The 144,179-nt window shown below is 42.9% G+C and overlaps 2 protein-coding genes, 1 long non-coding RNA gene and 1 pseudogene across 5 annotated transcripts; 3 read left to right on the forward strand and 1 right to left on the reverse strand.

The window, feature by feature from the left end:
- Positions 1-2,185: 2,185 nt before the first annotated feature.
- nrp1a (neuropilin 1a) lies at positions 2,186-84,957 on the reverse strand. 3 transcript variants are annotated; one of them, XM_085286308.1, is made up of 18 exons: positions 84,416-84,957; positions 82,744-83,203; positions 81,302-81,476; positions 43,302-43,483; positions 33,675-33,902; positions 30,615-30,770; positions 27,924-28,090; positions 18,134-18,289; positions 15,976-16,120; positions 11,945-12,276; positions 10,523-10,667; positions 6,971-7,060; positions 6,194-6,244; positions 4,174-4,317; positions 3,804-4,081; positions 3,625-3,721; positions 3,450-3,500; positions 2,186-3,350 (listed from the first exon to the last, which is right to left on the reverse strand). In XM_085286308.1, exons 2-18 carry the CDS (start codon positions 82,808-82,810, stop codon positions 3,067-3,069), a joined length of 2,748 nt encoding a protein of 915 aa, XP_085142434.1. In that variant the 5' UTR covers positions 82,811-83,203; positions 84,416-84,957; the 3' UTR covers positions 2,186-3,066. The 3 variants fall into 3 exon arrangements, with proteins under 3 accessions (XP_085142434.1, XP_085142433.1, XP_085142435.1); XM_085286307.1 differs by having other exon boundaries at positions 6,950-7,060; XM_085286309.1 differs by lacking the exons at positions 43,302-43,483; positions 81,302-81,476; positions 82,744-83,203; positions 84,416-84,957 and adding an exon at positions 42,909-43,125 and having other exon boundaries at positions 6,950-7,060.
- On the forward strand, positions 59,353-61,592 carry LOC146566716 (histone-lysine N-methyltransferase Set8-like; annotated as a pseudogene).
- On the forward strand, positions 63,639-65,635 carry LOC146566717 (uncharacterized). Its single transcript, XR_014893824.1, has 3 exons — positions 63,639-64,090; positions 64,904-65,009; positions 65,586-65,635. It is a non-coding gene; the product is annotated as an uncharacterized LOC146566717 (long non-coding RNA).
- LOC146566718 (uncharacterized) lies at positions 65,753-72,694 on the forward strand. Its single transcript, XM_085286311.1, has 5 exons — positions 65,753-67,765; positions 67,851-68,087; positions 68,159-68,206; positions 70,353-70,451; positions 71,744-72,694. Exons 1-5 carry the CDS (start codon positions 66,247-66,249, stop codon positions 71,977-71,979), a joined length of 2,139 nt encoding a protein of 712 aa, XP_085142437.1. The 5' UTR covers positions 65,753-66,246; the 3' UTR covers positions 71,980-72,694.
- Positions 84,958-144,179: the final 59,222 nt, after the last annotated feature.

A 144,179-nucleotide genomic window follows, 5' to 3' on the forward strand; every position in this document is an offset into this window, starting at 1 on the left:
ATCCTCCTTCGTGTGGAGACGCTTTTTTTTTTTTATTGTATCTTTGGAAAGCGGTGGCAATGAGACAGAGACCAGACAAAAAAGTTCTCTTTTAACATCACTGCGTTGCCTTGATAGTGCTTTCACATCACTCTCAAGCAAAAACAACAACAACAAAAAAGATGCTGTTTCAAAGAGCTGCTTGCTTATGAAGCTGCTGGTTTAACCCTTCACAGCAGGGCCGTGGTTTGGATGTCCGACTGGAGCAGAAAAAGAAAGAAAAAAAACATTTCAAAGCCTGAATTACAACTCACAAATTCCCTTTCCAATTTTTTAAGGCCTTTGCTGTTTATTCCTTTCCCCTCCCGCCCTTAACAACAGTAAATTACAGAAGCAGTACTGAAAATAAAAATCTTAATTCCTTGTTATTGTAAAAAAAAAAAAAAGAAAGAAAGAAAGAAAATCTGCACAAAAGTCTGAATGACAGTACAAAATGAAGGGTTAATATGCCATGTAAATGTACGGGGGAGGGACATTACTGCTGGGAGGAAAAAAAATCTCTTCTGCCTTTTCAATAATGAAAACATCTCATTATTTTTACATTTCAGAATTATGTCACATAATCTGAAACTATATATATATATGCATGTATATATAAAAAGAACAGAAAAAGAAAACAGTTTTTGATTTTCTTCAGTTTCTTTTCTTTTTTTTGCAAATGAATGCTAGAAACACATAAACCTCTTAAATATATTTGTCAGTGCAACATTATTTCTTTTGAGTCCACGCTACAGTATCCTTTCTCCTTAGCTGCTGCAGCTACAGTGCTCTACAGCTGAAAGCACAGGTGGGGGAGGGGCAGGGGGCGGTGTAAAAGCTGAGGGGAGAGAGGGTCGCCCGGTCCTGAAAAATAAAATGAACAAGCTGAGAACGTGTGTTCACCACGGCACAACATACAAAGCACATCCATGTAAAAAGACTCCACGCCTCCCAGGATTGATTTTTTTTTTGGATTGTTTTGACTGTGGCACAAAACCCCCCCACTGAGTTCAGGGGCCCCAGCAGCCTCGTGGAGGGGGGGGGGGGCACCACCACCCTGGGATTGAAGAGTTCACACCTGGGCGACGTTTCACTTCTTTTAAGCTTAAAAAGAGATAGAAAAAACAAACACGTTGCTGTTCTCTGTGAGTGTCCTGCCATAGGCTACCCCCTTTTTTTGATTTTTTCATGGGGAAGGGTGTGGAGAGGAGGGACTGTGGTCTCACGGTATTTTGTGTTGGCGAGGAACCCCTCCTCCCCCTCCAGCCCTCCAACCGTATGTATAAGGGGGCAACCATCCTTTGGTAAAGCATCCCAGACGATGCTTGATTCCCACCCCCAACCCCACCTCACCCCCACTCCAACCCACTGTACCAGCATCCTGTCCTTTTTGACATCAGCTCTGACATCACAACATTATGGCTGCTACACGTGAAACACGTTAAAAACTCTTCACAGCCCCCCAAGAGGAGGAGGTCGGGGCGCTTGAGCTACACTACAGCATGTGGACAATACAAACTGGGCTTTTTTATTTAAAAAATTTTTTTCATCATGAGACACATGTGTCTGGCTAAATTACTGATAGCACCATTCGTCAGTTAGTGTGTTAACCCCTCTTTTTTACAGGTTTCTACCACGAGGGGCTCGCAAAACAAAGTGCATTCAAGCTGCATTGTCCAGATAGCACTGCCTGGGTGAACAATCCACAGTGACAAGACAGTAAGGGATTTAGATAAAGCAAAGCAACGAGGATTGGTGTTTGTTTGTTTTTGCCAAATATTTGATATATTTTACCACCTCCTCTGAAATTGTCACGAGTGTGTTTAAAGTTCTGGAAAACATCACAGTGACCAGTTCAGCTCACAGCAGAGATATGGCGTGGTCATGAGTGATCAGAAGAAGAAGAGTGCTGAGAGCTCATCTCTTTTTTTTGTTTTGTTTTTGTGCGTTTGCTACCTCTCGATTCATTCATCCTTGGGGCTCTTTTTGACAAGTGGATGTTTCGGTGACAGATGGCTTGAATGCACATTGAAATCGCTGGAGCGTCAGCGAGCGGGCGAATCATGCTCAGCTGAGCGACTGAAAATGAAACACTGCACCTTCCACGAAACAGTCCAGGAGATTGTATTTACACACACGCACACGCAAAAACCCATGACAAAAGGGATACTGTAGCTTTTTTTTTCCTTTTCCTTTTTACTTTCTTTAAAAAAAGGACAATAAAATATATTAAAACTTATTTACAGTGTGTGTGTTTTTGTTTTGGACAGAAAACAAACAAACAAATACAACAACAAAAAAAACCTGTGATAAACTCTTGTCCTGTTTTGCAGGTATTTCTAAGGTCATGTGCCCCTGTTTCCTGTCATTATAGCTTAAGCCAAGTACAGTAAAAAACACCGATATCAACAGAGGATTCCAACAAAAACGTATTAAAGGCACTGTCAGAACCATACATTGCCATGAATGGGACCCTTACTTTAGAGTGATAGGGGTCAAAGGGGGGGAAAGGGTACATGTCTCACGGCACACTCTGTTTGCCACGCCATGGGGCGAATCTACAGTTTTTACCGGATATGGTTCACTTAGGATGTCAATACGTCTCTTTCTAAAAGGTGAAAACAGCCGTTACCAACTGATGGTAATAATAAAAAGACGTTTCTTTTTTTTTTTCCAGAAAACGATAAATACTTTAAACATCATTAATAAATTGGTCTCAACACCAGCATCCGATTGTAAAAATGAATGAAAATCAAAATAGAAAATTAAAATATCATCTGTACATATTTTTTTTCCTGTATTTTATTTGTACACAGTGTCCCTCCCCCTTTACTGGTAGGCTCTGTTTTTTTTTTTAACTGCAGCTCCTGAGAAAAGCATGGATCAGTCCAGACCTCCTGTTGGTTCCTGAACCTGTCCCTCGTCCAGAGATTCGAGGGCATCGGCAGCCCGTCTGCTTGCAGACAGGCGGGATTATATGCCTGCAGACAGTCTCGTGCGAGAGCCCGGCCCATCGCACACAGTCACATGAATGCACTCTGTCCTGAATCACGCCTCCGAGTACGAGCTCTGTACGTTGAGTTTGTCTTTCTTTAGCTTGACGCCGTCCACGAGCTCAAAGTTGTAGTTCTCCAGAGCTGACAAGTTCCTGTCCGACATGCCTCCGTGTGAGCAGGCGCAGTACAAGACCACGCCGCAGATGGCCCCCAGGAAGACCCCGAGGGCAGACATGGCGATGATGGTGATCAGGATGGGGTCAAGCGTCTTTAGCATGCTGCCTTCAGGGATCTGGTTGTTATCCACAAAGTCTGGATATTCTGTGTTTTCCGGAACTAGAGAGGAAGCAAGGAGCAGAAGAGAAAAAGAAAAGTGAGAAAATAAACTATAAAAGGTTAGAATGCACAACAAACCTGATGTGTGAAAGGACTTACTGATTTCATTAATATCCTCCGGCAATATTGGCTCAGTGGGCACGTCGGGATCTTTAAAGAGAAATTCATATTAAAAGCAGAGCTAAATGACAAAATGCAGTCAGAGCTGTGTGCCAAAGTGCTGTTTTAGTTCAAAAACTGAAGGAAGTCACTGAAACTATGCACAAAGCTTCACCTTTACAGTCTAGCAGTGTGATCCCATCGAGAACCTTAATGTCATCCACAGCAATATCTCCCCAGCTCTTTCTCTCCACTAGACTTTCGATCACCACCTTGGCAAAAAAAATAAGTGAGCCTCTAGAGTGACAGCACACACACAAAAAGCACAGGTAAATTAAAAGGTGGGTCAGTTACCTGATAAGGCTTGTTGGTGCGTGGCACGAGGACACGACCTTCCCTCCAGCGGTTGCCTTGGTGGCCGCTGACTGTCCACAGTAGGACATCTGCAGGTCCCTTCTCCGTTTGCTTGCGCTGCTTGATGTGTAGTGTGCCGATGTGTGGCCCAAACATGTGGTACCAGAATGACACACAGAGGTCCGAGTCCGGGGAGCTGACCACGGGGCTGACGAGTCGAGCCACCTCTGTCTCTTGGGGGCTGGTTGCTAAGGTGTAGATGAAATTCCCCGGTTCACCTGTAATGTAAAGCCCTTGTATCAGCAACACAGAGGTAAAATGCCACATGTACTGTGTCAGATGTTGTGAGTCTATCATCTGAGGTACTTACCTGTGTGGTCCATGTTGGGTCCGATGTTGAGGGTAGGTGTGCCGCTGGACTGGATCTGCCACCTAGATCCCGTGTCCTCCGATGTCCAGCTGCAGAAGGACGGATCATTGGCTCGGCCAAAGTCGCAGGCAAACCAGAGAAAAGCTGTGTGAAGAAAGATCAAGATCATGTGTCACAGGAGAAAAAAAACCTTAATCATTCTGCTTATTACAAAAGGAGAAGCTGCCTGTAGCCCTGGGCTCTATCCGAACAATGACCGCAGGGCCTGTCATGGTATAACTACAGGCTACACTTTGGAGCTTCCTTCTCTTATTCTGCTCTGGAACAGACCACTAGAGGGCAGCAGATAACTGTGGGACATAAGCCTACAGTCCTACAGGTGGGGGTGATACAAGCAGCTAACTCATGAAGGAGAAGCAGGAGTCGGACAAAAGGTAAATTACAGTTCTGACATGAGAAAGAGTGTGAACCAATGGCACAGACCTCATGCAGTCCTTGTGTCTTGGCTGTATTTAATGATCTCTTCTAATGAATGCAACAGGGTATGTAAAGAATGCATTAAACGGGAACACTGAGAAGAGTCAAAACCCCCAATGGCAGGGACAGGAAGACAGATGCCTGGACACCGTGCCCAGTTGGGAAAGGAAACATTCATAGCAACCCGCTGCGAACTGACGATTTTAATGAGAGCAGGGACATGGGATTCGAAGACAGCTATGGTAACAGCGCCGGGGCCCCACTCCAACAATGCCATCCCCTGTGGACACACGCCGTGTCGAAGAAGCCTTCATCGAGGCCAGAAAATGTGTGGGAGCTCGGGCTTTAGTGTTTTCCAAATTAGATAAAGAAAGACTTCAAGGAACACTGGGGAAACGAGATGTTTGGGAGGCCAGCCATAGCTTTATTCTCCAACATGAAATGCCTTTAGAGATACCACTCTCTGAATGACAGAATCTATGAGCTAATATTCCCTTAAAAAATGGGAAGGATTTAACTAACTTCTGCAGGCAATTTACCCATTAAACTTACCCATTAAACACAAAGGATGGAATTCCCATCACATATCAACCACATTTCAGGGTCCAAGCCACCATTTTCCCCATAGAAACTTCATTCCCAATTAAAACGACTTTGGCTTTTTTTTCCATTATGAGGAGCCTGTGACTCACTTGGCCATTATGTATGTATATATATTTATTTCTCCATGAATGTGAGTGGAAACTATATCCCCTGAGATGCATGGTGCATGACACACACACACATTCACATGGACACACACACACAGCTTATTAACATGCATGGTTTGAGAGTCTTGAGATGAAAAGTCAAATAGATAGGCGTTTACCTGTACTTCATTAGACTCATACAGACATACACACACAAAAATGTGCATAAATGCATACACACATTTGCATCTTAGAGCTACTCTAATAATATCGCTCGTGCCCCAAATCGAAGACAGACCGCAGAGCCAGCTGACTGAGAGAAAGGGGGTTGGGTGGAGCCTACGGCCCATTAGCCAAGGTCAGGCTGGGGCACTGCTTCTTGACTGCTGCCTCATCAGCCCGCTGTAGGAGACACTGGCTATGTGTGTCTGTCCATGCATGTGGGCCCCAAAGTGCACCTAACTTCCTCCAGTCATTTGCATCTGGCTTTTACAGGTCTGTGCGCACTCTGTGTGTGTGTCGGTGTCAGCCTGGTGATTAGTGATTATGCTGAGAAGGCAGCAGCAGAGCACCAGTGCTAATCATCGGCTAGCCTTGCATCATGTAGCCTCCCTTTACCCTGTCAGTGGGAGCCTCTCAGGGCCATATCATCAGCTTTAATAACAGACACACATCAGAGGAGAGAGGCTGGCAATCATTATCTCAGGTGTGTCTCTTGATGAATTCATGAAATTAATTCAGAACAAACCATGAGCAGTTAAACATTTGCCCCGCTGTATGTTTCATCGCTCTGATGTGCAAACTTTGAAAGCACTGACCTTAAAAAATATGTATATATGGTATCTTTTGCTCACCTGGGATGGTATCCATTTCAGCAGTAGTGCTCTCTGGCATCATGTTACCACCTGTCACAATACAGAATGTTAGCACAGTTAGCCTAGGTTTGCAATGAGCTAAGTTTCATTTTAAATAAGTACCCATGCTAACTAAACTTGGCGTATCAACGCATGCCTTGTCTCTGGCTTCTTTCTTATGAATGCCTTTTTTCTGGTATTCCTAGCAGGAAGAACTTATACAATACACATGACTGAGACGGTGCCATGCTCATCATTGGAGACTGCTGGTTAATGGGGGGTGCAGGCTGAGATAGTTGACTGGTTAGAAGGAAAAGTAAGCTAGGAGTGAGTAGAGGGGGGGGGGGAGCCAGAGCAAAAAGCAAGTGAGAGATGAAATGATAGAGAACAGATGTGGGTGAATTGATTTCAGGTGCAAATGCAACAATGCTTTCTGGTGAGCGCTCAGAGCTTAAGGTAAGAAGTGGTAGACTGAAGAGGAGGAGGTGGTAGCAACGGGGGCGCAGCAAATTAGAGTTGTGTGGCTGCCAGGACACACGAGGGTGCATGCATGCTTGCCAGTGTGCAGGGTACAGTACATGGAAGACTGGGTTTGGTATCAAAATCTGACTGCGGCAGCGATGCTACAGAAGCTGTGATGGCGCAGAATCGAGGGAGACGATCGAGCGCCAGCCACAGCAAAAGCAAGGGGAAATTAGGGAAGGGAGGGTTTAGGGGAAGGGGCTGGTCGCAGTCTCATGAAGGCGATGTTAGCACCTGTCACGTCGTAGTCATCACCTGTGCCACTGTGGCAGCTCGCCTGGTCGTCATCACACTCGTCAGACGGGGTGGTGCTCGGGATTGCGGTGGTTGGCGGGAGTGTAGGAGCTGGAGAGGGAGAGAGAGGAAACAATACAGGTTAGATTACAGGTTAAACATGGAAAGTGCACTGATTTTAGCTTAAGGGATTTTTCGACTACTTAAAAAAAAAAAGGTTACAGTGTTTTCCTTTGTTTTTAAGGCCAGTATCTATTGAATAGCATCGCATTTCTTTTTGTTAATTGTCTGAAATCCTTCTTTTCAAGCCTACGATTTTAAGCATATAGTTTAAACAAAAACAGAAAAGGAAAGAAAAGAAGAAGAAACAGTGAAATATATTTCTGTAAGCTCGATTGCTGTGCTCACAGTTCCATGCTGAGCGTTAGTGTAGAACTGAGCTATTAGTATCCATCCTTTCATCAAGCTGTGGAGGTGTGGGTGTATAAATAGAGCTGAAGCGAATACATGGTGCGTAAGGCTTTGAAACTAGAAGGTGGAGTAACAGGACTTGGGACTGGATATAAGCAGGGCCATTCCAGTCTATCATTATGGCCCTGACATGAGAAAGAGTGTGAACCAATGGCACAGACCTCATGCAGTCCTTGTGTCTTGGCTGTATTTAATGATCTCTTCTAATGAATGCAACAGGGTATGTAAAGAATGCATTAAACGGGAACACTGAGAAGAGTCAAAACCCCCAATGGCAGGGACAGGAAGACAGATGCCTGGACACCGTGCCCAGTTGGGAAAGGAAACATTCATAGCAACCCGCTGCGAACTGATGATTTTAATGAGAGCAGGGACATGGGATTCGAAGACAGCTATGGTAACAGCGCCGGGGCCCCACTCCAACAATGCCATCCCCTGTGGACACACGCCGTGTCGAAGAAGCCTTCATCGAGGCCAGAAAATGTGTGGGAGCTCGGGCTTTGAAACTAGAAGGTGGAGTAACAGGACTTGGGACTGGATATAAGCAGGGCCATTCCAGTCTATCATTATGGCCCTGCTTCACTTGGATGTGGGAAAGGCCCAAAATCCGCTCCATGGTCCAGTGCCACACAGCGGTGTGCCTTTTGGAGATTTCAGACCCAATATTTCTCAGGACTCCTTGAGGGTATCTGCACACTGAGGAACTTCCCCAACAACTACATGTCTTCTAAGGTCTTTTTTATATGCTTTCCCACTTCTGTAGGGCCGCTAATGGTGTGATAGCAAGCTAGCAGCTGACAAAGAAACATCTGCAAACAAAACAAGACTGAGCGTGTGTTTGTTGTGTTGTAAGTGTCAGGATTACAACAGAGTTGTAAAAGCAGGGTATAACTGTGTGGCGCAGACAAAATAGCCATTTGTCAGGACAAGTTTTTACACACACAGAGCTTTGGGGATTTTTTACTTTCTTCTCATCAGTCACTGCTTCACTGTGTGGAGAAGCTCAAGGTGAGAGGAAATGTGGGAGGACAGTTTTGCTTTGACGAGCGAACATTGTGTTGCATTTTCCCCCCGTCACACATAGTCTTAAAAAAGCTTGGACTTCACCGTTGTTCTGTTTTTACATGCTTTGTTTCAACTTTACAGCTCTTCCCTACACAGCTGACATGACATATATTGTTGGATGATTTTAAATTTATATCAGCCAGTATCTGCAACGAAGTATGCTTACATCTAAACTAACCCACATTCATTCATGTCACTGACATCACTTCCTGTGCTTGGAGAGTCCAAACCCTGAAGTAGGAGCACTGGAAACGATTTGCTCATTGCGCATCAGTTTGAAACTGCCAGCTTGTCTCTTGCTGGTATTTCAGGCTCAGGTTGCCTTGGTGACTCTCTGTAAATCAACAGTATTCTTCACTGTCTTTGGTAGTTTCACTTGCTTGAAAGTTTATTGTGGGTCCCGACTACAGCCTCTGGTCTCTGGTCACTATGTCACCACAAATTCCTTCCAGTTTGTATGCAGCTTTGAAACGCTATCAAAGGGTTCCAAGAACTTTTGATAGTCCTTCTTCCTGCACTGTATGGCCGCACAAAAAAGTGTATTTCCTCCAATAGTTATAGGAGCTACAAAACACTTCCTGTAGTCCAAACCTTTCATAAGTGTTTGCACTGTCTGAGGATTAAACTGGCTTCCTCAGTGCAGGCCGAGGAGAAGGAATGAGGAGAGAGGCGACAAAAGGGAGGCGAAGACAGACAGGGGCAAGCATCTTGAAAAATGTGTACAATATCTGTAGTTGTGCGTGAGAGCGATTGAGTGTGTTTGTGCATGTGTGTGAGCCAATGCTCTTGCTCGCTCTCTCTGCTAGATGAAATATGAGGCAGATCAGCTCCTGTCAGATTCAGGGTGGGGAAGGTCAGGGATGGGGTCAGCGCTGCGTCAGGGGAGCCTCTCATAGAAATGAGGATTTCGGCCTCCTGCTACGACTTGCTACACACATACACACACAAACACATTTGTACACACTAGGAGATGCACCTGCCTGTGCACTCACCCGACTGTGTACAGTTTACTGTAACCACATGTTTGGCAAGGTGATTGCGGTTGGTCTGTGTGCATAAATCTGTGCGAGTTTGTGTGTATTTGGCATTAACAGCGAAAACAAGCATTATCATCTGACTAAAGCTCCCGGTGGGAGTCCATGAGGCTTACAAGAGAATGGGCCTCCCTGAAATCCAATATGCAAATCCACTTAGGGCTAGGATGCTCCGTGTGCTTATATTGCTGAGCGTTTTTTGTGCTACATCAGCTTTGAGAGAGGCAGATAAAGAGCTGGAAAAAAATAATGGTAATTTTAAAGATAGCAAAGTGGGCGCAGTCCTTTGAAAGAAGAAAGACGTGCCGAGGTTGGGAAGAGTGCGATGAGGGCCAGGATGCAATAATCCTAGTGGGCCAGGTGGGCTTTCATTTGATCCCCTGTAGAAGTGGCTAGCTATTGGGGGCAGCTTTGATGTTACAGGGAGACAAGACAACTATCCCTTGTAAGGATAAAGAGCAGGAGCTGGACAGCTGTGGGCTCGACATAGGGAGCGCTCATGCACGTCTTTAAATAAACAGGACTGTGGCAAAGACATGACGCGCTAGCTCCTCACAGCCATGCCATTAGCTAGGATGATAGACTGCTCACCTGCGTGTGAGTCAACACACGTCAGATGTGAGCATGTAGTCTGAGAGGTCTAGGTGTGCCCACTAAGGTTATCATCACGGGGAGAAAATGAAACACAATCGAAGACAGTCTTGGCGTCAACTACGGGAGTGAAAATGTCATTTTCGTGACTAAAAACATCACTATAGCTGAAAATGTCAACTGCTTGAAGAAAGGTTTCACTCTGGGGGAGTAACTTTGCCACCACTGGTAAACACATAATTGTTGCTGGTGGAGAAATGAGCACCACGGGTGGAAATGTCACCAGCGTCAATAGAAATACTACTCTATTTCTTTTATAGTTTTGTGCATCAAAACAGAAAGGAGCATTTTAGACAGAGGACACACAATGCAATCGATTTTATTGAAAGTCCTACATGTTTTTGAGCTTTACCTTCAATCTCGCAGCCCAGCAGCTCCAGCCGCAGGCCCATCCCAGCAGGAGTGGCCCTCTCTGGGTAAATCCTGACAAAACGGGTCAGCAGAGGCTCCACGGTCCTCAGTTCAGGAGTGTCATAATTGCTGTTGCCTTCAAATATCTGGCAGGGAAAAGGGCAAGAGTGATAAAGATTAGTATTGACTGCTACAGCCCCCCAAATGCAGGTACCCTACAGCAAAATTACTCCTACGTTCTGAAAATGGATACAGAGGGTTGGTTGTTTTGGGTAGGTGGACAGATGAAAAGTAAAATAAATAAATAAGCTGACCAGATGTGTAATCTTGCTGATATCCAAAGCACAGACTAGGTGAGTGACACAGGAGTCCAGTGGCAAAGACAGCATGACTCACACCTCTGACAAGGGTAACTTTCTGCTCCTTTAACTCTTTCTCCGGTCCTCCATGTGGGAAGGTATAAACGAAGGAAAAGAGGAGGCAGTGTGGGAGAAGCAAGCCAAGAAAGAGAGAGAGGAATGACGGAAGCGGATTAATGGGTTTGATCACGTGAAGACGCCTGGTGAGCCTTAGATGCTGGGAAACTCTTAGGCAAGAGGAGAAAGGACACTAACTAGGACAGCCGGGATATGGATCCTCCTCACTCCCTTCATAAATCAACCATCAGCCCATCTGGATCAGATTTATGCCCTGTCAGGGACACTTGTAATTGGGGACGAGCTGTTGCAGCTCTTCTCGGAGGTGTGTGTGCCTGCATCCGCGAGTATGCACACACTTACATACTTTGTGTGTAAGTGTGTGCATGCATCGAGCAAAGTGTTGGCAAGTATGCCTTCAGCGCAAGGCAGTGCCACTGGGAGATAAATCTCTGGTCACTTCTCGACTGTTGCCCGTTCTTTCCTCTCTCATCCCTCTGACTCCCTTTCACCCCTCCTTCCTCTCTGGAGAGGTTTCACTATCCATTGAAAGGGTTGAACGGTGTGTGTGTGTCATGCAGAATACAAAGCAGGAGGAGAGAACAGGGGGAAGGACTCTGAGAGACTCAAGATGCTTATCCTAATGTGATTCAAAGCACTCCTAAAATTGACTCACAATGACTGTTCAATGACTCACAACTGCCCGGCGCGTAGTCGGGTGAAAATTGACTAAATGCGTCATAATCACAATCGATGCTCTGACGTGTCTAAGAGACATTTTTAGAAGTTGGTATTCAAATCATTTTCCACAGTGCTGAAGGTAAAACCTCTGTTAAATCAAAACGTCAATTCCAATCCTTGCTCTTGAAAAAAAAAATCCTGGGTGCATGAATTGAAAAATGATACAAGAGAGCTTTGATTAAGACTAATCTTCTGATTTGATAGCAGAACTGAACACATACCCAAGTATTGTTGGGCACTGTGCAAGGTAAGAGAGAAAAACCCACCTTCGGCCTGTTTCCACTGGTGTCGAGCACCATCCTCCAGTCCGAGCCATTGTTGCTGTAGCCCAGGCGGAACTTCTTCATGAACACCTTGTTTTCTCGGTGCTTCCCTCCCTGGATGATCAAGCCCCTCACTAGCTTCTCCTCGCCGAGATCCACCTGCAGCCACTCGTTAGTGAAGGGCTGTGGCTGGGGCAGCAGGGTCCATCCTGTCCTACTTGTTAGCAAGCGAGCATTCTCTGGTACCCAGCTCCGGTCTGTATGGGAGGACGCGGTGATCTGGTTGTCATTAATCAAGCCTGATACCATGCCCAGCATGCCTGAACACGGGTACTCTGAAAGGCAAATGGGAAAGCAAAAGGTGCTTAGCTTTTTGACACAAACAAAAGAAAACCTAGAGAGCGGATAGATGGAAAAATAAAACATGCGATCTGCATCCAAAGGCTTGAGGTTCAGCATCAGGCTTGCCACGGCTCTGCTTCAGTGAATTTGAGTTCATACAGGGGCATCGTCATGGATAGTCAAAGTCAAAGTGAGGACAACTATTCCCCAAACTCGTTGTGATGTTACTGTGATCTCTGCCTCTATTCTCTTTCTCTGTGTCTCTCTGCCTGCAGATCTCATGCATACTAATTCTTCTGCCTGAAGCGGTTGTCTCCAGGCAGCCAATTAAAACCCTCCTCTCTGTTGGTGTTTCCATCTCCTGCATTCTGGGAGCAGTTTTTCTTTTCATCTCTCTGCCCCTCCCTCTATAGACTCATATACACACAAAAACACATTCTCTTTGTGTTTTATCTGCTGCTGCTGCTGCACTCATCTACCTTCTGCTCCGCAGCTGTTAACATCTGTGGGGCTGCATCTTTGAACACCTTGTTGTTTCCTGTCCAAAGTTCCAAACTTTTTTCTCCTCTTTCATTGTATTATTTTTTTTATTCTACCTCTGTGATCATCTCTAGCTTAACTTTTTGTATATTTTATGATCTTTGATTCCATCTCCAGTTTGTTTAAAAGAGAGAAAGCTGGGTTTTTTTTTCATTTTCTTTTCTCAAGCCTTGTTTCCAGTGACATCCCCTTGTATAATGAAGTCGAAGGGCACCAATTCGTCGCTACTGCTTGTAGAACCATCTGAATGCTTTAACCTTAAACTTTTTTTTGTCCATTTTCATGTTTTTGCCTTGATATTACACGAAAGGTGGCCAGATATAATTCCAATGAAAACTTATTGACTGTACATGGATGTAGAAATTTCTGGTTAGAACAGTCAAAACCCAGCAACAACAGTCAAAACCCAGCAAACTCTAACACTACATGTGAAAATAAAAACAAATTTGTCTCAGATAATAAGTTTTTAAAGCTCTGTCACACTGGTGGGCTGCTCTGAATTTAGGATTACTGTAATTTTTAGCTGTATGAACTGACCTAAGGAGAAAGTTATGCTTTATCTGTAGATAGACATAATTATGTTCATATTCTTTTATCAAATGTTTTGTGAAATCTGTGAAGTAATTTTGTACCATGCGAGTGATTGATAAGGACACAATAGTTCTGAACCCAAGACGGGATTGTCTTTTTGAGATGTTGTAAAAGTCATGCACAGCAACTTACTTATGCTGTAAACACTGTAAAGGAGAGTGATTACACTCTCTTCCAGCTTTGCATTTACATTCTCTACTAGAGTAACTTTGCATGATTCATAATTAAAAATAATCCCAATGTTTGCTGGGCCTCAGTCCACATTATGTCTGAAACAAGCCATTTTAGCTCTCCTCTCTCTTAAAGTGAGAGGTCACCTTTACTTAAAGCTATATGTCCTTTAATTGGCTGCCCCACCCAAACAGAAGGTTGAACTGCAGCGCGATAGAGAGACTGCAGTAAATATTATATACTTCAGAAATTCTTCTTTGCATAGCTAGAAAGAATCCACAGGAGTCCACAAAACTTTTCCACGAGCTGCCACTCGAAGTCTGACACTTGTATTAGCAGCTTTTATTGGGCTTAAATCTTCCTGTGTGTCTCGTCCTATCTTTCCTCCAGCACTTAATCCCAAGACACTGAGTCAGAGACCTGTGCTAAGCAATAATATATTTACTATCTGGCTCCCACGGAGGGATAAATCCCAGCATTATTACATCTTCTGTGTCTGTATGAGACAGAGCGTGCACTGTACCGCAGCAGGAATCAATAGCGTAGCTGCATCTGGGAAAAGTCAGCGAAAACTTGGAGAAAACAAGGCCCCGTTCAGACTTGTCTTTCTCTCTCTTTTTCTCTGTCTCCAGTTATCTAAACCGGCTCCTGTGAGAACCCGTGGGACAAATCTCTGCTCCCGCATTCTCGAAAAGGTCCAAATTGGAGCTCATGTAACAAATGCTGGCTGTGCGAATGCTCCTCGACTGTTTTATTTTTCTCCCACTTTCTTTCATCTTTGGCCAGAATCTGTTTGAGAGCGATCAGTGAGCTGGGCCCTGGCAGAGCAAAGGCATACTGAACCCCCTTTGAAGTGGGAGGATACAGAGAAAGGTACACATGTGTGATAGTGCGTGTGAGAGACACTGATCTGAGCTTAGACGCTCTGCCCGAGTGCCTGGGTCATCTGGAGCTGTTAATTGACTTCAGCTGCGATGCCATGCACGCAGCGGCACACCCAGGGGAGCAAGCACAAGGTGATACGCGGCTATGTGGGCCATGCACAGGGTTTGGGTGGAGCATCGGTGGTTTATCAGTGATATTTATACACCGCGGCATATTTACTAACAACAGGGTGGCGGATCTTGTTCATTAATGAGTAGCTGTTTAGATCGGCACGCGACCATGATGATTTAAGGGAGAACATCTTGCCGCATTCTGGGATTTTACTCCTCCTCTCCTGTGATGCCTAAGTTATGGCTTTAAAGAAAAACTGGAAGGGGAAAACTTGGAAAAAATGCAGATTTGAAAAGTCCTTTATTGGTGAGAAAAGCGGCGATGAACTTTAAGAGCACTTTAAAAGCACTAGTTACTCAAGATCTTGTATCAAGGATTTGTAACTAAGTGTAGAACGGAGTGAGTCACTGAGTTTATGCAGCCCTCAAGAGCCTCAGAGCTTCTCGTTCTCTGCTAGCATGCAGTGAAGCTGGCAGTGTCTTCAGAGCACCCAGGGGTGCTGACGTCATTCCCGAGGCCCTGTGGTGACTTCGATCCTGTGATGTGTTTATGCTCTGCGCAGCGGTCTGGTCGTGCGCCCCAAAACGCACGCCCCATCTGTAACCCTGCTGTACCCACAGTGCTCTGCATATGTACCAGAGAGCTACAAAGCTCCATTAAAAGTTTTTTTTTAAAAACAACACTCGACCGGCTCACATTTAGCTGGCTGCAAATAATTCCACCCCTAATTTTAATCCTGGGCGCTCACAACATTGGAAAAAATACAAGAGGCTTACTTTCATATATTTTGTCCCTGTCCACTTCATTTGTAAGTGCAGGGGAACAAAACACACATCCAAGTGCTAATTAGAATTCAATACACATGTTCATAATCCCGCAGAGAGTCAGGCAGATGTGCTAAAAACCATACGAAAGGGAGCCGCACACACATGCACATACCACACATTAAAATAACATCAACAAAAAAAAAAAGGCAAAGATGAGACAAACAAAATCAAAGCTTTAAAAGCAAAGCCAGACTAAAGAGGAGGCTGAGGAAAGATCTGCAGGAGGGATGGGCCCAAACAGAGCCCACCCGGCTTCAGCTCACTCTGCCTGCAAGCTGTTGGCTTCATATATATTGGATGAGGTACATCTAAACATGGGGAGACATAAATAGGCAATCCTCCTTCATGCACCACTTCTCTATTATGCAACAGCTTGCTTTAGCCTTAAAGGAAGCAGATAAGGAGGGAGGTGTTTGCACCAGTGAGGCCTGGATGGGAAATATCAACTAGGTTGCCGCAAGAGAGCAGAAATTCTGACTAGAGTCTGTGGTGTAAGCTGATTAGGCGTATGAAAATGGAATATGGAGTCACTGTATGAATGTGTATGTGATCTCAGCAGCAACCAACCTGATATCTTACAGCCGTACACCTCGAAGCGCAGTGCGATGCCTGTTTCCCAGGTAACGGGACGTATCCGAACGAAGCGCGTCAGCGTGGGCTTGGGAAGCTTCGTCTTGGCAACGTCAGTTGGGTTGGTGTTGCCTTGGAAAACCTGTGAAAGATGCAGGAGGGAAGTAAGTTATCAATAGAATATGCTGAGCTGCTGAGATGCAGAATTTCTACGAGACGGAGACGGAATTCACTGGAGCTCAGAGATCGGCCTTCATCTGCATTAAGTTTACACAAGATGTAGCATTGGAAGGCAAGCTTTATGGCCACTTTTTTAATGAGATGGTTTAAATGTTTCCTCTTTCTCCATATGTAGCAGCCCCCACAGGCTGGGTAATGTGACTATGAAACCTGAGATGAGATATACCAGATTGGCTCAAGATGCTCTTTCACTGTCCTCTGTTTCCTGATCAGTTGGAGGTTTTACTGCAGTGTCTTGTTGAAAGGTCACAGACGTCACTGTCCCCCCCTTAGGTCTGTTGACAGTTTACTAGCATCATATGAGTAGGCTGGCCACCCAGCCAAACAACTTCCCGCAGTCCGTCACAGTTCATTCCGGGTAATTGAATCACAGCAGTGACCACATGACCTCCTGACCTCCGTGACTTAGCGGCAATGAGGCAAAGAGGAACCCAGCTGAAGTAAGCAGGATGGAAAAGAGATAGAAAGGCAGTAAGTTTGGTAGTTTGGCTAATCAACTCTAAAGTAAAAAACTAAGAGTAGTTCATGCAGCTGTGTCCAACTGCTTGCCATGCACTCCTTGAGTACAGGGACATCACTAAGGGGAACCTGTAAGAAAACCTTCCACTCTCTCAAAAGTCATGCTGAGTCTCCACTCGCTAACTGTAAAGTGGCTTTTTCCGGAGCTGCGCTAAGATGCCAAACTGCAGTCTCAGCATGTACCAAATGGTGCCCCTCTGCACAAAAGCACTTTAGAGCCTGGAAAACGCAGGCTGAGTTTACCACGGTACCTTTAAGCTGCCACTTTATAGAAGTGACAGTGAACTTTGGAGAGGGCTTGGGGGACATGTACACAGCAGCACAAACAATCGTGCTTGGATGCTCTGTTGCCTTTGAAAACTTCTTGATATGAGTGGTAGCCTCACACTCTTGATTGGAAATTGTGGTATTTCCCTTGCCCTCTGGACACCCACAGAGAGGCTTCCAGATGGACAAAAACCTGTTTGACAGGCTGATCTGCAATCAGTGGTCATCGCCTGTCTCACTCCGGTCAAGCATACTATCCCTCTCTTCCTTCCTTTTCTTGTCCCTCTCTGCCAGCTGCTCAAACACGACAACCATCGCTCCCGCTCCTCTTTATCTCTGGTCTGTCAAGTCTTTGTTTTTCCCTGCTTCTTAAATGAAAAATTGACAGGTCCCTGACATAAAACAGAGGCAACATTCCAGCACGGTCCTCCTTGCAGGGACTTTATTGCCGTCGTTTTTGCTGTAAATGTCATGCGCTTACACGGAGAGTGGGTATATTACCCTACTGATTTAAAGTGTATAATTACATGTTGGGAGAATGTGGTTTAAGTACATACAGCCCGGTATTTCCCCTTTAGTTGAGTTCGTAAGCAACTTTGAAAAGACCGCAATTTAAATCAGCTAGATGTGCTGTTTGGACGGGATATTCCAAGTGTAGCACATGTGCATGGGTGGTTTTTCATGACACAGTCACTGGTCAAGGAGGAGTGAACGTCAGCTATTTTGATGATTTAGTTTCTTCCAAAACAGTCTTATGAAGAGCTACAGCCAAAGCATCTAGAAACACTATCAGAAAGTGAGCACAACATTAGTTCAGACAGGTCATGGAGTCAAGCTTAGTTGTAATCCCAGCCTGTAGGACACGCTATTAAAGCTTCTTTAACGAGGGCATAGTTGCAGCAGTTGTGGAAGCTGACCATAAACCTCCTTCACCTCGGCTCCTTCTTTCATGCTGCATCTGAACTGATCAATCTCACATTGTGATCACTGGTGCCTGAACTGCTCTGGGTTCTGTTCATTTATCTGAATAAATAAAGCTTTTTCACTGCAAAAATAGTTCATAACACAGAGGTGGTGCCGGTACACCACTCGTGGCTCAAAATAAACTTTTAATTCTTGAGGAATATACCTTCTGTTTGGAGCCTTCTTTCAAAGTGATCCAGTCCTCTCCATTAGAGCTGACATCCACTTTGTAGGACTTGACAAAGTAAACCCTCTGGGTCTCCTGGGAAATGGCGCCCTGGGTGCCGATGGCCGAGACGAACCGCAGGAACCCAAGGTCCACCTGAAAAGGGTGAAGAGAGGAGAGACAAGTTTACAGTGAGTTTGCCCATCACTTTACTTTCTCCTTTAGTGTTTCGCTGATTAGCCTGGGCAAAAAGTGCTACAATGTAAAGCTCTTTGCCTGACAACTTTTGTAAAGACGGCTTTCAGCGCACAGCCTATATTAATAATACACAAGACAAGTTGGAGAGTTAAAAATGAGTCCCCGCTATCTGATTCACCTCCGGTCATAGCCTCATCAGCAGCTACCTGGAATTTAATAAACAGCAATAAAATGATATTCGCATTAATGAAGCAGACAGGATGACAACTTAATTTCCGGCGAAGGGACGCGAGAGCTCATTGGATAGAAGTGAATAAAACAGGGTCTGCAATCACATCATCAGAACCTGTGAGCGGGAAAGAAAGATACAGACTGAATATCAAATGATGTGTCTTTAAAATATGCAGGGCTTTATAAAGTAATCATGAACTGCAGTACATTACTGCAGGGCTATTATATTTTCACAAGGAGACAGCCAGAGGTAGCAGGGTCAGAGAGGTGGAGGAGTGAATGTCTGTGTGTACGTATATTTTGCTCAGTGCATGGGTGCTGCACTCAGAGATGATGCTGGACAGAAAGTGGGGCTGGTTTCCATCAGACCTGGAAAAGGGAGCGCAGTCTGTGTCTGCCAGCCATCATGCCTGTTTAAAACCATCACTATCACTGCCAGGAAAGACAGAATCCTCGTCCTTACATATATATATATGTCCCCGCGGCTTCTGTGTCTGCGGCAGGAACGGCCTTCAAAACTTGCTTTGATCCCGTTGATTCGTTTACCAGCGGGATAAAGGTATAATTTTTCAGCCACCAGCAATAATAAATGAGCTCGCTCTGACCACTGCAGAGGCTCCTTGGACCTCACCTATCATCCCATCATCCACAGCAGAGGCAAAGAAAAAGAGTGGGTGTGGTGTCGACCTGCAAAACTTTCAAAGAATCCCAAGCCCTCGGTGTAAAAGTAGCGTGCTTAATTTTAACAAGCACTAACACCGTCTTTTGACAGGCTGAGCTGACGGTAATGAGGAGTAATGGTATTGCGTGCGGACACCGTTTAAACCCCCCCCCCCCTGAAAAACAAGAGAAATGCAAGAAGCTTGGGCGTTGGTGGAACAGATTTCCAAGATCACGGGGAAAGACGAAGCCTTTGATGTTGACGTGAGATGGGCTCGAGCCCCGACGGATGGCGACCAGACTCTCGAGCAGATTACTGCATCGACTCAGAGGAGATAGTCGGCTTGAGCATGTGCGACAACAGTCAAATCCTTTATGGGAGTGTGAGCAGACTTTAGCGTGTGCATTTTTTAGGCAATCAGAGCCAGGGTTATCTTAGCAGGGCTCCAGCTCTGCTGAGACTAAAGCCACACAGAATCTACCTACTTTGCCTGCCAACATTATATACAGTAGTGTGCTTCCCTTAATGATTCAGAGCGAAGAGCAGGGAAGGAATATCTGCATGCCACAGAATGCCGGTCAATCCCGCTCCAGAAATATAAAGACATAAACAGATGGGAGCAATAAATGAGGTTCCACTCTGCTATTCTCTCACTCTGTCCTGGCCGCCCAAAGGATGTGGATGGATGAAGACTAACAAAAAAGACAGTCAAATACGGAGACAGAATACTTTTGTTCCTGTCTACAGGCTCAAGGGGCTTTTACAGTAAGTCCCCCTGATTTCTTTTGGTCTGCAAATAGAAACAAAATCAAATCCTGTCAGCTTCAGCCAGTTCCCATTTAATAACAGAGGAACTTACTTCCTCTCTGCTGGCTAAAACGGCTGCATGTGCCAGTAGTGGATGGAGGAAGCTGGGTCTGTGCTGGCGTTTAGTGCATTAGCCAAGGCAGGTCTTTAACATCTGCATTCAAATGGCCAGTCTGACATATTTTCAGCCTGGACCAATAGCAAAGCAGTTTACTGTAAAGGCTTCACTGAAAATGCTCTAATAGGAAGACTTGGCCTTGGGGTTGTTTTCTCTGAATGGATCTCATTAAGTTTAATGGAGGAGAAGAGCCTCTGGGAACGAAATGAGTGGCGGGGCTAATTGGGAACACTCGTGGGTGCTCAGACTCAGACAATCTCAGGACATGTGCGTGCCAAAATATTTCTGATTAGCAGAGACGTTTTGTCGGTGGGTAAAAATGAGCGTTCGTGATTGTGCAATCTCGCTTCCCAGTTTTACATACTTTAATCACCTTACGCTCATTTGTTTTAAACTCCTACAAACTATCACAGTGGTGGGCATAACCAAATCGCTGTAATGCTGTAATGAAAGTAAGTCCAACAGTGGAATTGAGGTAAAAAAAAAAAAAAAAAAAAGGGAAAGAGGAGAGGTGAAGGGCGAGGAGAAGGTTAGGAGGGGAGGGACAAGTGGCTGACAGCGATGCCTCGCAAGATGTGAGGGACACGAGTGCAGAGTCTCCCGCGAAGAAGTGCACAGACTAGATCAATTTCACAGACACAGCCTGATAACAGGGCCTGGGTAATGAGCAAAGCATGATTTATTAATGGCTGCTTGTTAGAAGCAGAAGAACGGTGCTGAGGCTGCGCTAACAGACAGGGTTGCACGGGTCATGGAGAGAAGGCGGGCTGCCAGGGCGCTTGGATGCAAAGCAGAGTCCATCCTACGCCGCAGAGACCGCAGTGAAAACAAACAGGCCCAGATAATGATTACTAGTGGGACTCCTTTTAGCCCAGAGCACAGGACAGAACTTGCTGACCTATATACATAAACCGATAGCCAACATTTAGAAAGTGAGTGCACAGCGGAGCTTGGGTAAATAGATCACTCACAGATGATAAGCCGTTTGTCATCTGCAGATGAAAGGCTGAGTCATGTCTAATGGGTGATGTAATGACTGCGAGGAAGGTGTGAATTATGACTCCTAATCGCAGGCCTAAAGGGAGGCTCTGCGTTTCCAGACTCTGCTGATCAAACAGAACGAAAGCTTGTATCTGCTGCGCATTTGCCATATTGTTATTCTTTCCCCTTGCATAAGTGTTTGGATTCGAGCCCACCTATAGATAAATGACAACACACATTCTGGGACATGCCGGTGCACAGTAACTCATATCTGGTGGGACACACAACCTGAGCCATAAACATGCCAGGCGGGGTAAGAAATCACCCACAATCTTTCCATAAAGCAGTGGCAGGCTGATATGTGGGCAAGGCTTCAGTGTGTCCTTGTCTCCCACGAGTTTTTCCTGCTCCGGCACAGTCCAGAATATGTGTGACTTTCTCTCTGAGTGTGCGTGCGCCTGAGATGTTTTCTCCCTTCCTGTTATGAGGCAAACTGATGAGTCAAAAGCCCTATGCCCCACAAATGCCAGTGCGCGCAGCTCCGGTGGTTCCGCAATGTAATGGAAGCAGAAAGGCAGAAAGAGAATCAGTCGTGGGCTCGGGCTTGTAACATCAGCCAGTTAAAGCCTGGTGTGAATGCAATCAGGCCGACACACTGAAATCAACAGAAGGCGTCTGGATGGTCTGATTTGATTACATCTGATTTGGTGTGTAAGTTTGTGGGTGTGGAAAATATTCACTTGCTTCACATTTTGTCATGTTACAGCCTTAAATTCAATTTCTCACCTCAAAATTCTACACACAATGCCTCATAATCACGAAGTGAAAAAAGTATTGGGAAATTCTTACAAAAAAGATGAATTTAATCCATGTGAAGAACAAGTGAAGCGCTGTGAAGACTTTTCGGATGCACTGCATGTGTTCAGATAGACGTTGTATTTCTGTATCTGTTTGCGCAAGTGTGGCTCAGTTTGAAGTTTTCTAATTATACCTCATTGGCAGTAGGAGCTGTAGGCGTGATCATTAGGTGTATTGTCTCTGCATGACTCAGATGTGCAGCAAGGCCACATGATATGTATTTCGAGGCTAAAGCCTTGTCAGTTTTATGTAGGTGTAGAAAGAAGACGTGGTTTATAAGGCCTGGGAGGGAAGGAGGGGTGTGTGTGTGAGAGTTGGCGGGGAGGGGGGGGGGGGAGCTTTAAAGAAACGGCAAAGACTCAAAAGCTCTATCTCTCGCTGCTTGATTGGCTTATAATTGAGTTGCCAAGGAGTTGCATAGAGCAATCCGTACTCTGCGAGAAGAAGTACTTTTCTTTGAAATCCATTTCTCTGCTTGCCCAACAGGGGGGGGGGAATAGCTTCCTATCTGTGTGGGCTGCTGACTGAATAACCAAGGCCTCTAGGGAACAAGTTTATTCGTTTTCCCTCACCAAAAAACAACAACAAGAGAAATGCCCAGGGTGAGAGAGAAAGGAGAGCTCCTCTGAGTTCCAAAGTCAACGAGCAGCTGGTAGACACAGTTAGAAGCCCCGGTCAAGGAAACAACCCCTGGACATGCTTTATGGATCTCAAAGGGTAGTATAGTCAGAAGTGATGAAGCAGGCGGAGAGTCTCGAGTCACTTTCTTTTTTTTTTTTGCATACAAAATCTGATTACAATCTTCTTTGTATGGTAATGAGAGGAGGCTGACATTTCGGTGAAGCTGACATTCGCAAAGATACCTCGCCACGAAGCTAAAGAGACACGCTTCCATTCCCAGATGCAGTATTTCTAAACCAGCTTTTGGCAATCTCTTCACTAATTTCTTCCACAGTCACTTTTGGTGTAGCAGGAGCTTTGTAGGAATAGCTCAATTACCTGGAAACTGTAATTAATTTGTTCTTTCATTAAAATTGTATTACTCAAATGCTCCGGGACCTATGAGCTCCTCTCACGAACTTCCATTTATCACAGTGTTCACCTGACAGGATTACAGTTTATTTTTAGCACCACGGCACCTCTTTGGTGGCACTGAATTATGCAGGTCTTCCCATGCGCTGATCATCTGTTTTCTTGACAAAGAGGGATGTACAGGCTGGATGACAGCGATAGTTAAGTTAAAGGTTGCCTGGTTTGTCATGCGTGAGGTGGGGGTGAGCTTAAACATATGCACTGTTGCGTGATTGGAGAGGGAGGATAACAGTCTGGCTTCAAGTTTTTCCTTTGTGAATCATCATTATCACACTAACTCCAGGGTCATTCCCAGCCATGCCACACACATGACTAACGTGCTGAGTAATGATTATGAAACCCAGAAACAGTGATAGGGATGGGAAGCATGGCAGACCTGAAGGTATGTCACGTCTGGAAGTGGCTGCATGATCTGATCTCAGGATACGCAGCTGCACGTGATCGCTTGGAGATGATGACCGGCTACGGGACTTTCAGGCACTGAAAATGAAGCTGATTATGGTTGAGCTGAGGTTTTGTCTCAGAGTACTTATGCAGCACTGTTTCATTTAATTACATCATGCTATCCCTCATGTTTCGATTTCTAGTCTGACTTTTGGGCCGCTCCAGTCGAGTGTGAGTCTCTATTCTCTCATTGATTTTCCAATTGAGCGCAAGGCCTAGAAGGAGCGAGGCACAGACAGCATCCATTGTTTCCATTTGTAAGGCACGATGATGATCTCACCAGCAGCTGCATGCCAGCCTCCGCTCCTTGGCTCTCACTAGACTTCATCAACTGAGAATCTGCTGTTAATTACTAGTCCATATTCTAATTACTTATCACTTGGTATGGGAAGTAAGCCCAAACAGAGGCTGAGGTAAAGAAGCAGACAATAGCAATGAAGGAGACATTTTCACAAATCATTGATCTAGGGTTTAGAGAACATTTTTAGATGATGGAAAATAGGGTGTGTCAGATCCAAGCTGCAAGAGAGCTAAAAAAAAAAAGCCAACGCCACAGTATTTAGCTAAAACTAACGATATAGACATTATGACATCATGCAGTGGTTTCTGGACTCCTCATTTTCAAGTGTTAGCTTTTCTGCAGATGACATATTGGCCTTTCCAAACCAGAAATAGCAACATTTGGATAAGCGAGTAGATTAATAAATTATCGGCTAAAGCTAGCATCCACAGTTTGCACATCTGCCCATCAGCGCAAATTAACAAATGAGTAAGACACAAGAATTTGACTCACTAAAACTGATGCACGAACCTCTTGGATGGTCTGCACCACATAGTTGACCAGCTGTTGGTTATGGCTCCCCGTGTTAGCATAGCCGTCAGGTAAAGATAAGCCTGAATGCTTTTTGGGGTATTGGTGATTTTTGGAGCATTTTCTATAAAATTAGCAAGCTCAACTCTTAGGAACGGAAAGTATAGTATTGTAATTTAGCACTTATTAGTGGGAAATTATGTCTGTGTCATACACATATGATGTCTATGAAATCTTTTTCTTACTAGCATTAGCATATATGGTTAGTTCTGGCTGTAAAAGAAAATAAACAAACGAACTAGAAGCAGTTGCCCATAATGTTAACTTGAGGCTTCAAAGTGAGACTTTACAATCTAATCTGACATAACCATGCCTTTGTCCATTTATTATATACAGCCTGTGGGCAGACCACATGGATTTAGCGTTCATTCTTATCTGATTGGTGGAAGGAATTGCACCATTATCAAGGCTCTCTGCAAGTGTTTGATTGGTGAAGGTTTATCTGGCCTCAGATTCAAAGCACAGTTTGCTGTATGGCTTTGCCTGGGCAAATACACCCAGGAAGGGCTGTGCCCCCCCCCCCCCCGTGTTTCAAATTGCAACTTAAACCTGTGACAATATCCCCCGCAAACGGTTGACTTTACCATGAGATTAATATTGCATGTGGGAGATAAAGAGGCATATTGTGTCAACAAAACACCGATATGCTTCTGAACCTTTGATGTCTGCAACAAAGGTGAGATTAAAGCACGCATGACAAGAGTAAAGGGACTCATTATCTCCATTTATGATTAAACAATTTAGCTTATCAGAGACACATAAAAAATACATAAATACTGACAAAGTAGTCAGGGATAATGCATCCTGACAAGAAGATTGAAGATAATGGCAGGATCCGTTCCAGCTAAATTATAGATATGGAGACAAGCTCAAGCTCATGAGCATAAAAAAATAAAAAATAAAAGCCCCAGCTGTATGGGATAGCGTGTACTGTATATTGCCATTATGAGATGCTCAATAAAGAGGCTTTCAGGTATTGACAGTTGGGTTCTCTCCAAGACAGTCTAAATTATTCATGTTGTGTGTATGTGCAATCAATGGCAGCCGTCTCACAGAGATTCAGTCTTGGAGTGTCTTTTATTGAGTCCTTCAGATGCTTTACTGACTCTTGGTGGCCATCAGATCCTTCCTCTGACATCCTTGACAAAGCCATTGTACACTATGTGAGCTTCTCAGCAATTTCCCTAATCACGCTCCCCGAGGAACCATTACACCAATCCATAGACTATACCTCCCCTTCAGAGTTAAATGTGTTGTACAGATGCGGACATTTCCTCACTGGTGCTGTGTGAAAACTTGTGGTGTATCCTCATTTATTATTTTTTTAATACCTCAACCTGCTCCAGGGAACCCCACTGCTAAGCATCTGAAAAAGACACACGTCGCGCAGCAGGGTAATTCGTACAAATCTCTTTCTACCTTGATGTAGATTTGTAAGCCTAAAATTTTCAAGCATGAAAAAAGAAAGACCTGTTTTGAGGGATTATTGTTCCTTCCTTTCCTCCCTCTTCCCTCCCCTGTAAACCTCCTCAAAGGACATCTGTCCATCTCCGTGTAGACCAAAGGGGCTGATTAATGACCTGGCTAACCCAGCACTCAATGCTGTACCCACCACACCAATCTAATTACCCAGCGGAGAGCGCACAGACTCCAGCATCTCGCCCTCCTCCTTTCCATGCATCAGAATGAGGCAGTATTAAAATGGATGACAAATCTGGATTATGTTCGGCAAAGAAGAGGCAAAGCAGAGCAAAAGAAAATGCCCAGGAATCAAAGGCCGGGCTGTCATGAATAATAAAACTGTCTGCCTCAAACTGCAGTCAGGGGATGATAATGAAATAAATAATGAATTGATTACTATGCATCTGACTGCGCACTGAGATGATTTGTACGTGCCGCGAGGGGGGACTGAGCTTGTTGCAACACCACGGACAGGCTTAATGACAGAGGAATGAAGAATTCTAGTCTTTTAATACCACTTGTGATAATTGGACTTCTGCTCGGAGCGCTCGGCACAAGTACATCCTCGGAAAAAAAACCAAAACATAAATTACGTGGCAAGCGCAGACTTGGCTCTTTCACAGAGTCTGAAATTAGACAAGTCTCATTCTGTGTTTTCATCTGATTAGTATTGGGAAATCAGCATGCTCATTAGACCACATCCCTCCTTTTAAAAATGCAGATTTTACTGCCAAATCAAATCCTCAATATGATCAATACTAAAACAGGGGGAGGCTGGAGTGGCAAGAAATCATTGTGATAACTCACAACATGACATGGAAGAGAACCAGAGCGGCGCAGCCTTCAAGTCTAAGCTGTTACACTTATCGGGCTGTGAACAATGGACTTTCCTTTTAGAAAGACAAATGCTATAATGCAACAGACCATCCAACCGCTGGAGGAAGTGGTAAAGGAGCCCGTGCCTTGTTCCACTCTGACACATGCTGAGTTCCTCTGCAGGACAATATGGACCCTGCCAGACAGTCCCACTCATCCACAAACTCAAGTATGAACACACGGACACACACAAGCATGGGAGAGTGCGCGTAAACCGGCGCACGTACACACACTGATTAAATTAGTCTGAAGGAGCAACAGGGGCCCCCAGGACAATATTTTCATTGCAATAATAAAGGAAAAGCTTGCTTATGGCCCTCCCCAAGCAAATATTTGGCTTTGGGTCAGCTCTATTATTCATCCCCCGAGGAATATGCCGGAGCCAAAGTTTTCAGCAGTGAAGCAAAGACTGTAGAAAAGAGTCGAAAAAGACAAACAGTCTGGGCATTTACGAGGCCTGGAGGCTTTCGGTTAATAAATCAAACAAGCTCCGAATGCATCTCGGTAGTGCCTCAGTGGGTATGTCACTGGAGGGGGGGGTTGTGCTGTGAGTGGACTTGGAATATGTGACTTATCCCAGTCTAGGGATGGAAGAACTAAATCCTTAATCTTCCCACATAAAGTTCCCTTGGTGGGTGATGATCGTTTTGTGCAGATAAGCTGACAGTCAGAAAAAAATATGACGGAGCCTGTTTGTGTGTTTGAGAGTGTCTGTGTGTGTGTGAAGCCAGGCAGGACGCCTGGAATAAATCCCAGCATCCCCCAGAGGCGGTCTCTGTTATCACGGAGAAGGAAAAGTTATCAGATAGGACAAGAAGACAGAGGGAGGGAGAGAGAGATAGGCAGGTAGGTAGACAGTGATAGAGAGAGTGGACTCGCAATTTTTGTAAGGCGTGAACTTAACCACCCCAGAGGTCCATCAGGACAGCTGACATTCATCATCGGAACTGTTGGGTGTTATGGAGAAGCTGCACCTCCAGAGGCCGAAGAACAAACACGGAGCACACCGACTGTGCTCGAGCAGGCAGCGGTCGCGTCAAATACACAACACACCCTCAGACTGTGACGCACTTCCAGAAAGACAGACCACAGACAGCTGGAGAATTGTTCCACGCTGCCTTTTGATTGAACTTCCTGTTAAAAATTTAAATGTTATCAGTGATGTGCTGTTATCTTCCTGTTAGTAGGTTACCTGTATCCACTCTTTGTTGGAATCCTCTGCTGGTGTCCATGCATTTTCATAGTAGTTGAGTCTGGAGCGCTCTGGGGACCAGCTAGGATTGTACTGGGATGAAACCATGATCTGATCTGACGTTATCTCTCCCGATTCCATGCCTAAAGGGTCGCTACAGTCAAAGTCTGCAAAGGGAAAATGTAAACAATGTTTATTTCTGAGTCAAAATGCGACACAGCAATGTCTTTTCAGTGCCCCCCACCCCCGCTACAGAATCAGAGCTTATCTCAAGGGAGGAGGCCACCGCACGACAGCCACTCAGCACTGCCGGCCGGGAAAGAGGAGCACATCAGCAGTGCCTCGGTAAATCCTTCCCGCGTCTCTCCCTCTACTTTTTAATGGAAGAAGGATGGAAGCGTTCCGCATTAAGACGTAAAAATGTCCTCATAAAACATTCAGTGTAGGCTGGTATTACGCGTTAGAGTGACTTTCCCTCCAGTAATTTTTTTTTTCCACTGACTGGATCAGTTTCCCTTCACTTCCCTGTGGGCAGTTTATCTTTTTTTTTTTTAACCTTTCTCCCCATTTTCTCCCTTATTTGGTCTCTTGTGGGAGTTTAGGTGTGTTTAGTGTCTGTATTTGGGGACCATACATCACACTCAGTGGTCAGCCCCATGGGAGGAGGTGCTTCACTTGTTAGTGTTAACTCTGGGCAGCTGATTTGTGGTATCCGGGGCTCCGTAAACGAAAAGACTCCGCTGGGTCAGATTGGGGTCAGCCCCTCTAACCTCAGTTGGCTGGACATACTGACCCTGCTGTAGAGTGATGAAGAAAATGACCTTTTGATCCGGGCAGTTTTTCATTAAGTTCACCACAACAACACGGAGGTATGCGAAGGCACACTTACAGCCACTCATGTAAGCAGCTCTTGTTTATTTACTTCCTTTTTTTTCCCCCAATGGGGAAATTGGTCATAAAGCAAACTGGCAATCCTTCAAGCAGCATGTTAGCATAAATGTAAAAGCTTATGACCAAAAAAATACAGTCATTTGCTTATATGCAGACACACATGCACAGATTCAGAGGGCTCAGGATGGAGAGTAGTGTGGAACTGCTGTGTGGCTGCTGCCTAAAAGCTAACACAGATGGTCTCCCCATCTGCTGGCCTGCTCACATGCCTCAGTCAGTGGGTCAGCGTGCATCCTTGTGCTTTACAGTGTCGACGTGTGGCTGTATACACATGTGTTCGTGCACAAAGGTATGCCGGAGTCTCCGTGTGAGGCCGAGAAAACTGTCTCGCACCTCCCGCATTCATTGTCGCCTTTCTTTGAAGGCCGTTCTTGCCAGACTTTTGTACTGGGACCTACGTCACCTAGAATACAGACCGCGATCAACGAAAAAACACAAGGAGGCTGTCTGTTCGCTTTCAAAGGTGGTATCTGATCACGTGGATTAGCGACCAAAGCGGGGTTTGATAGCTGAGGAAAATGGCGACAGTTGATAGAGGGGATGAGTGTATGAGAAAGAACAAAAGACAAGGCCTCTTTTCAGCGCCTTATCGCCTTTCATCAGTAGCTTTCAGCTGGAGCGTACCCATCCCCTCGCCACGGAGAAGCGAGAAAATCCACCGTGTATTATGCATAAGGGGATTATGAATGATTCAAGCAGTACAAGCCTGGAAAAGCAAAGACAGGGTCTGGAGATTTTTATTTTCATCTCGGATTTGTTTGAGTTGGTGACGTATCCCAAGCAACTGACTTCTAAATGAAGGTGTGCGCTGATCACAGGTCAGATATTTCACTGGGCCTCTTAAGGGCGAATGTGAAAAGCTGCTCCGCGTAATCTGATCTTGGACGCGTGATTAAAATAGCCCGAGTGACTCGGAGTAAACTAAAGAGAAGTGACATAAACAGTCACAGCTCTTCTCGTTGCTGCGAGGTGGCCTTGTTTTCATTTGCAGCATGTGTACAACAGCAAAGTGTGCCTTCCCCTTTGGGTGAGATAAAACGCTCTTTGGAGATGATTAGTAGATTGGCTGGATTTCATCCATCTCTGCTGCTATTCAAAGACCAAATGTGTGGGTGTGGGTATGTGTGTAGGGGGTGGTCTTGCCTCTGGACAGATTTATGACTCCTACCAGGACTTTTCCTCCTTGATGAAATGTTTAGATGGAAAGTTTTGCAAAACGGGGTCAGGGGGTCAGGCGCCGTGACAGGGACACTGAATGTGAAAGCCCCAGGGATGTGTGTAAGTGTGCGTCCAGGGTTGTTACTGGTGAGGAAGCCGTCTTTTGGAGCCCGTCTGGGCTCATGGTGTATAAATGTAAGCCTTGTAAACCACAGGAGGCAGACTTGTAACCAGTAACACATTCCCCAAATGAAGAGGCAGGAGGTGTTTATTTAATAACTCTTATGAGTTCTGCTTAACAAGTGGGAACTTGTCACAACAGGACCCACTGAAAGTAGCAGACAACATCTGCTTCTTTGTGTAATATTCTCCGGCTGGTTACATTCTTGCCCTCTAATTCTTTTACAGCTAGTAACTTTTAAAGTTTTCTTTCACTAAACAAATTTACATTTCTGCCTCAGTCATCCCACTTGTGTACCAATGTTCTTTGTCTACCTGTGATTCAGCCTCCCTGACATCCCCATCTGTCTGATTTTAAGTGCTTTTTTCTGGGGGGGGGTTTTGGAGTGTATGCCAGCTCACCCTCTGGAACAGTTCTTTCGATGACGGTGAAGTTGGCAGAGAAGCCTTCCTTTGCAATGGCGCTGTCGGTGTTGATTGTCAGGGCCAGGATGCCTGTGTAAGAGATGATCCTGCCCGGGGTGTTCTGCCCGCAGTACCTTCCGACATGTGGGCCAACTGGAGAGAGAAAAAGAGGGAATAAGTGCAAACATATAATATGTTCCTCGAGTTAGACTTGGTCACACATAGCTTTTAACTAGCCCCTCACCCCCACCGTGGAGGTGTGAAACCTGGTGTGTCAATCGACCCAATAAAGAAGAGCGAGAAAAGACTGTTCGTTTGCCTGCCACAGGGGCAAAAAAAAAAAGCAAGTGCAACCTGTGGCGTGCGGGGGGGGGGGGGGGGGGGGGGGGGGGGGGGGGTCATGGTCTCTATTTGCTGGCTGTAAATACCACAAACCTCCTGTACCCACAATTGTTTTCTTAGACCTGAGGCAGACACAGCCGTGGCCCAGCGAGGCCAAACAAGTAAAGACTGGAGCGAGACAATGGGGAAGCATTAAAAGTCGGAAAGCAATAAAAGTGGGAGAGCGATGTGTTCGGCCGGGCAGACTGAGCAGAATGGGAAAACAGGATGGATGAAAGGTTGGAGGTGGAGAAATGCAGGGAGAGTGCGAACGATGGGGGTGATGAGGGAGGGAGAGAGAGAGGGTGAGCGCGGGAGCACAATGACCTTGCCCTGCATCTCTGATGTGTGGTGATCCGTGCGCACTGGTGAGTGTGCGTTCCTGTTGGGGGAGCTGGAGCTTATCTGTGATTAGTAATGCTGTGATCAGCAGCGAGTGACAGTCCTGCCTCCCCGTGGCCTCCTGTCATCCAAAACATGCCACTTCCAGCCCGGCTCCTACATGAAAGGCAAAGGCCAGACTGCTGGGGCTCGGGGGCGGGGGGGCGGGAGCAATGTGACGGCTCAAATTAATCTTCACAGACCAGGTGCCTGGTGAACAAATGTGCAACTCTACTGTATGTTTGCTTTTGAACCTGAGCTGAAAAAACATCTCCTGGATTATCTGCATGAGTCCCCAGCACTATGATATTTTCAAGAACCTTGCTGCCTTTTGTCCAGCCTTTCCCAGGGAAATGGCTCGCTGAGGTTCCACGACACACCTGTTGAGCGAGGTGCACTTTAAGAATAGGGGTAAGGAGTAGCACAGATCCTCCTCCCCCTGCTGCTTCACAAAGACCTGCGCCTGCCCAAACGTCTCCCACCTCTGCCTCCAGTCTTCCGTGCTAATGCATAATTATCGATCCTGCACGCACCACAGGAACCACCTGGCAGAAGCCGACATGCTGCTTTCCTCCCCTGGCTTATTTTTATACAGGACTGTGGATCACACGTGGCAACACTTGAGTGACGTGACGCTACATCAGTTCAAAATGGCATTTTCCAGTTCCTGCTCTCATCAAAGCTTCCTGTATGCAATGATGAACTGAGACAGATCTGAATCTTAATCATCAAGCGTTACTTTTTCTAGACCCCCAGTGTCTTCTGTAAAAATATGTATTAAAAGGTGCTAATAATGTGACATATTCTCAGCTCCCAGAGTCTTTGAGAATCGACTTAATCAACACCAGTCTTGAAAATTAGACATGCGTCACCTCTGGCAGGGAGGAGGGGTTGCACAAATGAGTTGTGGAAATATTTTGTGGAATCAAAGGTCAGCTTGGCAAAAGTTAACATCTACAGACACAGGGGCTCAAAGAAAACTGAGCTTTAAGTAAACTTACTTGAAAAGGCGCCGCGATTTGCGCTTCAACCTTATCACCTCCGACGTGAAAGCAGAGAATACTGATGTGCACTGTGCTGAACGCAACAAGATAAAATTCTTTCAATTTTCTGCCACTGATGGCTAAGAGAAGCTTTCATCTTGTCTGCACCCTGTGTTGGAATAGCCAGGAGAAAAACTGAAAACTTCAAGAGGTGATTTCACTTGCCGAGTTCAAAGCATCATCCCAGAGCAATGGAAGCCTTGCTTTGAACGTTGCTTGCTTGCTCTCGCTCCGTCGCTCACCTGCTGATTTATTTATTTATTTATTTTTAGATAGATGGATTTTAGAACGCCATTTTATGGGGGAATATTTTGATTGTGTGCCTGGATCCACGTGAACGTTGTGGCCTGTGGTAAACCAAGAGCAGCAGACGTCCCACGGAGTGCTGTTTCACTCTAATAAGCACTTCTGGTGAGAAACACAAAGAATCCTGCAAAGGAAATTCTTTTTGGAGCAATTTCCTGCAAGATCAGACTGTGTTCTCCACATGTCAGCACCCTGAAAAGCATCAATTTAAACATTACAGCCTAGATTGGACATTGAACTCCCAAATGTACAGGCACTAGGCATACGGTCTGTGACTGAAAAAGGAAGTATGGGAGGATTGTGACAGGAAGTGTTCAGCATTTGGCAAAGACAAAGCATTCTGTTAGACCACTTCCAAGTATGGTTAAGGTAGTTAGCCTTCTTGCCCAAACAATGTCCTCTTATTGTTTAAAGTTGCTCCTTTCCTTTTGGAAAAACAGTGAGCAGCGAAGCTGAAACTTATCACTCCACTCACCCGCATTCTCACGCTCCCACCACAGGTTAACAGGTTTTCAAGAATAGTTTGAGTTTCACAGTCAGTTTGAGCTTGTCTGACTTGGCCTCCAAATTCTGCAGATCTCAATCCAATCAAGCATCTGTGGGATCTGCTGGACATAAAAGTCAGATCCAATGAGGCCCCACCTCACAACTTACAGGTCTTAAAGGATCTGTTGCTAACATCTTGGTGCAGATACCACAGCACACCTTCAGGGATCTAGTGGAGCCCATGCCTCGATGGGTCAGGGCTGTTTTGGTAACAAAAGGGGGACCAACACAATATTAGGCAGGTGGCCATAATGTTATGCCTGATCTGTGTATATTAAGTGATCTAACGCTGCCCAGCAGGTAGGAGTGATGCCCTAAATTGTTAAATGATGCATTGCTGCAATGCCTCACACTTTCACATTAAATTGTATTCAATTCTCTGTTCTTCCCATTCACTCACCTCCAGGGAACCCATCCCAGATCTCCAGCCGGTCATAGCGGCAGAACACACCAGTAGGGGGTGTTGGGTCGGGCTCCAGCTCAAAGCTCTCAAACTCCAAGATGATTTCCGACATTTTCGGGGCAAAGATCATGAAAGTGCAGTCCAGGTTGTTGGGGTATTTCTCGGGGAACCCAGGTGACTTAATGATGCCGCTGTTGGAGGTGAAGTTCCTGGAGCATTCTGGACCTGCAGGAAGGATGACAGGAAAAAGTGAGATGAGAAGTGAGAAGATGAATGGGGGACAAAGGAAGACATTTGAATGACTATTGCTTAAGTGAGTTGCTTAGGTGTTAAAGTAAGTTTTAGAAGCTCAGCCTTCCAGCTGCCCTACTGAGGGGAGGACAGTTTACGGCCCATAGGTGCAAGACCACCTCAGTAGTTCTTGTTTTCACATCTGGATCTCTACATCTGGATGTTCAAAAGCTCAGAGCTTTTGAGCATCACACTCCATCACTGTATGTGTGTTAAAACTGGAGGAACATCTGGGCTGAAAGTGTAAACATTAGTGAAAGGCCTCAATCACCAGAATCGGGGGAATGATGAATAAAGAGCTTGATTTGTTCTGATGTTCTCATGTCTGCGAAACATATGAGAGGTGCTCGAGCAAAATTACAGCGTCAGTGATGGAAGGCAAAGTGAATGACTGCACATTCATCAACACGCACGCACGCACACCTAAACACACAGTTTTACACCAGGAAAAGTCAAAATATTTATGCACAGCTCCCCGGAGAGCTACCTTTCAGCTGATGAGGAGTATTAACGCATTTCCCATGGCAGACACTTCTCACAAGCACAAAATTATGATTTAAGAATGATTGACATGTGAGTCAAAAAAACAAAAACAAACTGAGACTAGCAGCTGCTTGAAAATGTTTAAATGTATGTGACAGACATTAGGATGCGTTCACTATGCAGACTCAAGCATCAGTCCCAAGTGTTAGAAAGCGCCTGTTTTATACAAACATATACACAGAGATAGAAAATCAGAAAAAAAAAAAACAGAATTACTGTTGTTCGGGGCAATTATTTTGAGCCATTAGTTGTAGAAATGTACCCAGGATAACATCATTTTCATGCCTGTCTGGCAGCTGGCGTGATGGGTGCAGGTGGGGCCAATCGAAACCAAAATTGCAGGGAGTTATCATTAGACAGAGCCACTGTGCCGCAGTCACTGCAGCTTAAATGAATGTGGCAAACTGCATTTTTTCCATCGCCACTCAAGCATCTTGCTGGGCCCCTAATTGAAGACCATCAACCCCACTTGAGCCTGTCCACCGGTGCTTTGAGTGAAGGGACGGAGAGCCACGTTGATTTTCTCCCCTCGTCCAAAGCTGAAAGCCACAGCGAGCCGGCGCTTTGACTCCAAAAAGAGTTGACATTTAGTGCGGCGGCTAAAGTGTGGCTTTCGCGAACAGTGGGCGCCATTAATTTCTCAGCTTCCCCCTTCGTATTTACCCCAGGAAAAATTCGGATTGATTTTTGTTCAGGGAGAGTGCTCCCCGGGATGAGAGGGTTGTTGGATGCTGGAGATTTGCACTTTGCCACATTTGATATTAATGTCACGCAGTTCTGGGGGTGGGGGGGTAAAACTATAGATGCAAGCCAGTTCTTTCTGTGGTGAGTGTTCTAGACAGCTGTAGCATCCAGAGTGCTATTCAGGTCAATGTGTTGAATTTCGTGTGGATATTGGCTCCGAGCTCCACTCTCCATCCATTTCATCAGCTTCTACTGTGACCCTTATCTCAGCTCAGCAGTTGACCAGAACAGATTTAAAGTTAGGAAATGGTTCACGCTGAAAACCTGTCGAAATCCAAGCAGTAGGCTGGCAGTCAAAGAGCACAGTACCACTACAAATTTTTGTTAGTAAAACTACAGCTCTTACAGTATCATTTCTACTGGTTTCTGATTATCTCGGCTAAACACTGGTACATGCTTCCCTTATCATTAGAAGACATAGCATACATTTTCACTGCTATGCAGATGACACCCAGCTCTATCTGTCCATGAAGCCAGATAACAAACACCAATTAGTTAAACTGCAGGAATGTCTTAAAGACATAAAGACCTGGATGGCCGCTAACTTTCTGCTTCTTAATTCAGATAAAACTGAGGTTATTGTACTCGGCCCTGAAAAGCTTAGAAATATGGTATCTAACCAGATTCTTACTCTGGATGGCATTACCTTGGCCTCCAGTAACGCTGTGAGGAACCTTGGAGTCATTTTTGACCAGGACATGTCCTTCAACGCACATATTAAACAAATATGTAAGACTGCGTTCTTCCATTTGTGCAACATCTCTAAAATTAGAAATATCCTGTCTCAGAGTGACGCTGAAAAACTAGTTCATGCATTTATTACTTCCAGGCTGGACTACTGTAATTCATTATTTTCAGGATGTCCAAAAAACTCACTGAAAAGCCTTCAGCTAATCCAAAATGCTGCAGCAAGAGTCCTGACAGGGACTAGAAAGAGAGAGCATATTTCTCCTGTTTTGGCTTCCTGTTAAATCCAGAATTGAATTCAAAATCCTTCTCCTCACATACAAGGTCTTAAATAATCAGGCCCCATCTTATCTTAATGACCTTGTAGTACCATATCACCCTATTAGAGCACTTCGCTCTCGCTCTGCAGGCCTACTTGTTGTTCCTAGAGTATTTAAAAGTAGAATGGGAGGGAGAGCCTTCAGTTTTCAGGCCCCTCTTCTGTGGAACCAGCTTCCAGTTTGGATTCGGGAGACAGACACTATCTCTACTTTCAAGATTAGGCTTAAAACTTTCCTCTTTGCTAAAGCATATAGTTAGGGCTGGACCAGGTGACCCTGAATCCTCCTTTAGTTATGCTGCAATAGACATAGGCTGCCGGGGGATTCCCATGATGCATTGAGTTTTTCCTTTCCAGTCACCTTTCTCACTCACAATGTATTAACAGACCTCTCTGCATTGAATCATATCTGTTATTAACCTCTGTCTCTCTTCCACAGCATGTCTTTATCCTGTCTTCCTTCTCTCACCCCAACCGGTCGCAGCAGATAGCCCCGCCCCTCCCTGAGCCTGGTTCTGCCGGAGGTTTCTTCCTGTTAAAAGGGAGTTTTTCCTTCCCACTGTTGCCAAAGTGCTTGCTCATAGGGGGTCATATGATTGTTGGGTTTTTCTCTGTATCTATGAAGCGCCTTGAGGCGACTTATGTTGTGATTTGGCGCTATATAAATAAAATTGAATTGAATAGTTACCAAGGTCCCCCACACCAGACTTCTCCTCTGAGTGCTAAAAGGCATTAACCAGAGATACTGTCCCCAAACTGAACCAACCTCACCGTCAACATTTCTGTTGCTATGTTCTTTCTGAACTGTCATAACTGAGGCGAAAGCAAGGACAAACCTTCTTATACTGTCAGCTTTTTTGTTCCTGGCTGCATGCAACTCCCTCCAAATGAAAAAAGAGGAGCGAGAGAGACAGAGCACTCTGGTTGCTCCCACCGGTGAGATAATCACCCAACAGATCTCTTTTATCTGCCGTCTCCACATGGGAGGGCTTCTGTCCCCAGCTCCTCTCACTACGCCCAGGATGTTTTGTGCTGATGCGAGCGAGAGGCAAACAGAAAAGCAGTCACGCTTTCCTGTCGCATCGCCCCTACATGCGCTGCGTGTGTCTTGACAAGGAGCTTCAGGAGACAAATATATCCAGCTGTCAACCAAAGGCTAACACCCTGCACCTCAGTTACTCCCTGTCTCTCCCTGTGCTGTTTTACTGCTGCAGTTGTGGGTGTCTCTCCTCGTAGATTTCTTAAAAACAGGAAAGGTTAAAAAACAGGTTTGCAAACATGAAAAAGTGTGACTGAGCAAGCACGCGCAAACTGCAGCTTTTAAACTTAAAGCAGAAGGACGGGACAAAGAAAGGAAGAAGCAACCTTGAGCGCACAGCATTTAGTGGCAGCCTCCAACCAGACACTCCACTGTTTACCGCTGGCAGTAATGACTTCTGTTAACTCTCATTTATATGGAGTCCTTCTCTGGATGGAGGAGTAAACAGATGTCACTGGCAACTTGCTTCCTGAATGATTTGAATTTGTTTAACAGGGCAAGTTGTAGCTGGCAAAACGATATCTAATGGGGATTTGATTTCAATCTTTGCTAGAGTGAGAGATTCATAATGAATGCTAAATAAATGTGGTCTGGACATTAAGGCAGTGGTGCGCCTTTCAACTCTTAAGTCTCCCCTGATTGCTTGTGCTCTGTGTTGCTCTGAGTGCTGAGAGAAAACCGGAGACTGTGCGTTAATCATTAGAACAACCAGGGAACGGGTGTCAAATGTGACAGCCTCTTGCTATTTTCCTGCTGTCCCCCTCTTTTTCTTTCTGCTCCTTTAACACTTCAAACTTTTTTTCTTTGCATCTAATCATCACTGCCCCCCACCAACCCACCCAAGTCAGGGTGGGTTGGCTGGAGCCATAGAAGCTGAAGGTGTTGTTCTTAGGCTGTTAAGTAAATCACCACTGTTTGTGTTCTATGTCGCTCTCCGGCTGATTATTATCCCAGTTCTGCCCCCCTGCGCCATTAATGCTCCCCACCGCCTTCACGCCCGCCCCCACCCCTTCCCATTTTGTTCTCATGCCACACTGACAGAAGGGTTAATTGCCGGTGGAGAATTAACTCCTTCCACACTAAATCAAACATTAACCTGGAGCCTGTGGAGTGTCTGTCATTGAAACAGATGGAAGAGGCAGGTTTGCATTTACCCCCACACACTCACACACACATCCTGAGGCTCTGCACAACTGACGTGGTATTTAGCATGCGCCTATGACATCACCCTGCCTTCCCCACTTACAGGGATGGATGACACTGCACTGATAGGATGGGGGTGGGCTGGGGACACAGTATCCCTCGGGCTCCCCTGAAAGAAATTTGTTGTCTCGAGTTTCCATGAGGGCCTTGCATGTGTGTGTGTGTGCGTGTGTACAATGACAGTGCGTCTCCAGATGTGACCTCTGCCATCAGGCATCAGGGTGTGTCGTCCACAAAAGCCACCCTCCCATTAGGTCCCACTCAGCACACGCACACACCTTCAAAGTGTTTTCACAGGTGTGTGCTCAGAGTAAAAGCAACCACATCTCCATGACATGATAAACAGGGCCTTTGCATGAGAACATATATATTTTAGTGTGGCATGGTAGGCCTCACTCCAGGCTTAGTCATTCTGCCGAGCAATTAGGATGAGCTGTGTGTGTGTGTGTGTGTGTGTGTGTGTGCGTGTGTGTGTGTGTGTGTGTGTGAGTGGGGTGGGGGCTACCAGTGGCACTATCTCTGCCTGCTCTCCCACTTCAATGGGAGCTCGGCCAGCCTTGGAGCAGCTCTAAGCAAACTGAGGAGCTGCTAAAAGAAAACATATGTTGCGCGTGTGCGCACACGCGTACACTTAAAGAGGACGGTTCTTTCAGATGACAGGACAAACACGGATCTTCTTCTTACAAAAGCAGCCGGATTTCATTGGTGGGTAATCCAACATCAAGTCATTTTACACTGAGGGGGGGGACGCATTACTGCTTTTCACTCTCATTGTTGCTCAATTTTTGCAAGTCGAGGCCATTGTTTTCCCAGCACATTCTTTTTAATCGACATTTTATTTTTATCTGGGCGTCAAATGCCTCTGTAGAGACGCACAAACACTAGCAGCTTGCTGAACTGCTCCCTTTGGGCCAAACACTCCTCCCTCTCCGACTTATCCCTCTTGTCTATCTCTTTCTTCACCACCATCTAGCTCTTCCCGCCTCTCGCCAGACCTCAGCCAGCAGAGCGAGGCTGCCAATTTGTGGGCTATAAAATAAATAGCCCATGCTAATTAAGATGGTTGGATGGGACTGAGGAGTGGAGAGGGGGTAGAGACTGATGCAGAAGCGGCCATAGAGAGCCTGCAAAACAACCTGTTCTCTACCAATTAGACACTTTGCAGGCATGCCGCTGATGAAAGCCAGGGGTACAGATGCCAGGATTTTTCAAGTGTTTCTGAATTTGTAACTACACAGCTTACAGCTGACGTGAGTGAACCTGCACATATAGACATACTTGTAAAAGTTGGCATATGATCCCAAAGGGGGGCTGTGCATTTGAATATGTTTGCCTTGTGAGCATATTTATCTTGCACACGACCTTTGCTTCTGTTAAACCCAGGATGAAAGGCAGCGGCAGCCCCCAAGGTTGACTTCCAGTGAGCCGGGGCCTATAATCACAGTGATAAACAGCCTGCATTCTTTGCATTTCCCTTCATTGACATGCACGAGCGTGAGTCTCCCGTTTCCCCGTCCGTTATCGGAGCATCTGTGTATCATCATTAACGTTACATGTGTTAGCCAACACAATGTTTTCCCAACTAATGCCGTGCGTGTTGATAAGCTGCGCTAATCAGCTAGCTTTGTATCTCTCTTTCTGCTCGGTCCTCTCTCTCTCACTCTCTCTCACTCCAACAAACAGAGCTGCTAATTGATCTCAGAGCCCATTCTTGGCAGGAGCCAGCACCACAGTAGTCAAAACACAGAGTGAATTCAAAGCTTAACGATGGTCTGGATCCACTAAGAAAGTGATGGCGCACCCACGGTGCTCTTCTCTGCAGGGGGGGATAGCACTGGGTGAAAAATATTCATATGAAAAAGTTCGACCCTGGCCCCGATTTGCTCTCTGTCCACGCTTAGACTCATGTTTCTTGCTAGATTCCCTGTGAGTGTTCAGCAGTTCTTCCCTATCGCCAAAGGGCCCCTAACACGCCTCATTTATAATCAGTCCTGGCTAATAGATGAGACTGGGAAATACCAAGCTAATCGTGGAAAGAATGTAGCAGATTTAACTAGCCTATCAGGGGGGAATGTGTGTGTGCGTGTGGACCGGTTTGCGTATGTCGAGGTGTGTCGCTTTGATCTCGTAAATGGACCCACACTCCACCAGCTGCCCTACTGTGATGGTGACACGCACAAACCCAGACATACAAGCACAAACACACACTCGCTCAGATTAAAAGCAAGGAGGAACCTTGCTGGGCTATTTATCATGTCTCCTGGGGTCACGGGGGGCTGTCCCATAGACTGCTGCTAGGGTTAATTAATAAAAGGAGTCTGTCGCACCTACCTGGCCACTACTCACTCTCTAGATATGCTGTTCTCCTCTGCCTTCTTCCAGTCTAAACAAAGGAAGGCAGCAACCCAACAGGAAATTCTCTTTCTTGCTATGCTTCGGTCTGATAAGACAGACATCCCCTGATAATATTTTTGATTTAACATACTGGGCTCTCACCTAAAATTACCCAGAGGTCCTATTTTTAAGTATTAAGGGAGGAACATGACTAACTGCATACTACTGTGGTGCTGAAAGTGTTTCCTCAGTTAGAGCCCTGCTAAGTGGATTGAAATAATTTTCTCCACAACTAGCACATCAGAGGTTATAATAGCTGGTTCATACCCTTGCTGTGGATTGCCATCTGACAATAAACCAACACTTGAAACAACATTTGTTAAATCAGCGCTTAGCAAATTATGCCCATGCTTATTGTCTAATAATTCACACCAGATGAAAACTGCTACAATTATGGAACATATGGGACTATGATTCATTGGTTTTGAATGAAGCATATTGCTTGCCATATTGCATTTGCATAATTTGATGCTCTAATGCCTTGACTAAATCACAAACAAACCATGAAATTAGATGGAGGGGCTCTTTCTTGCTTCATTATCAGAATTATTCCTCCAGCTTTTATAGCGTGTTGCACCGCGTTTGATAGATTTGACAAATTAGGGGACTGGGACAGCGTTCCCTCAACTTAAAGCAAGATGTCAACAATTACTTTAAGGTGTCAGCTCAGACATTTTAAATGTAATACCAATGCAAATAAGAACAAAAGAAAGATCATCACAGAGTAAGCTTGCTCGAAAAAGGAGGAAAACACAACTTTGAATTCCGGGCAACTAAGTTTCCAATGGTTTAGCGAACCACAGCTGATGCAAAAAGTGCTTCAAACTGCAGTTCCAATAATGGCCACTTGAGGTTGTCTTCAAAAAGCGAGCCTCATACATCAGTGATAAAATCTCAAAGGTAAGAGAAGAAATAGGCATGTCAACAGCCAAAAAACATTTTGGATCTCTAATGCAAAGTTTATGATTAACAAGGGTGGACGTTGTTTTTTTTTCTTACCCATCCATTTAAAATGTTTCAGGGCTTAAAGCACTGTATGATTGAGAACATCTGCAGTTCAAGTGACAGGTGTAATAATAATAATGGATTGCATTTTTATATCGTGCTTTTCGGGGCCCTCAAAGCGCTGTACAATTCCACTATTCATTCACTCTCACATTCACACACTGGCGGAGGCAAGCTACAGTTGTAGCCGCAGCTGCCCTGGGGCAGACTGACAGAAGCGAGGCTGCCATATCGTGCCATCGGCCCCTCTAGCCATCACCAGTAGTCGGTAGGTGAAGTGTCTTGCCCAAGGACACAACGACCGCGACAGTCCGAGTTGGGTCTCGAACCGGCAACCTTCCGGTTACAAGCTGAACTGCCAACTCTTTGAGCCACGATCCCGTGGTTATAACAGCAGTGGTTATAACTGCTAGCTGTCTAGTGAGGTATTACCTCAGCTAATTGAAGCCACAGAACGAGGCCCCTTGACAGTTTTTGTGCTGTTAATCGTCTTTTGGAGAATTTTGTGCGCAATTATGTGACAAGTGATATTGCTTATGGTTTCATTATTGTACTAACAAATCGTCCAAGAGGAATTTCAGTGAGTTAAATTCCCAGAAAGGTGCTAACTAAGCTAGCTAATATTTGGTAATAATAACTCACTGAAAAATGGCCCCTTCTGGCTCCAAAAAACAAGCAAACAATACAACTGGTGACATCACAGCAGCTCTGTAAATCTTTAATATACAGTCTGTGTTCAAGAAGAGCTACTAAATTTGCTTTGAGGTAAGTTTTGTCAGTTGCATTTCTGTTTGTTACTCTGCAGCATCCCCTTTTCTTTTTGTTAAAAAGAACAAAGGAGAAATGATTTCCTCCATCCTTGAATAACAGCATGCACAATTTGATATTGCTGATGTAAAATATGCAAGATAGCAATTTTTAAATGTAGAATACAAGATAAATATATTTTTAACATGAACGTGAAAAGGGCAGCACGGTGGCACGGTGGTTAGCACTGTTGCCTCACAGCAAGAAGGTCCTGAGTTCAATTCCACCATCAGGCCGGGGTCTTTCTGTGTGGAGTTTGCATGTTCTCCCCGTGTTTGCGTGGGTTCTCTCCGGGTACTCCGGCTTCCTCCCACCGTCCAAAGACATGCAGCTTGTGGGGATAGGTTAATTGGATAATCCAAATTGCCACTAGGTGTGAATGTGCAAGTCAATGTGAGTATGAATGGTTGTCTGTCCCTATGTGTTAGCCCTGCGACAGACTGGCGACCTGTCCAGGGTGTACCCCGCCTTTCGCCCTATGACAGCTGGGATAGGCTCCAGCGCCCCCCGCGACCCTGAAAAGGATAAGCGAATGGATGGATGGATGAATGTGAAAAATATTGCTATTGTGCAAAAGATAACTGTCACCTACCTGTCTTGAAGATCTCGTATCGGATAGAGAAGCCTGCTCCGTGGGTCTCGTAGTCGGACACAAATTTGATGAAAAGCTGGTTTCCAGAAGAGACGACTGGAGAAGGGGCAATCTTTCCACAGTACTTCCCCACCAACTGACCGCTCTCATCGGTGCCATCTCGTACCTCCACATAGTCATATCTGAACAGAGAGGACACAAGGGCGGGAGTGTCAGTCCCACAATGTTGTATATGAATCATATTCTTTTTTGAGTCTAGTGTTTAGGTAATAAGGTTGAAAATCAGACTATTACTGCTATTATGTGCATGTGCACACATTCTCAGAGGACCACAGAGCAACACAACATACTGTGCAGGTTATGTAGTGGAAATAACACACTGTGTGCTAATGAGGTCTCAGGTTAAAACTCGGAGAACAGGTGGGCAGAGTTTGCTTTCATTATATCGGTGTTCAATGAGCACACACACACACACAAACGCGCGCACACACTGCAGAGGTTTTTCTGCTCCCAGCAGCACCGGGGTCAGATTTATGTAACTGCTTTAACTGGTGAACTTGAGCTGAACAGTTGTCTATCTGCTGTTTAACCACAGGATAACAGCCACAGTGAGCCTGTTCTATAACAGAATAAAACGGGACTCCAACGTAATTATATTTTGGCCTTTGGCTTAGATTGGTGTATAGAACGAGCAGGTGCTAAAGCTATTAAAACACACACACTCAGAGAGACACACACATGTACACACACTTGAACATCACATTCAAATGGAATTTCAGACCCACGGCTATTGAAGGGAGCAGCCACTTAATTGAGTCAGCGCAGAGTTTAGGAGTCGAAGAGGAAAACAGCTTTGAAATAGGACACACACACACACACACACACACACACACGATGTGCAGGGATGAGTTTTCCGTGCTGTGTTTTGACTGTGAGTGACAGATTGAGTGCTCCTCCAAAAGCAGATTTCAGTTCAGGTTTCCAACATTCCTAATTGCCCAGAACACGAATATCCTGCCAAGTTTTCCGCTCTCCAGGCCACTTACTGTGGATATCCATACCCAAACCACAAGGGCCTGTGGCACAGTTCCTCCATCTTAATCAGGAACCAGACGAATAAAATATAATTCACACATAGTACATTTAAAATAAAACAAAAAAATTGATATATGTGTGTGCAAGGCGCAGCGAGTGTGTGGTCACAATCAGTCGTGCACATGCTCTGTCTGTCTCCTTAGAAGAAAATATGTGCCTTCTGGCGAGCAGGAACTCTTTTCATAGTTTTCCTTGATTCCCAAATTACTGTCAAAACACCGGGGCTCCTTAGTGATTCCAAACTCCCTTAATGCGTGGGATTTTACACAAAAAGGCGATTTACACTTTGAATGATGGCGAGGGTGGACCAAATCCCTCAGGTGAGACCTCACATGTATCAACATGTACCCTTTGACACCTTTTTCTGCTAAATGGTTTACTTCACCTGCCTCAAATTTTTAAAAATGTTTTTGTAAAACAGGAATTGAATTACCAGCGGTGGTTTGGGATTAAGTGGGAAGGGGAGTGCCCGCCGGGTTTTCATATGCAAAACATTAAGGCGAGCAAGAGGGACTGGCATGTGAGAGGCGAGGACAGAGGGTAACTAACTGTGGAGCTGGACAGAAGTGTCAGCGCTACAAATTAGGTCTCCTGAGGCAGCGCGGTGGATGGATGGCTTCACTTGTCTTTCGGCTCAGATGGGGTGATCTGGGGTGATATGGAGCTGTCAAGACACACTGAGCCTTGTTCTTCTTCTTTCCTTTAAATCAGCGGTCCCCAACCTTTTTTGCGCCACGGACCGGTTTGTGCCCGACAATATTTTCACGGACCAGGTGTCGCGGATAAATACAACAAAATAAAGCTAGTACCGGTACAGAAAAAAAAGAAGATCTATTCAAAACAAACGTGAAAAGACCCAGGAAAACCGAGTTAACGAAAAAAAAATGATAACAAAATAACGCTAAAAACTGATAAAAACCCTGAAAACCATACATTTCACACCCGAGTCTCACTCTCGCGGCCCGGCACCAAATGACTCACGGACCGATACCGGTCCGGGGCCCGGGGGTTGGGGACCGCTGCTTTAAGTCTTTAGCGTGTCAGGTTAAAGGTTTGATACCAAGAAAGCAGCTGTCTGCCTGCCAACAGCCTTGGATAGCCAGATGTTTACACTCGAAATCTTTTTTCAGAATGACCCCACACACAGGCGACGTCACTGCATTACAACTGCCATCAAAATCTGACTGAAAAGATTGGGTTCACTTCATGTATTTTTAATATGTATTGTATTTATAACACCCTGTGGCTCTATAATATTTCTGAGGATGGGTGTGGTCCAGAGAGGTTGGCACATGGCTGCCCCTCCCTTAGCGTGGTTCTGCTGAACGTTGCTTCCTGTTAAAGGGAGTTTTTCCTTCCCATTGTCACCAAGTGCTTGCTTGTAAGGGGTCAACTGATTGATGGGGTTTTCTCTGTACTGTTGTCTTTGCCTTACAAAATAAAGCACCTTGAGGTGACTGATTTGGCACTATATGAATAAAACTGAATAGATTCTAAACTGATTGAGTCACCTGAGAAAACAGAGTTTATTTTCAAAAGTCTTACTGGCATAGGCATTTTCTTCATTTGAGTTTAACTCTTGACAGAAAGCTGCAACAATAAGATTTCTTCCCACTTTGTTTCGAGTCTACACACAATCAATTTCTTCTCTCCTCTACTCTCCTGTCCTCTCCTCTTGGTTCCCAGCTCACAAAAGAGAACATCAATCTTCCCATGGCCCTGCTCTGTTCTATCAGCAGACTTATAATTCACCTCAGAGCCTCTGTCTCTGCAGCTATCCCCCCCCACCTCCCTCCCCCACAACTGCCAAAAGCTGAGCATTGCCAGATGCCTAAAAAATTGATGCAGAGATGCATCACTGCGATGAAGAACGAAAGAAGAGCAAGCTGCAGTACAGCCGATTTTCTGCAACTGATTGAGTTTCTGTGTTTGCATGCATGCATGCATGCACACGCACACACACACACACACACACACACACACACACACACACACACACACACACACACACACACACATGTGCAAGCTCAGCATTAGGCGTGTGAAAAGAAGCTAGACAACTAACTAACTAATGTTTTCATCTCATCAGCCCTCACAGACTGCCTTCTCACCCCTCCAAGCAAAGAGAGGAAAAAGCTTGTTTTGGACTTCTATTTTGATTCCGATCACACCGAGAAAAGCTGTTTACTGCATTTCCACCCTGGCACATCATCATCATCAGCTTGGATGGCCCTCGTGAAGACGGCGCAGCGGGAGCGAGACTGCAGATGGAAGAGAGAACATGCCCCGGGGGGTCCTCGCTGTGGAAGAGAACGCGAGAGGAGACCTCCTACTCCAAAATGTCTCTATTTGTTCCTAAATGACTGGTGCATCAGCCAGAACTCCAGCGGTTCTGCGCCACCGGGTCCTACATGCTCCGCTTCTCTAACAGAGAATCCATCCGGGCCCTTATCATCTGGAAGACATTACGGGAAACGCTTGGCCGAGCACTTTGACGCCTTCAGAAGTCACTCCTGTTGCCAGCTGTGTTAAATGCAGCTCTAATCTGCTACTCTAAACACCTGTGGGTGCTCACCTCTAGGGGCTAAGAATCCTGAGGGGGGGGGACAGAGGACAGTTAACAACTTTGATTTTAGATATTAAAGGCAGCACATGAACATGGCCTACTTATAAACCTCCCCATAGTTTTGGGGGGTTTGCCGCTTGTCTGCGTCCCACTGACCTGTCGAGCTAAACCCAGATTCCTCCTCCCAGGAGCCTTTGCGATGACCTTTTATGCTGCATCACTGCTGCTCTTGTTGTTATTCCCCATGACAATGCAATCTAGTTGAGCTGTGCACCTATTTATCTGTCTAGTCTGCTTTGGGCCTGGGTGGGCCTGCTAGCACACCACAACACACACAGATAATTACACACACACACACACAGTTAGCTGCCTACCACAGTGCTAATAGTGAAAACGGTTTGCCAATCCAGTGGGGAAATTAAAGGAAAAAAGAGAGGGAAAGAAGCGGTGGGTGGGTGCGGAGGTGGTGGTGGTAGGGGGGCAATGTAATTCTCAACGACCTTCGCTTCACCGACTCAAATATATTAGCCTGCCTTCTTTCTTCAGGCACAGAGAGAAAGCAATCCGCTAGTGTCAAACGAGAACATTAGCCCTCCTCACAAAGCTAAAGAGAAGGCGACAAACCACCGGCCTAACAATATAACAGTTATATTGCCTGAAGCTTTCCCATGGAAATAATCTGTCCTCCCTCTATAAATGTCTGCTTGATATGGTTCTACAAAAGCAATGCAATCTAAGGCAATGCAATAACACTATGACAGACTGTATAAGGCTCACACAATTGGTTAGATTTCTTAATCAGACCATTTATAAGCTCATGCTTGCTGCGGGAACCCCCCCTCAGAACAAGAGCTCTTTCTTTGCTATCGCCCCTTGCTTCAACTGCATAAAGAACAAATGCCTGACCTCCTTTCTCAAGCATTTCTCTGTCTGCAAGCTGACATGAAAACATGTCACCTATAACATGTAAAAACAGCTCTGGGGAACATAAGTGGAACTGGCTAAAAAGCAGACCTGGGACGGCCCTGCAGGACCCGGGGAGACTTAACAGGAAAACGGACCTTGTTGTAGGCTGTCAGAAAATTCCAGGCCCAGGGACTCAATGTATTAATGAGACTTGTCGAACAAACTGCCACTTGGGGTTTTGGTAAAACATTGTTAAGGTTTGAATAAGTGGGCGGGGGAGGGCAAAGATCAGTTGATCTCTGAGTTACTTTTTCCGAGCCTGGGGGCGGGACATGCCTCGCTCAAATAAAATGATCTGTCGTTCTCCACTTTCCATCCCTCACTGCATCCCCATTGCATGTGACATTCATTAACCTAAGCCTAGAATAACAGGTTCCATTTTTCCTTGGGCACCAGTCCAGCTTTAATGACCCTTGTGTCAGCTTGTAAGGAAGTAAGGAAGAAAAAATGAGGCCGTAAATGAAGCTTACGTCTTAATGTTCGCAGCTCAAAACATTAACCTTAATGAACTTTCTGACTTCAAGATTTCGATTGGAGGGAGATATCTAATTATTTAAACAGGAAAAAAATAAAAAACCACGGGGTTGTTTTAAGCTAATCTTAACTTCTCAAACCACAGAAAATTATTGCACGAGTTTAGGTTCTTGGAGCATGCCAGCACACCCAGTGGAATAAACCACCAGCCAATCAGGGCCGACGGCTTCAGAAGTGGTTCTCACTTGCGAGGGGCGGAGGGCATGATTGGTTAACTCGCCAACCATGCTTCTGTATAGATGGATGGAGATAAAAAAGATGGATGAAAAGTTGGATATTCCCCACCCAGATGGCCCAGCTGCAACCATCAATGGGCCTCTCTGGGTGTCACCCCCACACGGTTAGACGTATTTTTAGACGCTGTAGCTGTTTCGGATTTTGCAGCGGCCCTGGCCACACGTTCGTAAGCATATTCGCTTTCCTAAACTGCAATTATCATTAGCATTGATGGATTTAGCATGCTTCCATCCATTAGCTCTCCTAATTACACTGTCGAGAGATCTGCCATCGCCAACAATCAAATTAATGAATTTGGCTGTTTAGACTCAATTATTGCACACCCCCACCTCCCCACCCCTTCTGCAACAAGCACAATAATCCCTTATTCAGAAATATGAGCACCCAGACTGACAGGAGGGAGATTTCTGCCCCCGGGGGGGGGCTCCTTCCCCGCTTAGCACAGAGCAGGCTCACACTAATGTGAACTTAAGGGATGATGGGAGGAGACAAGAAACAAGTGGGGGAAATAAAACTGACCACAAAAGCTCCCACTGTTAGCAGGCTGTCTGAATTGCCTGTGCTCACCTCACAAGTGAGGCCCACTGCACTTTGAACCCTGGGGAAGTATGTTCAGCTGATTCGCTTTCTGCTCCTATGAGCCACTGACGTGCCTTCAAGGCCAAAACAGAGTTGTGCATATTTCCAGTAATTCTCCATGGACACACTTGGACTTTATTCCCTTACTGGAGCAATGAAGCATGACCAAACGGTCATAACTACTGACTATCTGTCAGTAGTTACCTTGTAGTTCCTTGTACTAGTGTGATACTGCTAATTTGGAGGTTTAGGCCTTTTAAGGTATTATTGAACCAAAAGTAAAACAGGTGGTTCTTTTTAAGTAATGCACTCAACAAGATTTGGTTTTAATGCATCTGAAAGTTAAGTCCTGCTCCAAGACAACTCAATGAGAAGAAAAATGTGGATGAAATGCAAAAAAAAAACAAAACCCTGATGACTTTCCCTTAAGTAAAGTATTAAAATAAGAATGAGCTGGGCTTTTTCCCACATATAACTCAACTATTTTCAAATATTCTCAATAAAAATGAAACTTTTTTTTAAATGTTACATTTTTTATCAGGATGCAATAATGCTGTGAGCGGTGCTGCCAATATTTCCTTTCATAGTACACATTTTGTTATAATGAATATTGTGGGAATGAGTAACTACAATCAATTAGAAAACTGCCCATGGCAAAATGGGAACACACATTTAGCACATCCCCCCCCCCCCCCCCCCCCCCCTACTTAGTATGCTTGGGAAATGAATCTGTTTTGCATACAGCAAATACAGCATACATGCTTCTGAGTGCAGATCGGAGCGTTCGCACGCTGAATGTATGCGTTTCCAAATGAAGCGACCAAGCCTTTGGGGTAATTTCTTGAAACATTTCTTGGAAGTAAAGTAGCTATATCTGTTACGGCCTTATTATGTAGTCAGCTTGACTTGGAGCTATTATGAAGAACTATGTCAGCGATACACCGGCTCCTGAAAAGGTTTAACATGGACAAAACACAGTTAGAAACTGTGTGATATCATTTACAAAGGAACCAAAAAAGGCCGGCAGGAAATTAGTATAACATTTTTTTTTTAAGTATGAAAAGAGAGCAACCAAAAAAAAAAATACAAAGGATGAAAAAGGTGTGTGATTTCTTAAAGATAGCAGAGAGAAAGACCGAGTGAGAGAGGGGAGAGGAGCACTCCAGTCCATTTCTGGGGCCATTACAGGAGGGAATGACTCCCATTTGTCCCACCTTGACATTTGAGAGGATCTCTGATTACACATGAGAGAGGGGCAGGCAGAGGTGAGCGAGGAGAGAGTCCTCCACAGGGGTCTGTGGCACGGCTCAGATGATACGCCGCTGTTACAACAATGAGAAGTCAAGGGTAAAAATAACAGGGCATCGGGAGAAAGGGGTGATGTGGCACAGCAGGGCCGACTTGGATACTGTCTTTTTTTAAGTGTGCTATCCCTGCCCTTCTTCTTGTCTCCTGCTCTACCCCACGGAGCACCTCGGTGACATAAGTACACGTGCACCCTGCTGGGAAGGAGGGAGCAAATGGGCCCTTTATTTGAACCTGTAATGAAGACTCGAAAATCCATAACCCTCAGCTGACAGGATATATGCTGGTTTAACATTTCATCTCTTTATATGGCTATAAGCAGGGGTCAAATATGTTGTTCAAGTGTGGGTATTCGAATCATCTCTAAACACAATTTAATTTAAGAGCACAAAGACTCGCGGTTCAATGCGCTTGAAACACGGAAACATGCCGTTTATTGCATATGAATGTTTCAATAAGCAAAACACTTCATTGTTGTAAGCATGCTTGGAAAATCCCAAGACTGTACGCCTCTGCTTGTGTTGAAAAATTTCATGCAGACACAATGAAAAATGCCCGATTCCGTCTGATCTAACAATGCTAAAAATGACTACACCCTTGCGATCATTTGTTTCTTATCTTGTGTCATTGTGCTTGTAGCTAACTAAGTACAGTTATGGACAAACACTTTGAATTAAAAACATACCTTTTGAGAGTGGTACGTGGTATGGTGGTACACCGCTACTCAGAATATGACTTTCTAATGACTGACACTGGTGTTTGCACAATGCAGGAGAGACTATAACCATGACACTGATCCGAAGGGTCAAAGAACAATATCCTGTTTATTCATGTCGCAAAAGGGTGTGTGCATTTGTGTGTGTGTGTGTGTGTGTGTGTGTGCGTTGGTAAACATGTATTAGCTGGACATTTCGTCTGAATACACACCACACTAGAAGGACATTTTGAATTAACAGGACAGAGGCGGTGTCCTGCTAATTTTGACTGAAATCTAACAACGTAGAGTGGTTTCTATTGGTCCACTAACCCTAAAAAAACAAAAAAATCAAGATGTCGGTTTAATACATATAAACTTGATTTTGTGTTAAATCTGTGTATCACCAAGAGTGCCCCTGGTGGTAGCGTGTGTAATAGCAGGACCTCATGAATATTCACACATGTGTGAATAATAATGAGGCTTGTGTGTAGTTGTCCCGCCAATTCTTACACAGTCCTTCCAATTCACATGTGGGTTAGATAACTGGTAAATGTTCCAAAATGACCACACCAAATGAACCACTGTATGTTGAACTTAATTGTAATAAAAGCCTGCTTTACCTTGTTGGAAAGAAGACATATGAAGCTTTGCTTTTATATGAAACACTAAGGTTTTGTGTAATTATTCACAGTTATACTAAGTAAATACAGTTACGTACTTACAAAGTGGTATGAAAAAGTATTTGACTGATAAGTTATTTATTTTTTGGTTTGTTCTCTCATTTATCTGTTATCAGATTAGATGAAGAGAACCTGAGTGAATACAAATATAGGTTGTTTTCTATTATCTTATTTTTCAAGGGGAAATGCTTTCCTGGCCCTGTGTAAAGAGGATATTGCAATTCTAAAACAAATGTAAAAAAGAGTGACCTTTATTGGGTACACCTCGAACTGCTCGTTAACTACTCACTAATTGGGCAATCACATAGTGGCAACTCAATGCATTTAGGTGTCATGGTCCTGGGTCTCTCGACCCAGCATTTTGAGTTTGTGGTTATTTTTTATTCACTGTTTTAGGTCCTCTTGCCTTCACGTTTATCTGTGTTCCCTGGGTCTTGTGTTCACCCTTTCCCTTCACTGTGTGTTTTGTATTTATTGCTGTCTGTGTTTTGGTTTTTTGCTGCTCCATGCTTTGTTGTTCTGCTTTCTTAGTGTACAGTTTTGATTATTATTTTCCCATGTTTCGGTTATCATGGTTTGGTGTTCTGTCTCTGTGGCTGTATCCCAATTCAGGGTCTGCAGCCTTAAAATACGCAGCCTTAGCAGTCCACAAGGGCCGCGTACTCAAAGACCGCTAAGGTCGGAAGTGAGAGGCTTGTGAAATGGGACGGTCTAGGCTCCGTCACACTGCTCAGGTTGCCTAGCAACCATGATACTCACCGCTGGAAACGTTTCTGTTGGATTGTGTGTCCACAGGTGTTTGTACTTTGCATCACAATAAAATGACGGTAAAAGGCTCCGCCCACTTCCTATCCATGTCTCACCATGCAACGACTACTGTGAATGGACTGGAGAAGTGTAGTGGCAGAGTCCTCCATCAGAAATAAGATATGTGTGTTGACTTTTTATTCTCCCTCAAAAATATTATGCCATGACGTGGCCCAGAGCAGCTCTGCTAACAGGTTATGGGCCCAGCACGCTTCCGCTGCGCAAGTTACCGGCAGGTGTTAAAAGTTTGGCACGATTGAGTGAGTAAGCGTTTTTGTGCATCATGAGCAGACGCACGGCAGAGTCGGGCAGTCGATATTCCCGTTTGCAATTTGATGGAGATGAAAGGAAATATGAGATATGGGAAACGAAGTTCCTTGGTCATCTCAGACTACAAGGTTTGAAAGATGTCATCTTAAAGGCTGAGGGTGATGAAGAAGCCGATGGTGAAGATGATGACAAAAATGCAGAAGCATATGCAGAGTTGATACAATTTCTGGATGACAAAAGTTTATCGTTAGTTATGAGAGATGCAGTTGATGACGGACGGAAGGCCCTAAAAATTTTGAGAGGTCATTATGCAGGAGTGGGCAAGCCAAGGATCATAAGTCTGTACACCGAACTCACTTCTCTCACAAATGAAAAGAATGAAAGTGTGACGGACTATATTATCCGAGCAGAAGCAATTATCACAGCGTTAAAAAATGCGGGTGAGTCACTAACTGATGGACTTCTGATCGCAATGATAATGAAAGGTCTACCAGAGACGTTTAAACCCCTGATTGTGCACGTTACACAGAGTGAAGCAAAAATCACATTTTCAGATTTTAAAGTAAAACTCAGAAGTTATGAAGAAACCGAGCGAATGCGTGTGGCTATAACTAATGACAACGTAATGAGGACAAAAGTGCAATCAGACCAGGATTCTACTTCATGGCGAGCAGATGACCGAAGATCAAAGAATAATGAGATTGTGTGTTTTAAATTTTCGACTAAAGGGACACACTGCAAGAACGTGCCGATCTAGAGTATGGTGCAGTTTTTGCCGGAGTAGTACACACAAAGATGCGACCTGTAGAAGGAAGCTAAGACGGGATGAAGCGAGAGGGGTCGTGGAGAAGGACTACGCGTTCAAGACGGGCTCCAAACCCCAGAGGGTCCCGGACGGCGGCCAAGAGATGCTGAATAACCAGCTATTGGTGGATACGGGAGCGACGTCACATATCTTCACGAAGATCGAGAGTTTTAAGACTTTTGATGACACATTTCAACCCGAGGCTCATTGTGTAGAGTTGGCTGACGGAAGGCGGAGCAGAGGAGCTGCAAAGCGGCGAGGAGATGCTGAGATAAGTATGATCGACAGTAAAGGACGCAGCCACAAGGTAACATTGAAACAAGCACTCTACATTCCATCGTTCCCACAGGACATTTTGTCAGTAAAAGCAGCTACTAGTAACGGAGCCACTGTGGTTTTCAAACACGGGGACAGTTTTCTTAAACATGTTGATGGAACAAAATTCCCTATATATGAACACGAGAGACTGTTCTTTATAAACACTGTGCAAGAGTTTGAAGAGAAATGTAATGGATGTTTTGATATGCAAACGTGGCATGAAATTCTAGGACACTGTAATTATGAGGATGTTCAAAATCTGCAAAATGTCGTTGATGGAATGGAAATTAAGGGTAAAATCAACAAAAATATGCAATGTGAAGCCTGTATACAAGGGAAGTTTATTCAAACTAGGAACCAAGAACCGGATGAAAAGGCCAGGGCAGCATTAGAGTTGGTACATACGGATTTGGCTGGTCCGATTACGCCAAACTCTAAAGAAGGGTTTAAGTTTGTTTTGTCGTTTGTTGATGATTATTCAGGTGCAACATTTGTATATAATCTGAAACACAAAAGTGATACAACTCAAGCAACTGAAAGATTTATTGCAGATGTGGCGTCATATGGGAAAATCAAGTGCATTCGTTCTGATAATGGAACTGAATTTACAAGCAGTCAGTTCAGAGATTTATTAAGTAGACACGGCATTAGGCAGGAAACTTCGGCGCCATATTCGCCTCATCAAAACCGAACAGCAGAGAGGAACTGGCGTACACTTTTTGACATGGCGAGATGCATGTTAGTTGAGAGCGAATTGCCAAAGTCTTTATGGCCATATGCAGTACAAACCGCGGGAGTGATTAGGAACCGATGTTTTAACAAACGCACAGGTCAGACAGCGTATAAGATGTTAACTGGAAAAAGACCTGATCTTTCTAGAATGAAAAAATTCGGATCATTGTGCTATGCTTATAAACAAAATAGGGGAAAGCTGGATCCAAGATGCGACAAAGGTGTTTTCTTGGGATATGACAAAAATAGTCCAGCATATTTGATCTATTTCCCAAAAACCGGGAAGGTTGAAAAGCACAGATTGATAAAAATACTAAATCCCGCGACAATGGATCAACAAACACAGAGTGATCAGATGTATGAAGATGAGGTTTATGAATCCAGAAAAGATGGTGAACCCAAACAGACGAAGGATGAGGACATTCCAGATGGTAGTGAAAGCAGTCAAACTGAGTCCGAGGTTAAAACTGAGGATAAAGTAGATGCTGGAGCTACACGTTATCCATCCAGAATCAGAAAGAGACCTGATTATTTGAGTGATTATATCACGGATGTGAAAGAGTGTGAAAATGAACAGATGCAAACTAGTGTTGATTATTGCTACAGATTGTTGTGTGAAATACCCACATCATTTAGTGAAGCTATTGTGTCAAGTGAGTCAAAAGAATGGGAAAAAGCGATGAATGAAGAAATTCAATCCCTTAAGGAGAATGACACATTTACTTTAACCACTTTACCAGAGGGTAAGAAAGCAGTGGGGGGTAAATGGGTTTATGCCGTTAAAAAGAACTCAGACGGATCAGACAGATATAAAGCTCGATTTGTGGCTAAAGGTTTTAGTCAAACAAAAGGAGTTGATTATGAGGAGACTTTTTCACCGACTGCTAATTTATCGAGTGTGAGAGTTTTGATGCAGAAAGTGGTTCAGGATGATATGTTGGTTCACCAGATGGATGTAAAAACCGCCTATCTACACGCACCAATAAATGAAGAAATATATATACAACAACCAGAAGGTTTTGAGACAGAATCAAGTGAGACTAATAAACTGGTGTATAGACTAAAGAAATCACTTTATGGGCTGAAGCAATCGGGTCGTAACTGGAACCAAACCTTACATGACTATATTTGACACAGAGTTCACTCACATGAATTTCACTCACATGTGCTGTAGAAGTGATTTGATTTGAGAGTTCAAACTCACTGCTGTAATGGCTTATGATGATTAATATAATAACTATAATATTGGCCATATCATATTTACACTGACTTTAGTCTCATGAACAACATTAGCTAATTGTTATTTACTAGCTAATCTTAAATGACTGCAGTACAAATATGAAGGCCAACAATCATGTTTTACAGTCCTGTGGTCTCAGCCTCAGATACTTATTAAATCACACAAAGCTCGTGTAGAAACAAACACACAAACAAAATATGTTCTCTTTCATTTCTGTCAAACAAAACTGTATGAAACGTTTCCAGCGATTGGTGTTATGGTTGCTAGGCAACCTGGGCAGCGCGATGGAGGCTAGACCGTCCCATTTCACAAGCCTCTTACTTCCGGCCTTAGCGGTCTTTGAGTACGCAGCCTTTGAGGATCGTTGAGGCTGCGTACTTTAAGGCTGCAGACCCTGAATTGGGATACAGCCTTTGTCTCATGTCAGTGTTTTCAGTTTTGCTTCCTTGGTCTCGTTAGCCCTGATGTCTCCCACCAGTGTTCACCTCCTGCCTCTCATTCCCCTCGTTATGCCCTGTGTATTTTAGCCCTGTATTTTCTGTGCTCCCTGTCGCGTCGTAAACGGCACTAATCCTGTGCTGTGTGTCTCCCCGTGGATTAGTTTTGTATTGTCTCTTATTTTCCAACCAGCAATAAAGCTGCCGTTTTTGAGTTTCACTCCAGTCTTCCGAGAGTCTGCATTTTGGGTCCTTTTCCTCGTTCCTGCCTGCACACAGCTGAACTATGACATTTAGGTATGTAGACATGGTCTACATACATACCTGCATGTTAGACCTAATCCCGAACCAAACTATTTAAAGCGGTATTTCCTTTAATTGTTGCTCCAGTTTTGGATATAATGAATTTATTTTTAGAAAATGGATACGTACCATAGGATTTTAAGGTTGCTGTAATTAAACCTCTATTTAAGAAACCCTCTTTTAATCAAGACAACTTAATGAACTATAGACCTATATCTAATCTTCCCTTCATATCTAAAATTCTTGAGGTAATAGTTGCCAATCAGGTGTGTTAGCACTTAAACAATAACGACCTGTTTGAAGAGTTTCAATCTGGCTTTAGAGCTCATCATAGCACTGAAACAGCTCTGGTGAAAGTTACTAATGATATTCTCATGGCCTCAGATAATGGACTGGTGACCATTCTGGTTCTACTGGACCTCAGTGCTGTTTTTGACACATTCAATCACAATATTCTCATAGAAAGGTTTGAAAATGTTGCAGGGATCAAAGGAACAGCACTAGGCTGGTTTAAATCTTACTTGTCCAACAGACTCAAGGTTTGTTTACGTAAATGATAAATCCTCTTCAACCTCTATGGTTACTTGTGGCGTACACCACAGGGTTCTGTACTTGGACTGATCCTTTTTACTATATATATGTTCCCTATTGGTAAAATCATTAGACAGCATGGGATAAATTTCCATAGCTATGCACACCTAAATCCTGATGAACCTAATCAGTTATAAAGATTACGGGCATGCTTGGAAGACATAAAAACCTGGATGTCTTCAAACTTCCTCCTTTTGAATTCCGACAAGACAGAAGTTGTCTTTGGACCAGAAGCTCAGAAAAACAAATTACTTGGTCAGTCCCTTCATCTGGATGGCATTAAATTAGCCTCCAGTAATAAAGCAAAGAACCTCTGTGTTATTTTTTGACAAAGACATGTCATTTAGATCTGACATGAAAGAGGTTTCTAGGGTCTCCTCCTTCCACCTCCGTAATATTGCTAAAATTAGAAACATCCCATCCAGGAGTGATGCTGAAAAACTAGTTGATGCCTTTGTTACTTCAAGGCTGCATTACTATAACTCTTAACTATCAGGAAGTCCACATAATGCAACTAAAAGTCTTCAGCTGATCCAAAATGCTGCAGCCAGGGTTCTGATGAATATCAAAAGAACAGATGACATCTCCTCCCGTGTTTTAAATGCACTTTAGAACAGCACGCAGCAACACTACATATGAGCGAGCGGAGGGAGGCATGGGGTCTTCACAGAGCCCCACTCTCTGCCAGCCGTCAGGGCGGGGGGGCCTGAAGGTGGAATTGGCCATCTGATCGAGGCCTGGGTTGCAGCGGCCCCCTGCCACTGCGGAGCCGGGGACGGTCTGCTTGATTTCCACCTCAGGGAGGAGGGCAACATCTGGGTCTGGGTATGAGTTCCCCCTCCGGGGCAAGAATACCTGGACCTGGGATGTAGAGAATGTTTGGGGAGTGTGATTGTGTGTACAGTGTCCATTTATGTCTGTGTCCACGTTGGGTGAGGGCCGAGTGTTTGTGGTTGTGTGTATGAGGGTGGGAAGGTATGTTTGTGTCTGCCGTACACATCACCACAAACAACACCACAAGCAGAGCACAAGTTTTAAGCCAGCGTGGTGTGATTATAGATGCCGTGCAGGTGGGTCCATCTCACATGCAGCGGCATCGCAGAACACGCCCCGCCACATACCCTCTTCCCCCGACTAAGACCGAGGAGCCACCTCCCCCCCCCTCCATGAGCAAGCGAGGGAATAGGCCTGGAGCATCAGCGCCCCAGCCCAGCCACGGGGAAGTGACTACCTGGGCGTTCGCCTGTAGATCTAGCGGTGCTGGTGACGAGGTGGTTCCAGGGACCGCCCACGCTTCCAGCGGCACCCCCATCCCGCTAGCGCACCAGCCTGTGGCTCACCTGAGCCGGTCGTTCCCTCGCGCTGTCCAACAATTACAATAATTATACGGTTGCTGTAACAGATTGTAGATACAATGCAGGTGAGTCCATCTCACCTGCAGCAGCATCCCAGACCAGCCACAATAATAAAGATTTTTCTATTTCATTATAAACTTTGTCCTAATTATGTCATGAGTTTTTACTATTTAAAAAGAAAAAGAAAGCATCACAAAAACACTTAAGGTCATGAAAATTAATTGTATTGCTGCAATACTTAAATATCTGTGGTCTAATCTATTTTTATTCACCAATCTCATTGTAGCAATAATATGCCTTTTTGGTCCAAGTTAATTATTTGAATTTTAAAACTCTTTTAGCCAAATAACTTTGAAGTTGTTACTAAAACTCATCATCCCCATTTACTACTTTTGTTTCATTCTTTAAAAATTTAGAAGCATAAATATCAGTCTTTTGGAAAAATTACATTTTATACAGTATTATTAAGTCTACATATTCCAAGTGAGTTATGTCAGAATCCACTAGAGCAATTTAACTCTATTACATCATAGCATTCTATTTGCAAGAATCCCAGTGTTAATCCACTGTTCTTGGCCAATGATATCCACTCCTCAGCACTATGGGGGCGCTAATGTACATCTACGCTGGTTGCCAACCACCATGAACATTTAAAGAGCAGAAGAAGAAGAAGAGGACACTAAAGAGTTCAGGTGCACGACATGAGGATTTAATGAGACAGCTTTTATCTTACTGCTTTCGTGGAAGATCAGGTGAGAACCATACAAATTCCCTTACACATGATGTTTATATAAATATATTCATCCAATAAAGCAAAGTAATATAGGTTATTATATTACGTTCGGATACACCAAAGCATCTAATTTTTGACAGTTTAGCTAGCCAGCATGCTAGTAGCAAAAGTTTGACATTCTGTTGCTGTTGGTTTGATTAATTTTGGTTTTAGCATCACAAAACTTGTGGTTTTAAAACTAGTGAGATCTGTTTTCAGAAAATATTTTACAAATGAAACAAAAACTGTAGGACAAATATGCTTATTGTTCAACCATACTAAATCATTATTTTAATTTATAACTTTAAGAAATATAAAAGGTTAAGGAAATGTGGATATGAAAATTAACTCATTAAGATTTGCAGTAACCTTAGACCAAATAAAATATACGAAACAGAACTTCCACAGGTAGGGCATGCAGCCTCTGACACACAGTGATACAAGATAGGAGGAACACAGATATTTGGAACCTTTAGGGGAGCTCTCCCCAACATAAATAGATTTTTCGATCTGTTTATTTCTATGTCTACATACATTTTGTAGTATAATGTGTTATTTCTAAAGTCATTAATACCTGATCTTTGCAGGGGATGGCGGCAACAAGGCCACGGAGAGCTAAAATAAATCCCATACAAGATGCTAGGTATTACTGCTCCTTAGGTGAAGACAAGGCAGGATTTGATGTGAGGTATATTGATTCATTTAAAGGTGAGTTGATTCCAAAGAATGCAGTCAGCTTCTCAAAATAGAAATTTTTATGTTTTTTGTAGTTTTTTTGTAGCATACCATGCATGAGAAAATTAATAATCACGAATATAATTATACTTGTTTTATTATTATTATTATTATTATATTTCTATTTTTTCCTTGTCTTTCCCCAAGGAATTATGAACATGTTACATGTTCCAAAATAAATAATACAATATAATCAAATAAAAAACATATTTAAAAACAAGAAGGATTTTAATTAAATGGTTTATAGTTTATTGCCCAATTTGTTTTTGATGTGTGTCTTTAGGTCGCGGTGTGTTCAGCTGTCGGTCATTTCAAAAGGGAGATTTTCTTTTTGAGTACAGAGGACAAATCATAACTAAAGAGGAACAAGAAAACCGAATGAAACTTTACCATGATGCACTCAAGGTTTTCATATTTGATTTCAAGTTCAATGGAAAACAGTTATGGTATGTAACTACTTTGATAAAGGATAAAATACATGAGGTTTACAAATTATAATATTCAAATAATATTTTGAATTGAATATTAAAATGTTATTCAGACGTTCTACAACCTAATATACTTAATGACTTTCTTTACAGAGTGTAATTGTTATTGTATACTTTTTGTTTTAGTGTTGATGCTACCAGAGAGGACGGCTCACTTGGCAGACTTGTAAATGACGATAATGTGAATCCAAACAGTAAAATGACAGTTACCAGAGTGGATGGAAGGCCCCATCTCTGTTTGTTTGCAATCAAAGATATTGGTCCAGGAGAAGAAATCACCTATAACTATGGTGATTCCAACTGGCCATGGAGAAGCAAGGTATAATGTAAATAGTACAGTATAAGTATAAATAGTATTAAATGAATAAAGGCTATACTGAAAAGTATGCATACACACACGGGTCCTGTGTAATACTCAACTGGACAGGTCCAGACATTAGGAGGACTGTATTCATCTTGGCTAGACCCAAAGACTGCCATTCATTATTCATGCTTCTTCCTTAGAAATCCAACATGGTGGCATCTCAGGCTGTGGATGAGATTGCAGCCAGTTCCTCTCCTAACGACGCAACAAAGGTAAATTGGAGTTTCAGTGTCAGATTGTTTTAGTTGTAGACTGAGGTGCTAGTTATTAGGCAGTATTGAGGTATGTGGGTCCTTGGTTATCTTGACCAAGTAAGATGCACGCATTAGGAGGACTGAGATTTGAAACAGGAAGTATAAACAACTGAGTTCTACCTACAAGTGCGCCCACACACACGGGTCCTGTGTATTACTCAACTGGACAGGTCCAGACATTAGGAGGATTGTATTCATCTTGGCTAGACCCAAAGACTGCCATTCATTATTCATGCTTCTTCCTTAGAAATCCAACATGGTGCCATCTCAGGCTGTGGATGAGAATGCAGCCAGTTCCTCTCCTAACGACACAACAAAGGTAAATTGGAGTTTCAGTGTCAGATTGTTTTAGTTGTAGACTGAGGTGCTAGTTATTAGGCAGTATTGAGGTATGTGGGTCCTTGGTTATCTTGACCAAGTAAGATGCACGCATTAGGAGGACTGAGATTTGAAACAGGAAGTATAAACAACTGAGTTCTACCTACAAGTGCGCCCACACACACGGGTCCTGTGTATTACTCAACTGGACAGGTCCAGACATTAGGAGGACCGAGTTTCGAAATGAATTCAGATCAATGAGAGTTACTCTGGCAATTGTGCATACACACACGGGTCCTGTGTATTACTCAACTGGACAGGTCCAGACATTAGGAGGACTGTATTCATCTTGGCTAGACCCAAAGACTGCCATTCATTATTCACGCTTCTTCCTTAGAAATCCAACATGGTGCCATCTCAGGCTGTGGATGAGAATGCAGCCAGTTCCTCTCCTAACGACACAACAAAGGTAAATTGGAGTTTCAGTGTCAGATTGTTTTAGTTGTAGACTGAGGTGCTAGTTATTAGGCAGTATTGAGGTATGTGGGTCCTTGGTTATCTTGACCAAGTAAGATGCACGCATTAGGAGGACTGAGATTTGAAACAGGAAGTATAAACAACTGAGTTCTACCTACAAGTGCGCCCACACACACGGGTCCTGTGTATTACTCAACTGGACAGGTCCAGACATTAGGAGGACCGAGTTTAGAAATGAATTCAGATCAATGAGAGTTACTCTGGCAATTGTGCATACACACACGGGTCCTGTGTATTACTCAACTGGACAGGTCCAGACATTAGGAGGACTGTATTCATCTTGGCTAGACCCAAAGACTGCCATTCATTATTCACGCTTCTTCCTTAGAAATCCAACATGGTGCCATCTCAGGCTGTGGATGAGAATGCAGCCAGTTCCTCTCCTAACGACGCAACAAAGGTAAATTGGAGTTTCAGTGTCAGATTGTTTTAGTTGTAGACTGAGGTGCTAGTTATTAGGCAGTATTGAGGTATGTGGGTCCTTGGTTATCTTGACCAAGTAAGATGCACGCATTAGGAGGACTGAGATTTGAAACAGGAAGTATAAACAACTGAGTTCTACCTACAAGTGCGCCCACACACACGGGTCCTGTGTATTACTCAACTGGACAGGTCCAGACATTAGGAGGACTGAGTTTAGAAATGAATTCAGATCAATGAGAGTTACTCTGGCAATTGTGCATACACACACGGGTCCTGTGTATTACTCAACTGGACAGGTCCAGACATTAGGAGGACTGTATTCATCTTGGCTAGACCCAAAGACTGCCATTCATTATTCACGCTTCTTCCTTAGAAATCCAACATGGTGCCATCTCAGGCTGTGGATGAGAATGCAGCCAGTTCCTCTCCTAACGACGCAACAAAGGTAAATTGGAGTTTCAGTGTCAGATTGTTTTAGTTGTAGACTGAGGTGCTAGTTATTAGGCAGTATTGAGGTATGTGGGTCCTTGGTTATCTTGACCAAGTAAGATGCACGCATTAGGAGGACTGAGATTTGAAACAGGAAGTATAAACAACTGAGTTCTACCTACAAGTGCGCCCACACACACGGGTCCTGTGTATTACTCAACTGGACAGGTCCAGACATTAGGAGGACCGAGTTTCGAAATGAATTCAGATCAATGAGAGTTACTCTGGCAATTGTGCATACACACACGGGTCCTGTGTATTACTCAACTGGACAGGTCCAGACATTAGGAGGACTGTATTCATCTTGGCTAGACCCAAAGACTGCCATTCATTATTCACGCTTCTTCCTTAGAAATCCAACATGGTGCCATCTCAGGCTGTGGATGAGAATGCAGCCAGTTCCTCTCCTAACGACACAACAAAGGTAAATTGGAGTTTCAGTGTCAGATTGTTTTAGTTGTAGACTGAGGTGCTAGTTATTAGGCAGTATTGAGGTATGTGGGTCCTTGGTTATCTTGACCAAGTAAGATGCACGCATTAGGAGGACTGAGATTTGAAACAGGAAGTATAAACAACTGAGTTCTACCTACAAGTGCGCCCACACACACGGGTCCTGTGTATTACTCAACTGGACAGGTCCAGACATTAGGAGGACTGAGTTTAGAAATGAATTCAGATCAATGAGAGTTACTCTGGCAATTGTGCATACACACACGGGTCCTGTGTATTACTCAACTGGACAGGTCCAGACATTAGGAGGACTGTATTCATCTTGGCTAGACCCAAAGACTGCCATTCATTATTCATGCTTCTTCCTTAGAAATCCAACATGGTGGCATCTCAGGCTGTGGATGAGAATGCAGCCAGTTCCTCTCCTAACGACGCAACAAAGGTAAATTGGAGTTTCAGTGTCAGATTGTTTTAGTTGTAGACTGAGGTGCTAGTTATTAGGCAGTATTGAGGTATGTGGGTCCTTGGTTATCTTGACCAAGTAAGATGCACGCATTAGGAGGACTGAGATTTGAAACAGGAAGTATGAAACCCCAACCCTAAATCTGGTTTGCATAAAGACGTAGTTCTCGGCTTGGTTGAAATGAACTCTGATGTAGTTAGATCGCATATTTGAATTTCAGCTGATCAAGGAGCAAGAATGAAGCTTACTATAGGAAGGAGCATGTAAATACAACCGAAACAATCGCTAAACTCTTTCCTGTTAATGCTAAGCACATTTATGTAACATTGTTGTGTAAAGGCCATCCGTTATGTCTTGATGGATTCATGACTTCATGATTTAATTATACTTTTTTACACTCCCAGTCAAAACTTTGGACACATCTTCTCATTTCAGAAAGAACAAATTGTAAGTCTAATCTTTTTTGGGTGTTGTGGGTCCACAATGAATTTTCTTTTCATTGTGGTTTTGTAATATATACCATAATATAAAACCTAGAAGAACAAATTGTTTTGAAAATTGATCTATATACAGCAGGTATTTTTCCCTTTAAATTTTGCATTGCAAAAGTTACAAAAATTGATTTAATAGTTTTAGTAACACTTGAACCTGTTTTTTTTTTCTTCCGTCCTTAACTCCTTTTTAAAGAGGAACCAAAACAACTATTTGGTTGTGATATTTTACATCACAAAAGTATGAATTTTGTTTTTGATTACACTGTTTTTTTTTTTTTTGTTTTTTTTTACCAAACAGGACTGCGATCATGATCTAGTCCCTGACGAAATGTCAAGTTTAGAAAAATGTTTTGCATGTGGAGGACCTTTTTCGCCTCTGAAATGGAGTGGTGTGAGATGTGAAGGTAATTATTTAATTATGGAAGGTTGGGTACATTAGAATATCTTAAATATGATCCATAAGGAACACTATAAAAACTAATCCATAAGTAAATATGATATATGTTCATAATGAACCTTTTACATCTGCACTTTTTACATATTTACTTACCATGTCATTATTAAAGCTGCTATACCCAATTTGCAAAAACAAGTTAGCTTAACATATTTTTTTTTCATGTTCATAACAACATTTTAACAAAGCATAGCTATAAATGTTGTTTGGAGATTAAAGAAAAAAAAAATGAAGTGGTTCTGTTGCATTTGTCTAAAACCATCAGCCAATAACATGGCTCAGTCCAGAAAAACGATAGAACAGTCTTTCCTGACTCCTTAAATTCTACATTAACATGGCTCCACCACACTATGCACTGGCCTGTTTAGCAGCAAAGCACACCAGGGGGTGTGGCCTATGGATAATATCCAATGGGAGGGGGGAGCCTTCTTGACTGTGTTTATGCTTCCATCTAGCCTGTTTTTTTAAATTGGGGAAAGCGGCTTTAACTACCTTTCTTTTATTAACTTAATTTTTCTCTGTCTAGTTTGCTACCAGTCCTGGCACAAAAGATGTTATGTTAGCCACAAGGTGAACCTCACTGAACCTCTTCCAGAGGTAAGTGTTTTTGCAGAATTCTTCTCAGTAAAATATGTAAGGTAAACAAAGTCTTACTTTGTGTTTTTGATTGTTATTAGGTCTTTAGTGAAGATGGTTCAAGTGAGGGGGCTTCATCAGAAGAGGAATATGTGCCAGATTCTATAGCTGACTCAGACAGCTCATGGGACAACAAATCAGAGCCTTTAAATATAAGTTGCAAACAAGTACAGAACTCTGAGATCTCCAGCAGTCAATCTGCTTGCAAAACGAAAAGACCTCGCCTAGAAAGTTTTTTAGAGAGAGTAGGACAAAGAATTTCAGAAGATGCCGAATCAATATCTGAAGATGGAATTGGCACAAGACAGCTCGACGTATCAGGGGTTATTGCCACAGCAGAAAAGTCTGATGCTGAAGGCATTGTTGATGACTCTAATACTACGGCTGAAGATTCCTTAAAAACATCCTCCTCACTAAGAAACAAAACATACTGCTACATTTGTGGAAAACTACAGACAAAGTTTACACGTCATTTAAAAACTCATGAGAAATCACATGCAGATGTTGCTCGAGTTTTAAGTCTTCCCAAGAAGTCCAAAGACCGTTTGAAAATGCTTTCTAAGCTGCGAAACAAAGGAAACCACAGACATAACTCGGAGGTCATCGCAAGTGGGATTGGATCATTAAAAACCAGACGCACATCAAAAAAACCCTACAAAGGAAAAGACTATATTCACTGCATTTATTGCGAGGCATTATATCTTAAAAGAGATCTTTGGAGACATGTTCGTAAATGTTCTTCAAAACCAGTGGAGGCCAATTCAGAGGGGGGACGAAAAAAGGTCTTGTCCCTGGCCTGTATGAGTGAGTCAGCTCTGTGTCAGCAAGTTTCCCCCGGTGTTTGGAAGATATTAGCTGTCATGAAAGATGATGAAATAACTTCTACTGTGCGAAGTGACTTCTCTATTCTTCAGCTTGCTCAATCATTCTTTAACAAACATGGGAAAGATCCCACCAAATTTGACTACATTCGCCAGACACTCCGAGAATGTGGAAGACTTCTGCTCACACTTCGGAAAGAATGCTCAATACACACTTTTGAGGATGCTGTAAGACCTGCAAATTTCAATGTGGTTATCAAAGCTGTTAAGAAGGTGTGTGGGTATGATGAAGAAAAGAACTGCTACTCGACTCCAAGCCTTGCTTTAAAGTTGGGACACTCACTGCAGAAAGTCTGTGATATTATACATTGCAGAGCACTGATGGCAGAAGACAGTGCACTGATAAAGTCAACCCAGAGTTTCAAAACCCTTTATGCTACAAAGTGGTCAGAACTCATCTCCCATACTGCATTAACCACACTAAACGAGCGGCACTTCAACAAGCCTTCCACACTTCCTTTCACAGAAGATGTTCAGCGTCTTCATAGACATCTGGAGAAGACTACAGAACAAGCACTGAAGGACTTGGAAGAGCATAGTTCACCAAAATCATACAGTGAACTTTGTAAAGCTACCATGGCAAATGTAATACTATTTAACAGGAGAAGAGGGGGAGAAATTTCAAAGATGACACTGAATGGCTTCCAGGAGAGAGACACTAGTACCCTGCACAAGGATGTTGCAATTGGACTGACAAAATTTGAACTTTACCTTTGTCAACACTTCAGTCGTGTAGAATTGAGGGGTAAACGAGGACGCAAGGTTGCAGTGCTACTTTCACCAGACATGGTGAATGCCATAACACGGCTGACAGAGAAAAGACAAGACTGTGGTGTTCTGGCAGAAAACATATTCCTGTTTGCCAGACCTCATTGTCTGACTCCCTACAGAGGACAGGACTGTTTGAGGATTTATGCGACTGAATGTGGGGCTGAAAACCCTGAACACCTACGTTCAACGCAGTTGCGCAAACATGTCGCAACTTTGTCTCAGATCTTAAACCTCAAGAATCACGAGTTAGACCAAGTTGCCAACTTCCTAGGTCATGATATTCGTGTTCATCGCGAATATTATAGACTTCCAGAGGCTACTACCCAGCTTGCCAAAATATCCAAACTACTGATTGCCATGGAGAAAGGGTCTCTCAAAAGCCTTCAAGGCAAAACACTTGAAGAGATTGAAATCGAAGGTAAAGTGGTGTTAAGGTTAAGAATTATACACGTTTCCTGCACTATAACCTTATAATTCATTAAGACAATCTTTTATTTTGTTAGATAACCTACAGTTGACAGATTCAAGTGAAGAAAGTGAGGTCGGAGCGGAGCGTGAGGAGGTCGGAGCGGAGCGTGAGGAGGTCGGAGCGGAGCGTGAGGAGGTCGGAGCGGAGCGTGAGGAGGTCGGAGCGGAGCGTGAGGAGGTCGGAGCGGAGCGTGAGGAGGTCGGAGCGGAGCGTGAGGAGGTCGGAGCGGAGCGTGAGGTCAATGAAGGAAATCTTGTATATCCACAGATTGGTAAGTACAATGTGATTAGTCTCAACTTTGTTCAATTTATGAAATCACATGACTAATAGACTTTATTACAGATTCTATAGATACTAGAATGATGAAGAAAGTTGTCAAGGAACCTCCAGGTATGTGTTTGTCATCATTTATTGAAGCTTTTACCTTTGTAACTACTTCCTAGACACTTTTGCTATCTTTGCTATCTTTATGTAAAAAAAAAAAAGATAATTCATTACTATCATTTTTCCAGTGATTTTTACCTTTGTCCAAATGGTAATTTAAAGAAAGTCAAGGATCTTTCTAAAGACCAGCTCAACAGAATAGAAAGGTCAGTTTTGGAGGATGGTCAGGTAGGAAATGCTAGTTTGAACAGGTGATTTTGAGCTGTGATTTAAAGTTCTAGAGAGAATCTAATGAGCAGAGGAAGTTCCAGAGGGTGCAATTAGCAGTGGCAAAGGATTGTACCCTCAGATTTATGATTTTGATGATGGGGGTAAGGAGGTTAGTGTTAGCAGTGTTGTGGGAGAGTGACAGTAAAGACAATCCCTCAGGGTGGCGGGGGCGAGGTTGTTGAAGGCTTAAAAGTTGATTAGGAGTTTGCACTCAATACTATAGTCAGTGTGCAGCCAGTAATGTTCTTTTTAGGATGTGGTGATATAGTCTCTAGAGTGAGTGCAGTAGAGTAAGGGGGCAGCAGAGTTCTTAATAGATTGCAGTTCTTGGAGGTGAGTTTGGGGAAAGCAAAGATGCTGGGATTCTTTTTGAGGGTGGAGAGAATGGATAGGATTAGGAAGAACAATATCATTGGGACTGCACATGTTGGAAAAAATGTCTACATTGTTCTACATTGGCCAGGTTGAGGTTGTGTTGGGCATGTGCAAACAAGGGACAGTGAGGAAGGTTTGTTGAAGGATGTTAGAAAGGAAGCTGCCCTGCAGGAGACAGAAGGAGATGAGATTAATCAAGAGAGATGAAAATAGTTGGTGTGTGGAGGGCTGATCTACTACTCTTTATTTACCTGGTTTGCGCTTCTGAAGTATTCCCTCTACGCTCTCATCCTCTTTCTACAGTAAATCAGTGGTGAGTGGAAAGTTGACCAGTCACCGGAGTAGTGATGGGTCGTTCGCGAACGAAATGGCTCTTAGAGCTGGTTCTTTGAAGTGAACGATGCGAGCCGGCTCCTTATTGGGAGCCGTGGATTTTTTTTTTTTACTTTCTCTTGCCCTCTCTCTCACTTTTTTCGCTGCACGTCAGCCTTGTGTTTGCGCTGAGTAGAGACGGGAGGGGCGCAAACAGAGCCTTGCGTTTGCACCCCTCCCGCCTCTGAGCAGAGGGAGGAGCTAGGGGCGGTAGTTACACTCGCAACAGCAGTAGCACACGAAAAGAGCAGCAGGGAGAGAGAGAGAAAGAGAGCCGGGAGCAACAACAAGAGACAATGTCGTCACATTAGAAAGGTGGAGTAAAGAAAATGAGTGACACCAAGAAAAGAAGCAAAATCTAGAACCATTTAAATTTTACTGACAATACATAGGCAGAGTGTAGAGTCTGCAAGAAAAGGATATCATATAGAGCCGGTGCACGGGCACCTGAAAACTGTCCACTCATCAGTGCGATGGGAAGATAAAACACAGTGAATTAAGTGTGATATAAGTGAAGCTGCCAGTGTGTCTACCCACTGAGCTGAGCACTGGGCACTTGGTATTTTTAAATTTAAAGTTTAAATTTTAAAAGTTAAATTGTAAATGGTAGGTTTTTGTATTTTATAATTTATTTTTTAAATTTTATGTGGAGTGAATAAATAAAAGCAGATTTATATAATGAACATATATACATAGAAAACACGTTTTTAAACATTAGTAATTCATTTTGTGCATAATTTTATATTGTTGTTAATAATAAATGAATGAAAGCAACAAAATAACCTGAAGAGCCGGTTCGGGAGCCGAAAGAGCCGGCTCTTTTTAGTGAGCCGAGCCGAGAGAGCCGGATCTCTAAAAAGAGCCGGAAATCCCATCACTACACCGGAGTCTTGTTTGGAGAAAAATTCAGCCTTGTATCTTTTAATATCAGCTGTAATAGCTCTAGCCATATTCCACATTCACATGTGTCACCTTAAACTAAAAGTCATAGTTGCGACTCTGGATTTATCTTAGAAACCATATTCAAGATTTCAAGGTCCATTAGTTGCTTGACCACATTCAGGAGCATTTGACATTACATTATAAGCGATTTAATACAACAAATATATGCTTACTGTTTTGTTTTGTTTTTCAGCACAAAGTAAAAATGGAGCGGGTAAGGTCATTGAACCCAACAGAATACTAAACAAGGAGATGAAGCCAAGCAGTAAGAAGAAAACAAATGAACAATCTGGTAAATGGTGACATGCATACAAAAGTCACTTAAGCACAAATGTAAACTTCATGCATTTTTGAACCCAGTTATCCACACCACCCAAGCCAGTATGGTGACTATGCTCATCTTTCTGCCAGGGACCGTACCATAATTCTACAACTTGGTTAGACAATTATATTAACCTACTTGGTAAGGTAAAACATAAATCACATTCAATGTGGAACAATACCTTGTATTAAGTAATGGGATAAATGTTTAAATTACTTTTCCTATGCCTGTTTTAATCTGTAATACATTTAAATACTTATCATTTTCAAAACAGCAATGCACCAAAACAATTAATAAACAAAGCAATGAGAACATATTATGATTTGGGTTTTTAATTTTGAGGATTCCTCAACCATTGGGCTTCTACATTATCTCCATACTCTGAACATCATCTTATTCCCATAGGCAGAATCTGGATAATATTGGAAAATTTGGGCTGGTTTGGCTAATTGTGGGCTGTAACCTGAACGTCTTGAAGAAAATTATGTTCACTGAAAAAACCTGAAGGCCCACCTCATGGTCAGGCAGGGTCCACCCTTGTTTTTAAATAAACATTTGAGTCAGACAGTTATATATGAAATGTTTGAGTATATGTTATACATTTCAAATTATTACAATATCATGCTATACATGTTTTTTGTTGTATAACGGTGTGTGGAATAAAATGCTCTCCATCCATAGTGATTTGCCATAGCTATTTATTGGAATTCTGACTTAATGTGGGCTACCTTTCAGAATTTTACATTTAAATAAATGTATTCATCCATTGTAATAAGTATTTAAACAGTCAGCATTACAGGATTTATACCAAAGAAACACTGTTACAACAAATTCACCTTAAAGGGGACATATTATGCAAAACCCACTTTTTTTTGTTGCTTTTGTATGTATATTTGGTTATGAATTGCCTCCCGACTCCTTAAGTGTAGGTTTTCAACAACTAAAAAAGGAGCTCTTTTAGGTCCCAGGTAGTGTATTTTGCACAATCCAGCATAATCACAGCCTCAGCACCTGTCCTCGTGGACAATGCAAAGGCCGTCTTTGGGCTGTGTAGACTAAACACTAACTGTTCTTAGCAGGGCTGTAAAACTAGTGCGTGCAGAACTCAATTCTTCGGCTTATTTGAAGGAAGCCGATTATCGCCATTATATTTTTGCATCCTACAACCATGTCAACTCACACAATTGAGCATAATACGTCCCCTTTAATTTAAAAATTGTTTAAAAAGTAGTTTGTTTACATTTATTTTTTTCTGCTTCTAGCTTCTCTGGAAAATGCAAGGAGGGTCAAAAAGCATCCTTGGTCTCCCACGGAGGTTGCTGCGATAATGAATTATTTTGGCGAACATATCAAAAAAGGAAAACTGGCCACTATTATCGAATGCCAGCAATGCAAAACTGCAGAAGATCCTGCTCTGGCTGGTCGTTCTATTCAAAACATCAGAGATTTTGTGAGGAATCGGGGCGTGTCGTTGAAGAAAAAAGAAAATCCTATGTAGAGGAGTCTACATAACTCCAAAGTACTTCTTGGAGGAGTTACAAAAGATATTTTGTATGTTTTGGTTTCTCATTTATTTTAGAATTTTACTATTAGAAGATTGGTAAATTCATTTTGTTGACACTGTTTTAGTGCATCTGATCTAAGAGGACATATAATTTTATATTGCCAGTTATTTTCATTTCTGTTAACAAAACAATCCTGTTTTTGTAAAATGCACTCAATTTGTTCCTTTTATTCACCTGTTGCCCTTTTAATACACACAAAATACATGTTTGTGTATGTGTATGGCCTTTGTCCTGTTAATAAAGTTAGCCCTGACAATTACTGTTCATGTCAGGGGGAGGAGCCAAGTTACCTAATTAGTGTTGTCCTCTTATTACACCATGTTGTCAGGTTCTTATATTTTGAGTTCTGGTGTGTTTTTCACAATTTTGAAGTGAGATTTGTGTTGTACAACTCAAATGGGATTTTTAAAGATGCACTTCATCTATCTAGCACAAGCGGAAAGGGGGGTCCGTTTAGTGTTGCAAAAATCTTGTTTGAAAAAATTGTCCTTCCAATTCACCTTTACCAGTATGTGTGTGTGTGTGTGTGTGTGTGTGTGTGTGTGTGGTTTGGGGTATGGGTTAGGGTGCTTGTTAGAGGACAAAGTATTACTAGATATCCTGTTCATGACTGGATGTGTAGGATGTACAGTACATGATTGGGGTCAGGCTTGCTGGAACCATGTGAAAAGAAGAGCATTCAAAAAAAGAAGGAGATAATTGTAAACAACTTTGTGCTAGTGACCCACTGAACTTCACATAGGACAAAAATCAGCTATGTGAGCTCTTCTTTGCTTCAGCTTTTATGGCCTGACAAGAAAAAAACAGAAGCAGAACCAACATCCAGCAGCATCTACAGAGGTAATCATCTATCTGCTTATAGCAGCGCTCCCTGTCGAGTAATGAGCATGCTGCTTTCAAAGAAGAGGCAGGAGGAACCTGACAAGGAGAGTTAAAAAAAGGAGGAAAGGAAGGGAGGAGGGGAGCTGAGTTTGAGGTCAGCTAGAGGTAAAGCCTTCGGGTGCTGTTCAAAACTCTCTTGCCTCTCCACAATGGACAGGAAGGGGAGAAAGAGTGCGGCGTGGGTGGGGTGAAGGTGTTGGTTGTGTTAAGAGGAAACAGCTGAGGGGAGATAGAGAAGTTCAGTTGGTGATAGAGGGAGTGGAGGACAAGCCAGAAAAGAGAAAAGCAAAGCATGCAAACAGCTGATACAGGTGCCAGCACGAATCCAGTAAAAAGGTCAGTGGCGTGAGTTCTTACACATGGCTCAGCAATGCTTAGGATGCTTGAGGGCAATAGTAATAATAACTGCACCGGGAATTATTCAATTAAATAGCCCATCCATCCCCACTGACAATCTCCCTCCTCTTCCCATTCTCTGTCCTCCCTGGAGTGGGTCAGAGAGCAGTCTGGGCAGGGTACTTCATGACCCGGTCATCTGGCTGGACATCTAGTCATTTGGCTGGGAGCAGGACAGAACTGTGAACATGTGAACATTCCCCCTCCCCCGTGGAGGACTGGGACTGTGTCCTCTTCGGTATGAGCGACCGATTAAAAAAAGAACAAACTACACCTGACCTCAGACTCGAGACAGCACAACCTGAATTTCTGAATGTTAACAGGAAGAGGAAGGAAGTGAGAAGAGGAAGAAAATAAATGAGGGAAGTGTTTCTACGGTTGGGACATATGTTTGCACAGTGAGGAGATCAGGCGATGCCAGATTCGGGGCAGTTTCCTTTTAATGTAAACCAGCCCTTGGATGGAAAAGCTAATGTTTAAATCCTCGTACTTTATTTCACTTTGACAACTGCATTGTTCCCAGATTGTGCAAAGAAGTCAGATTTTCCAACGATGCAGCACTCTGAAAGCCAACCGGGCCGTGCTGTGAGGGCCACACGCCAAGCAGTGCATCTCTTACGTGGCGATGGGCAGAGAGGCTGAATTCTTGGCATTGCAGAGCTGATTTAAGTGCTGATGACCGGCCAGCTTCTGCCAACATTTGGAGGGCAAGGTGAGTCCTCCATTTACTTGCCTGACAATTGAACGTTACCGTCGAGCTGGATTAGCTGCATTATTTCCCCCTGCTTTCTGGTAAAGCCTGCGGGTGATAGACATACGTATAAGAGAGGGGCCTCCTGGTTGGTTATCCCCTCATGAGCGAGGGTCATGCTAGCGCCAGACACCCCAGCTACTTATATTACTTATAGTGCTACCCTACTGAGATAACACCACAAATGATTGCTGCTAGGCCAGATATAAAGGCCGTTTTTACAATTACCACCAGCTAACAAAAGAAATACACTTGTGAGGAAAAAAATGTAATAGTGGTCATAATAAAAAAAAGAAAGAAAGACCACAACTACTCTTGCCAATTTAGTGAGGGGAGATCAAGCAAAGAGCAAACAAAGCGAGGGATTGTGAGTGGCTCTAACTCAATCAGGGAGCAGTGGGGTACCGCCCCATCAATCACTGTCTGCTTGCTGCCCTCGCCGAATCACGCTGAGTTGAGTGGTGAAGAACCACCAGAGAGCCAACAACCCACTGTGGCGCAAACACAGTGACCGAAAATGACCCCAGGGATCTATCTGGGGGCCCTTGGCTTCCTATTTCCTACCTACCTACCTACCTACCCTCTCACCCACTGCAAACAAACTTTACCTTAAGAGAACCCCCTCTGGAGACTTTGGCTTGATTGTCTGAATAGAGAGCCCTGTGGTCGCCGAGACCACCCCCTCCCACCTGCTGCTCCTTGTGGATCTGTACGCACCGTGGCGTTAGGACAACAAACAAGCTGAGCAGGCCACATCAATCAAAATCACGGGCCCCCTTTCAAGGTTAGACCACTGAGTGAAACGTGTCTGACAAGCCCGGCCACGCAGCATTAAAGCGTCTAGAAGTCCCTCGTCTATTCAACTAAAGGGCCTCCTCTCCTTCCTTTTCTCCTCTTTTTCTTACATTTTCTTACAGTTAATAGATGTAGAGAGCCGAGATTACCAAATGTTCTCCTGTAATCAGGAGTCGCTCTATTCGGCTCCCTTTTTTTCTTACAATCTGTTTTGGATAAAGAGGTTGAAAAAAAAGCATAAGGCTGACATATCTAAGCTGTGTGGGCCGCAGCTCCACTCCACAAGAAACTTCCATATAGGGGAAGCTTGTACTGGGTTGGAAAGAAGAAAGAAAGAGCTGAGCAGTGTGCCAGGAGCAGCTTAGGGATAGTAGACCCTGGCAAACACAAGGAGCTCACTCCCACACTGAGATGACAAACAAAACGGGCAGACATGTGAGACGCTGATGCTTTTGTGCTGTCACAGATATGTGACTGCTGACTTGAAATCTGGAGGTTTGTTCATGAGCCCGGAGCTTGTCGTCTCCCTTCCCCCCCCCCCTCTTTCCCTTCCCTCCCTCCTTCCCTCATCCCTCCTTTCTCCCCTTCTCCTCTGCCGTGAAGTGGACCTGCCTCCTGCTGTGAGGCAGAGTGGCTCACCTCCCGGTTGTGGTTAGGTTGTTGTGCATGAATCAACGTGGTGACAGAGCAGCAGGGAGGATGGCAGATGCCACGGCCAGAAAGCTTTTCAATCAGACTGCCCTTCCAAGCTGCTGCCAAGGTGAAACACTTCACCGGTGGATGAAAAAAAAGACCCTGAACCCCACGGTCACTCTCACTCGCTCGCACACGCATACATGTGCGAGCACACATGTGCCCAGACCTACTTTAATCCCGCTCATTAGCTGGGGAGTAAGCCCTCCATGTTTAAGAGAGATGAAGAAGGGGAAGAAAGAGAGTAATGAGAGTGAAGGTCAGTGGTTTTCTGATGCAACATCTCTGTCTGCTGTCTGTTCTGCTCTGCCCTCCTGTTAATTAACTGCGGCTTTCATTTGCTTTTTGCTTTAAAGGCTCACCTGCCTCATTAAGAGTTGCGTTTTTTGCACCGAGAACACTCGTCTGGGGAAGTTCTTTTTTTGAATCCTTGCTGGCAAAATAAGGCTCCGTATAATTACAGTGAAGTCCAAACAAGACACATTCAAAGTGGATTGCCTGCTCTTTGAGATGCTGCTGACAAGCTTTTTTTTTTTTTTCCTAAGGCGCAGTGTTTCAATGTAATTTCGCCTCTCATTTGATTTCCATTGTTATGAGCTGTAGGAGTCTGTTGTTGCAGAGAATATCAGGTGCACAATTTGAGCTGCCTTTGTCAAAGCCGCTAGTTAAAAGAAGCGGTGTCGCCCTACGCACTCCATTTTGCAGCGCCGATTTCACGGTGCCAATTTGACCTCCCCTACCCCCACCCCACCCCACCCCAGCATGGATGCTTCAGTGACATGCACTTAAAAAAAACACACACATAAAGAACAGAGTGACAGCAGAAATAAATGCCCTCTAACAGGCTGTAAGTATCTCTAATAATCCATGTCAATTTAGAGACCCAACTGGCAGCACTGTGGATCACAGCGCCTCCTTTCAGAGTTACCACCGCCACCACCACATCACCACCTGCCAACAGAACATTTCTGTTGCATTCCTGTTTTTTTTTTCCCGTTTTAATTATTTTCCTCTGACGGCTACTAAACAAACAGTCCACCTGTGGTCCTTTGCCTGCAGTTACCTTGCACAGCCAGTTTTGAGAAGAATAAGCAACACTTGTTGCACGTATGAGCTGTAGTGTCAGAGCAGCGTTTTGTTGTTGTTTTTTTTAACTAACTTTTTGTATTTGCTTAACTGAAGTCTTTCCCTGCACAAAAGACACTGGTGCTCAGGGGAAAATGAAAGCAACAATGCTGGAAAAACAGCAGAACAGCTTCAGGGACTGCGACACTCAAGCACCAACACAAGGGCTGGTTGTTTCAAGGTGTTGCAGCCCTCTTCCAGAGACCACGCGGGGAAAAGCAATGCATGTGTGTTTTGGATCTCATAAGATTTGATTTTTCGTGCTATGATAACTTTGTATTTTTTCCATCCATTTTCATGTGAGCATCAGAATTAAGTACGAATCTAGTAAATGTTATGTTTGTTTGTTTTTTAATGAGGAAATCATAGTACAACTTGTATAGAAAATAGAAGCATTCCTCTCATGTAGTGGCCCTCTGTGCAGGCTTGTGCCTTGGCATATGCCACATCCATTTTTTGCGCCTCGCCTGCAGCTGCAAGATAAGTTACAGAGTGATTGTGAGGTGGGTAATCAAAACAAGCAAGCAGCAGCTAAGATTAAGGGAGGAGCCCTTGTCCCCCACCACCACCAGCCGTGAAGCTCTGCTGGTCTTTATACTGTAGCTGCTGTGTGCTATTAAGGCTGGAATGGTAACAAGGGAATTAGGGAAAGTGGCCAAGAGGATCTTGTCCCTAAATCCCCTTCTGTCCTCCACTCTCACTTCCTAGAAACAGGTGGCAGTCACCTTTGTTGGACACTGTGCCCATGTTGAGTGGAGTTAGTGGGATTCCACATGACAAAGAAAGAGCCATGGTTACAGGGTCAGTTAATACCCCCACCCCCCACTTCCTCAAGTTCCTGTCACCTCTGGAGCTCTGACTTGGTCCCCATGCCACAAGGGGTAGGATGCCTATTATAAAAGGGACATAACAGCAGGCCAAGCAGGTGTGTGTGTGTGTGTGTGTGTGTGTGTGTGTGTGTGTGTGTGTGTGTGTGTGTGTGTGTGTTGTCAGGGGTGGGCTGGGCTGGGGGGGACTCAGTAGGAGACTGCAGCAAAGGGGCATAAGGACAGAAAAAGGAGAAAATTATAATTAAAAAAGGAAACTTTTCCAAGCTTACAGGCACCTGAAGATTTGAGGGGGAGCTCGATGACTTTTGAACTTTGTGTTGAGGTGGGATGTTTTCGATCTCACGCACAAAGAGCTGCTCGAGAAGGCATTCCTTGAATATCTCCTCCGCTTAGTACCATCCTGTAATATGTGTCATCTGAACCCCTCCTCATGCTACTCTGCACGTTGGAATTTCAGCAAGGTCTCAGGAAAATACCAGGGAAAGGCAAAGAAAGAGGAGGCTGTGTCTCCTTCTCGTTTTTATCCCTCTCTCTGTTCTAGCATGACTTCGACTAGCTTACAAACTGCAAGGGAGCTCTCAGTGAGCTGAAGACAGAAGAGCTTTTTTGGAGGGGGTTTGTTTTCTTGCTTTTTTTTGGTTTGGTCAGCAAATCCAATGCTATCAATGATTCATAATGTTGTCAGGAGTACATCATATCTCGAGAAAGTTGGCTCCCCTCCTCGAGGGGTGATGATGATGATGATGATGACACGAGTCTGTTAATCAAATATAAAACCTTCCCATCGCTTCTTTAGATCCATCTCCACTTATACCTCCCCACGACAGAGCTAGTGGAGCCAGATGAGCCTGACAGGCCTTATCAGATAACCGTGAATAAAGAGAGAGAATAGGTGCGCGGAGCGAAAGCATATCTGTTTACTCCAGCTTTTCACTCCGGCTAAGCTCGCTCATTCCGACGACTTTCAGATCGAATTGACTTCAAATATTTGCCTTGATGCGGGCTGCGCCTTTGCCTCAAACTTCATTAGCTGCGTGAGGCAAGTGAGGGCAGCTCCAGCTCCCCCCAACCCCCGCCCCCATGAAAAACTCCACTCTGTGAAAGTCTACAACGGTGCGTGAAAGGTAAACACGTTCTGCATTCAGAATCGCAGGGCTCACTTAGTCGCCTTATCTCCGTGATGAAGTGTTTTCCTCCTCCAGCTCGCAGGATACAGGCCCCTGCACTTCCCCAAACAAACCTGTCAAGGGGAGCGAGCACGTGCAACAACAGCAGCAGCAGCACGGCAGCCAGGCTCCACTCACAGGGAAGGCTGTTTTTCTTTTCTTTTCCAGGAGCACCACTTTGAGTGCTTCTTGTTTAGTTTGCTGATAAGACCCATGTTGGAGAACATGTGGTGCATGTGTGTTCCATTTGCCCACTAATTAGATTGCAAGGCAGTGCACTGAAGCATGCATTGTAACCCCACCGCCTCCACCTCCACCCACTCTGCAGGTCCATCAGATAAGGAAGCCATTCTGGGCTCTCATCAGTTTCCATTATGTAAAGGGTTGACTTGGTGAGTGGGGCTCCAAGAGGGGCTCTGATGGCTCAACACAAATCGCACCCAACCCAACTACTGTCTGCAGATACATGAGTCACTTATGTTCCCTCACTTATAATCAAGTTACCCATGGACATTGCCATGTCAGCTATTAGGCCAGCAATCAGCCTTCACGTTGCACAGTGCCATAGTTTTGAAATTAAGGAGGGTGGAGTGGAGTGTGTGTGTGTGTGTGTGTGTGTGTGTGTGTGTGTGTGTGTCTGTGTAGAATATGTTACGAAGTAGAAGCAAAGTCCCATGAAAACCACTCCATTAACAGCATTAAAAATGAAACGGCACACCGGGTTAAAAATAGGAAAAAAGCTGTGGGTTAGGCTGACCCCATTTTCAGGTGCAATCTCTGTGAGGCCCACATGAATCAGAGAATGACTCAAGTCATCTGTTAATTTTTTCTTTCTCCTCAGGACAAGCAGGTTATAGCCTCCTAACCACTGCAGACTGAGTCTTCTTCAAACGTAATGAGAAGCAAAAGAAAATCAGAAGCAGCAAATGTATGAGCGACCGGTTAACTGGAAACCACCAAATTTGTGGCTGCTAAATGAAAGAGCAGTGCTAATTTGCAAATGACACATCAGTGGCTCACTAAGCTCAATGTCCTCCCTCCTTTCAAAAAAAAAAAACCTTCCTTGCTCCCACAGCAACTCTATTCTCCTTGCTGCATGTGTTTAGACACAGGAAATTCATTCCTGACTAATTTGATTAACATAAGCATTGTCACTGCTGCCCCTACTCCTACTCCAGTCCCTTCCTCACTCTCAGTTTCTAACTAAGGACCTCAGACAGCTTAATGGCCTCCCTGGTGCTGAAATCGAACCCAAAAGAAGTGTCAAAGGAGCACCCACACTCCAAAGGACACCAGCATCTGCACTAAACCCCTGTCAGCAGTAAAGAAAGGCTAAAGTGGGATTTAAATCTGGGATTAAAATAAATAAATAAATAAATAAAAGAAGCCTGCAAGCGTATACACTGGGGCCAATTCAAGGAGCACAAAAGAAAGTGTAGGGTCCAGGTTTTGGGTGGAGCGCAGATACAGTAACAGGATCCAGCAAAGCCCTCTACTCTCTGGAGCCCTGCAGCGTAAACAAACAGCTGAGACAGAGACAGGGCAGAGGCACCGACACACGTGCACACACACACACACATACACACAAAACACCACATCACACACAATCAGACTGAGGCAGTCTACCCAGGCAAGGCTCACCTCAGGGCACCCACACTCACCCAGACTGTCTGTCTCTGGTTTCATCGGCTTAAACTATCTATCTGAAAACAGCTTAGCCTTTTTGCTGGATGCAACAGCTCACAGCTTACAGGTCAAATAAGGATCGGTAAGTAACCGTCGCTGAGAGCGCCACCTTAAAAGAGTGCTTTCAGTAAGTTTGGGGTGAGGTGGAGGGGCACTAGTGAAAGTAAATTTTAAAAAATCCCATGTCAGCCAGATAATTTCACTTTGTTCTGACTTTATTAAAGTGGTTGTCTAATTAAAACAAGCTGTTTTTAATGCAATCGCTTCTTTTTCTTTCTTTGTTTAGAAAGTAATTGGATTTCGAGTCACTGGTTTACTGCTCAGACACTTTTAATAGACATTCTTTTTTTCATGCAGTGCAGAAAGTAGCCGCAATTAAATGCCTCTGCTGAGGTTTTGGCCTCTTCAATCCCCTCCACTTCCCCCTTCCCCTCGCTCTGTCTTCTGCAGAAACACAGCAGTTCAAATCAGTATTAAATGCTGGTGACTTCACTCCACAAAGATGAAAATCAAGGACATTCCAAAACCAAATGGCAGGAGCGAGACATTCCTACTCCCCTATGTAGTGCCAGACCTGGATTACAATAACACAGTTTTCACTGAACCCACCTCCGACACTAGATGGCGCAGTTTCATGAGCAATAGACATGAGGGGAGAGGAGGAGTGGGATTCAGACTGGCGTTATAGACAGCACTGTAACAGTGCCTGTACATCAAATATAAATAAACATAAATCTGTAGGTGCTTCTTCCACCGCCAACAGAATGAAAGCACACATTTACTGTTTTTGGCAGAGGTCTCACTGTTTTGTTTTTTTTAATTCCCTATCTTTCGATCAAATTGGGGCCCCCGGGGACAAAATCTGCCTGAATGAACGAGCGTTTGTATTTGCACATGTGTTTTTCATAGAGAAGAAGCGCGGTGCACGTACTTGCACTCCCTGTCCTCCAGATCAAAATGCGGATTGAAGTTGATGAGGATCCGCTGGTGAGGACCAGGCGCCGAGATCACCCACACGCATCTCTGAGAAGGGGGATAAGACGTGGGGTATCCGGGCGAAGTGAGGTAGTTGGCGGTTGAGATTCTGATGTTGCCTCCACATTTATCTGGAGCGGGGAGGGGAGAGAAAATAAAAGAGAAAAGTTCTTAAAGGATACGGAAACAAACGAGAGTGATACATCACTGGCAGCTCAGAGAAACACAATAGTTTGGACTACTACAGCGAGCTTTACAAGACCATTTCTTTCATACACAACACACTGTAGACAAATCATCTTCTTCTTATAAATAACGTTTTGGTGTAAGCGTGGAGCGAAAATGTTGTTCCACAAAACCAGACCGCTGCTCTGCGAGATGTTGCAAACATGCTTATCTATCTGTAGAGTGGAAAAAATAATCATCTTTTACCAGATTGCGACTCTGCAGTGAGGGTTAGTCAACAGCAGAATAACGCAGTGATGGAAAATTATCAGTAACGAGCGAGTGAAATTCACTTAGTCGTTAATTTCATGCTGTGACATGCACACGCTTAAATTACACTGCCACACATTACGAGGGGAAAATGATAAGCCTTTGCTGACTGATCCATATAACACAAAGGACCGAACAAGAAGACGCCCTTTTATTATTTACTGTTTATTTATTTTTATTATTTGCAGTCATTCTCCTTTAATCTTGCATATAAAAGTACCCCCTCGTTAAAAAACAAAGTTCCTTTTGCTTTTATTTCTGTGTTATAAAAGCTCATGTGTGCTTTCCTAACGCATTCCCCCTCCGAAGTCTTTCACAGCGGAAAATAAAAGCTGAAGTGAAACAGAACCTCCGAGAATAGAAACCGGGAAAGTTGTGCAAGCCGAGCGTTTGGGCTGACTTTTTGAACTTCATCCTGACTTAGAAATTCTTTACCAGGAGCACAAGAACCCGGGTGCCCTAAAAAAAGTAGTTGAATTGGTTTAAAAACTGCTTAATTGTTGGAATTAAGTCTTTTAAAAAATATCTGCAAAGAAAGCAAGTATTCAGGAGTATTTTAATGGAATTTGGTAGAAAATATTTGAACGGAAACAAGGTAACAACCCTAACGCGCTGGACAACAGGAATATCAAAGAGATCCCATAAATACAAGTGAAATCATATAGCAGTAAAAACGGTTTTAACGAAGGCTACAGATAAGTGTCAGTGAAGTCACTTTACTAAGTCTGTGTGGAAATAATATCAGAGGGGTTTTCTTTAGGCGTTGGTAGAATGAGCAGGTGAGCGCCTTGTGAGTTTGCCCGGAGATCAGCGAGGGCTAATCTTTAGAAAAAACACCGGGATTAGTAGCTTTGCAGTGTACATAAAATCTGTATTTATAGAGAGATCAGATGTCACACCTACCGTTTTTGAAAGCCTTGGCCACCGAGAGGATTCCCATAAACAGGATAAAGACTAATCCACAATGCATCCTTGTTTTATCACCAGGAAAAAAAAATAAAATTACGTGTATATAGATATAAAAAACAAAAACAAAAATCCTCTGAAAATAAACTCCTCCAGAAGATGTTTTTTTCCTCAAGGGAAAGTATTCTTCTCTCCACTCTGTCCAACAAATAAAGCTGAAGTGTCTCTTAACGAAGTTAGGAGTGATCTGAGTGCGGGCTCAGGTCGCTGGCATCCTGTCATTCAGCTCCGGTTTCCTCTCGCCTGCGCCGTCTGCTCTCCACTCTCCAGTGCCGACCTTGCCATATCCTCTCCAAAAGAAGCCAGAGCGCAAGGCGGACGAAGAATCAGCCACTCCAGCCCTGTCTTTTGCGTCCTTGGCCCTTCAGAAGGTGCCCGGGCAGGATGTAATCCTTGTCTGTGGAGTGCACAAAAAACAAAACAGCACAAACGTGAGAGGTGAGCAGACTATGAAAGCGTGTCGCCTCCGTGCGCACTGGACATTCCCCAAAAGTGTCTAAAAGCGCCTTATCTGACACAATTAAGACTCCGAAGGCACGGGTACACCCCTTTCCCCCAAATTGTGACCCGCTTTGCTTCAATAGGCTTAGAGTAGAGAATGGGAGAGGTTGGTGATTGGCTTGATTACAAATAGCCAACCTATGTCTGAGAGGCGTCGCGTCTTTATAAGTAAGGAGAGCGGCACACTGAGTGTCAGAGCACCAGCGGTCCGTTAAGTGACACTACTCTCTCTCTCTTGCTCTCTCTCTCCCTTTTACTCACTCACGCTCTCTTCCGCTCTCTGTGACAACAAGCAGTCTGACATTAATGCAAAACGTAGCGACACAACACTACCCCCCCCCGCAACTATCTGAGATCTCGCCATAAACAACAGCAGCAGCAGCAGAATGCTACTCCTGGAGGACAAGCTACCACTCAAGCCTGGATTTTAGGCTGTATTGTAGAGGGCATTTCCCCGGGATGTGGTCATTAGCTTGTGTGTGGGACCGATGCCTTTATGTGATAAACCAACGGATAAACCTGATCTTTTCATCCCAAGTTCCCCTTTGTGGGTGCAAGTCCTAAAAAACACAGAAAACAGAGCTCAGATGTAAGCCAATTTACATCGAAGTGCTTATCGTGGGCCTATTTTTTCTCTCTACAAAGTGTTTCCATCTTTCTTTTATTTTGATTTTATTATTATTATTTTATTTGCATGCCTTTTATCCACCAGGAGCTATGTAACGCTACTGTTCTTAATAACCACCCCACATCAGTGACACCATTTAGCTGGCACCCTGAAAATTTAAAAAGAAATCAATTAAAGCATAAATTACGGTGTAGCCTCGAGTCGGTTACTCAAGGCTGCCCTTACTGGGTCACACTGCACAAAAAGGAACGAACCTCAGCAAACACAGCATGCTCTACTCTAAATTCCTGCATTAAAAGAAAGCAAGCCAGTGTATGAATAACAATAAAATCGACGGTAAGATAATAAGATGGTCATATCAGCCAAATGTGTAAAAACTGTATTACATTAAGTGGACTCAAAGCAGAAGATTCCTTTCAGTCTCTCACACAAGTTAAATACATTTACAAAAAAAAGAAAAGAAAAAAAAGCTGCATTCACCTGCTTCTTCAGGACTCGCAAACCTGCAGGCATCCAACCCTCCCCTCTCCACTTTCAACACGAGTGGAGCGGAGTGTAGGATCCGATAGGCTTCCCCCAAATCCTATTAAAATGACACCAAATCTTCTCCCGAGCTTCCAAAAGAAGCAAGCCAACGTATCCTCCCCCCACGAAAAAAGAAAAAAAAAACTCCTCCCTGGGCTACACGCCGTGGAAGAATCGCACCGCAGTCCAATCCAAACCGCGCAAAGGCGCACAGCCGACACCCGGAGACACTCTCCCCTCTCCGCGTACAGACGGTCCCTTCGCCGCGGATGTCTCTGGGTCTCCCGGGCTGTTTAGCTCTCATTCACGCGCGGTCCAAACTGCAATACGACCAGCGTGTAGAGGAACAGTGTTGAAAATTCTTCAGTGAGAGAGGTGGGATAAAAAAAAATCTACAGAATAAAAATAAAAGTCCTTATTGGTTTAATTCAACTTGTTTCCCGTCCGTCTCTCTCCGTGCGCCACCGCTCTCGGCTCCTCCACTGATGCAAATGCAGAGGGTTTGAGTCCCTTGCTAGCCACACACACACGCCCCTTTACGAGAGAGGAGCGCGCGGGCGTGCGCGTGTCGGTGTGTGAGTCTCTGCAACGCTTATGCAGATTTCATTCAACTGCCTTTCTCTACCTGCCCGTGGGCTTCCTTGGCCCCTTCGGGATGTCACATTACAAGTGAAATACTGAACCGACAACGTCTCTGCGCACGTGAGCCATCATGAAAAAAGGGGTTTTATTATTATTATTATTATTATTATTATTATTATTATTATATATTTATTTATTCATTCATTTATTCGTTCCTGAAAATGTTAACCAGCTTGATGATGAACTTATAATCCACATAGCAATGTCGCTTTAACACAATATAGACACTGTGTGGTCCTGTACAGTTTCTGGAAGCTTATAGAGGCTCGACGAAGTTGTGCTGCTGTGATCAAAGAAGCTGTGAGCTGGTCGTGAAAGACATTAGGGATGTAAGAAGCAACACTGACAAGGGAGATCAAGTTGACTAATCATGGACAATACAGTCCCTTCATTTCTTCATCCCTTTATTTTTATTATTCACTTATAATTCATGAGAAGCGAGACTTTTCCAGATCAACAGATTGTTTAGCGGAGAGCGGAGTGACAGCAAAGGTTTTCCTCATGAATGAGGTTGTGAAGTCATTGAAAGGAACTCCTCTAATGACATTTCATCACTTAGTTTTGTCAAAACATCAGTGGTCTATTCAATTGTGCAACTTTCCAGAAAGAGGAACTCAAAGCAAAGTTTCATTGTTTCACACAGATTAAACTTCCTGCATTCTGCTTCTTTTGCCCCCGAAGCCTTGCAAACGGGCTTTCACTGGAGCTCTCTCTGCTGTTTTTTGCTCAATTAACTGCAATAAGCGGAGGTTTCCGTGCGCAGGTCCGTGGCTGGCAGTTTTCTGCCCTGTAGGGGGCAACAAAGCAGGCGAGCAGCTCAGAGAGAGCAACCCATTGCTCCTCAGGCTCACCTCACTGTGCGCCTTTGAGATTGCACAGCTGTGTTTATAACCAGAGCGCACTGATTCAAGGATTTTGCAGACTTAATCATTCCATTCACTATAAATTCAGCTTACCATGCGTCAGCATTAAAGTTGCTCTCTCTTTTTTCTTCCTAGCATTAGTGGCAGCACAAGAATCTTAATATGGTGTATATTATATTCTGCTTGTTCTATGAGAAACACAAGCAGCACTTTGTTGCTTCAGAAACCTGATGTGCAGCTATACAAACTGTATTAAGATGTTTCCTGTTTGAAAAGTTTCTGTGGAACAATTCAGCACAATAAGCTCGCAAACCTTGTCCGTTATTATTTCTTATTCCTAGAGAGAGACACAGCAGGAGGAACTGTGGCTTTATTCCCACCCCGGCCTCAGTAATTCTCTGTCTTCCTGATAACACAAATGCTAAAACGGTGCCGGGCATCTGTATCAAAGGCAGCACTAACTAGCCTTTCGTGTCTCCAGGATAACACAAGGAACAATGGCTTAGAGTCATTTCACAAGGGTGCCTGTGAGTGCCATATCTAAAATGAGCTGGGGGATTGTAAAGGAACAATAAAAGAGCAATTTAAAGGATTTGCTTCTTCATATATATCCTCACTAATCTTTAGTACAACCTCGATGAATAATTAGCTCGGGTACAAAAGCAGACATCTTATGGCTCCTGTGAGTAGTGGACTTGATTTCATTAGCCTGCCCTTTATTCACCAAAGTGAGTGAGTCCAAGTGAAATGTACAGACTCAAAGCGTCTGGCACAACGTCAGAGCGAGCACTCTACCTCAGTGTCTGATTGAAAAGTCACCTGTTAAGATTAGCTTGAGAATTTGGACATGGTTTCATACTTTTTGTGATATTTCAGGTGGGGGTGGGAGGGGTTATAGACATAAAGGAATGATTCAATAATTAAATGAATAAATAAAATGAATAAGTAGTGTGTCCATGTCAAGAACAAGCTCTGAGTGAATATTTTTGATGAGTGATTAATACATAGTAGTTTAAGAGACTGGAAAATGAAATATGTCAAACTCGGTTAGAGAGAGGAAGCCAGTGTTGCTTACTTTCCATCTCTCAGCATAATTAGCACATCTCTTCCCGTGATGCCCGACATTGGCATCACAGAGCAGTGCAATTCATCCATTCGAATTTTCAAGACCTTTCTGCTTCCTCACACTGGCTACATATGCACTTAACCAATGAGCAAAGTGAACATGATGACATGGAAACGAGGTCTAGCAGGTCTGAACTCCTATGTCAACTTAACTGACCACTATCCTAGCCATCTGATTTAGCCTAACATGCTGACTTTCTGCATTTTCCGATTTCAGCTGCACAGCCAGGATTGATGTTTCCTTGCCGCCCTAAATAACTGGTTGCACAATGCTTGTCCTGATGTCATATCTTCAATGCATCTTGCACTGATATCAGATGGACTGTGGGTCTTGCTTAATGCCATGACGCAGAACATCGAGACTTTTGGATTCATTCAATAAAAAGTCAAAAAAGTAAAAGTATTTTCTTAGTAAGAAAACAACAAGTACTCAGACTGTCAGAGGGGATATCACTGCGGTGCACACTTTGGTCTTTTAAGTTCAGTATGAGATGACAGATACGGTATTTACCTCAGCAATAGGAAAGCATAAATGCATGTTCCCACCTTACCACAGTACAGACCGGATTAGAGACACAGCCTGAACTTTTTCAAAGACTTTGTTACCTACTAATCATACAGTGTTCCAGTTTCACCTCCATGGCAACTGCTTCCAAAGGCAGCCTCAAGCTGAAAGGTTAATGTGCATGTGAATAAGGGGCATACAGCTCTGACACTATAGAAGTTTCTGTACCTGTTTCACACTTTTGGGAGCTGCTGATAATTACTTGCCAAAGAATCTTTCACACACTCTCAAACAGGCTTGCTGGAATAAATGACATACCTTCAAAATGTGTCTAATGCTGTGGGGCTTTTTTCTTTTTGTGAAAGGGGGCAATGTTGAACACGCGTGTGCATGTTTGTGCGAGGCAGCGGTGGGAAAGAACCAGGTGAAAGAATTCAAAAACAAAGCAAACAGAGATAAACAGGAACCAAAGTCAGCTTTGTGAGGACACAGGAAACCGAGGAGACCCAGAAAAATCCATGCTGACATTTGAGGGGTGAGTTTGCAGTGGTGGTGGTGGTGGTGCAGGCTCAGTCAGATCAAGGTCTGGTGTAATTGCTACAAACGCAGCGTTTCTCCTCTGGGGCTTTTGCTGGAGATGAAACTAAGCGTAAGAGGAATTAGCAGAATCGAGCACTTCTGAAGTTTCGAGACCTTCAAGAAAGAAACAAAAAACCCAAAACATGTTTGGGGATATTTGTCATTTAAACAGAAGCTGGAGGGAAGGGAACAGAGGAGGAAGGTGGTACAGGGGGAACAGAACAAAAACATAAAGAAATGGTTTTATTAGATGTAGAAACATTTACAGTGACATTTAGTAAAGCGGGCAGGATGTATGAATAAATATGCATAATGTTGCCGGGAAGCATTGAGAGCTTCTCAGGGGCAGAAGGAGGGTGAGAGTGATGGCTCCTGAATTAATGATGAGGGAGCCTACTGTCTGTCTCTGTGTGTGTGTACGTCTGTATGAGTGTCTGCACATGTGACAGCATTTAGTTGCAAATGTGTGTGTCTGTGTGTTTGAAGTTAGGACACACAGACACACACATCCAACTCACTCTTGCAACACCCAATTTCACATCATCACTGATGGAAATTACCCATTCCTAGATACCTAATCAAGCGATCATTTTTTGGGGGGAGACACACAGATTTGCAATTGTCTCTGATGCTTAATTACATTTCTGGAAAGCTAAAGAGCAAACCTCCCGGCAAATTCCAATTTTTGGGGTAGATATGTTTTTTTTTTCTATTCAGGTCGGGTAATTTTCGATTCTCCACTTGTTTTTTCTTCTTCTCCACTTTGGAGCCTGAGATGATGAATATTGTGCAGCTCATCATCAAAAACGCAGGGAGAAGCCCCAGAGATCAGGCCAATGGAGGGGAGGGATGGGTAAGAGCGGGAGGGAACTGTCAGGAAGAAATGCTATGTAGGTCAATGAAGAATTGCACTGGGATATTGCCTCCTCAGCTCACAGTCTGGGAAGCTGATTTGATTTCCGGTGAATCCATCTGACTTGAATTATGAGAGATTACCCTACCTAAAATCACCTCAGTGACTGCCGTAGGAACCCTCTCCTCTCAGGGGGATCTGTACCTTGAGATCATTACTCTACCTACTTTAGATCTGTCCAGATTCTTTAAAGAACCCTTCATCAAACAGCGTCTGTAACGCGGGGGTTCCTTCAGACTTCCGCTCAATCAGTTTACCTGGACTTACTTTTCAAACTGACACACATTACTACTTTGCATGGTAAACCTACAGACTTTACTGAAAAGGAGCTACTGTCACCCATTGGTTAGTGATGTCCAGTTGTATTCAGCTGAGAATTTTTGTAGAGTAGTCACTTCCTCCTGGCTTCATTTTGCAGAACTGAAAGCAATGCTCATCATTACAGAAGCAACCCATCACCTGACAGGAATGTTGATACTGGAAACTTCTTATACAGTATTGTACAAAGGCCTATGTTTAGCTAGGAAAATAACAAACAGGTACAGTGGTTTATTGGACATGTGCTGGACATACTTTAATTTGTGCCTTTTGTTCCTGAAAAGCACTATATGAATAAACTTTCCTTACTTGTGATGAGGCTTTGGCAAATAGCTGATCAACTCAAGGGCCAGATACTTCTTCCAGGTCCTGTATCAGGTCGTTGCTAGATTTTTTTAAGGATGTGGCTTTCAGATACTGTTCTTCTGCTGTAGATAGTTTTTTTAGGCTTGCTACGTCTTAATTTGTCCTCCACTTGTCAAGTTCACTTAAAACTTTTAATTACACACTGCACACCCACATATATACCACGTTTTCAGCTAATAGCTCTTGGGAATTGTCTTGTTGGTGCAAAAATACAATTTTATTCCTGTCACAGTGGGTTATCTTTGGCTGTTTTGTAAATCAACCAAAGAAAGGGGAATAAATTGTTTGACTTTTTTCCCCAACAGGTTGCTAATAAGAAGATGCCTGAAAATGGTTCTTTTCTAAGTTGTGTTTTATGTGTAGACACAACATTGGTTCATCCCATGAGTTAGATGCCTTTTTATGGTTCAGTTATTCAGTTTTAAGCTGCTTAGAAAACCAAAAAAGAATTCCTGAGATAATGGTCAGGGTCACGGTTAGTGAAAAAGCAACCACCGTCCAACAAAAACCTCCAGAAAGCCTCCAGAGTTATTGCTCAAGACTGCTTTAATAAATAAATAAATAAAAAATCTGGTTCCTTAGGAGAAAAACATTAGGCTCATGACTTTTGCACAGTACTGTATTTTAATACTCAGTTCCAAAACTGTGCTTAAGGAGAATACTGTCCAGTTAAGCTCAGACAAAGGCTGTGGATATGATTTACAAAAACTGCACATCTGTGAGTGGAAAACTAATCCTGGTCTCTCACACATTATCTCGTGAACTACATGCCTTAAAACCTGTGTCTACATCCTTCTTAGTGGTTGTCCAAACTAAGTGAAGGACTTCCTGTAAGCTGCGACAAGAGCTGTTAACAGGTCTTAATTCTGGTCTCTGTCAAGCTCAAGAAAATGAAGAAGAATGCTGAGATCAAAAAGTAATATTAAAATCAATGAACAGGAAGTAAGAGTCTTCCTCCAGTTCAGGACATACAAATTTGCATTGCTGTATATTATTTATATGTTTAATGATACAAGAGAGTGCATTCTTTGTGGATTTTCCATTAGGGGTGCACTAAAGAAGCAAACAGTGGTGCTCTGGACGGTGGACGGTATGAGGAAAAGGTCTTCAATATCAGAAAAATGAAATCCTATGAAGGTCAAGTCGGTTTAACCGTGTCATATATTAATTTAGAGTTTCAGACATTTCAAAACAAAAGCTGACGCTTTAAAAAAAGTCTCATGAGTAAAAATAATGACGCCTTTTACTCTGAGCAAACAAATAAAAGGCCAATATTTCATGGAGGCTTCATGACTTTCACAAAGCTTCTGTTAAGACGTCTTGTAACATGACACCATTAAACTACCCATTCATTTCTTCAGAAGGCTTTTTCTTTGAGCTGGCAAAGGGTGGAGGTGGAGTGATTCAGTCATTGTTCCCATTTTTGAAGCACTTACTCCATGTTGTTTATGTACTTTGTATTGAACCATTAGTTTGTGGGGATGGTGTTTTCTTGTCAGCAGCAGTATAAAATCGTATCAAATTTTGGCTTGCCTCTCAGGCAGACGTGTCGGAGAGGAGGACTTTAAATATAAATCTAATGAAGGCAGCGACCTTTTGATTAAAAACAATCGACGGTTTTCCAGAAAGAGATGGAAATTGCTGACATGTGAACCCTAGCCCCTCCCTGCCCTTTCCGCTTTGTTCAGTTAGTAATTGCCTCAACAGGTGGTAAACCTAGCTGCCCTCTGGCCTTCAAGACTAACAGTGGGGTTAAAGACACACACACAACTGAGTTAGAAATGGAGCCCGAAACAGCAGGGCGGTAAGAACAATGCTCAGTGTCCTAGTAATTAAGAAGAGGAAATCTCAACAATGGCGGCTCGCCCTGTGATGATACAGAGTAGGAAGATGAGATGCCTGCCTTTGTACACAAGTGTATGTGTGTGAGATGCTGGAGGGGAGGGAGTACACCTCTATCAGTTTCAGCGTTTGTGTGTAAAGAATGTGTGCTGTCATCCTTACATAGCACATTTTACGTGGCTGTTTCTGTCTCTGCCACAAGGTTTGATTGTGGTCTGACACAACACTGTATCATGTGACAGAACTGGTGATTTATTCTTGCATTATTCACTGAAGACTGAAAGGATGTGACTAGATGCTGAGACACGATCAGAGGAAAAACCTGTGGTTTGGCACTGGAAGTAATGTTTGTGTTCTGATAACTCATGCACACAGTGGCAGATATATCACAAGACTGCATTTCCCCTAAACGTCCAAAGATGGTCACATGCAATAAAAAAAGAAAAAGATGTTTTTGCTGAACTTAGGTACTTTCCAGACAAAAGTTTTGTTTTCTTCAAAGCAGAGAATAATAGCAGGGACCTTTCACTGCAAATGTATTTGCAGTTTATTTCACTTTCAATTTTATCTGAATTTTACACCTCAAGAAGCTTTATATTGTAAGGTAATAATACAGAGAACAGAGAACCCCAACAATCAGACTATGCCCTATGAACAAGCACTTGGCGATAGTGGGAAGAAAAAACTCAATTTTAACAAGAATCTTCCTCTGGCAGCGTAAGTCAGCATAGAAGTGAGTGAAGAAGAAACACTCAGTGCATCATGGGAAGCCCCCAGCTTCCTAGGCACATTGCAATGTAACTAAGGGACGATTCAGGGTCACCTGATCAGTTAGGGCTGGATCAGGTGAAATGTACTTAGATTTTGTCTTCCTGTGTCTTTTAGAAGATCCAACTGATCAACTTGCTGTTGTGCATGTGACTTCTCTAATGTTCCAATTTTTTTAGGTGTTTATTTTAACAAAATATTACAGATTTCTTTTAAAAGAAATTTATGTAGGGCATAGATGGCATAAGCCGTCACCGAAAAATGCAAAATATTTTTAGGATTTTATTCATTATGTTTTATTGTATTGTGTAATGTTATAGAGTGAGGGCAGGTGACAAATACTGCTTAATAAGAAAATGTATTTTACAGTTAATCTTCATGATTTTATAAATAGAATTTCCAGGGGATGGAAATGGTGGAATGACTCATAAGCTTAAAAAGGAAAGTTTTAAGTTTAACCTTAAAAGTAAAAAGTGTGTCTATCTTCTCAATTCAAACTGGGAGCTGGTTACACAGAAGGCGGGTCTGAAAGCTGAAGGCTCTGCCTCCCATTCTACTTTGAGCCAGGGGCACCTCCAGAATGTTTTCATAGGGGTGGCCCTAAGTTCACTAAAATATTGGGGTGGCACACTAAAACCAGAAATTCCAGTTTTATTATGCTGTTGTCCAATGTAGGTTACTTGAAAAATATGGCTCCCTGCTGAGAGCAAAGTGCTCTATATTGTGAGGTTTTGAAGATGAGATGGGGTCTAATTATGCAAGGCCTTTTAGACCTTTTATGTAATTTGATCTAGTTTGATTCTAGATTTAACAGTGAGCCAATGAAGAAAAGCCAATATGGGATACTCAAAGAGTTTTTTAGAGCCGCCTGATAACAGTGAATTACAACAGTCCAGCCTAAAAGTAATAAATGCATTACTAGTTTTTCAGTTTCACCCTGAAACAGGATGTTTCTATTTTTAGAGATATTGCGTAAATACAAACCAACTCTAAGATTCCTCACAGTGTTATTGGAGGCCACAGCCACCCACAGTAAGTATCTGGTTTGACACCATGTTTCCAACATTTTTAGAGCCAACTTCAGTTTTATCTGAATATAAAAGAAGCAATTAAGAGGTCATCCACTCCTTTTAAGACATTACTGCAGCTAACTTTTTGTTGTGTGTCATCTGGCAGCATGTAACCAAGTCCTAAGCAAAGACCTAAATGCATTTTTCTGTCAGATATGTCCACTTATTTCGACTCTAACAAGAAGGTGCAAAATTAAAATGCCACAAAAAAAGCAATCACTGTGAAGGATAGAGTCATTAATAGGAATGAAATTCATCTGGCAGCAAAATGAAGCACAACATTTCACATTCCACACTGCTTAGGATATATATCATCATCCTCGGGCCGTGCTTGGACAAGACTTCTGGATATTAATTCTTCGAAATGAATCTGGCTTTCACCCGAAAAAACTAATAGGCTCTCCACCTCCTCATCATCTCTTAATGGGATTTTAAGGTGTAGCACCAGAGAGGAGCATGTTTTTCAGTTTCAGTTTCGGATAACACCCTTTCCTCTTTATAGACAGGTAATAACACTTAACAAAGAACCCATTTGTGAACTTTGGGAAAACCTTTTTCTCTTGACCATGATGACCGTGATGTCCTGTTGTGGTTTTAGTGGCTCCTCGTGATTTAGAGTTTCAGTTTCTCTTTTCAGTGTCTCAACACAATGGCAGCCCAACTCCAGCACTCAGTGTTGCCAGACTCACAGTACACCTGAATCCCAACCAGTATGCTGGCCTCATTTCAGATGCACTGGCCACAGACTGGCCTGAGAGCAGCTACAGTACTGGGAAGTGAAACTCTGCCTAAATTAGCCTTCTAGTTTGTTATTCCTTCAACATGTTCTCATGAGCTTATTTGTGTCCCATTACTGTCATAAACTTTCAACATTCATCTTCAGTGACACAGATGCAAATGCAGTATAGGTTATCTGAGGGGTTTTTTTTCATTGCAGAGCTAAATTGCTCTGCATCATTAGACAACTAACTGTTTTTGCACTGCTTGACCTTGATTTAGAATAATAAACGGAGAACAGACCAGATGAGAGCACAAAGATAGATTTGACACACAGCAACGCTTCTCCTGCAAGATGCCAGTTAGAGAAGTGTGATATGTGATGTATATATAAAGAAAATATAACTGTATATGACTGTTTTTGCAATGCTGCTCCTACACTAACATTCTGAACACCTTACAATATGAGCAGTGGCGGCAATGCATATACATGTTTAACTGAAACCGCTTTGTAGGGCGATTGTGGCTCAAAGAGTTGGCAGTTCGTCTTGTAATCGGAAGGTTGCTGGTTCGAGGCTCAGACAGTCTCAGTCGTTGTGTCCTTGGGCAAGACACTTCACCTACTGGTGATGGCCAGAGGGGCCGATGGCACAATATGGCAGCCTCGCTTCTGTCAGTCTGCCCCAGGGCAGCTGTATGTGAGAGTGAATGAATAGTGGTATTGTAAAGCGCTTTGAGGGGTCCTGAAAAGCGCTATATAAATGGAATCCATTATTATATTTTGCTTGTGTTTTCAGCTAATAAGTGGCTGGTACTGAGTGAAAGTTGAGTAGAATATTTGCAGTGGAGATGGCTTTGTGTGAAAAAACTTTAGCTATTTTTAAGTTTTTGCTTTTTTGTTGTCCAGCATTATAAACACACTATGCCCAAACCTAGGCACAGTTTTATGGCTCTCCACACAATGTGTATGCTGTGGTCTAGATGTCTACTTTTCAGGAAGTGCATATGTAAGCTAAGCAGTATTAACCCCATAACAGAGGAGTTCACAGTGCATGCTGTTTAGTACTAACAGGGACATCTATGATTGGTCACAACTGATTGATTCTGCAATCAAGAATCTTAATAACGTCACGATGTAAACTACTCAGCAATAATTATTATTCTAAGAACAGCCTTATCTTAACCTCAGACTGTCTTGTGGGCTTCTGTGTTTACCTGCAACTGTACCTACAGCTAATGTCTGCAGTGGTTTGAAGCTTTACCGCTTCTTCCTGCCAGCTCTCGGTGACCCCTGAAGTCCTCTTCCTCCTCACTGTCAATATCTGGAGCTGTTATCCTGACTGCAAAGTGCCTCCGTCACTGCAGGAACAAACTAACTCCATTTCACCATGTCAGAGTGCAGCCCTCAGAGAAACCAACCTGTCTACCAAGACAAATACAGACAGACAGCAAGAGAAAGAGATGCAGCAGGACAGAGTCCGAGAGGGAGAAGAGACAGGAATAGACAAATGGAGGCAGGAGTAGAAAGGGAAAGGATGAGAAATATGTGGAGCCAGAACGCAGAGGAAAGGGACAGTGAGTGAGAAATGTATATACATCAAGAATGAGAGATGGAACTCGATGTAGAGAGAGACACGAAATTGTGCGCAGCAGAGAGGAAACTAGGAAGGGGGAGCGAGAGAGAAAGAGATTTGGAGCTGGATGCAGACAGAAAGATAAGGAGAGAGAAATGGAGGTTGACAAGGAGAGAGACAAATGTAATTGGATGCAGACAGCGAAACCAAGCAACAGAGTCAAGTAGAGAGAAAGAGTGGAGTGAATCGGGAGATTATAATTTATTATCGTCTTTGTAAACTTCATTATAATAGGTGAAAATTAATTACACAAAAGTGTGGTGCAGAATATTGGGAGCTATTGAAATCGTACTCGTTTCCAAAACACTGGGACACTTTGCTAACAATACATTTCCTAAATGTAACTGAAAATAGTACAAAGACTACACTTGAAATGATCAAACTGAGAATGCATTCATCTGTTCCTTAATTTATGCTAATCTGGAATTCATGCAAGGAAGAAAGTTTTCATCCATCCATCTCCTTCTGCTTATCCAGTTCAGGGTAGACTGGAGGCTATCCCAGCTGTCACAGCGTGAGAGGCAGAGTATACAGGTCACTAGTCTTACACAGCGAGGCAACCATTATGGAGTAGAGTGGAGTGGATATGCTTGCGAACTGCTGTGATGAGCATCACTTAATGTACAGAAAACTGAAAAAATGATTACTGATCCCAGATCAGACCCCAATTACTATATGGCCATGGCATTAGACAGGCTATGTCAAACAAATACTTAGGGTACAGATTGATGGAGTACTTACTTGGCACATACATGTGGAAAGTGTCTAACAGGGTCTTCATATTCTCCAGAGACTCGTTGGTTTCTGGGGCACTATTATATTTTTTTTTATGGGGCAACAGAAAAATATATAAAGGATCTGTTGCTAACATCTTGGTGCAGATGCCAGAGGACACCTTACGGGGTGTAGTGGAGTCCCTGCCTCGTTGGGTCAGGGCTGATTTAGCAGAAAAAAGAAGAACCAACATTATATCAGGCTTGGTGGTCATAAACCTGATCGGTTTATACATGCTTAGGAGCAAAATGTGTTGCTATATCATTTAGTTGATGTCTTTTACAGTGAAGGTGCTGGTTATTAAGACTATGCCATACCCTGTTAAGGTACAGTACATATTACAAAGGCAATATGTGCAAAACAGGTCTTACTGCAGTACTGTCACCTGCTGAAACAATTTGATGTATTATAAATAAATAAAATAAAATACAACAAAGGAGGCTCTGAAGTGTTGAGCAGCTGAAATCCAATATCAAGGAATGATAGGAAAACATTTCACTTTGAAAAACTGCAGCAGTTGTTCTTTTCAGTTCCCAAACACACAGTGTTGTCAAAAGAAGAGGTTGATGCAACATAGTGGCAAACATGCCCCTGTCCTAACTGAGTATGCTCACATGCACTTGTATGTGAGTGTGTATGTGTATATGAGTATATATAACATTCGTAATTTCCTCCTCATCCCAACGTTTTGGAAAATTAGGTTCTATTTATTTATTTTTTGGCATTTTCTTGTCAAGATGAAAAATATTTTTAAAAATAAGAACAACAATAAACCTCTCTGGTGGTCGAGAAAGGCTGACATACAAATAGAGAGAAGCAGGCAGTGTGAAACCCTGCAATACTGAAACCTCTACTGCTTCCACAGATTTAGTTGCTTTTTAATCGCAAAAGACTGTTATCCAAAAGAAAAACCAACCCGATCCCCACTGAACATCAGCACTCTGAGACACACAGTCTGGCAAAGTACATGTTTATTGGTACAGACCTACAACACATGTCACAGTGGTTACTAAATAGTTTCTCAGTGGTCTTTAAAAGAGCATTAGAGCTGAGTAGAGTGGGTTAAAAACACACAAAAACCATTTATATATATATTCAGTGCACTGCAGTCTGGTGTTAAACTAGAGGTTTTTTTCAATGGCTTTCTAATATTTCAATTTTGTCAAGACAGACAAATGGATAGTATCAGATGGAAAATAAACACACAGAGAGTGGCACAGGGCTTCCCTTACCCTGTTTAAATTTTCAATAAAGAATCATGAAATCATCCTCCAAGAGGAAGCCAGGCCCAGTTTTTGGACAGCGAACAAAAGCAGCAGCTCACCACAGCTCCTCCAGTCATATTTTATGGTTAATTATAAAGCGTTTGATGCGAGTGGCTGTTTTTAAAAGGCCAAATGGATGGGATTGCTGTGAAGCTACAGTGTTCACAGACTAGACATATGGCTGGGTGTAATCACCACAAGGTTTCAGCACACGCTTTAGAAAAAAGAAAAAAACAAACAAAAAAGAAAAAAGAAAAAAGAAAAAAAACAAAAAAACGGAGGCCTGGCATGAGAACACAACAACACAAACAACAGGCTTGTCCCCAACACGTTGCATTCTTGTTAACTGTTACTTTAATTTGCAATTGGACACGCAATCATTTCAGGCTCTGCTGATTTTTCAGCCCTCCTTCCCCACCCCGCTCGCTGATATGAATCAAATGGCAGACTGTGAGCTACAGTACCATCCTGTGGCTCTGTTACAATACTGTGTCGGCTCTGGGGTTTGGTTTATCAGCTCCCCTGTTTCAGTGCTAACAGCCATACCAACTGCAGACTGGGACTGACATTGTGATGATATTGAACTCTGACCCTACTTGCTTGTTCCACTGCAGGCATCTGATGTAGAGATATGCTTCTGTCTGTTTTATCAGTCCTGCTCTGAGCACACACACGCGCCTGCACAGAAACACATATATACCAAGCATGACACATCCATATAGAGGTTATCATGCTTTGAAATGTCAGTGGCAATCAGTGCCACATCATATTGTGGGCACAAGCATATATATATATATATATATATATATATATATATATATATATATATATATGAAAGTGAATTTTTCTTCTTGGCCTTTTGGTCTCTTCTCTCCTTGTCCTCTCTTTTTCCCCATTACGCCGCCCCCATCATCCTGTCAAGCTGAGGAAGTGTGCCTAAGCAGACACTTAATTTGTCTTGTTTTGTCATTAGCGCTGCAGCCACTGTGCAACCCACCAACACATGCCCCTCGTATCGATTTAATGTCAGCTGCCGCGTGGCAGTGATGCACGAATTGGCCGCCCTTGTTTTTGGTTTTAGGAAAACTGATGGGATATAGCGATGTAATGTATGTCACACATTGACAAGATACAATGGGCAGGGGGATGACAAGTAGGACTGATGGCATTTGATATGATGTGCCTTCACTGCTTTGAAAAGTTAACACATATGGCAGGCTGGCTGTCTGAGATGATGAACTAATGGAGGGCTGCCTGAATTCATAAAAGGCAGGAAATCCTGTGTGTCCGCTGATCCTGCTTCTAATCTTGTTATCACACATTTCATGACTGTTGAACTGATAAATTGTGCAATGGCTATTAAATAATTTCCCTAAAAATAACAAAACATTTCATTTTGGCCCAGTTTTCTGAGAACTGTATGTGCTCAAACTCCTACGTTCTGTCATATATACCTTTTGTGAATGACAGTTTATGTAAAACTGTGCCTTCAGTCATCACTTTGAATTTACAGCAACATAATTATATGAGGATTACAGAGATTTTGTGTTCAACTCTTTAAAGCCAAGTGTATAATATATGATACATGAGAGTGTGTTTTTGAGACTTCTTAAAAATTTCTTATGATCACAGACAACGTGAAAATGGTCCTATGAGGATGCTTCAGTTTGCTCTAGAAACAGGCCAATCCCCCCCAGTATTATCTTAATACTAATAGATAAAACTTTTTCAAATAGAAGGTGACCTGATCACTTTGTAAAATGAGTAATTTCATTCATAAAATGACCTTAAAATATTAGATCCAAAACCCTCTTCTTTTTTGTTTACCATAAAGAGCAGCACTTTTACCTCATTAATTAAGTGTCAGCAGCTTTCCCAGATGGATAAATGTGTCGTCAAACTGATGCGGTGACTGACTGCTTTGTTGTGAACCACAAAAACAGGCGGATCCTTTCAGCGGGGCTAGTGAGGACACATTTTTAAAAAATTGATTTTAAGTGACTAATAGCTATCAGTAGCCGCAGTAAGTAATTTGTTTTTTTTTTCTTCAGTGTCAATTTTTTCATTATTGTCACATTCATTAATGTCATTTTGTGTGATACTTTATGTGCTGTGCTATCCCATTTTACCAAAATTGCTTGCTTTTTTTGGAATAATAAGTCAATTAGGCATTTGTGGCCGTCCAGCTACTTCAGCTGTCCACCGCCTGGTCCTGTCAGTGTGGCTGCTTTACAGCACCCCAGATGGATGAATGAATTTATTTATGTCAGGCCTTTCATCCCAAACACAAATGGCTTTACAGCCATGGGCATAATACACTGAGTGGTCCCTGATAGCATATTAGTAAATGTGAGTAGATTCTTACAGTAAATTGCTGTTTATAACTTCTGAATAGTTGCACAGTGTTTTATTTAAGTGGGCTTTCTGATATATAAATAATGAAACAGCCATAAACTTAGCTATAAGTTCTCCCATCACCCTACAAGACACAAAAATCTGCCTCTTCAACTATTTTGTCATCTCTGAAAAACACTAGACGATACTTTTCTGAAAATCATTCTTATTCTGTGCATGAATAATACTCATCTTTACAGTTTAAGGAGCTTTTAGGTACCTCAGTGTCAAAGATGATCCATGCACAGCTAAAAGTAGGTTTACCTACACCAGGATGCTTGTGAGCTGTGATTTAGTCCAGGCAGCTTAGTTCCAATGAAGGACATTTACTGCTCCAACCATAGTTTTGAACATTTTCATATTTTCACCACAAACGATTTATAATTCCTTGATTTGTGGCCAAGATCTGTTACTCATATACAACAAGCCTAAATGAGGCACATTTGAAAGCACCTTATGCTTTCAACTTTGTGTCAGCAGTTTGGGGAAGACCCATGACAAAGCTTCTGTAGATAAAACCAGCTCTTCTATAAAACACCCTTATTCAGTTTAAACTAAACTGACCTCAACCCCACCCCAGTAGGTGAAACTGGTAGCAAACTGAAATGTCACATGTGCCAGACATCCATCACTGTGCATTTTTCTGATACATCATTAGCCTCCCCCTCTTTTTTTCTTTTGACATTGGTGGGCAAGATCCCCAACAACATCCCACTCCCAACAACCATCTGTGACCTTACCATTTAAACCAGAGCCTGCCATCACCATCATCACCTATGACGGCACAGACACCAACACAGGCCAAGGCAGCAAGTAGGTGGAGTTTAGATCACATGCCAGGTATGTCCACCACCCTCACTCAGATCCACACAGAGCAGATGCAGCAGGAGGAGCAAGCGTTTCCAACTTTCACATGATTACGTCTGTACAGGGAGGGAGGGGTGGATTGATGGGTGAACCAAATTTCTAGAACGTGGGTGACTACTGTTTATGTCCTGTTTTCAGCCTCGAGGGAGCTTTATATTTTAGACATGAACACAGTTTTGTCCCTTAAGTGTATAACTTAACTGTAACCATGACAATAAAAATCTCACGACAGTAGCTCAGTCCATGACATCACCACATAATTTCTAAGGACTTCCACTCCTACAGGGGTGGCCCTGTAGGTAGCCCAGTCCATAGCGAAACATAATGCGGTAAAATTGTTTTCAGTAGAAGGGCACAAAAAAAAAAAAAATTCCACTTTCTGATTTTTTCCCCCAGGTTTAAGGTTGGAGTGAAATAGCTTTATCGCTTTCACCAATTTGATTTCAAAAGAGGATTTCTACCTGATATCAGTCACCTTTGACCACTACTGCTGATAAACACGTACAAGTTTCTGTTCTGGTTTAACTCCGCTTCTAGAGCATGCTGTAGTTATCGTTTGGAAACAGCTGCCATCGTGTGAGGATGTGCTGGTGGTAAATCCTTAACTTCCCAGTCAGGAAACATACTATAAATCACCTAGTGAAGACAAAACTGAACATACAGATACCCATAAAGAAGCAGCAACTGAAGGTGGCCGAAGGAGTCATTGATTGATCAAAATAGTTGTTATATTTGAAATCATTTTAGTTTAATTACTATTGAATCTCAAAAAATGGGGGATTATAATTCCTAATCAGTTTTTGTTTAAGCCCTGAACGTCTGCACTTCAATCGCAGCTTTTTCTTGATTGGATTTCAGAGACAACATTACAGAAAACTGTCTCACAGTCCAAACACTTATGAACCCAACTGTAAGCACAATGTCCGCATTTTGTAAGGAATAAAACTGACAATGCAAGAAAAATGAAAGGATGCAAATAATATTATTATTAACTTATTGTCTTACTTTCGTTAGTGCTAACTTCTTGCAAGAAGGAAGAAAAGAAGAGGCTCTTCATTTTCAGAAAAAGAGGACTGTCCCTATTTTTATTTGACATTAACAGCTAAAGACCACACCCTGAAAAACAAATTGCACTTTACTTTGACTTGAAAACTTTCCATATACTTTATATAACAAGCTTCAGTGTTTACTTTGTGTCAGAAGGTGTTCTCTGCCTCTTCACATCTCTTCGGCAGTTTCCAGGCAACTGAAGGGCACGGTGATGAGAACAGCAGAGCATAATACAGGGCTGGCATAGCTGCGGCAGGAACTTGACAAGTTTAATGAAGACAGGCAGGGAAACAAAGAGGAAGGGGGGGGTGAGAAAAAAATAAAACAATGGCGGCGATGACTGCAGGTCAGATGAATGAGGAGAGAGCAGAAGAGCAGCACAGCGGCTTGCAGATGGCTTCCAAGTCCCCCACAAAGTCAAGCAAAAAGACCAAAGCCTGGCCATGATATATGTGGTAATAAAGTTATTAGAGGCTTGGTAGGCAGTTTGCTTCAGGGGGTGATTCAACAAAATGACCTCACTTAGATATGATGCTGCTTTGGAAATGGCTCTGACAGTCTGCAAAGCTGAACCCACAACCCTCCCAAAGCTCCTCTGATATCAAAACATGTGGAATGTTTCACTTGGCTCAGTAACACAATACAATGCTTGGAATTTATTTGGGTTTTCAGGGTGGGCGATGGTTTTGTGAGCGAGGGCATTTTGAAGCTCAGCTGAGAGCCCCAGGTGGGTTTTGAGGGTTTAGCTCGGAAATTGGATGATTCAGTGAGATGTTTTGCGGAAACTTGCTCATACTTGGATCTTTCACTGTGTGTTTAACACAGGACTCAAAGGGCTTCTTTCTCGCTACCCACATTCAGGGTAGTTAAAAAGATTTCATGGCTAAGGTACCCACAAAAGGCAATGCTAAACTGTAGACAAGACATAACTTTACAAGAAACTTTGAATGTAAATATTTGAAAACTGCTGTAAATCTAAAAGCAAATACATGAAACCAGAAGAGGACAAAAACAACTAAACCAAGGAACAACATTCCCGTTCCTCGAATTCGTCAGAGGAGTGGCTCACATTTGCCCAGGAAACCCTTTTTCCAAACATGAAAGCAGAGCCCGTGTTCCACCAAACCCTCGAGACAACAGGGGAGCACAGATTTAAATAAATACTTTGCAGTGCTCTGGTTTGAAGTTTGAAAAGTACAAGTTTATATGTCTCTGCGGGGCTTCTGTAAATACTATAATGGTCTGTTAAAAAGATCAAAAAAGTCAGCCATTGGTGGTGTTTGTTTTCAAAAAGAAGAGACCAATACTGTGCAAGTTTGTATGTATTCATCTGGTGTAATCAGGAACTAGACTGCAGCAGCTTGTTGCTTGGGGAACGTGTAGTTGGCCAGATGATCTCATCAGGTTCCCCTTTGTTTATTGTAATTAAATTAAGTCACGTGTCTGATAGGACTCTTTTAGCATTCTTCTCTTGTTGCTTTATATTGTATATAGATATGTTTTTTAGCTGTTTTTCACCATTAGTATCACTTTTAACAGTTTACAGTCGTTTGTCATATGCTGACACGTTGATGTTGCAGAAAACCCCAATTAATCCCACGTGATCCTCGTTCCAGGAGGATATCAGGCAAGTGTTTAGGGTTGTATATGATGGAAATATCACACGTTCTCCGATTCATCCACAGACAGACATTCCTACAGATACCCCGCTGGCTCATTTTCAAGCTATTTCTGAATGTTGACACATTCAGCCTGTGTCAACATTCACTCTCTGTTTATCAAGGAGGATGGATGTGAAATGTGTCTTTCCGTGAGTGCCTGTTAAGTTCACATCAAAAGAGACATGCCAGAGCTTTTGTCTGAGTTAATTACTAAAACAGCATCAAAGAACAGAACAGAAAAGCACTCAGTGGATAGCCTCCGCTGGCTGGACAGTTTGTCACAGCTTCAGAACCACATCCTACTGCAGTGATAAGGTGTGCGTGCATACATGTATGTGTGTGTGCGGAGGTGTTTGTCAGTTGGACAGCAAAAGGCTCTGTGTGTTTGTCTGTATTTGCCTGATGCAAGCTTGTGTGTGTTGTCATGCTGGGTGTCCCACAACAATCGACAGTGAGCCGATAAAGAAAAGTGCCTGCATGTGTCCAAACATTTTAGCTGCGCACAGAACATTGTGAACACCTTTTTGCAGTGATTTTGTCAAATATTTCCCTGGAAGCAACACAAGCGAGATCACATAGATCACAAACAGGGCTTCCAGGGGTGTATTTTTTATTGTGCAGGGGTTTGGTGACACCCCAATTTCCATGCACAGCAAAGAAGGACTCATCCAGGCTGGAGAAACTGATCAGGAGGGCTAGCTCTGTGGTCGGCATGAAGCTGGACACTCTGGTGACAGTGGCAGAGAAAAGGACATTAAAGAAACTGATGGACATTATGGACAATGCCAGGCATCCTCTGCACACGGCCATAAACAATCAGAAGAGTCTGTTCAGTGACAGGTTGCTTCTCCCAAAGACAAGAACTAACAGACTTAAAAACTCCTTTGTCCCACACGCCATCAGACTGTTTAACTCCTCTCTGGAGGGGAGACAGGAGGACAAAGGAGGGAACAACTAAGCTGTAGTGCCTCTTCACCTCACTGTGCAATACCTTGTGCAATACTTTTGTAAATAGTCAACGGTGCAATAGACTCAATACTTGAAATGTGCAATTCACTTGTATTTTTATTTTTATTCCTATTTATTCTATTTATCCCCTTCGTATATTTTATTTATATTGTCTCTGTATTTATATATGTGTGTGTGTATAACTCTGTAACTTCTGTCAGTGCTGTGCTTTTTTGGAAATCGAATTTCCCAGAGGAACCCACCCGAGGGATTAATAAAGTTCTATCTTATCTTATCTTATCTTATCTTATCTTATCTTATCTTATCTTATCTTATCTTATCTTATACCCACCAGGTCACATCAAGGGGTTCTTCACAAATCCAAACCACAAAAACATTTTTGTAAATCAGGAATAGTGGAATCTGCTCATGTAGATTTAAATATTCTGCTATCTATATATAGCGCCTTAAGAAAGGAACTTCCAGAAATACATATGCAACAGAGGTGGGCAGATCCAAATATTTGACAGCATTCATACCAATGGTATAGGTATTACATCAATACTATTATTTATTATTATTTCTAGCCTACAGCACATTTAAACAACAGAAGGTGACCCAAAGTGCTTTAAAGACAAGCACATTGACATTACAGGTTTGCTAAAAACTCAGTGTCAAAACACATTTTTTGTGCTGTGTTTTGTTTTGTTGATTAATTTTTATGGAAAGTAAAAATCACAGTGATATAGTGGTCATTCAATTGTCATGGCACACTGCTCTCGCCTTTAAAACCTGCCTTCTTAGGTAAAATGTACCGGCATAGGCATTCCTGGCCTTAGGGCTGGGCATATCATACCATTCATGGTAATACCGGTATAATGTTGGGCAACGATAAGAAAATGAAATATCGCAATAGAATACGGGTAAAACGCGCATGAGGCAGTGCCTTTGTTTTCATATGCACAGACGGAGAATGAGAAGGGCGAATGCGGATCGTTGAATGAAACAGATGAACCACAACTGGTTTGTAAGAAATGCTGCAACTTCAGTGGTGTGGAACTTTTTTTAGCTTTCATCCGTCAGATACACAACAAAGCACTATTTTTGGTAGAGCATGCTAGCGGCTGTCGTTATTATCGTGTTTTTTGGAAAATACGGGGCACTTGAAATTGATCCTTTGATTTTTCTGAAAATCGACCGTGTCCCTTATAATCCCGTGTGCCTTATGTATGAATTCTGGTTGTGTTTACTGACCTTGAAACGATTTTATGTTGTACACGGCGCTCGAAAATCTGTCAAATGTTTCAGTACGACTTTGCTAAGCTACAAACCCGCACCACTTGATGGATTGTCGGAGCATTGCGGCTATCGTAGGCAGGCGCCTCGCGGAGTGATACGTAGTGTGCTTTAACATAATATTACCGTATTGCGTTTGTGTGGTTTTTTCTTCTGTGGATATTATACATGGTTATGCAGAGGATATGTTGGCCAGTTTCCACTGGAAATGCCTTTTGGTCAAACTGTCAGCAAGGAATTTGCATTTGCACTGTTACATTTTTCTTGTTTAAGTGAAAATACATTGATGTTTGGTGGGGTTTTTTTTTTTTTGCACTAATAAAGTTGTGGAGTTGTAAAGTATTTTGTCTAGTGTCAAATATATCGTCAGTTACATCGTGATTGCAAATTTTCAAATGTATATCGTGTTAAATATTTTTGGTCATATCGCCCTGCTCTACCTGGCCTGTTATTAGTTCGTATTGAATCATTCCCAACATTTTCAGACAGCAGGGTTTTTTTGCCAAAACACAGTTTGCGCTGACAAATCTGTCCCAAAGTGTTAAATTCAACAGGAGTAGTTGAATTGCTAGGCACAGGGACAAGAAATTTAAAAAAAAAAGCATTGAATAAAAAAAACAGTCTGTCCAGATTCATGGCAGTTGAACAGTCGTCATTAAGCTGATGGTTGACATCAGAGTGGTTACGTCCATCTTTTACATAGTCTATCAACATGATTTGTTTGGTCAGACATTCGACTCAAGTGGCTTTTGTCAGACTTTACTTTGTCCTTTGTAGTTTAATACTTCTCAAAAGCTGAAATTTTTGCATGCGAAAAAACTTTTGATTATGATTGGTTCTTTTACGTCTGTGTGATCTGCTTGAGCGTAAAGTAAATCCTTTTCTAGCAGTTATACAGTGAGAGGTACAAAGGCCCAAGGTCTTTGAAAAGCTGTTTAATTTTTCAAATCCAATTTTCAGCACTTTGTGCAGCATAAATGAAATTTGAATCACATCTATTGTACTGGAGTGGAGCCAAAAGTTAAAGCTAAATGTGAAGCTAAATACCAAAAAAGGGTAAGTGAGGCTCCGTGTGTGTGTGTGAGTGTGCATTTGATTGTGTGACTTGGGTGAACTGAACCTTTAAACAGTGCTTTTATCCTCTACCTTAAGTTTGCAGTGTTATACGGGCAAAAACACACGAAGAACAGCATTAGAGAAACATCTTACAATACTCTGGAATATGACTTTGTGAGCTTTTAGCAAAATCACTGTGTCTTTATGTGGATTTTTTGAGTACTTAAGATTAAGAGCTATCAGTTTGGGAATACCATTCTTCTTGCACTATTGTTAGATATTTCCTACCATCTTCAGATATAATCATATCGTCAGCTCTTTTTATTAAAGTCCCTATTTCAATATCTTTTTTTCTTATTGGAGTCACGTCTGGGGCCCAGTGAATGACACAATAAGTTGATATCTTATTCAATTGAAATGCCATGGAGCAATAACGATTTGGTACAGCAAACAGCTTGCAAATAAAGCTTGTCTCCCTGAGCGGTAATAAAAAGCCTCATGTGGAAGAGGTTATATTAGGACTGTGAGAAATCAAATAGATAGGATCTGGAGTGCTCGATTTCACTCAGAGCTCTGAAAAGAGTGTTAGCCTGGCTTGTGGGACCCAGCATTCATTGAAACGCTGCAGATAAACTAAGTCAAGGGAGTTGAGCAACATGCTGAAATGCCAGCAGGTCACACATAGTCCAGAAGCCTCCTGCTATGTGTCTGGAGCCACACATTGGGCCTTATTGACTGAGTTTTGTCAATTTTAAGCCAGTGAGTTGAAATACACTCAGCTAGGTTGCTGTGAGCTTTCTGCACTATATGTCCCAAGAAACACAGCCTCGGAATTGAGCTGATGAATGAGATAAATCTAATTTATCCAGCAAGATTTCTTCCAAATAAAGACGTTTTCTTCCTGGTTGTTTTTTTCCTGTGACTGTTTTTTTTTTGTCTGAAAGTAGACTAGAACTAGAACTAGCCATGGACCTGCAAGTAGACAGAAAATCAGAAATGTAATCAGAAAAGCAGCATTCCATAGAAAAAAATGCTAACATTAGCAACACCAATACTGGTTAGCTTTATAGCTACTAGCTAGCCCTGGTGTCACTATTGTTGGTGCTCATTTTTCCACAGCTTGCTAAAAATTAGATTGGTGGTTGCTCTTTCACTAAATAGCCGAGATGGATTATTACAGTACTGTATTCTACACTACAGCTATGTGTATACTGCAATATGTGAATCTAGAACAGTTACTTTTTAATGGCTCCAATAGATCAGGAATGATAGTGCATGTAAATTAAATGTTATTGATACTAGGTAACTGTGAAGTTGTTCTCAGTGTCACAGATGTACTGGCGAACTAGGTGGCTTTAAAAAAGTAAACACACGTTTAGCTTCACCTTGTGTTTCTTGGAAATAGAGCATATAGTTGTACACTTACATGGGTGATGCAATCCATGCTCGAAGGTCAACAACTACAAAAACCTTTTTACTATGCAGTGTGTTAACCTTTAACCAGGGGCAGCTTTCAGGTTTCTGCATACACAAAGGCTAACAAGGTCACACAAGCTTGGCATCCTGTCCACATGCCTGCGGGGTTCAGACTCCACTTTCAGCTGGAGATAACCTTACTTAACAACAGAGGTCCTGGGACTCTGGGCTGAATGAGCCACTGATTATCTGTGTTTACAAAAGTTGGCGTCATTGTAGCCCTGGATGTAAAGTGTCCACCAGCTTATCAGTTAGCACTCCTTGATGCTTCTTATCAAATGGGCTCCTGTGTGAGGAGTGGAGCTGTCAGAAGATCTGGATGATAAACAAGCTGCAGCTGACCTAACATGTCTGATAGATCCCAGCAAAAGTTAGCATATATCTGTATTTGGGAGGGAAAAAAGTTTGTAAGGAGTGGGGGTGGATAAATGGAAGCCCCTCTCAGCCCTCAGGACATAATTAGACTTCCCTATTCCACCTAGCATAACACAGTGGAGAGTACCCAACTCCAGGGCCTGCTACAATCTTTTGATTAGCTAGACAGGGTTTGTAGAGGAGCACTGCCTTCATCTTCCCAAACTATGTGCAGAAAATGTACATGAGATGTTATTAAGGAAAAGAATATAGACCGTGCATGAATTTCACATGTCCTTGTAATTCTTAAGGCAAATGAAAAAGGGCTGAATTGTAAACGCTCTTGTGATACATTTTCTTGTCAACACTGGCTTGCTAACAAATGCTATTAACAGGATGTGTGTGAGTGTGTGCGTGTTCTCGTCTGAGTGCAGTTGAGGAGTAAGCCTGTCAGTGGTGCCAACTCTTGAGCATGCAAAACACATTTTGCAGTGTAATTACATGCAGCTAGCTGCTAAACAGCCATGTCATCTTTGCCCTAAAATTTTACTGCCTTGGCTTTCACTCTCTGTCTCCGTCTTTCTCGCTCATGCACAAATGCACACTGAAACACACACAGGTGACATCCCTTATCCATCAAGCGTGGAGGAACAAAGAGGCATCCACGGGGCAATTGTAATCTTCAACGTGTATCATCAGTCTGTTTGTACGCCTCTTCTGTCTTGAGGAGGAGGAAGACAAAATGATCACCTGCCTCTAATAGAAAGACAGACAGAAACCCTTGTTGTCATGCCGTGTCGTGTGACATATGCATGAGAAAAAAAGAAGGCATGCACACAGACTTCCGTATGCAATCTGAGGGCAGCTGTGAGGTGAAATGAATAAAGAATGCAAATACAAACAGGATTTAGAAAACAAAGTAGACAGCAAACAACAAAAATTATAGTCATGCAAGCATGAAAACTTTCTTTGTTGATTTCAGTTTGTGTGGCAGTTAGCGAGTTTTAAGTTTTCTTTAGACTTTGTGTCTTTAAACAAAAAGCCAGTATTTGAACTGTGTTATTTTGTACTTTTCTTACTTTCAACAAAGAATAAAAAGACCAGTGGTGCTTTGTGCATAGTTAGCTTTTGTCTTTGTTTTCTAATGTGGAAAACAAGGACAATATTGCACAAAACAAATACAGTTACCATGCAGTGTATTGTAAAGGTGTAACAATAGTGAGATGTTAAACTTCCCTATATGCAGACGGTCAGGGCATGATATTTAAGGCCTCATTCACAACTATGTAGCACAAAAACTGTATATATGAATGCTTACTTGACAAATTTCACTTTCCCCAGTAGCTCATCTGTTGGATCTGCTCACACAGGCCAGCTTTCACTCCCCACATGTATCAGTGAACTTTGGCTGCTCATGACCCAGTATCTGGTTCACCGCTGTTCTTTCTTTGGACCACTTTTGATAGATACTGATCACTGCAGACCAGAAACAGCCCACAAGAGCTGCAGGCGCTCTGACCAGTCCTCTAGCCATCACAGTTTGGTCCTTGTTGAACTGACTAAAAATCCCCACATTACCCTTTTTTCCTGCTTCTAACGCATCAAGTTTAAGGACGTTCACTTGCTCCCTGATAGATCCACCCACTATATAGTGATAATCAGTCTTATTCACCTATCAGTGATCATATTGTTATGCCTGATCAGTATACATGGCGGTACAGGAGCAGACTGTGTCTTGGCCATGACAGATAGCAGCCTACATGTTGAACCTTCACCTTAGTTGGTTAAATTTGGTTGCAATGGGTTGAACATCCTGTAGTTCTCAGAACAGCACCACCAAAATAAAACTTGCAGTGTTAAAACAGAGTTTATCATAGAGGTGCATGTGTGTGTGTGTGTGTGTGTGTGTGTGTGTGTGTGTGTGTGTGTGTGTACCTGTTTAGACATCTTTGTGGAGACCAAAAATTGAAATGTTACTATAGTCATTTACAGTGTTGGGCAAGTTACTTTGAAAAGGTAATTAATTATAGTTACTTGTTACTTCTTCAAAAAAGTAAATGAGTTAGTAACTGAGTTACAATATTCTAGAAGTAATTAATTACTTGAAAAGTAACTATTGCGTTACTTTAAAAAGAAATTTTTAACCCTCTGGTGTCCAGGGTATAATTGGCCATTTTTAACTACTTTTGATTTGACCCCTACATTTCACCTTTAAAAACTATTTACTTTGCCTTCTTTTCAGCACGACCTCACCTGTCTGAATTTACAGTTATGTTTTCATTTTGACATACTGTATTAACACAATTGATCTAAAATCAGACAAAAAACATACAATCAGAGTAGAAAAAGTTATATCTTTTACTGTAACAACCACTAAACATGTTTAATGAATCATATTTCATAACTTTAAATGCAAATATAAATTGACAATTTTAAAATTATATGCACAAGTTTTGCAAACAACATCACAAGCCTGATACCTGCAGGTCTGACAGCAGCAGGTGTATCACTCATCTCATTGTTCTGACACACAACACAAAACTATCCACAACACTACACACTAACTACAAAAGACATCACATCACTCCTAAAACTTCCCCCTCGTCCTAAACAACCAAATATCATGTTGACATATAATTTTTTAATTGGTCGACATGGTGCATTTTTCCACCAACATGAAAGGGCAGGGTTTTTTTTGCTCATAAGCAGAGAGTGCTTGCTAGCGCTGTCCTTAGACAGTAAACGTGACAAAACTATTGAGGAAAAAACAGGCAGGTATATATTGTTTATCATGAATTTGGTTGTATGTGGCCTATCAACACAATTTAAAAACTGGTATATATCACCTTGTTGCTTTGTCTTAAAGTGGTCATGTGATTGGCTTACCACGACTACTTTATTCTTCCTCAGTCAAGCAGCAGCACTCATGCGATTGTTTTGCCCCCTTAGCTCCAGGTGTTGTGCCAAAAAGTGATCGTTGGGCAGAAAGTGATTGCTGTCCGCAGGAGTGCGCGCAGCTGCTTAAAGCTGTAGCGCCCAGATTACTTACATAGTCAGCTACTTCCGCGCAACTGATATAAGATGCAGTAAGCTGAAGACAGCTTCAACCGTCTGTTTGTTGAAAAATAGTAACGCGCATTTTCTTGTTAGTAACGATAACAGCGTTGTAACGATAGGAATAGTAATTAGTTAGATTACTCATTACTGAACAAAGTAACGCCGTTACTTGTAATACCGTTATTCCCATCACTGGTCATTTATGAGGACAAAAGTGCCTGTCCTCACGAGTTTGAAGGCATTTTTGAGGCTCAAAATGTGGTTTTAGTGTCAGGGTAGTTAGGTTATGGTTCGGTTTAGGCTAAGGGTTAGGATTAGGCATTCATTTTTAATGGTTAGGGTAAGAACTAGGGAAAGCATTATTTCAATTAGATGTCCTCAGCAAGATATCAAAATGAGAATGTGTGTGTGTGTGTGTGTGTGTGTGTGTGTGTGTGTGTGTGTGTGTGTGTGTGTGTGTGTGTGTGTGTGTGTGTGTGTGAAATGTAGTTTTGGAGCAAATGCCATTCACACATGAGTGGTGGATGTATATGTTAGAGACTACAGTTTTATAATAACAAACTTACATGTACTACTGAGCATTTTGCAATTTGTAATTAAATAAGCAGTCCATATTGGTAATGGTGTCTTTTGGCACGTTGGAATAATCATACGCCACAGGCAATGCTTGTTAGCAGGATCGATTCTTTGTTGTTTTGGATCTTGAATATAGCAGCAATATATGTAATGGCAAAATCTCACCAATTTGTTCTCCATTGGAGAATGCTCTGAGTGTTTGAATTGACAAACAGCCTGCCACTCAAATCGCTTGCGCTCTTCTGAGATGTTTCATTAGAACATGGTAGTCAATTTGTCTCTCTTCCTTTTTTTCCTCCCTTATTACTCCCTCTCCCTGATAGTTCTGCGCCGACCCCAGTTTAATGAGGCCATTCCATTCTCTGGAACCCCTATACAAAATAAATGTGTTGTTTTAATCAACACGGCCCGGCTGATTGCATTTCCACCATGGAACTTTTCCTCCTTTATTTGCATCACGCTTGGAGCTGTCACCGTGACCTTGCCGTGCACCTTCTCGGGATTCACCCTCGAGCGGGCCAATCAGCCCACCCACTTGTGTGATATAATTCCATAACAGTGCTGGGATATTAATGTCAGATGCCTGTCACACCCAATCGCATAGATTCACTATCAGTAATGTCTCTGATGGAACGGAGAGAAAAAGCAAAAACAGCCTCTCGGTTTGGAAATGAGACGACTGTAAACATCTTTGAGGTGTTGGCTGTCGGATTTCAAACAGCTGATGGGCTTTCAACAACACAACATTTTTGTTTGTGTGTGTGTGTGGTAAAACATGTGAAGCTGAGAGGGACGGGATCTGTTGGCCGGGGTCCCCGATACGCGTTGATGTGCCACTTTCGCTCCGGCTCCCTACTGCTCCCGTCAACACTCCATTCTTCCTGTCCAGGGTTGTTATACTCCTTTTCTTCTTTCTTTCATGTTCTCTTTATTACGGTCTTTTAAGGAAATTATCCCAGATTCCCTTTTCCTCTTGTTGGAGGGATAATGTGCATGGGAGCTGGAGACGTGCAGCCTCTCTCCGTCTTCCTCGTTGGCAGCTTAATGCTGCCTGTCTGCTTGACTCCTTCTTCTCTCAAACGGGGGACTTGCGGTGATGAAGATGCCTCATCTCTCTGTCTCCTCTGGAGGGCCAAATTGCAATGTTGTGCCATTAACCAGAAGTTGCGCTCATGCCTTGGCAGCTTATTAACATATTTCATCTGCCAGTGCTGCTCTCTCTTCACAGTTTAGCCACGCTTTGTGGTTTTTTTTTTTCTTTTCTTGCAGTAATGTGGAAGTTATAAGTTAAAATAACTTATTTTAGAAAATTCAAGTGAAATAATCACTGTTTCCCATAAAGAACAGAGGCAAGGATGTTAACATATAATTACAGTGTGTGTGAGTGTGTGTGTTGGGGTGGGGGTTAAAGCCAATGCTGATTTATGGTGCTCTGCGCAATGTTTTGGGTGACAAAGAAAAGACAGAGGTGGCCACACACATGCAGAGATGGAAAACAAATAGCTGGCCACACACCGACATTTAACCGCACGGCATCTGTCAGCAGGTTATGACAGAATCTGGGAAGAGAACAGTTCTTTTCTTAAGCAGTGTCTCAGAGTCATTACTGGAGTCTTTCAGGGATTGTACACGCACCGATACACAGAAACATGGACTGCCACCATCATTAAAAGGCACCTGCTTCTGCTCTGCCCCCTCTCCCTGTCGTCTTCTTTTGTCTGCTTCCTTTTGTTCAATGCTAATGGTCCACAGTAACCTTTGGTCAGTCCAAGAACTAGGAATGCTGCATCAACTGGCCGGCAGTGAGGAGAGTTAACCCCAGGACCAGGGAAGGCCTGAACGGGCCAGGGGAAACAGAGATATTTTTTAACACAGTGATAGCACAGAGAGCTCTTATTAGCTGTGCATCGGTCGTAATTTACTCAGTGTAAATGTGGTGGGTAGATTGGCAAGTGTTAGCTCTCAAGTTGGACTTACCATATGGCAGTGAGATTTATACCTTTTTAACACAGCTACAACTGGAGAGCTCCAGCAACTAGATGCATTACTACAATATTTCCATTTTGACTTCCCTAATAGATCTGCTTCAGCAAACAGCTTCAGCAGGAATGCAACTGTCTTCTGAGCAATTTGAATGAGGCAACATGTGAGAAATAAACAAACTATACCGATAATATTTGCTTTTATTACATCCAACTGACTGCTCATGTGCAAACATCGGAGACAATACATGGATTTCACTCCATTAAGGGGCACGAGTGAGCTCCTTGCAAACTTGTCATCAGTGGCTCTCCACGATCGAGCTAATTATTCCTCATCATATCCAGCAGGTAGTAATTAGGCCTTTGTTACTCGCTATCACAGTGTTGATACAATACAAGGCTCTCAGGCTGCAATTGTTCTCCGCAATTGTGAAGAGGTAAAGGAGATTATGCATTTTAATAGGTGCGAATTAAATACGAGGCAGAACCCAGCAAGCAGAGAGCCCACCTTCTTTGTGTTTACTACTGATGTTTATTCATGGAATATAGGAGCATAATATCATGAATCATCACGCTCAATTGAGTGTTCTTGACTGCCGCTTATGATCAAAATGCAAAACCGGGATGACTCCTGTCTTGGCTGATATACAGGAGAGGCAAAACAAAGAGCAAATTGGCTATTTAAGACATCAAGCTTTAAAAAGCTGATTGCTGAGTGTGTTTTCTGCAGATATTGTTTCGCATAGAAGGGATGAAAGGGAGCCTAAGTGATAGGCTAGCTGATTTTGAAGAACACAACACTCAGAAGACTCTTAGCTGATTGCTGTTACACCCCCAATCACAATCGTGTACAGTGTTGTGATGTACTTCCAACAGCTGACAGTGCTTTCTTCTGATGTTTGCTTCCTAACATCACCCAAGTTGTTACCTAAACCTCTCTAGAATGAGTTGTGTTCATGTGTGCATGGCCTCTTCAGAGCTCGAACTGTGCTCCTTTTGCAAAAGTTCCTTATCTCTACGGGACAAGAATATGGGAGAATGTTGGAGATAGGGGGTAGATGGGATTTATAAGGAAGAATAAGTGCCATCAATTTATGGTGGTCTGCAAACTAGGTCCAAATTGTCCTTCTTGCTTGCTTGCTGCATTTACAGTTTCACTTGCATTATTACATTATTATATTTTTCAGAATGACTGAGAACAGGTCAGAAGAACCACTGGGGATTTCTACTTCTTTTTTTCATGCTGGCTGACTGGATGTTACACTAACTCACTCTCCTACTAAGTGCTGTTGTATGAGTATCTCACCAGTGCTGGCTGGTTTCCAGGATAATGTCAGAAGAAATCACTGTGACACAAACCAAACATGTATTTAAACTTCAACAATCTTAAATACTGTACTTTCGGGCCCATTTTGGCAACCTCTGTCCCAAAGTGAAATCAGTCACAAAGAGGGTGCGGTACCAAAACCCCCCTCATGATTGCTTTGATAGACTTTTGCAGTCACCTACAGAATGCATGGAAGATGCTGACTTAGTCTGTTAGTGCCTCAGCCAACACATTTCAAAAGGCACAACTCTTAGTTTGAGGGCAAACATCTCTGTTTTTGGTTTGTGTTGTATTTTTCACAGTTTAACTACTGCTAGGAGAGTACAATGCTACACTTTGAGACCAATTTTGACTTGAGACGGCTAGCAAATATTTACAAACTAGTTGGGGGATACAGATTAATCCCCTACAACCACTGGTAACCAGATGGTTGCTGACTAGTCTCTAGGCCAGTGTGACTGGATCCTTAATGTTCTCATTTGCTGTAAATGTGCAGTCACAGGGGTCCTACGATTGGATGTATCCTTATCTCAGAAACCGTAGTCTCTCAGACTAAAATAAAAATCCCCCAGAGAAACTAGTTCTGTATTTGGGGAATCACACTATATTGCACTTTCTTGCAGAGACTTAGATCAGACAATTCCAAGTTGATATCTAGCCTTTAAGTGTAAATATACAGCCAGGAGATGCCAAGTAGATCAAACAGATCAAAAGCTCAGCAAACTGTTTGATCTGTTTGTGTTCTTGTGTGTCTGTGTTGTCTGTTTTTGGTGCTTCTGTTCCTAAAATCAGAGCTGCTCGTGAGAGCGTTTTGATTTAAGAATATTGTGTCAGGAACCTCCAGTTTTCTAACTAAAGTTTTGCTGCCATTGGATACTTTGTTATTCTTTCTCACATTGTTCTGTGCTGCAGAACTTACTGTCCAAATGCGGGGTTTCTTTGGAATTTCCAGCTGTACACATGAATAATGATTACTAAAATGTCTGACCAGGATAATGTAGTGGGGAGACTATGACTAAGTGTATTTATGTGGTTATCTGGTCAGTGGTCACTGCCTTACAACATTCCACTACAATTGTGGAGATAAAGGGAAACAAAACCATGACTGTATCATTTTTGTAGTGTGGTCTGCGGTGCTCTGCCTGGTTATAGTGAACAAAATGAGAACAAGTAGCAAAGTTAATATGGATGCAAACCTATTTTTAAACCCCAGTACAATAATCTGTTTTTGAAAAACAAAGGATAAAATGTATTTGCTTCTGTCATGGAAGTCAGTGATCTTGAGCTCGTCCTATATTCCTTTAGCTGACTGACACTTTGAATGACAAAGTGTGTAGAACACAAACTCACACAACAGCTTCTAAAACAAATATGAAATCACATAGGCTATTATCCCCAGTCACATACAGGGATAAAGATACGTTAACATTCATATACAGTCAAGAGAGCATTTTCCAAATGGGAAAAGTCCAAAAGATTCTCTACCACAAATGTAAAATGAATCTTAAGATGCAAACTTTTTGGGAATTGCGATGTTAATATTAAAATAAATTAACTGGTAATTTTATTTTAAGCTAAAATTTTAAATCTACGTAGTAGCAAAAAATGTGGACACATTAATAACACAACTTCATAAATAGGGATGGGTATCGAAACCCGGTTCTTGTTGAAAACCGGTTCCCACTGTTTCAATTCCTTGGAATTGTTTGCCATTTTTACAAACGATTCCCTTATCGATTTCAGTCGCCCCGAATGACGTCGCCACGTTGCGGAGTGTCGCTTACCAGGCAGGAAACACGGCGCCTAAGCTCAACGCTCAAAAGTTTGGTTATACTTTACGAGAACGGATGACAACAGGGCAACTTGCAAAGTAGATATTTCATTTAAGGGAGGAAACACTACGAATATGCAAAAGCATTTGCTCACAAAACACGCGATAACCTTAAATGAATGTCGTGTTTTTAATTCTGCTCCAGACTCGTGAATCTCAACCCAGCAGCAGCGGTAAGGTTTGCACGTTTGTCCTCTACCGTTAATGTGGCAGATAAATAATCAACTAACAGTGCATATTATGTTAGCGCGATCTGCCTTATTACAAAACCTGCTATTACTGTGCACTGCATTTAGGTGACCATGATGAGAGAGACAGACAGAGTCTGGCTCAGATGCTGGCAGTTCTCACTGCAGTCTACTGGTAGTGTCTCCTTTCAGGCCAGGATAGACGAATGTCACCGAGCAGTGACTAAGTTTGTGGTAAAAGGCTTGCACCCATTTGCCACAGCAGATGCCCCCGATTTTCAGTAAGTGAATGTGTTTAATTGTAGGCAGGGACATTACTGGATATTCTTGTGTAATTGCTACAGAAAAATTTATGTTATACTTTGTTATTGCTACAGAAGAATATTTATTTTATTATTTTGAATTTACAATTTTTCCTGGGGACCCTGTGACACGGATGATCTAATATCGTCGTGTTAGTGTTGATCCTGGAACAACATTTACTATGTTGTTCCAGGATCAACATTGCAAGTGACCAATCACATTGTTGTGACGTTATTCTTTGGTGCGCCAAGCCATTCGTGCATTTATGAAATTCCAATGTTGCAAGGACAATATCAATTCTGCTTACCGTTTATTAAAGGGTTAGGGTTGGGGTTAGGGTCAGGGTCCGTTGATCTAGCGGACAGAGGCGGTTTCTCACAGCTTAAGTACAGTTTTTTGTTTTACGGCGGTTTTTCCCAAAGTCGCAAATGTATGAAGTCACAACATTCTGATTGGTCACTTGCGATGTTGATCCTGGAACAACATTTACTATGTTGATCTGGGAACAACACCAACACGACGATATCAGATCGTGCCCTGTGACACCCCATTGAAGAGCCGTAGGCTGTGGATCTCTTAAGATCTCACTGTTGGGTTTGTAAGGCCATGTTACTCCTAAATGTCTGTCTTGTTCAAAGAGAAGATATAAAACAAAGTTCTAAGCTAATCGACCTTAGTGTTCTCCTTTTTTAAAAATAAGAATCGATAAAGAATTGAATCGTTAAACAGAATCGAAAATGGAATCGGAATCGTGAAAATCTTATCAATACCCATCCCTATTCATAAATTTCAATATTAAAAGGACCGTTATTAACAGTGTAGGGACTAATGCGTTATTAAGTAAAAAAAACTTCCGATTACAAGACGAACTGCCAACTCTTGAGCCACGATCGCCCGGATAGTTAAAACAATGCTCAACTGGTACCAAGTGATCCACACTGTGAAAGTGTACTAAGAAATCCTCCTCCAGATGTTTACACTATTACAATATCCTGAACCAATCATGGTAAGATGGATTCATGCTTTCTTGCTTTTACACCAAATTCTGATCATCCGATTGTCGTAGCAGAAATCAATAGGATTAGAAAGCAGCTTGGAGACAAAGTCAAAGAGGTGAGGCTGTGATGGTCGGGACATGTGTGGAGGAGAGATAGTAATTATAATGGATGCTGAGGATGGAGCTGCAGATGGGAGGAAAAGAGGGAGCCTGCAGAGAAGAATCTTGGCTATAGGGAAGGAGGACGTGCAGAAAGTTGGTGTGACAGAGGAGGATGGTGGGGATAGGGTGAACTGATTTGCTGACCCCTAAAGGGAGCAGCAGAAAAATGAATTAGTAAAAATAAAATCAGCATTCACTCGTGTGCACACCTGCAATCTCTGTTCAGATTTTGCTCCTTACTTTTAATTAAAATTTCAGAGCTTTTAATAAATTCTGCCAGACGTAAACACACAAATCACATCTGATAAGATAAGAACTTGGCCAACTTACAAAAATGTGGCCCTTTATTGTGTCCACTGTGTGCAGCAGCCTAACACTCACTAAAATCCCCACGGGTGTGGGAGAGGTAGGAGTGGGCTCTCCGTCAGCGTGATTCATGAAGTCTTTCGGCTACACAAACCTCGACTTTTTTGCTTATTTCCTTCAGATTTTGCGTTAAGAGCTTTTATTAGGAGAGTAATCACTCACCTCTAAGTATTGAACACAGTAAAACTCCTGCCAGCTCCACCTGCACAGCAGAGTGGATGATTGCTTAAGTTACTACATAGGATTATAATTTGTTTCCTTCCCTGGCTTTTCCAGAAGTGACAGAAATGGAGAAAATAGTCTCGACCTTGCCTACGAGTATGGTGGTTTCTGAGTGCACGGCTAAATCAGACTTTTTATCACACTGCGCACATAACCAATGAGAAAGTGATGCTAACTTCTCAAACACCTCTTTGTCAGACAGCAAAATCGGATCTGACTTGAAACGACTTCTCGAGCTGCAAAATCTGTAATTCACCCTGACTGTTGAACATCACGCACGTATATTGAGCATTTTCTCAACATAAATACAACCTCCCCCCTTCGACTTAAGAGCTTCGAGGCACGGATGTTTTCAGCGTGGTGAATCAAATGGTGTGTTTGTGCTCCTTCTGAACTAATGCATTTGTGGCGAATGCTCCTCTTGAGCCCTCCTCATGAGTCTCTATTGTCCTCTTCATTCTGATGTTATCAAACACAACAAATGCGTCCTCCTGTTATATTTTCTTACAGGCTTTCATCTGTGCTTGCCTTTATCTAAGAGGAGGAGGACAGGGAGTGCTGTGACATTTATCGCCGTGTTGGTACGTGAGCGTGCGTGCGAATGCAATATGGCCCCTTTCTCTTTATCTCTGAAGAGTGGGTTTGGATGCACGCATGGTGTCAGAAAGCAGCAGAAGAAGAAGATAGTAATGGAAGCTGTAATGCTGACATCTCACTGGGTTTGCTGCTGAGCACGGTGGGGAAGCTCCTACCTCTGTAGATGTAGATGTAGACGTGTGCTCTGTGAGGCCATTCAAAGACTTGTTTGCCAAGTTTGGGTTTAAAAAGAAAAACATGGTATAATAATGTAGCAGTGCAAACGTGGAAGTCCTGAGCAGAAGACTTGGACTCATTTAGAGCTTAAATCAATGTCAGCCACAAGGATGTTCACCAGTTTCTGATTAATTCTTCACAATAAAGCAGACAGGACCTCTGGAAGTGCTTAGGGCTTCCCAGATAAGAGCTGCTGTGGTTTGCAAAACGTGCTGTCGGGCACGGTTTGCCCCTTTGAAGACAGCGCAACTCAGCAAAGCTCTAGCTTGAGATTAAAACTTCACTGTGAGGGACCCCGTGCCTTACTGACACACATTTATCATTATGGCTTCCTACCCGCTCCATAAACAACTCCAGCATTTACATAGCCCAAACAACATCCCCCGCAATCCCAGAACACACCGTCGAGTGTAAGAGACAACCCAGGTTCACAAACTGTCTTCAACTAAGTTTCCTTAGAAGTTTCAATGTGGCTGTGAGACTCCTAAGCAAATGTCTTTTGATTTATTTTTTTTAATGAAAGCGCTTCAAAGAAAAGCAAAAGTGGAACACCATGTGATTGACTTTCAAAGAGACCCTCAGGAATTGAAATATGAGTGTCTTGTTTGTAACTCAAATATTCGTTTACACCTTTTTTTTATTTCACCTTATTTTTTGGCTTATTTGCAGAGTCATTGACAAACTGTGGGAATTATGGATTTAGTGGGAACTCATGTCAAAAAATGAATAAATAAATAAAGTGATAAAGCGATTCAGATGGATGGAGATTATGGGCGCTCTAATATATCATCCCTGTCAAAGGCTTGTCAACAAGCAAAACAAGCAAATAACAGCTGCTCATTTCAGCCAACATCTGAGTTATTGAAATGAAAGGCAGAACGAGTTACGGCTGGAGAAAAGTACTGCCTGTCTATAAGGAGGAGGCGGCCACATTGATGGGCTGTACTGGAGCGGCTAAAGCGCTAATGTCCACCAAAATGTTATCAGTCAAATCAGCCTTTTCATCTCCTGCCCCCAGCTGCTTCAACCAGGAGCCCAGCATTGATTGACAGTGGACTGATTGATGAGGGCTTCTGCATGAGCTGGCTTGTGCTGCTGGCACATCCTCTGCAACAGTTTGCTCGGAACAGACAAGATGAAGTCACTGTTTCTATGATGCTCTTCTTTGTCTCAGACAGTGTGACAGTTTATCTAAGTGCATATCACTTATTCTCAGCATCCCAGTTTGTTCTTGCCAATTAACAAGCTCCTCATCGTGTTTGTGTGAGTGTGTCTGAACTGCTTCTGAGCAATTACAACTGCGTGCTGGCTCCTTGCTGTCCCCTTGGGTTTGGTTCTGGGCAGCAGATAGCTTACCGTTAGCGAGGGGTAGGTGAGGAGGTGTGGGCAGGGCTATCGAAGAAGCCACCAAAAAGCCCTCAGTGGAGGCCCGTGTCTTGCAGGCATGAGGGCGGGTGTGATGAGTGACTGGCACCTGCTTTGGAGACACCAGATGGCCAGGCAGGGACCCATGCCAGTGAAATGAGGGGACCCTGTGCCACTCTGTGCATCTGCAGCCTGTGTCAGGATTCTGGCAGGGCGGTGAAGTTCGGCCAGCCGTTGCTACTCAGAAGCCCGCAGTCAAGAGTATGAAAATTCATGCTGGGCAAGAGATGAGTCAAAATGCAAGCACCTGATGCTGGTGGAGGGAATCAGTGGCAGTCATCCAAACAGGATCTGAGAGTATGGACATGAGACGAAATGAGATTGGCTTTGGCATCTGGACGGCCTACCTGGGTGAGGTGAAATTTAAAGCTCATCAAAAAGTTCAGTTTCATTGCAGACTTGGTTGGGTGGGTTTCAGTGCCAAAGGCATATTATTTTGAAAACTCAGCATCATAGAGCATGGGTTGACTTTAACATCTAAGCTTCTTTTCCTTATCTCTGCTAGTCGTCATTTATCCCCAAGTGCTATCTGTGCATTGATCTGAATCTGTTGGTTAGTCCTCTGATATCACATATATTATCAGATACAAAGGCCTCAAAACCTGGGAAATGATGTGATTTGGCAGGGTTTAAATGACTTTGTTCAGCATGAAGGAAGGCATTTGGAGAGGTGAATTGCTAGAATGCCGGTGGGATTTAGATGAAAGTGAAAAGAACAAGCTTATAGGAGTTTCCCACTCAACAACTGGTTTTGCGTGGGTGTACTAAAGTGTGTATACAGTTGTATAATTAATCAAGGAGTGGTAACTGATATATCATGGCATTTTACTGCTGCCTCTCAAATGAAATGACATTTGCGATTGAATTTGTCACGTTATATCTGTGTATATCCTGTGGAGTCTGGTGGGGATAGACAAGGATAGACCTGGATTCATACAGGAGATTATTGCTCCATATGAGGACAATGCCACTCTTTTTCTTCACCCCCTTTTCTCCTTTATTATTTCACAGGTATACTGCATATGAGTAGACATCAGTATAGAAGATATAAGATGTAAATAAATTTTATCCATACTGCTACATTTTTTGTGACGTTGTGCAGGTTAAATAAAATTATATAATATTCAAAAATGATCAGTAATATTTCAGTTCCATTATATAGAACAAAATCACAACAAGCTTTATATTGTAAGATAAAAACAAGAGATTACATCCCACAAACAGACGACCCTCTATGAGCAAGCAGTTAGTGACAGTGCGAAGGAAAAACTCCTTTTTAGCAGGAGGAAACCATGCTCAGGGAGGTGGAGCCATCTGCCACTGCGACCGGTTGGCGGTGAGGAAAAAACCTGCTGATATGTAACAACTACCCCCAATCTGCAGTGAAGATTGGGGGGTATAAGATACACCCATCTCAGTAAGTGTCACATTCTACTTTTCTGCTGTTTCCCTTCAAGCTTCAAATTAAAACACACATGCGGACAAGAAACAGAGCTCACGAGAGCTTTGAGGTTTCTTTCATGCAGTGCGTCTTGTATTGGTTTTGTGTCTTTTATTCACTTCCTCTTTCATATTGTGTATGGCAACACTGAAATTGGACAAAACGCTCTTGCGTGGCCTACTGAACCCGACTGATCAACCCTCCACCCCGGGTCAATCCTTGGGGACACATCATCTGGCAGAGCTGAACAGAATGTCAATACAAAGGTGATGCTCTCCTTCCTCTTCTTCTTTCACTCTTGCTCTCTGCTGTGATATAAGCAGCGGCATCTGCCAGCAGAATGTGGACAAGCCTGCGAGTTCTTTCTCTCTCTTTGTTGTGCAGCCTTTTCCACCCACCACCAATTCCCAAGGGTGACTGGCTGGCTGAGACTAACCAGCTCAAAGACAGCTCCACTGATCAATATTTGAGCAGCTCGGCACTGCTTGAGTACCCCATCCATGTCATCGGGGTCCCCGTTCCTCGTGCTGGGACAAGCGCCAGGACATGCCAGCCTGTTTGAGGCCTGCTTACTGAGGTGTTCCAGTACCAGGAGCCAGAACATCCCTTGATCCATTATAGATGAAGTTGGGAATTTGCTGGCAAGTTGTAAGCGAGTAATTGAAGGAAGCAATGTGGCAACACTGGTGCACAAAGAACAAATATGTATACAAGTTGAACACATGCCAAAGGTGCAATCATGCATTCATATTGTAAAGCCCTGAAACACACACACACACACACACACACACACACACACACACACACCACTGCAGACAAGACAATTGAGTATCATTTCTCAGCATTACAGAGGTCTGAGCAACAACCACTCAAGACTCGACACACGAAAGGGTGGGTGGATGACAAAAAGTGACACTTCTTAGGAGCTCAAAATGTGCAGCTGTTAAGGCAGAGTCCTTGGAGTGTTTGTCCTCGCGTTTGAGAGCTAACCACCTACGCAAATGCTGAAAGTGCAAATGTGATCTGGCTGAAGTATGACTGCAGTGAAGGATGGAAGGAGCTTCCTCCTTTGATCGCGGTGGCAACAGATGACCACAAAGACCCATTCTTCAAAATCCAGCAAGAGAATAACAGTTTTGTGAACGTCTTCAGATACTTTTGTGCATCACCACAAAAACACATCAAAAACAAGCCCTGAAAGGTTTTATAACCTAATCTTAAACTTGCTTGGATTATTTTTTCCTTGCTCCTCTTGTACTTATGATCAGACTGCATCCCAGACTTTATTTTCCTGATAATTTATACACTAAACTAAACTATTTTGCATCTTATCAAATCAAGCAATACTTTGATCACTGTCTAATTACACAGGAGAGAGAGAATTGTGTTGCCTGATAAATACTTTGGAATACTTCATCAAGCTGAATGTATGCAGAGTGCTGATTTATTTTGTTGTTCTAGTAATGCTCCGTTAATTAGAAGAGGGGAGGGATGTTTAATTAATGCCGGTGGGGAGGATTAGGGATGGGGGGGGGGGGGGGGGCAACAGCTTTCAACTTGTCAATGTGAAACATGGACGTAAAACAACGCAAGGCAGATAACTGACAGATACACCGACTGAAAACAAATGAGATGCTAACAAGGTTGATGCTGGTTTTCAGCCGGGCTTTTTGGTTGCATGTTTTGCTGATATCGCTCAAAAAGATCAGTTTCTCAGACCTCTGTCTTGTTAATTTGTTTGAGGAATTTCAAGGGGAAAAGGGGCTTTTCTTCACATTTCTTGATGCTGTTCTTTGACTTCTTTTGTTTCAACTTTCCTGAAAAGGCACTGTCTTCTCTTTGAGCTCCATCGTCACCCGTCACTATTCCGCTTGAGTCTGAGTGTGCCGGGCACAAATATTTAGAAGATCCAAATAATAATTGCCCTGCAAACTCAGCTGGTCTCCTGCCTTGCTTCTTCAAGTCTCCCTCAACCTTCTGACATGAAACTGTAGATTCATTTCATTCACTGTTTCCTTGGCAACTCTCTCTGAGAGACCAGCAAGGTTTCAGCAGGAGACAGAGTGCGGCAGTGGAGTCATTATTTACTGCAGGGCTCAAGCTCTGATATTCACTGACAGCGTCATCCCCTTTCTTCCATGTCTATTTCCACCCCTCACATCAGGATGTACATAATTGCAGTCTCCATGGCGATGCAGTTGGTCGGGTTACTGACTGGACATTTTTGAATGCAGCAATTATCTATTATGAAAAACAGTGACAAATCCCTTGTTTGTGGTCTGTGGCAGGTGGAAAATATTATACGTTAACATTAAAAAAGATACAGGTTTGAAAGGGCTTTAATACTGTTGAAGTTCATTTCCAAAAATATGCTTCAAGGCTAATTAGAAGAATTATTCTATGTGCTAATCAGTGTTTGCTGGTTCAACGTCCTCACAATGAGGTAAGGCAGGCGGCAAGGCCACCTTCTACTGGGTGATAAATCTAAATTTGAAAAGTGTGAAATTCAACAAGCCGGGCCCTTAATTACTGCCCATGTTCACTTTCTCCATTCATCCATGACCATAAACTGAACATGAGCACTCTGAGCGGCCAGGGTATGCATGGAGAAACAAATGGAGTTCACCTTGTCCCCAAACCCCATACATCATGAGCTGTCAAGACCACAGCAATCTTAGTTCGCTTTCATTAGTAAGCACCTTATGAACTTTGTTTAACAATTAGAAGCTACAAGACAGTGAGTGTAACAATAATTTACCCATATGCTTGAAATTCAGCACTTTCACGTGTTTGGCTAGCCTGCTCTTGTTTTCAATACAGTAAATGCTAATGTTTTGCCAGAGCTCGTGGTGTCTCAGAGATACCCACCCAAGGATATCACCTCGGGAACACAGGGTGTCTTTGATGTTCTGTCTCTGGCATGGTTTTGGTCACGCAGCTTCAAAGTTGCACATGGCTTTTATTTTGAAAATTGACCAGATCCCCCATGGCCTCAAAATTCACTTTGTACTTCTTGGCGGGACTTTCTTTAAAAAAAACTGACTCTACACTATTGTTAGCAAAGCGGTGCAGAGAGCTTCTGGGGCCCCATGCACTGCCACTCATCTGGGAGAATCACAGCATTGTTTTTAGTTGGCACAATCAGCTCTGCTGGGAGTGTAGGAGTCAGGTTGTAGTGTTCTGATTCCTGTAATAGCAAGCCTGGTCTCACTTTCAGCTTGTCATATATAAATGCTTAGTTAGGAAACTGTGGTGCCACACTGGTTCCACCTTACACCTTTCAAGATCACAAAGTTCTTCACAAGAAAGCCCAGCAGAGGATGTACTTCCTGAGGCAGCTGAAGAAATTCAACCTGCCAACACGGACGATGATGCAATTCTACACTGCAATCATCGAGTCCATCCTCACCTCCTCCATCACCGTGTGGTACGCTGGAGCCACTATCAGGGACAAACAGAGACTGCAGCGTGTTGTGCGCTCTGCTGAGAAGGTGATTGGCTGCAGACTCCCATCTCTGCAGGACCTGTACACCTCCAGGACACTGCGGCGTGCAGCCCGGATCTCAGCTGACCCTTCTCACCCTGGACACAGTCTGTTTGACCTGCTCCCCTCAGGCAGGAGGCTCCGGTCCATTCGCACCAGAACCTCTCGCCACAAGAACAGTTTCTTCCCCTCTGCTGTTGGACACATGAACAATAACCACATGATTGTCCCCGCCACTAACACATGACCCTACGCTGTGTCACTGCATCATTTCATGTTTGGCACTGATCACCACCTGCACTCATGTATATATCTTTCTACGTAGCACTCATAATTCTTATTCTCATGTATATATCTCATGTATATCTCATGCACATATCTTTCTTTCTACATAGCACTTTAATTCTTATTGTCTGCACTGAAGCACCGCAGCAATTTCCTAATGTTGTAAACCTCAACATCTGGCAATAAACCCATTCTGATTCTGATTCTGATTCTGATTCTGACAACATACTAGAGCATAAAAAAAAGAGTTAAATAAACACAAGTCTGAAAAGGAAGAGTTTTTTAAAATAGTAAATGGACCGATTCTTATATAGCGCTTTTCTACTCTCCCTGAGTACTCAAAGCACTAGAACATGCACCCACTCACACATGCACTGTCATCTGTGCTTTCAAAGGCTTACTAACTACCATTCACACTCCGATGGATGCATCAGAGAGTAACTTGGGGTTAATATCTTGATATTTGGCATGCAGACTAGGGGGAACCACCAACCTTCCGATCAGTAGATGACCTGCTCTACCTCCTGAGCTACAGCCACCCCCATTGAGTCTACACATCTCAAGCTAAGAGAGTTCCAAAGTCTGGGGCGGCTATTGCAACAGCTCTGTCTCCTTTAGGTTTTAGCCTTGTATGATGCAAAGGCAGTAGGCTCTGATCACATGACCTGCTGAGGACGTATGGATGAAAAACCTCTAGAAGTCAAAACCAGAATCTTAAAATAGACTCTGAATTCAAAGCAGAGCTGGTGCAGATGGGTCAGCAACATTCTGATGTAAGAGTACTTGTAAGACAGAATGGCATGGTACCATGACACACTGGGACTGAATTTGATAATATTTCTTCAGCAGTAATGTCTGCAGAATTCCCCTTATGCGTCTTTTGCCAGTATATATGGTTAATTACTACTTTTTCTTTAAGCTAACAGAGTTTTGATGCAAATCTATCCAAACCCAATTGGGATTTTTGTTGTTGTTGTTGTTGTTGTTTTTTGTTTTTTGTCTTTCAAACAGGGACTATCTACACTCTTTGTATAATGCTGCATTAGTCAGTTAGCCATGGCATGGATGCTGAGGGAAACCTGTGATGCTATCAGCTGTGAAGTGAGCATTCACATTAGGTCACCATATAAATGTTATTTTTAAACAAAAATCGGCTCATGAGCTTCTGTTGAAAGCTACTCTATGCTATAATCAGAAAATGCCTTACTTAACTGATGGTGTCAAATGTGAACATTGCACAGGGCTAACATAGGTCCATGAGCACTGGAACAAAATTGGGGGTGAAGCAAAACTTTTACAGATTACAGCCAGATTACAAAATGTTTAGAAAACGTTTCTCAGAATATGACGTAACTGTGAATTAATTATTGACAGTTGCACGGCAGTGTGGTGGTCAGAACTGTTGCCTCACAGCAAGCAGGTCCTGGGTTTGAATCCACTGGCAAGCTGTGACCTTTCTGTGTGTGAGTTTTCATGTTACCTGTGTTGGTCCTCGGGCTTCCTTCCTTATCCCAAAGGTTTTAGGTTAAAGTGTGATTCGAAATTGGCCACAGGTGTGAGCAGTTCTCTGTGTTAGCCCTGTGACAGATTGGTGATCTATCCAGTGGGTAACCCACCTCAGGTGGGATGGGCTCCTGCCCAACCAACCACAAACCTGAATTAGACAAGTAAAAGACGGATGGCTGAATTAATGAGATCCTGTTTTATCATTTTAAAACTGCCGGTGTGATATTAGTACATATTTTGATACAGGAGATGTTGCCCATGGTTATGTGGTATAAAGAATGATAATATTTTTATTTTTTTCTAATTAGATTTTTTTGAAGCATTGTCTTCATACAATTACCCCTAAATATGCAAATAAAATCAACAGAGCTTGATAATTATCAGTTTTCAGCAGCAAAAGCAATCTTGTCAGGGCCTACATTATCCTTGTCTCACTAGCTGTTAACGACCAGTTTTGAAGCATTCATTTCCTTCACAAATGGAGCACCTTGGAACAAAGAGTTGTGCCTGTCAAAGCAAAGCGATTCCAAACACTTGCCCACCTAAGACAGACGTGCAGGTGTTATTGGAGTCCTTCTCCTTGACTGACCTTCGGGGACCGCCTCGTACCAAACACCGTCTTTGTCTCTCAAATGGCAGCAATTAACTGCTGGAGCCAAGCGGATGGGTGATTTTGAACGTGCGGCAGGGGCAAACAGAGCAAGGAAACAGCGTGTGAGGAGAAAGGAGACCCGAGATGGCCATAGGGGCCCGAAGTGGGAGGCAGAGAGAGGGAGAGCCAGAAGGTCAGGGATAATTAGAAGCCTTGGTGGCCCTCTCAAGAGTCTCAGGAGGAAGCCCACAGATGGGCACTTAGCTCCCAGGCACCATGCACATATACACACCCACACACTCACACACACCTGAGGGATGGTTTAGTGAAAGGACACAAACATGTGACAGTAGGCACAGGTGTGTGCGGAAGAAGGGAGTACCAACAGGAAAAGAAAATAGAGAGAAAGATTGGAAGCCAGTCTTTCTTTTTTTTCTGCCTAATTGTTGCCAAATCTGTTTTCTGTAATTAATAAATTGATATAATGACAGCTATTTCAGCATTTCCCAAAGGGACGCTATTTACGAATCACAGTCTGGCAGCCAGTTTTCTCATTCCCAACACATAATACTTATAATGTCACACAGTTGTGCCGGCTGAATGAACTTTTTCGCTGTGGAATGTGCTTCCTCCGGTGCTTGACTTTTAACTTCAAATGTCAATTATGTCACCCAGGCCCATATCTGGCTTGCCTTTCTCAGTGACCCAGTGAAAAATCAATTAAAGTTACCCTGACATGCCGGGTCTCAGGTATAGGAAATGTGAAACAGCCATGATAGTTACAATTAATAGCCTGACATTTCTATGCCTGGTCTATGCAAATGTTTAGTGTTGAAGTAGCAGAAACAATTTAAACTTTTTTTTAGGCAGCATAATACATAATAACACAATCGCCGTGTAGATAGTGCTGACGGAATGGCATCAATTGCCCCAGAACCAGCAGCGTCTTTCAGTTAAGACTTTAAAAGACCACAAAAGGCTGTCTGAGAGGTTACCTGCTGATACAAGTGCTTCTGGCTGCCTGTCGGCCAGGCAACATCTCCATTAAAGGCGGTGACGGCAGACCTTCCCGTCACTGTCATCTTCTTAATGTAAAGAACGCTCGCTGCGGCCTCATACGTCTGCCCGCCTTTCAGCTGACATTTATAATTCAACGTATTGGTATGTGGCCCCGTTTTACTTGGGAACGTTTTGGCTGAGGTGAAATCATTTATGAACTGGCGGGACGTAAACACACACAGAGTGAGAGAGAGATCCGAGCACACAAATGACCTTAATGTTTTATATTCTCCTGCTGCTAGAGCCATAACATTTTGGAGTTGGTGAAGTGAGAGATGTAAATGGTAAACAAATGTATTATGACAGAGGGTCAACATTCAACTGCAGCGCTGACAGGCGAGGCGGTGGGAAGAAATTACTTCTGATTGATATTTTGCCTCTTGTCAGCAGAGCAATTTCAACCTCAGCAGAAAGATGGGATTGAGAATTTCCCCCCGTAGAGATACTGTGTTTCACTTCGCTGCTTTTGTGTGTGTATGTGTAACATTTTAATGAAGGATAAGGGAAACCGGGACTAAGTGGATGTCTTGGGCGAGCTGCACAGGTCACCTGTAGTAAATCTTGTTGCCATGGCTTGTGTGTAATTGCTAAGCTTTGTTTAATCTGGGTTGTACAGTTTGGCATGTAAATTGCATTGCATGTAAATATCAGCTAAATGTCACATTCATTAAGGGATATAGAGCCGTCTGGAAGTGGGATAGCCCTTTTTGTGTGTGTGTGTGTGTGTGTGTGTGTGTGTGTGTGTGTGTGTGTGTGTGTGTGTGTGTGTGTGTGTGTGTTTTTCATCTCTCAACAGTGAATGTAGATGCCTGCAGATGAATCTGCCTCCAGGCCTTCAGAGGGAGGTGTGAGAGGAGGTGGGGCTCCCCAACCTGGGGTCGTCCTTGGAGACCACATCCTCCTGTCTGCGCGAATCATCTAGACAGGGGTCCACAAGTCTATGTTTGTGCAAGCTTCACATCCATTATGCAGACAGTTTTTGCTCAGCCTCGAGCTGCTAATGAACAAAGGCTTGATTGTTGACTATATGGTGTGAAATGTCAGCTGTCTGTTGTGCACATCATTTTTGACAGGAGCAATTTTGCTCCATTATTTCTCCACCTCTCTGTTTGTTTATGTGAAGGTGCTTATATATTGTCAACGTGGCAGTTCTCCTCAACGGGAGCCGTTAGGAAAACTCATAGATCATTCCCACTTCTCCTGCTGTGCCGCTGACATGCACGACATTTGGTCCAATTATTCTTGTTTCTGTTGATGTGATGGATTGCTTCTACATATTGGTATTTTTCAGATGCCCTTTTGCCCAGCACTGAGGATAAGCATCCTTGTCCATTACTAAATTTCTGTCCACTTTATGTCAGCTAAATTAACTGCATGAGTTATCATAGCACTAAGTTGTTGCTCTGGTGAACAGCAGAACTCTGATCCAGCTCAGTTCGATACTGTGAACTTCTTCAGTATTGACAGAAGCACATAGAAGGTTAGCCAGATGGCCAATATCTTCGTACTTCCTATTCCCATCACCATCCATCCCAGGGTCTTCTAAGCTCTCTCCAAGAGGAAGAAGCTCCCTGTGGTGTCGTGTTGATTCTGACTGGCAAAGCTGCAGCTTTGGCCTTTTCCCCTCCAGGCACCCACACAGATTAAAGTGTGTGTGTGTGTGTGTGTGTGTGTGTGTGTGTGTGTGTGTGTGTGTGTGTGTGTGTGTGTGTGTGTGTTGCTATGATTAGGAAGTGTAGACATGGATGCTGCCCTGATAATTAGCTAAGTAGCACTCTATCTGTGGACCACGCCATCTGTCCAAATAGGCGGGGCACAGAAAAGGGCTCACACATTTTTAATGAACCTTAATATTCACACAGAGCAATAATAGGGCTCACACTATGACTTAAACACACCTTTCTTTTTCTTTTTTTTTTAAGCAATAATCTATCAGGGCCTGTCCTGCCTTAATCAGGTCCTTAATTTTCAGATACCTGTAAATGTATGACATTTACTGTTGGTTTTTATGTATTTATTTATTTCTATTATTGTTGTTATTGGATATATTTTAAACAAAATCATGATATTTTTCTAAATCAAATAGGTTTGTTTGGCTAATCCTAAGCAGCGAGTGCAGAAAGTAAAATGAAGAACATAAAACTCCCAAAAAGCAGACATGAACCCTTGTCTCCTCACTGACAGGAGTGATACCCTTCTAACCTCTAAACATGAACTAAGTTGCCATTTCAAAGAGGAGGTTATCTTTCATGGTCCAATTTTGTTGTGGGTCAGATGCCAATGCAGTGCTAGCAGCATCTGACAAAATAGCCCTTGACCCCTTTGGCCTTTGGGATCAGAGTGTTTAGCCACTCTAGGAGCCCCTGTGAGGTTACAAAGTTTTCATATTTATTTCTTACAATTTAAACCCAAAGAGTCGTTTCAACAGATTTCTTTCATTTACTAAAGCAACCTTTCTCTATTATGCGAGAAACTAAAATTGCACTTCTTTTGCTAATAATAAGATTTCTCAGGGACTAAGTCTGTCGTTAAACTTCTTTACACCAATAGAAAGGGCTGTTTGTGGCCAAATGAGTTTGACATCCATGTTTTAAATCATATTTAGTGGCACAGAAGTATAACAAGAAATAAAGATAAAACCTCTCCTAATACTAGATAAATCTTTCTTCTCCATGTACCATTTTTGCTTTAGTTATTATCTTTGTGTGTCACACTGATGCAACGTGTGCCCGCTGTGAGCCTTCACACAGTGACTAGAGATTGTGATTGGTGGGAAATCGTGATGAGGTGAAAGCAGTTAAGCAGACAGCCTGAAGCAGACGAAAAATGCTGGCACCACGCAGCCAGAAGTAGAGGAAAAAGCCACCCTCACACAAACCACTGTGTCAACAAAAACTTAAACCAATTTTTGTGAATAACTGGAGGCCTGAAGGATGGACTGGTTGGAGACAGCGTGGGCAAAGTGGCTCCGTCGTTCACTGTAGGGCCAGCAATCAGTTTACAGGAGCATTTGGTGGAAAAGAACACAACTAAGACTGATTTTTGTGCTTTTTTCCCACCATTTTTGTGCTATTTTTCTCAGCTCTTCTCTCTGAACACAGTTAATCCACAGAAACAAGTGCCTGCAATCATACTTGCAAAACACCTTCAGTTTTGAGGGCACATCGATGACTGCCGCACTTTCTCCACTTGTAGATTGTCTTTTTAAGCACTTAAGGCAGCGTATCGATCGACTAGATTGAGGTGGGTCATGGGGCCAGTCATTAGTGAACACGGGGCTCAAGCAGAACACAGAGACATGGGTGGGTGAACGCTAGCTGCTGGCTTTTTAATAACAGACCAGTGGGTGCTCATTTTTAACCACTCGTGGAGGGGCGTTGTCAATTCATTTCAATCTTCAGCTAAAAATATTGAGGGAGGCATGGGTTGAAGTAAGTGGTTGTTGCATACTAAAGCTGTCTTTATCTGGTGCTGTTGCAGTGGACAATAAGAAAGGATAAGAAAGCTGTAGCAGCAGAGATGGTGCCTTTTCTCGACACAGTACATAGGCACAAAAGAAAGAGATTAAGAATGAATGGGAAAAAACTGTGTGGGAAGGTGATGGAGATGAAAAGAAATGAGGAAGATGAAGAGGAAATTTAGGACTTAAGAGGAAAGGAAAAGGAGAGAACAGAGGAAGGAAAAGGAGATGAAGGAAAGAATGCATCATAAAGGAATTACGGGAGTAAAATCAAAAGTAGCAAGAAATTAGCAGCATTTTACCAAAATGCAACGAAAAGAAAAACAAATGAAGTTCTTAAATGAAATGGACAAAGGTGGGAGCTAACTTTTGGAAATATCAGTGGGTATATGAAGCACAAAGAGTGCAGTCTGAAAGAAAGAAAGGGGAGTGTTGTATGTTGTTCTCCCCAAAGACGGAGCTCTACGACTCTGATGACACAGCCAGCCGAGTCCCCGGACTGAAGAGGCCTGCAGAGCAATGACAGGCCACGCCACAGCTAATTACCCCTAAGGGACATGAAGAGAATCACTCAGCTGTGTCTCTCTTCCTCTCTCTCTGCCTCACACAAACACAGGCTGAGAGCTCACATTAATCCCCCCCACCCACAGTCTCTAGTGTCAGAGACTTTTTAATGAATCAAGAGAGGTTTTTAAAGCATCTCGTGTCTTTCACTCTCCCTCCTCAATTTCATTTGAAAGTAAAATCCCCATTTTTTTCCCCGGGTCAATCAATGACAAAAGCTTATTTGGATTGACCCGAGTGATTTTTGGCACATTGTTCAGATTCGAACATTTTGATGCGCCGACACATTTCATCGTCTCATTTGTATGCCAGCTACGCCGATGTTTGTCTGATGTGATGTCTGAAAGAGAACTGAAGTGATCAGTGCAGCGCTGGCTCCAATTTAAGTTGAATAATTGGGCCGATACTTTTCCCTTAAATTTGTCAAACCCTCCTTCAGGCTGAGAGACAGCACGCGTTAGCCTTGTTAAGTGGCACAGCATAGGAACATGAATGATGTACAATGTTCCAGATACCTCATAACAATGTACTTGAGCTGTATTGTGAGACACTGCAAGTTTTAATGGGCAACAAAACCTCTGCTGATGACAATTAAATTAAAAGAAGCATTAGAAAAAAGAGTTGAAATAGAAATTCAGCTAAAAAAATCCCATCTACGAGATAACTATAGATGGTCTTGATTACTTTAATTGATTGTTTTCTTGACAAAACAATCAGTAAATGCATTTCAAAAGCAAAATGCTTGCTTTAGGTTGCAGTGACTGAGTGCTTTCACCATTTTGGAGAAATGATGTTTGCATTTTAGCAAGAAAAACATTAAAAATGAATTTGCATGCAGTGATAGCAACGGAAATAAAAGTGGAAATAAAAGACTTTTCATTATTGTAGGAACTTTGGAGCAGTCCAATTTGGATACACAGTGAAAACACAAAAGCATGAGTTCTTAGTACACAAGTATAAAAATCCAAAACATAGGGGCTGTTTCTTAAACCTACTGCATTGGTAAATAAATATGCTACACTTGCTCTGTTCTATTTTAACTGTCTATAACTGCTGAGTAAATGAGCGTTTACTATTATAGAGACTAGGTGTCGACGATGGACACAGCTTTTTATGCTTCCAGATTTGAGTATACTTTGCTACGTTATTCTGCTGGTAACACCCCTACATACCCATTAAACCTAATTTGAATGACAAATGCCACCTTTCAGCTTTAAACAGCAAAGCTAGAACATGTGCAGTAGGCTTGTTAGTAGCAATGCTATTGGACTGACATCTGGAGGTTATGAGCCCCAGGAGGCTGTGACTGAATGATGAGCAGGGTGCCATCATCATCATCATTGTGGGTGTCCCTCCCCAAGGTAACACTCTCCATGATGAGCCAAGAACAGAGCAATAATTAGCAGCTAGTCATCTGTGACAATACAGTTTTTTAATCAATGTTGTCGATCCCCTTCTTTTTGTGAGTTATCCCATCTTTTTGTTTCATCTTATGTTTCGGTTGTGTCAGTAACATCCAGCAGCTGGAGTGACAGTCTCCCAAACCATGGCATTATATGGCCCAAATTGTACACTTCCCGGGGCCTATCTCAAATTTAACCTCAATTTTACTCTCAGCTGGCAATACACACAGGGTGTGTGTGAATGTGTGTGTAAGGGGGAGGTGCACTGCAGCGGTTTTGCCACAATTTATGGCCTCTTGCAGAAAGTAAAAGTATAGAAGGATTTGCTGGACCCCTTTGATCTCTCCCCTCTGCGACTCTTCCTCTCAGCTCTATTTTCTGCAATTGTCTCCTCTAAACAGTGTCATTTCTGTGGCAAACAACACCTGAATGTTCAATCCTCCACAGCCTGAGTGTGTGTGTGCACAGATTGGTGTGTTTCAGCCGCTATTCAGAGTCCCAGTGGGCCGTCTATCTGAGGAGGCCACACCACAGGAGATAATGCGCCTCCTTCTTCCTCCAAGCCGCTCTAGCAGGGCCATGGAGGTGTGAATGCTTTCCTGTCTTTATTTCATTTAACACTTGGGTCCTCAGCGGATGCCCGATTATGAAGAGAGATGACAAGGAATAATAAAGAAGGTGACAGAAGGTGGGAATGATACTTCCTTTTTCTTGTCCAGTGCCAAAGAGGGCAGCATGCACTAAGTGGCTAACCGTGCAGGACACCTGACAGACAGATTCACGGCAGACACTTGTTTTGGCCTTTTTCCTTTCCTCCATCTTCCTCTTTTTCATTTCTCACTTCTCCTCCTTCTCCTTTGCTTATGCATGACTTGCCACCTCTATTTTTCATTACTCCTCAAATGAGGCCAGGTCGGATCCACCCTGCTACGAGAGACACTTAATTTTCCATTTGCCATTTTTTAATAGCATACCTGAGAGTCCTGAAGCTTGCAATCTTAATTGGAAAACTAAAAATATGATGTGCGAGCATATTCAGGGGAACTCCAATCACAGCTAATGAGACCCTTGTAAAGCAGATAGCTTTGAAAGGGAGGGAGAGGGTTTCAGGTCAATTCCTGCCTCCCGCTATACCCCCGGCACCCCCAACACCTGTGTGTGTGGTGGGTTTTTTTCTGCAATTACACCCCTTGCCCAGTCATTTCTGTCCCAGAATTTTTATTGCATCTGCTGCCCAAGACAAACAGCAATAAAGCCAAGGTAACCATGGATACACGAGGGCCACATTTCTTTCTTTTTTTCCCCTTCACAGCCAATGCTATTGAAACATCCCTCTTTTGAATTTAAGTGGTAGGAGTCTATTTTTTTTTTCTTTTTTCCTCCCTCGTTCCTCAAGGTTATGAGCGATACAGTACGTGGGAAGGAAACAATGCTGCCGGGGCCTTAATGAAATAAAGAAAGAGAAACCGCCAAGGGGACGTTAGAGAAGTTAAGAAGAAAAACAATGATTTTTAAACCTTGCCAGTTTATTTCTCTTAAAAGAACAGTGAGCAGTAGAAACAGGGAAGTGGCTACAGTGATCAGAGAAACAACCCTGGCTTACAACCAACTAGTACAGTTTAACCCTCCTGCCTTCTTGGGACCTTTTTGTGCCACTGCTATGTGTTAAATGGCTGCCATTTCCACTGTGTTCAGTGGAATATAACCAAACTTGCCACAGGATAGTTTTTACCTGTCAATGTTAATATTCCAGTGTGAATTCCTTAAATCAGCCTAAAATGGCTGAGCAGCAGAAATCCCCACACCCATCACCCTGGGGACCATTTTCTGCCCATTGACTTCCATTATAAACGCTATTTTTCAACCCCAAATTATCATCATATGATTTTATTTTTTCTTCTTTTCTTGGATGTCAATGAAGACTCAGGGCCTTGAAGTTTTAATTTTTAAATTGCAAAAAAAATGCAAAAAAAATAATGGCAGGTCAAAATGTATGTTGGTGCCAATCTTTGGTCCATCTAAAGGCCTACTTATAATGACAATCACATATTACTTCAACTGGTTTTTTGTGGAAATATTTAGTTTCGTTTTTTGGTTTTTGGGGCTTATAACACAGGGCGCTCATGTAATAACACTGGGATTTGAAGGGTTAAAACAACGAAAATATAATTAAAACTTTACATGAATATTTCAGGGAGAAGTAGTTTTACAAGGTTGGCTAATTTAAAGTGGAATAAAATATGGATATATGGTCTTTTTATGGCGTGGCTGAGAATGGTCCCTAGGGTGATGGGTGTGAGTTTTTTAAAGGATGGCAGGAGGGTTAAACAGGCACGACTGCCACAACTGACTGACTGAACGTCTCATCTGTCAATGGAGGGAATGAACACATCAGCTAATTAAAAGAGCAGCAAGTGTGCTTTTACATTCACCCACACAGATAAAAACACTACATGTGCCACACCCCCCCCCCCCCCCCCATCTCACCCCAGCCCTCTAAAAGAAAACCAGTTGCCTTGCCTTTGTTTCTCCTCATCTTGTAGCCTCTCCCATCTCTCCCTATAGATACGGCAGACCTAGATGCTGTATGGGTAATCATCTTTTCTCTCCTCTGTCACAACTGAAGGTTTGTGTTGTTGTGACCTGGTAAGGAATTCAGTTTCTTGTCTGAAAATCATGATTTGATATGGTTTTCCACACATCATGCAAGCAGAGAAGGGTGAAAGAAAAGTGAGACTATGAACAAGGACGGGGATAGGAGGTATCAGGAAACAGAGGTATAGGTAAGGAAGAAAGAAAGGTGAGCAGAGGTAAAGTGAGTTGGGAAAGGAAAGGTGAGATTAGAAAAAAAAAAAAAAGATGTCCAGCCAGTCTAAGAGGAGGTCAGAATCTGTGACAGTGGCTGTAATAGATTCTTCTCACACCGTCCCTGAGGTGACCTGTCTGTGGGAGAAGGCCTCATCACTAATGACAGGCGAAAACTCAGAGGAGGCGGCCTTCAGTGGTTTATCAGTTGCTGTGAACTATCTTCGCACTGCAACTCTATGACGACTATATACATATATATCTATATATATATCTATATATTAGGGGTGCAACGATATTCGTATCGATATTGAACCGTTCGATACAGTGCTTTCGGTTCGGTACGCATATGTATCGAACAATACAACATTTGTAATTTATTTTATCAACTTTCCTTCTGACGATGCTGTCTGTGTTGAGCGCTCAGTGAATCTGCGTTCGACTACTCCGCCTAGGCTGCACTGTCGAGCGCAGATCCACTGAGCGCTCCACACAGACAGCATAGTCAGAAGGAAGAGCGCAGGGCAAGCTAGCGAGACAGAAGTTAAGCTCTCCTTTTAACATGGACCTCCCCCACCCTCATTCAGATGTGGCGTTTGGAATTATTTTGGTTTTCATGTGACGTATGACCCTGAAGGTAAGCGAGTCATGGACTAAAGTAAAACAGTATGTTGGATGTGCCATGCAATGCTCAATTACATGGGTGGGAACTAGTGTGTTAGCGCAGTTAGCTCGTTAACGTGTTGGCCGTCTAGCCCCATGCACGGGGCGATCAGGGGTAGCTCGTTAACGGAGATTTGCCGTGTTGTGGCGTTAAGGTCATTTCAACGAGATGAACCTGAAAGCACTAGTGGGAACACAACGAATATGACTGCACATTTACGCCGACATCATCCTAGTGCAAAGACAAAAACAACAAGCATGCTACTAACTTTAGCCGAGTCATTTAGACAGCTGTTAGCACATGATTCTCCTTATGCTGCTGAGAATATAGCCCAGAAGAAGCGGATAGTATAGCTTGTATTTTGGAAAGAGACATTTCTCTGTAATAAACTCTCTTTTCCAAAGATGCATGATTCCTCAATCAGATACAGGGCTTGCAATATCGCTAGCCTGACGTCCTGGGGCTAGCGATTTTTTCAGTCGGGCTACCAAAATCTATCTCTTCCCTGCCCGTCGGGCTATTGTAGGAAGGAAAAATATATGTCAATGCTTTTGCATTCTTTCAGAAATGTAGCTGGGTTATTATGTCATTGGCATCGGTGAGCCACTGTCAATATGTGACATATTGAAATCGCGTTTGAATTTGCGCTTGTTTTTTTGCTTTCACTTTGCAATCGTGCGAACTGTGTATAGAGAGCGACAGCACTGATCTGTGAGTGATGAAAATTTGTGCACCAATTCCTCTGACATCATCTTATTAATTGTTAGCTTACTATGCAAACATGACAAGTGAAATCTCCCGCAGCAAGCTTAAACATGTGAGAGGTTGATCGCGCAGAGAATCGCTGAGCTTATGTGAGTGCGTGTGTAAAAGCAGCAGGATTTATATTTGACTACGATGACCTGGATGACTGAGAACCTTCACAGACAGATATATATTTTAGTTCTGCTGAGCCAAATAAGACAGGTCAGGGTGAAGAAGTGACAGCCAAAGAAAAGCTTACCACAAAACGGAGAAGTTATGACAAATCAGACTATAAGGCAAAAAGAAAGTGCAGCTACAAGGACCTGTCCTGGGGCAACCATATCACCTCAGTTGTACGGAAGGCCCAACAGCGCCTCTACTACCTGAGGAGACTGCGGAGCGCACACATTCCCAGATCTCTGATGTTGAACTTCTACAACTGTGCCATCAGCAGCGTTCTGACGTATGGATTTCTAGTGTGGTTCCCCAGCTGCACCAAGGCCGATCAGCAAGCACTCCAGCGGGTGGTGAAAGAAGCTGGCAGAATTATTGGAACAAGTCTGCCAGAGATCAGTAATATCTTCCCCACTCGCTGTCTGAGGAGGGTGCACAGTATCCTGCGGGACCAACATCACCCTGCGCGCCACCTTTTCCATCTGCTGCCCTCAGGGAGAAGGTACAGGTCTATACAGGCCAGAACATCCAGACTGGCCAACAGCCTGTATCCACAGGCTGTGAGGCTCCTGAACTCTCTGCCCCCCTCTCACGGACAATAACCATATCCAACTTCTTAATAGCAATGAACTGGTCTGCATTGGTGCATCATATCTTTATTCTCTTCCCCCTCCTGCCCCCCCCCCCCCCCCCCTCTTTCTTAAATAGATAACTATCATATCTGATATCATATCTCACACTACAATAATATTGAATGGGTTGCATTGTTGTATTTTGTCATGTTTCTCAGGTCTTTGTCTGAATTTCTACGAACATTATTGCTAAGGATTGTCTTATTGCATTGGAGTCACACTGGGTTAAATATGTACACTTGGGTTTTAAGGGGTATTTATTATTTTCTTCTTTTTTTTTGGGTTGTATGGAAGCCCCAAACGCAATTTCATTGTTCTTGACAATGACAATAAATAAATAAATACTAAAATACTATGGTTTCATGGACAAAATAATTTCTGTGGCTGCAATATGATGAGCTAAATAACCAGGGCTGCACATAAGTGGTCCGCAGGTGCGCATTCGCTGTCAAAATAAAAAACACGCACAAGGGTTAGGGTTAAATTTAAAAACTGTATTTTTGAGTTAAAATATATATTTATAATTTTAATAAATGACAAATTAAAAATGCATGAACATTTTTTTGTATCGAAAAAATATCGAACCGTGACACCAAAGTATCGAACCGAACCGAACCGTGAATTTTGTGTATCGTTGCACCCCTACTATATATATCTATATCTATATAGATATAGATATAGATATATATTTCGTTTTAACACAGCAGTCTTGTCTTTGTCTGTGTAGACTTCTGATCCATCCAAAACGCTGGCATGATTATTTATGGTAATCAAAGAGGTGTTGGTGGAAGTGATTCCCTATTTCTTCACATATAATGTCTCGCGCTGTTATTCCCGCTGACGAAGAAAAAGGCGTCCTAAAGTGAGTCGTAATCCAGCGCACCACAATGAACTGAAGTGTGTTTCTTCTTCTCTTCTCTTTGTGCTGTAGCCTGGAGAGTTGGAGCAGCAAGAGATTTCATTATCCTATTGTATCGCCAGTGCAGCTAGCAACGGAGTCACCAGGCAACGAGGCACCACGCTCCCTTTTCTGGGTCTTGTTCTTAAGAGTCAAAGTGATTGTTTCACACTACAGTTTATGTACACACACACACACTCACGCATGCACACTCCGCCAAATCCCCCTTTTCACTCTCTAAATCAGTCCTAATCCTTTTGGGTCCAACCAAAGTCCTCAAAACAAGCATAATGGACAATAATCAGCTCGGCGGCAGGCAGAGGATCGGCTTGTTTTGTCATGCTCAGATGACCAAATACAACAATACTGTTTTCTTAATAAAAGAGGAGGCTATTAATCTGATGATCTCTGGTCCCAGAGAGCCATAAAAGCCCTTCCCAAATACCTTCTCTTTATTTGTCTCACTTCATAATTGTTTGAATCTCTTTTTTTTTATTCTGTCTCTTTGTGGATATGTGTGTGTGTGTGCGTGTGTGTGTGTGTGTGTGTGTGTGTGTGTGTGTGTGTGTGTGTGTGTGTGTGTGTGTCTTTTGTGTTTGGTTGAGGGGTGTTTGCAGCCACACTGATGAAAGCATGATGAGGGGTGAGTAATCACTGCATTATTAACAATGCATTTGTAAATTTAAGTGCCATCTCCACGTTTGATTGAAACACTAAAAATACTAAGGACAAAATATTTTTGTTAAAAGGACAATCAGAGATCTTTTGAGTTTTGGTGCCTATCATCACTGATCTTATGGTAATTTAGAGCTAATATCCAACATGACTGCACTCTCATTTCTATGTAAGTCTGCATTTTCTTTTACTCACATTTAATATGGGCATTTTGGGGTAATACATTTAATTTCATTATAAACAATATTATTATTGTTAAACATTGCCAAAGCTCCTGTGTATGAAACTGAAAAATTTTCTTAACTACAACAAGTGTAACCTCAAGTTTTTTATTTTTTTCCCTCCCATTTTCCATCATTGTTCCTTCTCCACGACGGACCTGCTATTTATTTTCTATAACCCTCGTGCTGTCTTTCTTTTTCCCTTCTGCGTTGTCCTTGGGGGTTTCTGCAAACTGTGGGGCCCTGCGTGGTAACCTAGCAGACTGCAGGCCAAACAATAAAAGGTTCATCCAATTCAGTCTGGCATGTGGTCCTGCCTTTCAAATAGAGATGGGAACAGCACCTGGTATCTCTGGTGCCTCCATTATGCACTGCCAAGATTGGAGAAGATTGCTCTGCCAGAACAATAATGTGGACATCCACCATGAACGTCCGTCAACCCTACACCCCATCTTCTCTCACTTTTAACCACTCACCCAAACCAATCTCTGTGTGTTCATGGATTCTCTCTCCTTTATGGGATAAGCCATCGTAGGTCTTTATCTTTTTTTATACCCATCTGTTGTACAGTATTGGCTTTCCTTATCTACACTGAACAAACCACTAGCCCCAGTCCTTTTTCCACCCTGACTGCCCCTGTACCTCGACTCCCCCCTCCCAACTAAGTTGAAGCCTGCAGTAAGCTTTGTATTTAATGCAGGTTTACATCTCCCAAGATCTGCCAACGATGGAAAACTTTCTGTAGCACCATGGCAACACTGCATTTGCAAGTATTGTGCCAGTGTGTCAGCACAATGATATGACATTTTAAGCCAATGACAAATTTGAATGAAACTGGCATTATACTCTATTACTACTTGAAAGCTAAGTTATCATCATGAGGCACAAAGTTAATTTTGTTTTACTTTGATAAGCAATTTTATTCAAATGTATGGATAGACAGCATATGGACAACACCTGGTTTTTAACCAGTTCAGTTCAACTCTGTTTTATTTATATAGCACAAAAATCACAATAACATTCGTCTCGACTTTATAGTGACTTTATATCGTAAGGTCAAAAGCCTACTATAAAACAGAGCAAACTGCAACAATCAATTGTTGATAAGATTTGGATAAGACGACAAATAATCGTTACAGTTTTATTTGACAAATAATTGGATTAAAAATATCTAAAGTCGATTTTAGTGATTCAGATTACGTAAGCAGACAGGTGCTCGCTACAGCCAACTGTGCCAGTGGCCACCTGTCAGTCAACATAGCTATTTCTCTATTAATATAAATGTGAAAACCTTCATAAAACTTTCAAACCCACATAACATTTTTAAAGGCTTTGCAAACATTGTTATGGTGCTACTTTTTCTGTTAATGTGGTTCATTG

This window comes from Mchenga conophoros, linkage group LG9 (assembly GCF_057382185.1).
Source record: "Mchenga conophoros isolate Kocher_MC1m ecotype Shallow Benthic linkage group LG9, M_conophoros_male_GT1.1, whole genome shotgun sequence".
Lineage (NCBI taxonomy): Eukaryota > Metazoa > Chordata > Actinopteri > Cichliformes > Cichlidae > Mchenga > Mchenga conophoros.

Bases quoted from the DNA above. Each gene is read 5' to 3' on its own strand.
- LOC146566718 (XM_085286311.1), top strand. From the start codon at position 66,247: ATGCTTTCTAAGCTGCGAAACAAAGGAAACCACAGACATAACTCGGAG. The intron at 68,207-70,352 runs GTATGTGTTTGT...TTTGTTTTTCAG, and splicing joins AGTTGTCAAGGAACCTCCAG to CACAAAGTAAAAATGGAGCG. The intron at 70,452-71,743 runs GTAAATGGTGAC...TTCTGCTTCTAG, and splicing joins GAAAACAAATGAACAATCTG to CTTCTCTGGAAAATGCAAGG.
- nrp1a (XM_085286307.1), bottom strand. From the start codon at position 82,810: ATGCATTGTGGATTAGTCTTTATCCTGTTTATGGGAATCCTCTCGGTG. The intron at 30,771-33,674 runs GTGAGTGAATGG...TTCTCTCTCCAG, and splicing joins CTGGGATGGGTTCCCTGGAG to TTGGCCCACATGTCGGAAGG. The intron at 16,121-18,133 runs GTATATTCCTCA...CATCTTTCACAG, and splicing joins AAGAAGGCTCCAAACAGAAG to GTTTTCCAAGGCAACACCAA.